At 45.9% G+C, this 142,007-nt stretch overlaps 6 protein-coding genes across 11 annotated transcripts; 2 read left to right on the top strand and 4 right to left on the bottom strand.

Annotated features, from left to right (window-relative positions):
- Positions 1–4,499: 4,499 nt before the first annotated feature.
- XKR5 (XK related 5) lies at positions 4,500–26,357 on the bottom strand. Its single transcript, XM_060136567.1, has 7 exons — positions 26,295–26,357; positions 24,243–24,426; positions 17,035–17,219; positions 16,044–16,253; positions 13,661–13,830; positions 9,351–9,462; positions 4,500–5,801 (listed from the first exon to the last, which is right to left on the bottom strand). Exons 1-7 carry the CDS (start codon positions 26,350–26,352, stop codon positions 4,672–4,674), a joined length of 2,049 nt encoding a protein of 682 aa, XP_059992550.1. The 5' UTR covers positions 26,353–26,357; the 3' UTR covers positions 4,500–4,671.
- A 14,904-nt stretch (positions 26,358–41,261) lies between these two features.
- On the bottom strand, positions 41,262–48,498 carry LOC132512654 (putative protein FAM90A20P). The gene is made up of 6 exons (XM_060136431.1): positions 48,339–48,498; positions 47,533–47,773; positions 44,189–44,357; positions 43,561–43,760; positions 43,017–43,122; positions 41,262–42,417 (listed from the first exon to the last, which is right to left on the bottom strand). Exons 3-6 carry the CDS (start codon positions 44,306–44,308, stop codon positions 41,731–41,733), a joined length of 1,113 nt encoding a protein of 370 aa, XP_059992414.1. The 5' UTR covers positions 44,309–44,357; positions 47,533–47,773; positions 48,339–48,498; the 3' UTR covers positions 41,262–41,730.
- A 2,992-nt stretch (positions 48,499–51,490) lies between these two features.
- LOC132512753 (zinc finger protein 239-like) lies at positions 51,491–80,932 on the bottom strand. The gene is made up of 7 exons (XM_060136620.1): positions 80,724–80,932; positions 71,160–71,318; positions 57,158–57,239; positions 55,369–55,495; positions 54,555–54,650; positions 53,948–54,027; positions 51,491–53,488 (listed from the first exon to the last, which is right to left on the bottom strand). The coding sequence occupies exons 3-7, from the start codon at positions 57,167–57,169 to the stop codon at positions 52,694–52,696; spliced, it is 1,110 nt and encodes a 369-aa protein (XP_059992603.1). The 5' UTR covers positions 57,170–57,239; positions 71,160–71,318; positions 80,724–80,932; the 3' UTR covers positions 51,491–52,693.
- A 9,797-nt stretch (positions 80,933–90,729) lies between these two features.
- Positions 90,730–110,207, bottom strand: LOC132512754 (zinc finger protein 705A-like). Of its 5 annotated transcripts, XM_060136623.1 has the most exons (11): positions 109,925–110,207; positions 106,894–107,045; positions 102,928–102,998; positions 102,388–102,675; positions 102,038–102,108; positions 96,415–96,501; positions 94,482–94,608; positions 93,666–93,761; positions 93,098–93,174; positions 92,010–92,637; positions 90,730–90,908 (listed from the first exon to the last, which is right to left on the bottom strand). In XM_060136623.1, exons 6-11 carry the CDS (start codon positions 96,424–96,426, stop codon positions 90,838–90,840), a joined length of 1,011 nt encoding a protein of 336 aa, XP_059992606.1. In that variant the 5' UTR covers positions 96,427–96,501; positions 102,038–102,108; positions 102,388–102,675; positions 102,928–102,998; positions 106,894–107,045; positions 109,925–110,207; the 3' UTR covers positions 90,730–90,837. The 5 variants fall into 5 exon arrangements, 4 of the variants coding, with proteins under 4 accessions (XP_059992606.1, XP_059992607.1, XP_059992605.1 ...); XM_060136624.1 differs by lacking the exon at positions 102,928–102,998 and having other exon boundaries at positions 110,019–110,207; XM_060136622.1 differs by lacking the exon at positions 102,928–102,998.
- A 126-nt stretch (positions 110,208–110,333) lies between these two features.
- SPAG11B (sperm associated antigen 11B) lies at positions 110,334–114,099 on the top strand. Of its 2 annotated transcripts, XR_009538340.1 has the most exons (4): positions 110,334–110,440; positions 112,068–112,172; positions 112,451–112,706; positions 113,725–113,864. XR_009538340.1 is itself a non-coding variant. In XM_060136637.1 (3 exons), exons 2-3 carry the CDS (start codon positions 112,118–112,120, stop codon positions 113,919–113,921), a joined length of 252 nt encoding a protein of 83 aa, XP_059992620.1. In that variant the 5' UTR covers positions 110,334–110,440; positions 112,068–112,117; the 3' UTR covers positions 113,922–114,099. The 2 variants fall into 2 exon arrangements, 1 of the variants encoding a protein (XP_059992620.1); XM_060136637.1 differs by lacking the exon at positions 112,451–112,706 and having other exon boundaries at positions 113,725–114,099.
- Positions 114,100–131,313: 17,214 nt separating this feature from the next.
- LOC132512761 (beta-defensin 103A-like) lies at positions 131,314–132,375 on the top strand. Its single transcript, XM_060136636.1, has 2 exons — positions 131,314–131,465; positions 132,128–132,375. Exons 1-2 carry the CDS (start codon positions 131,408–131,410, stop codon positions 132,271–132,273), a joined length of 204 nt encoding a protein of 67 aa, XP_059992619.1. The 5' UTR covers positions 131,314–131,407; the 3' UTR covers positions 132,274–132,375.
- Positions 132,376–142,007: the final 9,632 nt, after the last annotated feature.

Raw genomic sequence — 142,007 nt, forward strand, 5'->3', positions numbered from 1 at the left:
ACATAAAATAGAAAAAGTGATTAGGGTGAACAGGTATCAGGACCAGCCATCCTGATCAGCCTGGGACTATCGGGTTTTAGCCCTAAAATCTCAGATCCCAGGAAACTCCCTGTCTTAGGGAAACAAGGATGGTTGGTCATCTTAAAAAGTATGGAAAATTGAATCAAACTCTGGAGGACAGAAAAGTTAACAGTCTATTTTATTTTTTAACTTTTTTATTCTTTAGCCGCGCCGTGCCGCATGTGGGACCTTCGTCCTTCAACCAAGGAACGAGCCCGCACCCCCTGCAGCGGAAGGGTGGAGTTTTAACCACTGGACAACCAGGGAAGTCCCTATAGTCTATTTTAAAGAGAACAACCAGACTGAGTTTTAAAGTAAAGTCCTTTCTTGGTGCTTAAAAGAACTTAACCACCTAGAGGGGTGGGATTGGGAGGGTGGGAGGGAGACGCAAGAGGGAGGGGATATGGGGATATATGTATACGTATAGCTGATTCACTTTGTTATACAGCAGAAACTAACACACCATTGCAAAGCAATTAGACTCCAATAAAGATGTTTTAAAAAACAAAAGTATAAACCATAAAAAAAAGAAAAAACTTCAGTGTCATCAGCCTTTAGCTTGAGAACTGATTCAGGGCAGTCTCAGAAGGAATGTAGAAATCTCACGCTTGGCGTAGCGGAATATAATATGAAAAACCAAAGACACTGCTGCTCTGCCTAGCAATTTCTTACGCTAGTCTATCCTCAGGTCTCTTGAGGCGTGAACAGAACAAGGCAGTTCCTGGTGTGCAGGCTTTCCCAGGAGCTGCGGCCGGGGCCCCTCTCCTCCAAGCCTGTCCTGCAGGCCCTCAACGGCTTGGCAAACACCCTTCTCTCTGCTGGAAGACAAAAAAGATGCAGGAGAGGAGCACAGGGGCCAAGATGTGAGCTGGGGTGACAGTGCCCTGCCCCAGAGAGTGGCTTTCTACGTCTTCTCTTTGGTCACTCTGATGGCCATCAGAGTGGAAACCTCTGACTTTTAGGAACTGGTAGGCTGACTGCGGTAGGAAGAAAGGAATGAGTATGGAATCCAAACTAAGGCAAACATGGCCAACACAAAACCCCCAAACGTTAGACACTTCTGCACAGGGGTGAGGGGAAGTGTGCGTCAAAGCACTTTTTGGACTTGTGAAAACAGATGTCTCAGGGCACGAATATTAAATCCATCTTTGGAGTTATAAATGCCGAGACTTCTATGAATAGAAGCTGTTTCTGGATTTATCATTTCAGAGTCTTTGGTAGGTGTGTGTTAACTCTTTCTGCTGTTACAGATTCTGTAGCTATGAGGTCCAGGATCGTGAGATGGAGAAACGGGACAGGAGTGTAGGGAGGATTTTGACCTACTGGGGAGATGGCTACTCAACCCTCGCCCCACAGAACTTGGGTTTGGCCATGTGGCCTGCTGAGGCCCTGCCCCTCTGGGAGTTCCTGGCTGGTGTGCCCACTGCCCCTCAACCCCAGGATGTGGAGCACACGTGACCTTGACCTGCAGCCTGAGGGGGGGACCCATAGATGACCCACAGACCTGAGTGACAGATAAGTGCTTGTTGTTTTATGCCACTGAGATGTTAGGCTGTTTGCTTTGCATCCAAAGCTGACGAATACACCTGCTTTTAAAGAAGGTGTTGCCTCATTACGTCACGTCTGATTCTCTTCCCCTCGGACCAGCCCGTGTGTGTCAGGTCTTCAAAGCTGTGTTCATTCTAGGGTCTCTTCTAATGTCAGAGGTGGCAGGAGATGTAAAGCTTCCATTCTTATTTATCTGCTTCTGGTTTTTTTATTGAGGTATAACTGACATATAACGTTATATTCGTTTCAGGTGTACAACATCGCGATTCGCTCTTTGTATATATCGCCAGCTGACCTCCACAGTGATACCCCCGTCACCACACACAGTTCCACATTTTTCTCTGGCTTTTCCTACTTATTAACAGAAGAACTTGCAATGAACTTTGTCACTGTGGCTGCAAAGGCCATAGAAAGACATGAACCAGCGATCCAGAGTCCAAGCAAACTAGACATAGAAAAATATATTGTTTTATTTCCTTTTGCGTGAGGAGTGAGGAAAACAGCGAAAAGCAGACGCACATTTAAAACGGCCACGTCACAGCTCGGGGGTGCTGGGTTTAGAGGCAGGTGCTCTACAGCTTGTGAAAGAAGCTGAGGGCATTGCTGTGGGCAACCGGGCGGTTATGGTCGGTCCCCCCCAAGGCTGGCCTCCCTCGCTGCCGGGCGAGGGGCGCCCACTTTTAGAGACTGCACGGAGAGTCCGAGTCCGCTGCCTGCCCGGTGGGGCTGGCTCTGGCAGTGCCAGTGGAGAGTGGGGACGGGGCCTTCGTCCCTTGGGCCTCCTCCTGCCCGGTCACTGCGGGCTGGCATCGGTCCTCACCCACAGCACAGCAGACCCAGGACCCCACTGCGGCTACAGGTCCCCCCTGGATCTGGTGGCAGCCCCCCTCTCTTGCCCTGAGGGGCAGCAACAGCAAGCTGGGGCGCCCTGAAGCCCCTCCTTGGTTCCTGGACCTCCACCCACAATGCTGCCAACAGTCTCCTGGTCACTGTCAATCACCCTGTGAGCGGGACACAGAGGCGCGCAGGTGCTGAGATCTCAGAGACCTCTGCTAAAAAGGCGGGCATGTGCAATTGTCTCACAAAGACCCACTCCCCAAACGGTTATTAAGATGCTCTGCTTATGAGAGGTAAAACCCCTAGTCATTCAGAAAAATCTAGAATTGCAATTCCACTTATGCGTCTTCACTGAGAGTCTGCTGTGAGCTGTCCGCCAGCCGGGCCTCGCCAGGCAAACAGCTGAAGAAAATGGGCTGCCGCAAGGGGCGAAAAATCATTATAGAAACCTTCATGGAAACCGACCCTAATGTCCTGCCGGCGCTGGCCAGCCGGCTTCCCCTCTTTTGTGTCAATGGCCTGCAGGCGATGTGCAGACAGTCTGTAGCACTGAAGGATACTAGGAGTCCTTTTGTTGCCTCCTATGTAGCTTCATGGGAGAAGAAGGGAGTGAGGTAGCCGTAAAAAAAAATTAAGAAAAGCAGGTGTGACAGCAAATATAAGATAAACGCCCTTAGAGTAAGTACCATGGGGGTAGCAGACACTTTTGAAGTTCTGGGTGAAGGCCACTTACTGAAGCAGTAACATCAATAGGATAGATCTGACATAATGACACTTAGCCTAACAGACAGCTATTCAGCTACTACTAATATCGAGGGAGAAGAGAGCAGCCCCTGACACCTGGGAACTCATCTGATGCTCCCAGCCAGGCCATGTGTTCTGTTGGACACAGAGGCTCTCGCAGAATATCCTCAGAAGAGGCCACGCGGAAATGGTGATAGAGACAAAAGCAAGGTCACCTCGCATCCCACACCCGCTTCTACCCAAAGCGGCAATGGCTGCTGTTAGCAAATAGGGCCTCCTTCTCGCTCTGGGCCGCCCTCTCTGCAGGTGAGAATGATTGTGAGGCTGAGGTCACAGAACTGCACCCAATCCAGAGCGAGCCCCCGCTGCCCGAGGTCCTCTCCAACTTCACCCCCCACTGTCCCCGTCCTCGGTCCTTCCTCACAGCCTCGTCCTGAGACGCCCCGTGGGTGCATTCTCCCTCGCTGTGATGTCATAAACCCAACTGGTTCAAGTTCAGTGGGTTCCCAGTGGTCACTGGCACTGTCATCTCCAAATGTCACCCTTGTGCTCCGAGGGTCCCGGCCATGGAGATTCAGACAAGGAGTAATGTAGATGCTTCATCCCATAACCATTTTCTCAAGGTTGCAGTGAGCATGCAGTTCCTGGTGAGCCTTTGGCGTGGAGGGGAAAGGCCAGACGTCCTGGTCAGACAAGGCTCTTCTCCTGCCCTGGTCAGAGCCACCGATGCCGTTCTCCACGTCCTCCTGACAGAGTCTCTCCTTGACCAAACCCTGCTCAGGCTCCCTTGAACTTTTCAACCAAGTCTACTTCCACGTTCCTCCCTGCATTGTCCAACTTTAGCAGGAATCCTGTTAAGTCAGTTTTAACCAGAAACCCTCACCCTCCATGTCTGATTACCTTCCCTATCTGATCAGGTTCCTCACCCCTTTCCAGCCCGCAGGTGATGTCTGACCTCCCTGGCCTGCCTTCAGAGAGAATCTGTTAGGTCAGTTTAGCCAGAATCCCCCTTTACCCCCTTTAGGTGCGCGGGCCTCTCACTGTTGTGGCCCCTCCCGCTGCAGAGCACAGGCTCCAGATGCACAGGCCCAGCGGCCACGGCTCACGGGCCCAGCCGCTCCGTGGCATGTGGGATCTTCCCGGACCGGGGCACGAACCCGTGTCCCCTGCATCGGCAGGCAGACTCTCAACCACTGCGCCACCAGGGAAGCCCAGCAGTCAATTTTGATTGGAAGCTTTATCTCTACCACCTTCTACACTGTGTTAGAGAATGACTCCTGTGTATATGTGTGGCATGTGGTGTTTGCAGGGGATCTTATCTAATCTAATCTGGTTCTCTCATTCTCTAGCTGTGTGGACAGAAGTCCAGAAGGGATGTGATGTACGCAAGGGTGTAGGTGTCAGAAGTGGGATTCCACCTATCCCGACGCCAATGACCAGCTTGATTAGCTGGTCTGTTGCTTTATCTCACAGTGACTGTGGTCAGATGAAGAAACTTGTCTCGGTCTTCAGCCCTTCCCTCCAGCTGCTGTCCCTGTGGGTGGACTCAGACTTGGGGGTGGATGTGAGGCAGGGCTCCACAGCGGGCCTTGGGCTCACCTTCGGCCATGGCATCTGTGTGCCGGCAGTGGCAGGATGGTTCTGGTCCCTCGTGGATTCCTGCTGACCCCCGTGCCCTGAGCCACCCAGGGCTCTGCCACTAGGATGGAAGCTTCTACCTGGGCCGGTGCCTAAGATCGGGCTGATGTTGGCCATGGTGGCGGGAAAGGGCTTGGTGGCCGGCAGAGGTGAGGCAGGCCGGGCAGGGCTGCCCTCCCCCAATCTCCTCCCAGAGACGGACATCGTCAGAGTTGCCCTCCCACCGTCTTGGTGTGAGGACATGGCCCCTTCAGTGGTGGCACTGAAGTAGAGTGTGGAGCTCTCCTGTCCTTCCCCTCCACCCAGCCACCCACCTGCACCCCTCCCCTGCACCCCAGAAGCAGCCCCGTCTCCTTCCTTTGGGCTGCCCTCCTGCTGCATAGCTGACGGCTTCTGGGCAGGAGTTTTGTCATGATTATCGCTGGCAAAAGAGACGTAATTTGAAGTTTCGTCAGCCTCTGCTCTGGGGACAACTCGAAGCTCAGAGCCTTCCTCTGAGGTTAGGGGTTTGTGGGGTGACAATGGGGGCTCTTTCTGGGAGGATGGGGGCTTCCTCTCCTGGTTGCAGTGTTGGCTCAACCCCCATGGAGGGGAACAAAAGAAGCCAGGATTGTCTTCTCCAAAGAGTGCGTTGATCTTTGACACATTTCCCGTTTTCAGGGCAAGTTTCACCAATAGCCAGTGGTGATGGCTGAGGAAAGAGGCCTCCCCAGCCATCTGGCTTTCCATCCCAGCCTGTGGGGGACCCCACTGTGGGCCGGGGGGCTTCCCCAGGCTTGTTAGCACATCACTTTCCTCTTGGCAGGTCCCCAGGCTCTCCGGCCCCTCCCCAGCTGGCCCCGAGGCCCGGGGAGGAGAGTCTCCCTCTGCTTTATCACCCCCTGCAACGCCACAGGACTTCCTTACAAAGCCCTGCCAGATGTCTGTGGATTTAGGATGTAGCAGGCTGTAATAAATGACCAGCGAGACGCTGCCTGAAAAAGAAGAAAAAGAGCACAAGGTTATCTTCTTTGAAGGCCTGCGTCCTCGCTGTGGTTTGTAGAATTCCAGGTTCTGCAATTTTGAGTGGAGTCATACAACTTGGGATCCAAAACAGGACTCGTTGGAGCACCAGAACTGGATATTTGGGGGGAATTTAAGTCTTCTCCAGCTCCCATAAGCTGCAACTGTGTCTACACCTGAAAATCTAAGAACGAAGTCTACGTCCTGTGGATTCTATGGCTTCGTCCTTGAGGGTTGCTCCAACCGAGTCCTCTAGACGTGTGTGTGAGAGAGAGAGACAGAGAGAGGTTTGGTAGAAATGATCATTTTACTCTCAGAAAACTGGGTCAGATACTCAGAATTCAACCATCTACTCACCGGTTGATGGATTCCAAAGCGAGGGGAGGGGGAGGTAAGGAATCATGTCAAAAACAAGACCCAAGCAGAGGTTAAACATACGCATCAAAAACCTCGTATCAAGGAATTTCCATGAACAGCAACAATACTTCCTTTGTGCATAAACATCTTAATCACATTGTTGTCAGGTTCATTTATTTTGATCAGAAGTGTTGGCTACGGCAATAATTCATTTAACAGAGCTTTCCAGTAATCCTCCCACGTTATTTCCAGCTTCCTGTTGTACTGGACCAGGCGCCTGGTTTCAGGGCGCTCGGTATAAACAGCGTGAAACCTGACATAAGCGGGGAAGGAGGGGGGAGAGCATCGGAGGGGCCAGGAAATCGCAGCAAGGATGGAGCTAGAAGAAGCCTAAGAGACGCCCCCTTGCATCCTCTCAGGGTACCTTTGGGGGAATGGAGACAGAATTCCTATGGGATGTGACCGAGTGTTGTTTCTGCAGGGGGCACGGCTCCGGCCGTTTCTATACGTTGTTCCAAGTTCTCACAGCCAGCGTGAGGGAGGTATTGTCACTCTCCTTCTACAGTGAGCCACCCGAGGCCAAGAAATGGGAGCTGACCCCCTTCCCCCCCATCCTGCAAGTCCCAGGTACATGTGTTCAGCGAAGGTAGACTCTCCCTGAGGCAGCGTGTTTCACCGGGTTCCTGGTTGCAGCCCCAGGCTGGCATGCAGTAGGTACTCAATAAATGCTTATCAAGGGAGCTCAAGATGGCAGCCAGAGTTGCTTCTTTATAGCCTGTGCTCCGCTGACTATAATTCATGCCCCATGTTCCCACTAAGGACTCCCTCCAGCACCACAGGGGAGTCAGTTCAGGCTGCCCCAGGAGCCCCACACATTTTAGGAATGGTGTCCGACATCTCTTTTCCAACTGGAGCGTGAAGCAGATTAGGCGGGGGGGACCTTTCTACGTCCGCCCCCGCTGTGCTCACAGGACTCAGTGAGAACTGGAAAATCCGAATGAGTGGTTAGGTTGCCCAGCTTCACCGTCCCTTCATCCCAAGTGTCACGGTGCCCACGCCCCCAGGAAGGATGGCTCGAGCGGTGCTGGGAGCTGCCGTGTGAGAGAGCCCGGCCGCTTCATGCCTGGGCACCCCGGGCACTTCCCTGCACCCTGGCGCCTGGCATAGATATTATTATTTTAAAAAGGACCAACCAGCTGTCCTACAATAGGCAGGTGGTTGGCACACTGAGCTTCATCCAAACCACGGACCAGTCCTCAGCAACAAAGGAAGGGATACTGACACACACGAGGGCTCAGTAGAACTGCCGGGGAATGGCGCTCCGTGAACCAAACCAATGCCCAAAGCCACACATTGTACAATTCCAGCTGCATAACATCGTTGCAGTGACCAAATCATAGAAATGGAGGACAGGTTAGCGGTCGCCGGGGGTTACAGAGGAGGTGGAGATAAGAGGAAGTGGATATGGTTTTAAAGAGTAACAGAAGGGTCCTTATGGCCACAGAAGAGTTCTCTCTGCATCTTGAATGTGTCACGTCAACATCCTGGCTCTGACGTTCTGCTTGTAGTTTTGCGGGAAGCCACCACTGGGGTATGGGGGAGGGATGCAGGGATCTCTCTGCGTTCTCTTTCCCCTCCCTCCCTCCCTCCCTCCCTGCTACCCTTCCTTTTTCCTTCTTTCCTTCCTTCCTTCTATTCTTTACTCTCTCTTTCAAACTCTCTCTTTCATGCACAATTTTGAAAATTTTCCCTGTTCCTTACCATAATACCTTCCATCCATCCTCCTAGATCCGACTCTCAAGTTATCTTCTCGGTGAATTACTTTCCTGCATCTCCAGCCACATTAGCCGTCCTTGCGTCATTTCTCACTTTACACTCTTTAAAATGTTTTTTAAAAAACAGTTACTGATGTGGAGATCTCTGTATTATTTCTGAAAACTTCAATCATCTCAAAGGTAAAAGTTTAATTTGAAAAAAGAAGGGCTGACTTGGCCACCGGCATCTCTAACGAGCCTTGGTTCCTGACAACGGAGGGGTTCGAGCTTAAAGACCACCGCTGGTTCGTGGCCCTCGAATACCTGTTTTATGGCCACGTTTATGAATCTGCTCCATCCCTGGAAGAGTCATCTTCATGTCTCCAAACGCTGGAAGCTCCGGGGCGTTTCCTCTCCCTGGTCAGTGCTACCCCGACGGGCCTGTCCAAGCCCCGGCTGCTGGCCACGTAAAAGGACCCTACTCCCCGCCACCCATCCTCCTGCGTCAGAGGTCAGGGCTGCCTGGCGGTGCCCCGACCCCCACGCGCTCCCCCCGGGACGTGGGTGGCCAGAGGCAAGGCCATGGGGCGCGTGGGAGCTCGGGCCCCGAGTTGTTGCGAACAGCAGGAGAAACCTCTGCCCTGGACCGTGTTTCAGAAGCGCAAGGACCCGCGTGGGACATTCGGGTGTTGTCCTGGAAGCTCTGGCAAAGGCTGCAGAATGAGGGCGCTGCCATTGCCGGGCCAGCGCGTGCTGGGGCAGGAGTGCGGGGAGGAGGCCGACAGCAGGGGTGCGTCTTCTGTTATTTTCCAAGTGCAGGAGAGGAGCTCACACCCGATCTGCTAAGCCGGGTTAGCGTGGTGGGCACAGCGTGGACCTTGGAGCCGTTCCCTCATCACGAGACGTAACCGATCACCTTAAACCGCCAGGCCCTATGGCTCTGCCACTCCCAGACCGCCTGACCTCGCGGCATCGCTTAACCTCGCCTTTGCCTCACCCCAGGCTGGGGGGAGCTCAGCCCCTCTCCTAGGGTTCTCGTCGAGACACCGCACGTGTGTGGAGCCAGGAAGGCCCCTGCTCTGCCCCCTGCGCACCCACTGCCTCGATGCTGGGAAAAGAGCGGGAGCTTACGTCCTTGACCCCTGCCAGCGCGCCAGAGAGGGTCCCACCCCCGAGGCAGCCCCTGCCTCACCAGCAGTTCCTCTGAGCACAGCCAAGCAAGGCAGACGGAGGCTGATCCGGTTTCTCGTGCCCCTATGGGAGCGGCCTTGCTGCCCGCAGGGCAGGGAGTTTCCCTGGTCTCCATCCAGCTGCTTCTGAGCACCGTTTCCTACCCTTGGAGGGAGCTTACTGTAAAGAAGCAAGTTGGCGTAGGGAGGGAGGGGCTAGGAAGGAGACGTGGGGTCTTACCGATCAGAAATCCAGACAAGACTCCGGCTACCGTCCACAGGCTGGTCCGCGACGCTCCCTGGAGAAAATCCGTGGCCAGCAGCACGAGGATGGTGTTCTCAAGCAGCATGACCTAGGGCACCAGAAGGAGAGTCAGCACGCTTGGTCGGTGCAGACAGCCTCGGGACGCTCCCGTCCTGCGATCCGCCGCAGCTCCCTTCAGGGTTGGGGGCTCTGTCCTCGTGCCCACGGGGCCCTCCTGGAAGCAGGGTCAGGGTCGAGTGAGCCTCCCTAGCAACGGGGTGTTCTCCCTGTTCTCAGTGCAGCTCATTAAAATGTCTGCAGAATCATAAACGCACAGGAAATGTAAGGGCACAGCTCACGAGGCTCGGGGGATTCCCTCCAGTGAGTCAGGTGGGGCTGAGAGCGACTTTTATTTCCTACTTTATATGCTCCATATTCTCATGTTACATTAACTGTATGCACCTGTTGGCTTTACCATGCAATAATTAAAAGTATCTGCAGAGCTCACAGTGACACTGAATTCCAGTAACCCATACTCAACACACTTTCGTAACAACTTCAGAATTTTGTTTTCGAATATTTACCTCTTTAAAGGTAAATCTGGCCCCTGGCCACCAGGTGGCAGCAGGGGAGGTACTCTTGCTGGCTGAACAGGGAGCCTTCCTCCCGGGCCATCTCTTACAGAAGGCTCTCCGTACCTCCCGTCCAGGCGGGCTTATTAGCTAAGGTTTCCAAAGCTAATAATTTTAAATATAAATTAATATAAAAATATTTTAATATAAAATATATCAATATAATACAAAATATATTTCTTAAAATAAGTACATAAACGGGATGTAATTCAAAGATGATGTATTTAAACACTGTGCAGGAGACATTTTTTTAAAACCCTGAATTGTCATACTATTATGCTAAAAGTCTTCCAAGGTTTGGCATAGCCATTCACTGGCATCATTTTAACTCTAGAAAGGTCAGATAAGGAGAGAATAAAAAATGATATTAGGGGCTGCTTAAAAATCCTAAGAATACCCACCTCCCCGTGCCTTAGGCTCTGGGCAGCTGTGTTTCAAGGGTCCAGCAGGTGTTATTTCAGTTCTAAACGGCACTGCCCAGCAGCCCAGCCTGCAGAACTTGGAGGTACTCTCTCTCCTCAAACCAACCACATCTCATCAGCTGTCTGGCCCTCTTAAGTTTGTATATGTCAAAACAAAACAAAAAAACTGGTGCAGACTGTGGAAAAAAAAAAAATCCATCTCCTTTTTCCCGTCCTTACTGCCATTTCACAGTTCTTAACTTGCTACTTCCTGTCAGGGTTCTACTGCAGTCTCTCTTCCCCACCATTGTCGGGGTGACCCGTTTCACCTGCACATCAGGCTTTGTCGTCCTCCCTAACACACCTGGAAACAGCCCCACCTCCACCCAGCGTCGAGTGTCCACTCCTTGACAACGCAGCCGTCCTCTCGACAGTGTGTCCCGATTCTCCGGTCCAGGGTCACCTTCCTACAGGCTGCCCCCTAAAGGACTGTGACTGTTGATGTTATGTGTCTACTTGACGGGGTCAAGGGATGCTCAGATGCTGGTAACACATTACTTCTGGGTGTGTCCGTGAGGATGGGAAGAGATTAGCATTTGAATCAGTAGTCTGAGTAAACATCACCTTCACCCATGCAGGTGGGCTCCGTCCAATCTGTTGAGGGTCCGAATAGAACAAAAGAGAGGAAGAGGGAATTCTCCTTCTCTTCTTGAGCTGAGACATCCACCTTCTCCTGTCCTTGGACACCGACCTCCTGGTTCTTGGTCTTCTGGACTTGGACTAAATTACCACGGGCTTCCCTGGTTCTCCAGCTTGTGGATGGCAGACCGTGGGACTTCTCAGCTTCCATAATTGCATAAGCGAATTCCCATGACAAATCTGCTCTTACCCATCCATACACATCCCATTGGTTCTGTTTGTCTGGAGAACGCTGACAAATGCAATGACTTTCCACTGGCAAAGACCCTCTTCTTGACCAAACGACTCAGACAGGCTCCCCTAAGCCCTCTTCTGGACGAGGCCTCAGCCTTGGCCTATAAAAACTGCAGACTCGTGGCGGAAAGGATTTTGCCCACCTCTGCACATTAAGAGACCCGAAGCAACACCACCATAGTTTCTAACAGCTCAAGGCTGCCCCCCTAGCATGATGACCCCAGCTGCAGTTAAGTCCCTGCTTAAGAAAGCTCAGGGCTGCCAGAAGAACTTACCGTTCATTCCAGCCAACATCTGGCCATAGGCAGATGGGCCGTGAACCTCCTCTTAGGGGCCGTTACCTCAGAAAGTCTGCGATTATAAATCCTTTCTCTGTCCCTTTGAAACGTACATCTTTTACCACCCAGAGCTGTCTTCTCCAGGACCTGAGGACCATCTCTCTGAAACCCACACATCCCAGGAGACGACTCTCCCAGCCTGTGAGCCCCTTGCTCTAAGGTGTGTGAACACTCTTCACGACAGAGACGGGAAGTGTGTTTCTCATCCCGAAAGTGCCAACTAACACCCCAGATGGTGAGGTCGCACTGACCACACCCCTTCACTCCCCGACTCTGCTGGAGCCCACGCTGTCCCATGCCATTCTCCCTTTAAAATATGCAGTCGCCTCTGCACAAATTGAGGTCGGGGTCAGTCCACGCTGGACCCCTTTCCTTGTTGCGACTGACTTAATAGAATCTGTTTTCATCGCCGTCAACTGGCGTCCGGGTGTGTTTAACTCAGTACCGTCCACACTGGCTTTCCTATGGCCTCCCCGCACCCCGTGGCCTTCATTTTGCTTCTGCGTCTTTGCCACTCCACACTTGAAACTTCTGTAGCGTCTAAGTTCTGTCTTTTCCTATTCAATCACTCTGAACTCAGTGGTCCGGTGACTAGGACAGCTGCAAAGAATTAAGCATGTGTTTCCCTTCCTTATGTAACAGCCCCCAGAACTCCTGGCACAAGGGTGTGAACGTGACAAAAACAAAGAAAGAAAAGCAGCAACTGTGAAACGTCTCCTTACGTAGTACTGCTTCTCAGGGCGCCCATGGGCATCGGCACGTGAACACGCTGCTCCGGTGAACGGACGATGGAAAAGTGACCCTCAGGTTTATTCACGGTGCCTGGGGGCGGGGCCCTGCCACACACTCAGCCCTCACCCCCCGCAGTGAGATGGGCCTTGTTACTCCCGGTTTCCAGATGTGGAAACTGAGGCTTGGTGGGGCTCTGTGACTCGTTCAACATCACAGGTCCTCTTCGGTCTGTGGGCCCCGTGGTCTATGGGGTCACCAAGCTCTATGGCGCTCTCCTAAAACCAGGAGGTGACCAACGCCGCCCACCTGCTGCTAGACAGGAGCTGCACCTCCAGGCTCTTCTCTTTGTTCCCCCCTCCATCCTGGAGCGCCTGCACCCCTGAAAGTCTCTTCAACTTTTTGTATTAGTAACAGCCACTATTTGCTGGTTATTTCAGCCCAAGTTGTTTATTATTTAATCTTCCCAGGGACCCTGAAAAGCAGGTAGGTCTTACATCACTGTCACAGGGACACCGAGAGGTGGGTGGCTATGTCCTGATGTGCTGATGAAAAAATAGGTCCAGAGAGTTTAAATTCTTGGCCACGTCATTTGGTGACAATTAATGGTACAGCCAGGGTCCCATGTAAGCCCGTCTGATTCCAGAGCCTGTGCTCCGAAGCCCTGGCTGGTCCTCTCTCCTTTGCCGTTTGCAATGCAGTTCAACATCCCCCTTCTCATCAAAAGTGTCCCCAGTCATCCCAGTGGGAAGTGACACTCCTGTGGAATTCAGACGCTGCTTTCTCTGCCAGCATTTGTCCACATTCTGCCTCTTTTTAAAACTTGTTTGGGTAGAAGCTTATCTCCTCCATGGGACCAGAAGCGGCCTGCAGACAGGCATTACGTCATCTTTGTGCTTTTCACACTATCTAGGACCACAGCTGTAACTCAGTGATTGAGCTGATTAACAAGGGCATCGCGTATATGACACAGAATAGAACTGTGATTGTATTCATCAGATGGGCTGACGTAGAGAGCGGCTGAAAAACATCGCCAAAGGCGCCACAATCCTTGCCGCAGTAACTACGTGGAAACGACTGGACGTCAGGTTGCTATTTTCAGAGCCCATCATCTCTGTTCAAGACTACAATTCCCTTTAGATTTTTTCCTAAAATTAAGCTATTCCTTCGTAATAGATACGTGTGCTCAAGCGCACACACACACACGCATGCACGCACACGTTCCACGTATACAGTAAACGCTGGGATTAAACAAAACCGTCATCACCACTTGCCGTGTAGAACGTGGCCATCCGGCTTCGGGAAGGGCTGTCCCAGAAGTTGAGGTAGCAGAGGATGTACACGGCACCCGTGAGCAGGTTGAACAGCCTCCAGCGGCAGGTGCTGTCCACGATGTCACTCTGCTGAGCCACGAGCCAGAACGTCATCACCAGCCAGTGGGCACCTGCAGAGAGCGGCCTCGGAAGTCAGGGTCCTCGGGGTGGGGGTGGGGCTGAGGGAGGAGACGGGGTGGGGGTAGGGCAGGAACTCGGAAACCAGGGCCTGTAGCCCTCCTCTCTGTTCTGACTGCATCTGACTCGGCACCCAAGAAAACAAATGAAAACCCAGAAGAGATTCAAGGGCCACAGAAAACCCACACTTTTTATTTTGATCCTCATAAAGGGTAGCTGACCTAATTTGGGGATGAGCAAACAAAAACTAGCTTCAGTAGCACTCACTAAATATTGCGTACTTAGGCCTTTTTAGTTCCAGAAAGTGTTTAAAGAGGCAGTGACAAAACTGATTGCTCACTGTTTTTTAATCCCTGCTCGAAGGGCTAAAACCCTCCACATCCAAAGGAAAGATCTCTGTGCAGTCCAGCTGTGATATTTGTTCCTATAGTTTAGGAGGAATAATGTCATACTGGAGTTTGAACTGAACTTTTTTTAAAAAACGAATTAAAAAAAGCTAATGTCTCTTTAGGAACACAATTTCTTTCATAGATTTCTGCTTTCTGCCAATAAATGTATCCGTGCTTGTTCTAGGCTCAAGTCTAAATATCTCTCAGTGCTTCTTGTTCCTGCTTGTAGAGGGTGTTCCCTGATGACCGGAAGAGATTCCTCTCTGGGCAGGGACACACAGGCCCCCTGCAGGCATCCTGCATCATCAGGCAGACTCCCTGTCATCACTGATCAAACCAGGTGCGGCTAGACTGAGGGCTGAGGGGGGCTTTGGATTCAGTGGAAATGTCCTGTTTGAAACAGAGAAGACGGCTAAAACTCAGCATTTGAATAACATGGAGGGCTTTGGGAGGCTATGAGTAACAGCACAGTATGTACTGCACGTTTCTGTATTGCATCAGGGCACGTGGGACCCTGTGCCTCCCTCCTGTTTAAGTGTCAGTTTTACTAAGGATTTTCAGCCCATGATACAGAATGTGGAGCCCTCACAGCAGCTAAGGCTGCGCTCTGGGGCTGGCTGGTCCTGTGAGCGCTGGGCTCTCTGAGCTGCGGGCGCGTTTCTCCAAAGAGACCCTGCATGCATTCCTCCTCTCCCTGGTCACTCGTGGGCTGAATCTATTCCTCCACATTCTTGAACTTGGGCTGGCCGAGACCGCTTTGCCAGGCAGAATACAGCAGAAGCCATGCTGATCCAGTTCTGGGCCATTCCACCCCCTTTCTCTTGGAATGCTCAGCTGACATGTCCGAATCCAGATGACTTTGCCGAAGAGAAAGGGTGGAGGAGCCCTGGGTGCCAGACGTCTGTACAGCCAGCCCAGTGGCCCCGGGCAAGAACCCCCGGCGGAGCCCAGTCAGCCCTCAGAACCGGGGCTGTTGATCATGAATGGTTCTTTTTTTTTTTGCGGTACGCGGGCCTCTCACTGTTGTGGCCTCTTCCATTGCGGAGCACAGGCTCCGGACACGCAGGCTCAGCGGCCATGGCTCACGGGCCCAGCCGCTCCGCGGCATGTGGGATCTTCCCGGACTGGGGCACGAACCCGTGTCCCCTGCATCGGCAGGCGGCTCTCAACCACTGCGCCACCAGGGAAGCCCTATTGATTTGTTTTTATAGACACATGCAAAGTACGATTAAGTAAAAGGTTGAATAAGAAAGTCAAGTCTACTTTGGTTTTAGGTGAAAACTACATGGTGGTCTGCTACATTATCATCTGTAATTTTAGCAAATATTTTATAATTTAAAAACATTTAATAATTATAATAAATGAGTTATATTGTGCTCAATATAAGCGCTCAATAAATACAAGGAACTATCACATTCTTATGTTAGAAAACCCATCTTTAGACTGGTAACAAAAAATGCACAACAATTTCTAAAACAAACGTGATGGTTATATATATATATATATATGTGTGTGTGTGTGTTTTGGGTTTTTTTTGTTTTTTTGCGGTACACGGGCCTCTCACTGTTGTGGCCTCTCCCGTTGCGGAGCACAGGCTCCAGACGCGCAGGCTCAGCGGCCATGGCTCACGGGCCCAGCTGCTCCGCGGCATGTGGGATCTTCCCGGACCGGGGCACAAACCCGCGTCCCCTGCATCGGCAGGCAGACTCCCAACCACTGCGCCACCAGGGAAGCCCCATGAATGGTTCTTGTAAGGCATTAAGTTAGGGGTGGTTTTTCAGGCCCCAATAGATAGTCGGAACGTACGCTCAGCTCACCTGCAACAACCAGAACCCAGACGCGGTAAACTTGGAAGAACAGAACCAGACTCAGAACGCGGGCTCCCACCATGCCCATCCTCCAGAGCAGCTGGCAGCCGAGGGCCGTCCACGGCATGGAGAGGTGACCCGGCTTCATGGCGCCCATGGCACGAGCATAGCACACCAGGGCCCAGGACAGCACAGACCAGGAGCACAGCGCACTCATCCCTGGAAGCGAAGTGCACAGGACAGCCTAGTATTTACAGGACGTTAACCCTTAACAAAATCTGACTTCTCAGAGGGCATCGTCCCCTCCGTGCAAACACGCACGTCTTTCTCTGCTCTGAAGAAATGAGGGCGTGCAGGAGAGCTTTCCTCTGCTTAACACATGGGCGCTTGTCCCCTCAGGTGGGCTGGGCTCTCCGTGTTCACCCTTTAAGAAAAGCATCCCAGTCACTGCTCCTCAAGCACCTCTGGTTTATGACGAAGCAGATCCTAACGGCTCTGAACGTGCTATTTCATCCCAAACGCACGTTGCCATTCAATCCATATAAAGGAGGTTTAATCAGAGAAATGAGACCAGGATATCCAATGGTTCCAGCCCACAGGAGAGAGCCTGCACCCTGGAGTGAGAGCCAGCAGAGGATGCACGTTTGCTGGGGCCCGAGTTGCTCTGTTTTCATGGCTCTCGAGGTGTGAGGCTCAGACTGCAGAGTTAGTCCCGGGGGAAACAGACACCCTGATTTCGCAAGAGGCAGCACGCGGCACCTTCCCAAGGTGCTTTCAGGGTCATCTGACTATTTCTGTCCCATGGACTGAGCCCCATGAAGGAAGCCGACCCCCGGGAACTCATCACCGCAAACAAAAGCCAGTATTAACCATTCCCTTGGGCTGCCCTAATTCTCCCAAACAGGAAATCTTAGGTTGCCAGGTTTTGCTAAATAAGGGGTTTCCTTCTGTCCGCCTTGAGAAGTCGGACAGTCTGAGGTCAGTGGTAGGAGACACTCACCCGGCACGATACCAGTGAAGTCCGAGGCGAGAAAGATGTATGTTTGAAGCAGCAGGTGGGGCCCGACCTGCAGCAGGGCTTCCAGGAGGCGCAGGGCCGACAGGTCGGCCTCCTGCATCCGCAGCTGGCCCCAGGCGGGGGCCTCCCCTTCCTTCCGGAGAACAGGGGCCACGGCGTCCCAGTGCCTGAGGAAGAGGAGAACCCAGGACTCAGAACCACACCGTGATAGCTTAAACAGGAACCCCCTTCTCTGGTTTATTGCGTAGAGACCGAAAGCTTTCCAGGGGTTAACTGATCACATCTACACCCCAAGTCCCTGAGCTCTGACTCCAGAGTGAAGGTAGCACGTCTGACCCAAGTGCTGCAGCAGGTGACCTTGCCCAGCAAGGCCCGGCCAGCGGAACACACTCTGGCCACACGTGGAAGGGGTGCTAGGCCGGGAGCCTGGACCACACAGGTTTGCTGCGGGCTCTCTCTTAGCCCTGCAAAGTTTAGCGCTAACCCTGAACTACCTCCCCGGCCCCAGGGCCTCTCGGGATGGGAATTAATCCACTCCCGCTGGACAGCGGGAAGGGCAGGGCACCATCGTGGGGTGTGCAAGGACGGGCTGCCCTGGCTGCAGGGACACACGTCCAGGAAAGGGAGTCAGTGCAAGAGAAGAAAAAGGAGGAAGTGCGCCTGTTTCATTCTACTTCCCCCAAAACCCACCCTAGAAACCTTTCTGATGCTTCCACCTTACAAAAGCCGTCTGGAGGTACCGTGGGTCGCTGTCCCGCGCCCCCAGGAGGGTCGTGCACGTATAAAAACGACACCGTTCCCCAGGCACGTGTGGGCTCTGGGGACTTCGGGTTTTCACAGCAGTTTCCCACTCACGTGCCCAGAAGCAGGAACACGGTGATCCCTACACCTGCCTGCAGCAGGGGCTGGAGTGCCTGCCAAGTCCATGTGCAATTGCGAACTTCTGTCCTGTCCAAGTTCAGAAAAACTGGGAATCGTTTTAATTTACCGACTCCTGAAAGAGAGCTGAGTGCGCCTTTCAAGTTACCCCGAACGCCCCCACCTCTGATCTCCGGCCAACATTTCTACGGCCAGAGCAGAAGGGGGTCCTCTTTGAAATGGCTTTGTTCAGGGTACACAGGGCCCAGGAAAGACACTTAAGAAAGACAGCTTTCCTCTTTCATGATTTGGATCCTGGAGTGAACTGATTTCTTACTGAGTCTTTGAAGCCGTGATCTCTGACCCAGATATAATGTTAAGAAAAAGCATATGGGGCTTCCCTGGTGGCGCAGTGGTCAAGAATCCGCCTGCCAAGGCAGGGGACACGGGTTCGAGCCCTGGTCCCAGAGGATCCCATATGCCACGGAGCAGCTAAGCCCGTGCGTCACAACTACTGAGCCTGAGCTCTAGAGCCCGCGAGTCACAACTACTGAGCCCGCGAGCCACAACTACTGAAGCCCGTGTGCCTAGAGCCCGTGCTCTGCAACAAGAGAAGCCGCCGCAGTGAGAAGCCCGTGCACCGCAACAAAGAGCAGCCCCCGCTCGCCGCAACTAGAGAAAGCCTGCGCGCAGCAACGAAGACCCAACGCAACCAAAAATAAATAAATTTATTTTTTTTAAAAAAAAGCATATGAAGCTGAATACGGGAGCTTCCCTTTCAGTCCTGAATCCTCCATTCTGGGGACGTGCCAATCTCCCTTCCTACCCTCCCAGCCGCCTCCATTCATTCCATGTTCATCCTTATTGGGCTGCTCCCACCTGCTGGAGACTGCAGGGGGTGCAAACGAAATTGAAGACCTTCTCCGGAAGCCCACGATTCAGTTGTGGAAAGCAAGCCATACACACGCGAGAAGTTTTAAGCAGGAAGAAAGACGTGTGAAAACGAGAGGGGCGGAAGGGGTCCCGGGGAGAGAGGAAAACATATTCAGGGAAAGGAGGGACGGGCATACTCAGGACAGGGACAAAGCCTGAGGGAGCACGGTGGCGCCGGGGGGGCAGGAGAAGGGCCACTGAAACGGCGGTCCATCCTGGGGCAGCAGAGGCCTCTTCTGGCCCAGCTGAGGAGTTGGGTGTCCCTCCTGGACCAGTGGGAAATGGAGAACCAGTGGGAATGTGATTCACCTGGTTTTTGGAATCGCGTTTCTGGAACCTGCTGTAGGCGGAGGGACTCAGGCTGAGATCACTGGTTAGGGGGCTTCGGGGGGCCCAGGTGAAAGCGGAGGTACGGGGCGGTGAGTGGGAGGAGGAGGGCGGAGGTGGGAATGGATGCCCTCCTTCCAGGTACTCACCAGCTCCTGCCCGGATTTCTGGCCGCCTGCCTGGCCCTTGGACTCTCCCTTCTCAGTTCCTTTCCTGTGCCGTCTCTAAGGGCCTTATCTGACCAGGTTACTCCTTTACTTAAACCTTTCCAGTGGCTCTCAAACCCCTTACCTGGTGGACAAGCTCCTTCATGGTCCAGCCCAGTCTGTCTCCGTCCACATTGCTCTCGTCCAGAAAATCCTTACCCCGCACTCACAGCACAACAGACTTCTAGTTTTCCAAAACCACCACTTCCAGCACTTCCTTCTGCAGCAGCTTTGCTGTTGCCTGGGTCCGAAGTGCCTCCCCTTCCCACGTGCTTCCAAGTCCACCTCATTCTTCAGCCCTCCCACGACGGCTCCTGTGTCCGGATGGCGGTTCCAGACGTGAGCACCATCAGAGTCACCAGGTGGGCTGTTGAAAGACAGGTTGCCCGGCCCCAGGCCTAGAACTTCTGATTAAACAGACGCGTTTGGAGAATTATGAGGAGTTTGCCGTGATGCCATGTGGGTCCCGGTGAAGCTCGAGAATTTGCGTTTTTAACGAGTTTCGGGTGATGAAGACGTCGCTGGTCCAGAGATGCACCATGGCAAACCCTGGGGCTCCCAGCATCCTGTGAACATCTCTCTCTTCTTCTAATTCACTGTTCCAGCTTTGTTCACAATTTGGCCTCGGACTGTGCCTTAATCACGAGTCTCCAGTCCCTTTGGTCACACAAGGTTAGTAAACATGAACGAATAAATACCGAGCATATTGAGCTGTGTTGATGATGGTCTAAGATTTCTTGTTGCACTAAGGACAACATGCACTAAAAACTGACGTTTGTTAACACGTTTAATTAAACTAACTTGGTCTTTGGAATGATGTCTCTCAGCATGCTCCACTGAACAGCTTAAATAAAAAACCAAACGTATCCGCTTCCCCCGGAATAGTCTATCGTAGCCCCACAAGGTGAAGAATTAGTGATGCTCCTCTCCATCTTAACACTTTATGGTGACGTGAAAGCTGAGGCAGTGAACGGTGGAGGTTTCCGCTAGGACTGTACATTTTTTTTCGACTTTTTAAAATTGCGGTAAAATGCACATAACATAAAACATACCATCTTTACCGTTTTATGAGTACAGTTCAGTGACGTTAATAATTTAAATTTCATAATTGAATAGATTATTGACAATTTGCAATAATTCATAACGGTGTGCCACCATCACCACCATCGTCCTCTGTAACTCTTTTCATCTTGTAAAACTGAAACTCTGTCCCCATTAAACAATAAGTCCCCGTTCCCTCCTCCCCCGGCCCCTGGCACCCCCCATCCTACTTTCTGTTTCTATGAACCTGACTACTCTAGGTGCCACATGTAAGTGGAATTATGTATTTGTCTTTTGCGTGGCTTACTGCATCATGTCCTCCAGAGTCATCCACGTTGTAGCATATTACAGAATTTCATTCCTTTTTTCCATTGTATGTACAGACCACATTTTGCTTATCCATCATCTGTTAATAGACATGTGGTTTGTTTCATGTTTTGGCTACTGGGAATAATGCTGCCAGGAACATGGGTGTACAAAGATCTCTTCCAGACCCTGCTTTCAACTTGTTTGGATATATACCCAGAAGTGGAATCGCTGGATTATCTGGTACTTCTATGTTTAATTTTGTGAGGAACTACCATTCTGTTTTCCACAGTGGCTGCACCATTTTACACTTCCACCGTCAGTGTGCAGGGGCTCCAATTTCTCCACATCGTTGCCAACACTTGTTTCCTGGGGTTTTTTTTAAACAGATTGATGTTGAATAGAACTTTTTTTTGTTTGTTATCTGGAACTTAGATTATGCAATCATTCCAGTACCTATTTAATTAATTAATTTATTTTTGCTGTGTTGGGTCTTCGTTTCTGCGTGAGGTCTTTCTTCAGTTGTGGCAAGCGGGGGGGCCACTCCTAATCGCGGTGCGCGGGCCTCTCACGATCGCAGCCTCTCCCGTTGCGGAGCACAGGCTCCAGACGCACAGGCTCAGCAGTTGTGGCTCACGGGCCTAGTTGCTCCGCAGCACGTGGGATCCTCCCAGACCAGGGCTCGAACCCGTGTCCCCTGCATTAGCAGGCAGATTCTCAACCACTGCGCCACCAGGGAAGCCCTGTGTTTTTCTGTTTTTTTTGTTTTTAAATTTATTTATTTCTGGCTGTGTTGGGTCTTCGTTGCTGCCCAGGGGCTTTCTCTAGTTGCTGCGAGCGGGGGCTGCTCTTCCTTGCGGTGCACGGGCTTCTCATTGCAGTGGCTTCTCTTGTTGCGGAGCACAGGCTCTAGGCGTGTGGGCTCAGTAGTCGTGGCTCGTGGGCTCTAGAGCGCAGGCTCAGTAGTCGTGGCTCGTGGGCTCAGTAGTTGTGGCTCGCGGGCTCGAGAGTGCAGGCTCAGTAGTTGTGGCGCACGGGCTTAGTTGCACCACAGCATGTGGGATATTCCCGGACCAGGGCTCAAACCCCTGTCCCCTGCATTGGCAGGCGGATTCTCAACCACTGCGCCACCAGGGAAGCCCTACGTTTATGTTTTAAGTCCTTGCCTTTTTTACAAGCCACTTCATGAGGTTTGCGTTTAATTGGTTTTTTGTTGTCAGTAGATTCTTCTGCATTGCGTTACGACCCCTTTCTAAATGCTGTTTGTATAGGGCTGTGCAAACAGAACTGTTTTGGCTCCTCCTACAGGTGCTTTCGCTGAACTGCAGTTTTCTGAGCGGCTTCTTTGCTGGCCCTGACTGGGAATCGGTCTTGCGAAGTTCCGTGTGGATGTGCTGAAAGACACTCCATTACCCAGTGTCTTCTTTGCGAAAGCCCAATACGCTGGTTGCAGGATAGGGAATAGATTTCTTGTTTTCTACTTTAACTTTCAAAGTTTTCTTCTAAGGAAGTAGATTTCCATTTGTTTGGTTTATTTTCTATCGCAGAAGCATTGCGAAACCATGTAGCTTCTTACGCTTGTTACAAAACTGAGAGACAAATCTGCGGTTCACCGTGAGCAAGGGTAATTGTGCACATTCTGGCGTTACCTTCTTTTCCAACATCCCCTTCCGTTTCCTGACTCTTCTCACTTCTTTTCTTTTTTCATGCCTTTTTTTTTTTGTCCTTTTAAATTATACATATATATTTTTAGTCACCTTAACTTTTTTTTTTTTTTTTTTTTTTTTTTTTTTTGGCCGCACAGAGCAGCATACGGAATCTTAGTTCCCTGACCAGGGATCGAACCTGTGTCCCCTGCAGTGGGAGCGCAGTCTTAAACACTTGACTGCCAGGGAAGTCCCACTAACTTCTTTTTTTAAATAAGAAGAGATATAGATGACTAGTTGTTTTTACCCATTTTAGTTTTTTTTTAAAAAATATATTTAGTATTCATGGCATCATCTGAGAAACTTGGGGAAGATGAGCGGGGGTCAGTATTGGACACCAGCATGGAAGTGGATACATGTGAGCCTGACGCTGCCCCATCTCTGAACAAGGCACTGGATCAAATGGGACCAAGGGTCCCCCTGGAGCCCCAGAAGACAGATCTATCTGACAGTTATTCAGGAGGCTTCTCTCAAGTGACTGGCCCTGACTTCAGTCTTCTTTTGAGCTATGACATGTTTGCTTAGGGGAGAGTTGATTCATTTTTTTTCAATAGGTGCTCTGTCCTTGAGGTCGCAAACTTGATGACTATAACGTACCACGTGGTCCCTGGAAGGACCGGAGCCCTTAATGGTTTTCATACCAAGTTGGGCAGACAGAAGGGTCAGCACATGTGGGTAGCGCCCAGTACAGGCTCCGATCCTCCCTGAGTCCAACAGGAAAGCCAGCTCTGCTCTCTTCCCACTGGTCAGAGTCCTATCGTTTCAGAGGAACCACATGGCTTGAACACAAAGGCTCAGCTTTAGGCAAAACTGCTGTAGCTGAGAATGCTTCTGCTGCCTTTAGAGATGTAGGGTTCCAGCTCCGAGGGCCCCAGAGAAATTCGGGTGGTTGGGTGATGTCTTTATCAGAAGTACCCTCTGCCTCCAAGCTGAGATTCATTCCCTCCTCAGACGCAGCTGGGAAATCAGAAAACTCACTTCAGCGCCTCCAAAGAAAGCCTTGGGCATGGCTTGAAGGCATAAACCACCCAGGACAGCCAGCAGCGCAGCCCGAGATCTGAGACTTGGCCGTGACTCCTGATAGCCTTTCTATCCTCAGCGTCTACAAGTTCATGTGCTCTTGAGCCGGAGGCCGTCACCGATCTGATCTCCCAATTTTCTCCCTTTTAAAATTCCTGGCAACTCTATGGGATTACGAGGCTGCTGAGAGCTGAAATTTGCCCCAGTGTAAGCTCACTGCTGCATCTCCCCTGACCCTCCAGGAATCCAGGTATCCCAGGGAAAATAACACCTTACCTGCTGCACTCGTGGGCCAAAGCCGGGCCTGCTGAGCGCTAGGCCTGCCCAGGATGCCTTTTTATGGAAAAATGTGGCCCTGGCACCCAAATGGCTTCTTCTCGCAATAAAAGCTTAATGCAAATGTTACCGGGCCGACCCCACTGCTGAGTCTGCTTAAATCTGTGTCACCCTCCTGGAATGAGGGAGTAGGTGTTTACATGGACCGGCCCTAACTGAGTCACTTTCCATGGCTCTAAAGGCGAGACCAACTGAATTAAACACGAGCACATAGGATTTGGCCCAAGTCAAGAAAAAGCTTTTGAAGGCTCCTTCTGGTAGGAGCCCCTTGAGGATGCGCAAGGAAGTTCAGGCTCGGTGAGGGGACCAATATCAGAGCAAATGTTCAAAGAGGCGGCTTCCAACGTTCTCCCAAGCCTGCACTTTTGTGACCCTAAGGATGGAACACGTATGCGCAGAAGAACCCTCCTATCGCACGTGTGAAATCACGCTTCAGGGTTGAAAGGGGCTGCCTTACCGCTTCCACACGCCAAGCTGGAGGAGGTGTAGCACCACCAACGAGCAGCGACTTTGATGTCCATCTTCTCGGAACCAAAGGTAGCTCAGGCCCTGGACCAAGAAGCCAGGTAGTAGCACAGAGAGGGTCAGCCACCCCCAGAGGAGCCGGCCTGTGGTGAAGTAGTAAACCACGGTGCAGAGGCCTGGGGACCAGAGGAAGGACCAGAGGGTTAGTGGAAGGCAGGAGGGAGGGACCAGCAAACGCTGTGTCCCTACAGCCAGCAGTGCTGCCTGCTACACCTAGCCTGGAGTGGGCAGAGCCCGCGGGCAGTCTAGACCGGAATGAGGTCGAATGAAAGCGCCAGAGCTTCCCAGAGGATCCCAAAGGCCAGACACCATAGCTGTACAAAGGGACTGTTGGATCGCACAGGACAGCGTGCAAAAAAAAAACCCCACAAACACCTGGTACTTAGTAAGGGCTCAAAAATGTAAAACGTCCTCTCTGGGGGCGGCTTCATTTATTTTATTTTCGAGGGTTGTAGGATAGGGTCAGGGAATGGAAAGAGCTTGATAAATCTAGGTTAGGATCCGCCCTCCCTGACGAATGACAATAGACGCGGGTGCTTACCTCTGTCCAGTACTAGCAGGTGCTCGGGACTCACAGTTACTGTTTTACAGGACTATTGCTTGGGTTCCCCAGTGTTAGAGTTTAACATGGATTTATGGGCACGTAAAGCTGTGAACTGCAGCGGTAAGAGAGCGCTGCCCCAGGTACAGACGGGAACCCTGCAGGTTCCCCGAGAAGCCATTCCTTGGTGCCCAGGCTCTGTCTCTTGCGCTAACCACCCGCCACACAAGGCAAACCAGGAGCCCCAGGCACCAGAAGCCTCTGGGGGAGTCACCGCCCTGCCCAGTCTGAGGAACGCTGAGGCCCAGGCGTTCCTAGCTGGGAGGGAAGGAGGACCCCACGCCCGCGGGGCCACCTGGGGTGGGTGCTGAGACCCGGGGTCCTGTCTCATCTTAGCCCTGCTCAGTGGCGGCGCTGGACCCCGGAGCTCTGGAGCCGATCTCAACGTGGGACCTCCTCTGGGCGCCTCTGAAACCTCATGGCGGGGACGGCCCCGGGGGCCCTTCGTGGACCGCGGTTCAAACAAGGGACCCGCCGACGCGGCGCGGGGGCAACTCCCTCCCAGGAAAAAGTGCAGAGCCAGAGCCTGCCGGGGTCCCCAAGTGCCTGCGAGCTGGGGAGTGGCGAGGAACGCTGGGGGGTCTGGATGCTGAAGCCCCGTTAATTCCACTCCCCCCACCCCTCCCCCCATCTGCGGGGGCCCCGCGAGGAAGAAGCGGCTGCAGGGAGCCGGGCGGCAGCGGGCGGAGGCCTCCGCTCCGGCACCGAAGGAGTTACAAGTTCAAACTGGAAAGGCGCTGAACCGCCCCGCCCTCCGTCCCCGCCTCGCCCGGCGGACCGCGCTCCCGACGCGACCGCCGCGTCCCGCGCCCGCCGCCTCCGGTCCAGCTGTAGACGGTCCTCCCTCCAGAGCTCCGCGGAAGCCGAGCCCAGTCCCACCACAACCTGGCCCCAAGCGGCTTCCCCCGCCGTCCAGACCCCCAGGCCGGCCGGATAGTGGGGAGAGCAGGGCGCCCCCAGGCCCGCGTGCAGCGCCTCGGGCACCTGCGGCACTTTGCCGAGTCCTGGAGGCCTTTCTGGAGGGAAGGGGGGGCCACGTGTGCCACGACTCCTGCAGAGGATCATGCACCCACTGGAGGGGGAGGGGGGAGGATCGTGCACCCGCCGCGGAGGGGCCCCCAGATACACGGGGACCACGCATGCAAGGGGGAGGGGGCGGAGGGGGTGCGGCATTCATCCTCGGGGGCAATCACGCATCCCCGGGAGGGTCGTGCATTCGCGGGGATCTACCAGGGACTGGGCGGGTGGGGTGCCACCGTGCGTGCACTGGCGCGCAGTGCTGGGCGCAGGCGGGGAGAGGCCGCCGCCGTGGCCGGGGTGGCGTGTGGGTCCCCGGGCGTCAGGATGGGTCGGAGGGGTGAGCGTGGCTTGCCCGGCACTCACGCGCGCTCTGCTCGGCCGCCAGCAGCAGGGCGGAGAGGCCCAGGACCCCCGCGTGCATCCTCTGCGCCCGCCGCGCCGCTGGCCTGCCTCCCGGGCCCCCGCCCCTTCCCCTCCGGCCGCCCCGAGACGGGGAGGGTTCCGGCCGGAGACCCGACTGCAGGATGCATTTCGGCTGAGCCTTTAGGCGCAGAGTGTCTCGTCCTGGGTTTTCCCGAGTAGCTAGACGGGTCGGAGGGAGGCAGGGAGGGGGGCAGAGTTGTCTGCTTCCTAAGCAGGGAAAGTACCGATTACACCCGGCCTCTAGATGTGCGCAAAAGCAGTTCCTCTGCCGTCCCCCAACCTTATAACGGGCCCTGGAAAAGTACTACGTGAACCTTAGGACCGCAGGTCGGTGGTCAGCAGGAAGTTAAATTGGCCACCGCCTCCGGAGCCGCTGAAAGGCAGTCTGGTCAACCACTAGGCAGAGAGCACATGTAGGTCTATGGAAGGAGTTGAGTTAGAACCGTTCATTAGTCTTTTCAAAATCTTAGAGAGCATGTAAACTGATATCTTCTGTATCTCACTCTCAACTCCATCCCAATCTCTGTCCTCACAAAAGGTTTTTTTTCCACCTGGGCTTCAGGGTTAATCAAGATTCCCATGCACAAGGAGTAAACCTGCCCACTGGAAAACCTTCTTCCAGAACATACATCTATCTATCTATCTATCTATCCATCCATCCATCTATCTAACTGTGGTGTAAAGGAGAAGTGGTATTTAGTCATGGTGATGCTGAGATGAAGTTGGGATCTTTAACTTTTAAAGCAGACAGTTATCCAAACTATTCCTCCTTTTGATTTGGGGGGAGTTTTCCACCTCCATCAAGGATTTGCCACGTCCAAACCATCTTGCTGCGCTGATCCCACTAGTTTAATGAGATGGAGTACCCCCTCCTTCCCTACAAAAGCCCTGCAGGAGAAAGAGCCACAGTTGAAGAACTTACATCTTGAAGGAAAATATATAGAGTTGGGTGACCCTATAAATCAAGTGAAGCTACAAAACTCATGATTATTTTCCATTTACCAAAGTAAAACCTCAAAGTCAGACGTCTTTGGCTCTTCCCTGCATTTTCGATGTGATTCTTACAAAATGCTTTATTTCATTGAAGGTAATGTTGATTTATCCTAAGAGGCTTCCTTCCCTCCCTTCCCCACGACCAATTTTCCACTCACTTTTCAACGCATTTCTGGTTTTCTAGTCAGAACTTTGAATTCTGATCTTCCACGTCTCTCCCCATTTCAGAGTCTCAGTTCTGTGATACAGATGATCAAACCCCCTGTAAACCTTTTGAGTCTCTTCCCTCTACATCAATACAAGGGAGCAGGTTTAAGGTCTGGGTTTCCATACCTTCAGGTTCATACCTCATTGTTAAGAGGCCCACTCCCTCGGGTGTACTACAGCCTCCATTTTTACTGACTTCCAGTCCCCAGACCCTCTTCTCCTGGTTGTCCTGCAAAGGGAGTACGTCACAATGTGGACCCACTGGGAGAAGGACCCTCCTCCACTAGTAAAGGAATAGAAAATTGAAGTCACGTACAGAAATTGCGATTGAGAGTAAAGGGGGAATCGTTGTGGTATTCCATACTTTGCTCAAAGTTTCAAGTTTTAGAAAAAAATGTTTCCTGAATTCCTAGGTTTTTGGGGTTTTTTTTTTTTTTTTTTTGGTACGCAGGCCTCTCACTGTTGTGGCCTCTCTCGTTGCGGAGCACAGGCTCCAGACGCGCAGGCTCAGCGGCCACGGCTCACGGGCCCAGTCGCTCCGCGGCATGTGGGATCTTCTCGGACCGGGGCACGAACCCGTGTCCCCTGCATTGGCAGGCGGACTCTCAACCACTGCGCCACCAGGGAAGCCCACTAGGTATCTTTGAAGAATAAACATGTATCCCATTTTCATATGTTAAAAAAGAACCCCGTGATTTAAAGGTTAGGAGGAGGGTCTTTCTCCTGGGACAGCAGCAGTTTGAATAGGAGCTACAGTCGATGTCTTCTGCCTCGAACCTATGGGAGGGTTTTTGGAAGGAAAGGTAGAAAATAGAAAACTTCATGGAGAAAGGGGTTTATACTGTCCCAGGAGAATAGCCTCAGCTCAGAAAATAGTGGTTCCCACTCTGCATCAGAGCCATGGGATGAAAGAGATCGTGATGTGGTGTGAGGGGGAGGAATCTGCAGAAATCTTGGAAACTAGAGAATCATATATCACTAAAGTGTAAACATCTGACCCCATATCTAAGCCTTTTGAGTTCGATTGAAACAAATCCCCACAGATTCCTTCCACCCTCTCGGGCCCACGGGTCTGCCGTGTGACTTTGCCACTTCTCTCATTAAGGGCTGGACCTTTCTCTTCACCCCCAGAATTTGGCCAGCCTGCCATTTGCTCTGAGCAACAGAATGTGGGAGAACTTATGTGGTAGGAGTTCTAAGCCGAGCCCACTGGACCTGCAGCTGCTTCTGTCTCTGTCTCTGTCTCTCTCTCTGGGAGTTTCTCTGCCTCTGCCTCTCACTTTGTCTCTGTGGGCCTGTCACTCTCAGCACCCGAACCTGTGAAGAAGCCTGGGTCAGCCCAACCAAGAGAGCCCTGAGTTCCCCCCAGTGACTAAGCTTTAGAGAGGTTTCTTCCCGACTCCAGGCCCCTCTGCCACTCAGACAAGCTGCAAAGGTGCCCCCAAACACACCTTGTGAGATGCTGCCCCCCTGTGGTCACCATTGTAGGGGAACAGCTCTGAAATCCCTTGTCCAGCTAGGAATGCCGAGCACAGGCACATGTATAGGTCAGCGTAGATAAATCCCAGTGGGACGTGCACGCCTCTGGGAAGGGAGTGTGCACATCACCCTTCCTGGGCGTCCCAGCACCTGCACAGGCCTCACCCCTTAACATCCTCACCCTCAGGCCTGTGGTTTGGGAATTGTGCTACTTTGTGCTACGAGAACACAAGTCATCCCAGTGGATATCCTGGTAGAATTTCCCTCGAGATTTAGGTTCGATATTGATGTGTGTCAAAGGATAACACTCCAAGTCCTGCAGACAAAGTAGGGAGATCCGCCTTGTAAGAACATTCATTTTTTTCTTAGCGAAAAGTATATTGCACTAATTATTTTAAAAACTGGAATGTGTTGTCGCTGATAGTTTCATTCCTGGAGATTTATTCCATGAGCTTATGCAGGGGTATGTGTTCCTCTTCAGTGAGACTGCTGAGTGCATAATTCAGGAATCAGCTGAAAAAGATAGTATGATTATGGAAAGAACTCTTCATCCACTTAGCTCAATTCAGAGGTTTTGGGACAAAATAACAAGAGATTTCTGAGGTCTGGGAGGGCAGAGTTGCCTGTCTCTTTAGCCCCCGGTGGTTTCCATCTGCAGAAATATGTTGAGGGAACTCAAAAAGTGTAGGACTAGGTGTCTTTGAGACTTTCCCATAACCTTGCCTGACCAGGGTCATGACATTCTGGGAAACATGACCAGTGGGGCTGATGATCAGAGCTGTGTCACCACCAGGGCCTGAAAGGGTAGATGGGGTTAGGGGGACGTTGGAATGAGTGGAGCTGAGTTGTGTGGAAAGAGCTATGGAGAAAGGGGACACTCAGAGAGTGGGGCTGAGTCTCCGCCCACTTTCCGAGGGTGCAGACCTGAATCCCTGTGCTTACAGGGGTACAAAGAAAACCAGACACCAATACTTAGCTCCTTTAGCCACAGACTTTATTGTTTGAATATTTGCAACTATTATTCTATACACAAATTTTAATTTCTTCCAAACTCTACATCCTATATTGCTAGATCACTTCACTCTCCATTTTATGCCACATTTTCATGAAGAGGTATTTCTGCAAATCACAGTTTGCCTGAATGTGTGTTAAAGGATTCTTTAAGAGGCTCCCCCTCCCACTCAGAGGGTCAGTTTTTTCTGATACGAAATCTAGCTGTAGCTCCACTTTGATTTTTAGGATTGCTACATCCTCAGTGAGAGAATTTAATGTTGACTAAGAATTAAGTGATCACTGAAGACTTCCCTTCCTTCACGACACTGAGGGTGTGTTGTACAGTCTGAGCACACGTGGTCCAGAGAGGTTGCTCTATGAAGAATTTCTCATGACTTTACATTGATTCACTTCTCCAGGATGAATTATTTATAAGTATGCTTTGTTGTTGCTCAACATAATTGGGTATTTCTCAAGAGTTCACATCTTTGTTCTTGTTTTAGTGTTTATTTTTTTCGCCAAGTTTCTCGTGCACATCAAGCCTGGTGATCAGCTGAATGTTTGTTAACAGTCATTACAGTCTTAGTGGTTCTCTACCTGAAGATGGCTCGTGTTGAACAATAATTATCAAAGAAGAACTAGGGGTTGGTTATCCCCTGCTCAAGTCCTCTAGGGTCTTTAGAGTTGGGAGCTGTTGCTAAAAATACCCATATTGTATTTACAGAGTGAGTTCTGCTAAGTTACCTGAGGTCAGGCCAATGACTAAAGGCTTTGCCACAGTGACAGGGCACATATGGATCCACATCCACAGGTGATGCCTTTCTGGACTGAGGAGTGTGATGCCTGAACAAGTGTCCATATTGATTACAGACAGAGTTTCTTTAGTGGGTGTGAACCTTGGTGTGGTTAAATGCTAAAGCTATGCTGGTGTTCCATCCACATTCCTCACATGTATGACGCCATGTCATCTCAGGTCAGGACATATACTGAGGGCCCTCTTGACTTTCTCTCCAGTGCTGAGTTCCCTCATGTCGTCTCAGGGAAGAGCCTCGACTGAAGCATTTCCCACACCACTGACATTCATAGGGCCTCTCTCCAGTGTGGGTTCTCTCATGTTCTCTCAGTTTAGCATGTTCACTGAAGGCCTTCCCACACAGAAGGCATACATGTGGTTTCTCTCCAGTGTGGATTCTCTTGTGCGAACTAAGCCCTGAACTGTGACTGAAGGCCTTCCCACACTCAAGACATACGTGTGGTTTCTCTCCAGTGTGGATTTTCTTGTGCGAACTAAGGCCAGAGCTTTGAAGAAAGGCTTTACCACACTGATGACATTCATAGCACTTCTCTCCTGTGTGAGTTTTCTCATGTTGTTTCAAGGAGGAACTTTGATTGAAGACTTTCCCACACAGATTGCATTTGAATGGTTTCTCTCCAGTGTGAATCATCTTGTGTCTTATGAGTGTAGAGCATCTACTAAAGACTTTCCCACATAGAGGACATTCATACGATTTAGCTCTAGTGTGAATGTGGTCCTGTTTGTCAAGGAATGACCCTTGACTAAGTGATTTTCCATGCTGTTTGCTGACATTACTTTTCCTTCCTAAAGGAATTGGTGAAAGTTGAGGTGAAGATCTAGGAGTAAATTCATCACTCAAATCAGTCCATCCAAGAGGATCCCCTTGTGTGTGAGAAACCTGCTTTGGGAAAAAGATAGGAGGCTGTTTCTGGTTGCCCACGTCTACGCAGACACTCATTCCTCTACATTTACACCCTATAGGATCAGTCAGTTATAGTCTCTTGTTAAAATGTTTCCTGTGTCAGTTGCATACACATGTTGTGTTACTCCTCTACAAGCACAAACATTCTCTTTTACAGTTTCCCAACCCAGATATCAGATTAATTTTGAAGGCTTCAGTTTGTTCTAAAGACTAGGAGATGAGCAATATTTGTGCAACTGACTTTTTCTTAGGTCTCATGTTGTGGTTTTGTGCTCATATTAATTTTTCAACTGACTTCAGCCTATCCAAAAATATTCCCAGAAAGAGCTCAATCTCCACTTAATTACATACAGGAAATTTTGCTCAATTACCAACTTATCTCACTGCCAGGTCTTTCATTTGGATGACTGGTGTTCCACCCATGAAACTTACCATTGACATGGTGTGAGATATGTGCTTCCTGTACACTTGTTGCATGAATATCATTTCTTGTTGTATAAGCGGACTTTCACTGCCTGAAGAAATGGAAAAAATATAAATTTTAAAATGAAATTAGGGAAATAAAAATGTAAACAAACACCAAGGTCCATGTGAGTATCTTTCAAAAATTGGCACTCTGATGGAGAGAGCGTGTATAATAAAGAAATACTCAAGGTAGTAGAAATACTTTAAAAGTCATTGTCTATTAGAGAAAAACAGGATTAAAATATAAAAATGTAATGTGGTGGAGAGACATTGGGTCAGCAAATGATGGAAAACACATTAAATGGGGCGATCAGGACAAGAATCACTATGTGAAAGTTTAACTGCAGTGAGTCCACAAGCACCCTTTTCCTTAAAGAATAGAAATGGCAGGAAGTAATATGAATTTTCATTGCTAGATGCAAAGAGTGATAACAACATGAAGAATTTCAGCCCAGTTCCTCACTTCCAGTTTAGAACATATCACTCACATCATAAAACTTTCATTTGGTGTTTCCAAGGACTTAACACACTGACTGAAACTTTCTTGCAGTGAAGCACAGGCCCCTGATTCTTACCTGGACTCTGGCCTTGGAAGCATCCTGTTGCTTCACTCCACAGCTCTTTTCCTTGTTCGAGCTGGGAAATCACATCTGATTTGCTGATCTGATACCCTGTTTGATATGAAAAAGAAAAAAAAGTGTTGGATTTTGAGTCTGGGATAATTACCCTTTGCTGTGCTCAAGTCCAGGGTAAGGGAAAGAGGGAAATACAGAGATAATTGAAGGTCAGTGCAGGCAACAACATCTTCAACAGACAGAACAGTGAAGGTCCTTCAGCAGACCAGGAGGAAATCCAGAGCAGCAGCAAACACGGTGAGGCCCTCTAGTGGCTGATGCCTGTGCACAAGTTCAAAGAGAGATTACAGAATCCTCAGTGTTTTCCAAATGGGAAAGATTGAAAGACTCTACAGTGGGCTGAATATTACTTTCAAACAGGAGCCAGTAAGGATACGCCTTACAGGAATCATCAAAATTATGTCATATACACGACTCTGGTCTCAAGCCTTCATGGAGTGACTAGAACAAAAGAATCATTTTAAAAATATTTGATCCATTTACTTATACATTAAAATATCCATTGAATCCCCAGTTCTGTTCTGAGTGTAAACACTGAGTAGCCACAGAGGTATGAAATGTGGCCAAGATTACTTTCCAGTGTAGCAATGAAAAGTGCCGTGAAAAGATACGTCTTCGTTTTAAGTAGTTATGAGGACTATCAAAGAAGCAGGAAGGACTTGGAGTGGGACACGGGGAAGCTGATCTAAATGCTTGTTCGGTGAGTGAATGAATGCAGTGAACACACATGCACGTACATCCGTGTTGACAGACTCACCTACGGAGACCAGGTGGGTGATATTATCCAGCATCACGTTTCTGAACAGGGTTTTCTGGGATGTGTCCAGCAGGGCCCACTCTTCCTGGGTGAAGTTGATCGCTACATCTTCAAACGTCACTGATTCCTAAAACATCGGGGATGTTCTGGTTAGACAGAGCAGTCCCTACCACTGTCCAGGGTGGGAGGGTTGAGATGAGGAGGTGATGGGGTCTGGGTGGATAAAGGATCACGCTCTGTGTGGGGTTCCCCTCGGTTCTCTGCCAGCGCTGAGCTGGTGTCTGCCTTTCAGGTATATTCACGGACACCTACACACTCTGACGTCATGAAGCTTTATTTTACAGAAATATCACTTGAAGTGTGTTATAATACATTGTAGAAGTTTTTCAATAACCTGGAAATTAGGACTTCCAGACAGTTGATAATAAAAGATTCACTTGCATATTCGTAACTCAATCTCTCTTCCTTATTAATTTCAAGGAATTCTACAGATTCATGACAAGACAAACAATAACCATGATGGGCTACTTTGAAAACATGACTATTGGTTTAAATTATGTTCCTAGAGGAATCTTTGATTCTCCAAAAAGAAACTGCTTTCATTACTTGTTATGAGTGTTGAAATCATCAAGTATATAATTGTATGAAGTGTTTCTGTTCTAGCAAACCTATGCTAAATACAAAACGCTATTCCACTAATCATGCAATTGTCAGAGGATCATGAAGAAATGCCTAACATTCCTCAGAACTGAGCAAGGTTCATACAGAACTTGGTACCAGGAGGTGTTCTCTCTCTTAACACTACAGGACTCAGGTGTTCATAACAAACTTTGAGGTCAAATGGTTCAGCAGAATAAGCCGGGGACTCGGGTGGCTGGAGTGAAGGACAGACCTAGCCTGACCATCGCTGTGGCGTGAGGACTCCCACTCAAGATTTTCAGGGACCTTGACCTTAGTTATCACTGTTTCTCTTGTAATCTAATCTCATCTCCATGCTGAGGGATGAAAGAAGCCTAGTGATTGGTTTTGTTTTCTCCAATTTTTCAAAAATCTATGAGAGAACCTAATTTTATTCTACCTACTGTACTGTTTCTCCTTTCTGTGCAGCACAGTTAAGAAAATACTCCTCCCTACACATTCCTCCCAGTTATCAAATATGAATAAAAGTTGAATTACTAAGAGGTGGAAGGTGTGAATGAGGGAACGATTGCTAATGGCACTCGGGGTGTAGCTTCAAGAGAAGGCGTCGCTACTCACCAGAGGCTCCATTGTCAACAACTCAGTCGCCAGGAGTCTTTCTCAGGATTTCACTCACAGCCAATCCAAGCACTGAACACGCAAATCTGAGGATGGAGAAGAAGCCATGAGACTCCAGTCCTGTGCACAACTTCCAGACCCACCTGAAATGGAGCCCCGCACCTCCACCTGGCTGTGACCCCAGCCCAGCAAACGGAAACCAGTGGTGCATCCTAAGAACACGGTGCAGTCTCTTCTCTCCCAGATCCCATGTAAGAAGCTAGAGCAGTGGTTGCTAAGACAGAAAGTCGAAGTTCAGAGAGTTTGCAAATAAGAATGTGCTAAGCATTGACTTTGTGTGTTCAGCAGCCTAGGGCATCCAGAAGCATTCAGTGTCCTCCTTGATTCAAACCCTCGGGAACCCTGACTCATGCCGGAGTAGAGTTTGGTTTCCTCCTGTAGGAAACACTGGAAATGCGCAGATCCTTCTCTTCCCTTATGCACCCACAGTGGTCCTCCAACACCCCTGGCAGCCCGCTGGAACCTCACTGCCTTCCAGCTCTCCCTCAACCCTGACTTTTAGTTCTGTCCCCCATCTACGTGGATATTAATCAGCCGAGGACCTATTTCAGGATGCAGTTAAACCAAGGGCTTATTCCACTTGGAGGAACCGTGGCACCCACCCTTCCGGTCTCGTCCTTAACATCCGCTGCTCCAGAAGGAAGCAGGGGTACACGAGTCATAGTGTTCTGGTCGTGGACTCTCTCAACCCTCTGTGTCAAGGATGCTCAGAAATATGGAATGGCTAAGGTTTAGCAGAAAATTGGTTTATTTACCAATGACATGCAGAGGTTCCAAAAACTTTAATATATGACAGAGTTACACATCTAGAAGAAGGATCAGCTGTCATTTAATTTTGTTCAGTCTGTGTCCTGTGTTCAAATTCCTTTAGGGTAACAGAGATCACCTAGGTTTTACCTGTAATATGACCGCTAACATTAACCATCAGAAGAAGCTCCCTGTTATTTATGTCTTCATTTTTATCGCCCAGTTTTGGGGGAAACCTCCCTGTATGATGCACAATCAATCCCCTCATCACATCCTGTCTATTTTGAAACAGAAATATCTTCTAAAGGTATTTGCTCTCAAGTTCCTTCTCTCCTGAACTCCCGCCACAATCAAAGTGAAAGCGCAGTGATCATTTTCTATCAGAAATAAAGAGAAGCCTTGGGTTAATGCCGGCATCTGTTTATTGTGGATTGGAATCAAGTGTCCAGGACAATTCTCAATGCCCAAAACACACTCAAGAAAAAGTTTAGTGTTTGGATTTTCCAGAGCACCTGGGAAATCCAAGGTGGGAGGGGCTTCCTAGGAAAACCAATCAAGAGTTGGCCACGGATTACCTTTGGTTCTGCCTTCAAGGCAAATTTGAAGGTGAAACGAAATGTCTTTTTTTACAGTTAGAATTTTTCTTCTCTTAATAGGAATATGTAAATCCCTATATCCAGGGAAACCCCAGGCATATGCAAGAGAGCCGCCTTACAAGTAGAAAGAAGACGGAACCTAGGCAACCCTGGCTACATCCAGATTACAAGTCAGAGGAATCAAAGTGGGTTAATATGTATTAATTTGGGGGAAGAATTAAAATAAATATCTCAAGAGATTTATTTTACCTTGAGATAATTATTTCAACATAAAAATCTATCTCAAGACACGTAAGAAATGAAGAAAATCACTTGATGAAACCCATAAAAGAAATATAATTCACAGAGGCAGAAAATGAAGTATTTAGAAACAAATTAATAAAAACAGCAGATGTGGAGCTTCCCTGGTGGCGCAGTGGTTGAGAGTCCGCCTGCCAATGCAGGGGACACGGGTTCGTGCCCCGGTCCGGGAAGATCCCACATGCCACGGAGCGGCTGGGCCCGTGAGCCATGGCCGCTGAGCCTGCGCGTCCGGAGCCTGTGCTCCGCAACGGGAGAGGCCACAGCAGTGAGAGGCCCGCGTACCGCAAAAAAAAAAAAAAAAAAAAAAAAAACAACCATCAAATGTAGATCAACAGTCAATAGAACTTTCCAAGACGAAGTACATGCTCTACATATGCAATGTATGATACAGAAACTACCACACACACGTGGTAACAGAACACTTGAAATCTGACTGGCGTTACCAAGGATGTGAAGTTTAGTTATTTAATTTCATTAATTTGAATGTTCTAGCCACATGCAGCTGGTCGTCACTGTATTGGGAGAGCACAAGGCTACAATCTTAGGTTAGGCAGATAAAATAACTAAATAGATTCAAGACAACAGTGTTAGAGTTGAAAAAAGGGACATGTACAGTCAAGAGTAGGAAATGATGGTGGCAAAATACATGTTGACACAATATGATTCAGAGACCATAAGAGGCTGCTTTGATAGGGCACAAGTGTAAAGACAGATAGGACTTACAACATTTTCATGGAGTGAAGCCAAGGCACATCTCACGGTCTGGAGGACTCACCAAAACCCCAAACTGGAGGAGCTGGTGAAGCCAAATGGGTTCTGAGGCAAGTACCAGAGCAAGCAGCCAATTTCTCTTCCTCCAAAGCCCCAAACTGTCCAGCTTTTTCTTCTCTGGACAAATGCATCCCTTTGCCTGTCTGACTTTCCTTTAAACCTGGATAACAGTTTATAACCCAAACTGGGCTACATTCCAGGATCCACCCTCTCAGAAGGTTACCGACCCTAATAGGTTTCAGTCTGTGAGCCACACCCTGTTCAATTTGATTGGATTTTCCAGACTAATCGGAAATTGTAATCCTCACACAGTGTTGGAGAGCAAAGATGTAAGGTCATGTCCAGGGATAGTGAGAAGATCCATTCATTCCCTTCTTCAACCGTAAACACTGTCGAGTGCATTCTCTATACTGGGAACCATTATGTATCTTCAGAATAACAGGATATCAGACACATGGGGATTCTGTGGAAATGAAGCTGGGATTCCCTGGGAGAAATCTGGAATTAAAAGTAAAATGCAAGATGAGGAACTATGAAAATGTGAAATATAAATAATGAGGTGACAAAAGAAGATATATTGCTGGGATGCAGAACATGACTCTTAAAGCACTGGCCACGTAGTATTTTCAAGAACATGTTAAGAATCTATTAACTATGCAAAGAAAATGGGAAGACAATTTTATACTTTAGTTCTTGGTTAGTGGGGAAATCCATACAAAAGTTCCTACATAGTAAACTATTGTAGAAAATTTTTCTTCCATGTCATTCACAATTGATTTATACATTTGAGTGGCAATCTTACGGGTGTGGAGATGGCTGTTTAAGTTTAAAATTCCTGGTTCCCAAATGGAAAAAATTAAACCAGGGGACGTGGTGAGTATTTCATTGTATCTGAGGACATTTTGCTTGTATCTCATACAAAGCCTGGCAATCCTATTATCTCGTGCATTTCAATTCCGTCTCCCGTACACATTAAAGAATATTTCACCTGAAGCTAGTATATTAAGGTAAATCAACTATACTTCAATTTTTTTTTTTTTTAAAAAGAATATTTCAGGGCTTCCCTGGTGGTGCGGTGGTTGAGAGTCCGCCTTCCGATGCAGGGGACACGGGTTCGTGCCCCGGTCCGGGAGGATCCCACGTGCCGCGGAGCGGCTGGGCCCATGAGCCTGCGCGTCCGGAGCCTGTGCTCCGCAACGGGCGAGGCCACAGCAGTGAGAGGCCCGCATACCGCAAAAAAAAAAAAAAGAGTATTTCAAACCTTCTCCATTACCCCTCAATCTCCAAGCACTCATCCTTTTCTCCTACATTCCTCAGATTATATATAACCTATTTCCTAAATGAAATAGATATTTTTGGATGTAGGTACTTTCCACCATAAGATTTAAAGAACTCTCTACTGTCATTCATTACTCATGCCATCTCCTGTATAAAAGGAAAGAAATAAAGATGTTAAAAGATAAAATAAAATAATAGTAAATACATTAAAAAAAAAAAAAAGGAAAGGAATTGCCTTTCCTCTCAGCTCAGGAATTTATTTCTAGATTTGTGCTCTTTCCTATTCTTTCCTGCCATGTCAGAATGTATGTTATAATTTAAATCAAATACACTTTATTTTATTTTCATTTAACTTTTAAAGTATAGTTAATGTACAATATTATATTCGTTTCAGATATACAACATAGTGATACAGTATTTTTTATAGATTATACTCCACTTAAAGTTATTATAAAATATAATTTGGATTCCCTGTGTTGTACCATATATCCTTGTAGCTTACTTACTTATTTTATACATGGCAGTTTGTATCAATACCTCTTTTCTTTTAAATTTATTTATTTTTGGCTGCATTGGGTCTTTGTTGCTGTGTGCGGGCTTCCTCTAGTTCTGGTGAGCGGGGGCTACTCTTCGTTGCAGTGCGTGGACTTCTTAGAAATAGGCGAAGAGACCAGGGGTCTGAGCAAGAGGAAAGGCCATGTGAGGACAGCAAGTCAGCTCCCCTCGGCTCGACATGGACGGAGGCCTTGGGGAGAAACAAACCCATCTATACCTGGATCGGGGAAATTCTGGCTCCAGGACTGTGCTGCTTCCAGCAATTAGAGACCTTTGTTTAGATGGAAACTAATGGGAAACTCCTTCTCGGCCTGGAAGGAATGCACTGTTTCACACTAAAGACTTCAGAACGTATTTTCCATGTCTTTTGTCCATTCCCTCAGGAGGCAGAGACTCCACACAGGGCTCAGCTCCGGGGACCTCACGGGGCCAGGACATGGTCAGTGAGACTGGAGGGCTTAGGAATTCCTTGAAAAGAACACGTGCTACTGTGCATATCTAATATCTATACAATATCACCTGTATACATTCTTTATCATTCTTTGTCACGTGTTCTATTTCACAGATCTTGAGATAAGTTATAAATTCAAATACCTTTTTAAAAATCTGGATGTATCTCATACTTTTTCACTTTTTCTAAATATATTGTCATTTCACATTTTTCATTATCTTTCTTCCCTGGACTATTTGAAAGATTATTTTTATTTTGAAAGTAGGAGACTATTGAACCTCTTTTTGCTTACTCTGTCTGAATATTTGGAGTCGAGTATGGTTAATGAGCTGTGTGGCATCACCTGGGGAGATGGAAGGTACGTCACCACCTCAAAAGTGACATCACGTGTTTCTATTGAGCCCCAGATCAATGCTGTCTCACTAAACCCATCCTGTGTCCTGAAACCCTGTCCCCTGTATTTGCAGGTCCAAGAAAACCGAGCCCATCCCTAACAATTCCAATCCCAGATGGCTACGATGACAGACTCCTCTTCTTTAATCCTGTGATGTTCAGAGGATTCCATAAAATAGAACATGTGTCAGGGCCTATTCAGACCCTTTGAAATGACAGAAGTAAGGATCAGTGGTGTTTTGTTTTGTGAGAATCTGTAAGGAAGTGCTGGGACAGGACTGAGGTCATGAGATAAGGGAATATAAGGAATAAGGTCAGACCCGGGTCACAAAGAGAAAGGTCATTCCAGAAGTTCCCGTAGGTGTGGGCACGGCCCCGAGTGTGCTGGCTCTGCTTTCCCGATATTTTAACAACCTTGTGCCTTCAACCAGCAGCTGCCCTTGACGTACAGGCTTCTGCGGAGTGAAGATGCTCTCCCCAAACAGTTGTTCTGTGTGGAACATGGTTTGCTCTTCCCGGGAAGCCCTCTCTACACAGCTCGGTGAATTTTCTTGGACCTGCTCAGGTCTCTTCCTGTTAGAGAACAGAGGCAGCATGTGACATAGGTGATATCACTGCCACCACCTCCAGTGGTTCTCAAACCAGATGATATAATCACCTCCAGAGCAGCTGTAATCCCAATGCCCGGACCTCAAAACAGACAACATGAACTCGTACCTTTTGAAGTAGGATTCAGGCTTATGCACCTATTAAGATTCACCAACTGAGTCCAGTGTGGCCCAGTGTGAGAATAAGGCAGCCTACACGTTATCACATCGTCCACGCAGGGGATTGACACGGTGCATTGTTAATGTGCATATGTAGACCCGTGGATCTGGGAGGGCCGGAGATCCTGTATTTTTAAGCCTTAGGTCCTCCCAAGCTCCCCTTTTCCCTCAGTTACAAAATCCATTTTACTTTTTCTTTTTTGTTGTTGTTTTTCGGCCACATGGCATGTGGGATCTTACTTCCCTGACCAGGGCTCGAACCCGTGCCCTGTGCATTGGAAGCAGGGAGTCTTAACCACTGGCTTACCAGGGAAGTCTCCACAAAATCTATCTTGAGTAAAAACAGACGTTAAGATGATCTTCAAGGCTTAGAGATAAAAACCACGTACAGCATGTCTTATACGGTAGAACTTTATTAAAATTGAAAGAAAATTTGAAAACAAAGCTTTATACTAACGTTTAATGAAACATAAGAAGCAGAGCCGGGGGAGTGTCCCCACCGTGATTTACAGTGAACGACTCCACAGAGTCCACGAGTCTCATCTCAGGACAGGGCACTGCTGACCTTCTGCAAAGCACAGCGTTGGGCCCTTTAGCCAGGTTCCAAAAGTTCAGACATTTGCACCAAATGTAGATTACTACCACAGCTTCCTATTTACACAATAGTTAAAAGTTACTCCTGGAATTTGCCTCAGGTACTTAAAATAGACTCAGACTGACAAACAACTTGCCATTCCAGCGTGATAAGCACCGTTTGACAGACGGCTCTAGTTCCATCAGGAGAAGGTGCAGTGCGTGCACGTGTGTGTCGTTGGGGCTCGTCTGGGTTTCCAGCACCGTTCGCCCAGCAGGGGTGCGGAATCGCTGCTTCTCCAGGAGCTGCTGCTCTTCGTGACTCCCCCTCGTCAGGTGCACAGTCACCTCCAGGGCACCTGGGGCTGGGGGACAAGCCTAGCTGCCATTGGCGTGTCCCTCCCAGTCGCTGTCTTCAGAGGAAGAAGACACCTGAAGGTCATCGTAGAGGACACTCCGGGGGCCAGGGGCCCAGTGTCGCTCAGGCTTCCTGCCAGCGGGAGGAGGGGCTGACTGCTCAGGACGAGGCAAGGGGGGAGGCGTCACGTACCTGCAGCGCCACCGGCCTTCGTCTACTCTCACGAAGAGCATCCTGAGAGGCTGGCCTGGAACATGGCTGATGGGTGGATGGTGTCTGGTGCAGGCTTGGACACTATTGGGGCAAGATCTGTCCAGTGGAGGTTTGAGGGCAAGGCTTTGCCCCTGGGCAGGTGTCTTCCTGCTGACTTGGGGGGTCCCTGTGGGTCCGGTTGTACTGGGTGGAGGAGGGAGATTCTGGGAAGCCCCCAGGTCTGCTGTCAGAGTGCTCTTCTGGGGAGGCTGGATGGGGCTGAGTCTAGGTTTCTTTGGGGGGTTCAGACATGTCTGGATGGGGATCTGGGCAGACCTCTTGCCTGGGGCCTTGGTGCTGCTTTTGGAGTCCTGGACCAAACTTCTGCTGATGAGGGACACTGCAGGGTGGGTGCATTTCCTGTCATCTCTCCTGACAGGGGACCTACTGGGGAGATCTGGATCCCGGAGGGGTTTCCTCTTCGATGCCTGGGTGAGTGTGGGCATGTTTGGATGCTGTAGGAGTAGACCAAACAGAAAGGCCAGACATGAGCATCTTCTCTCCATCCAGGAAAAATGAAAATTAACCAAAAACCATCTCATAGGAATTAATTGTATGTGATGAGATACTCAACCTCAGTGGTGCTCATGAAAAGGAAAGTTACAATATCACCTTGAGACATTTATACAACAGATAGGCAAATAGAAAGAGTTTAACAATGTCTCTTGTTAAGTAAGTGGGAACAAGCTTTTTGTGTACCCCCTTCCGAGGGCTGCGCACAGCTTGGTGTTTTGCAGACACTTTGATGGCATAATAAGTTTTGATGGCCAGTTTTGGAGGATGAATCACAATTTACAGATTCGTGTTCTAACTTAAAGGATTCTGCTTACGGAATGCTGCTGATAAAATCACTTCCATTTACCAAACAGCATATTCTTGCCAGCCACGCAAGTAAGGATGCAAAATCAAAGAAACCGAGGAAAATGGCATCTGAAAAGTACTCTGAGTGATCACGTTGGTTGGAAAAGAATGGGACCCGCTCCCTCCCACAGAAGGGGGTTGAGGCCAATTGTGTTACCCCAGAAGAAGAAAGAGCGCGAACCAGGAGACTGACCCTCAGGTAGTGGCAGGATTCTGTCCCCTCCTTCCAGCACTGCTGCCGCCACCCTTGGGGTTTCCTGGGAAATCTCTGGAGTAGCTTCCTCTGCTGCTCTTCTTTCCTGCAAAACAAACCACGTTAAGGGGCAGAAACCCAATTTCCTTGTCACAATTGGGACCAACGGTGCTGTGGCCCAGCCCCTTTCCGAGTCTGGGGGGGACACCGGACCTGAATCCCTGTGCTCTGTGAAGACTCCTCCCCCGCTCATATCCTTCCCCCGACTCCAGGGTTCCCTCCTGGATTTCCCAGGAAGTCCTGTCTATTTGTCCCTATGGCCTTGGGGCCTGTCAGGTGCAAAATTGCGTGTGTTCTCCGCACCCCTCAGTGACTGCAAGGCATATTCTGAGCTCCTGAGTGTGGCCCCCTCGGGACATGGCCCCTGTTCCCCCATTTTCCTTGTCATTTCTAGAGATGGCTCGGCACCCAGGGTAGAGAAGGAGACGAACCGTCTCCAGCGATTTCAGCCCGAAGCTCGGGTACCACCCACCCCACTGCTCACCTTTGCCTGTCACCCTTCTCTCTCTCAGCCGTGTTAGGGGTCCCGGGGGTCTGCAGGTCCTGCAGCTTCTGTGGTTCCAGGTTCTCCTTGCCGAGTTTGGAGCCCAAGGGCTGGGGGGCCAGGGCCCCATGCCAGCGCTTCATGGGGCACCTGAGGCTCCTCGCTTTGTGCCCAAAGGCTCCGCAGTCCCTACACTTCACCTGTGGGTGGAGGGGAACAAGGTCAGTGAGTCAGCGGAACCCACAGGTGCATATGTGCAAAGCGAACACAAGGACAGATGGAGAGGGATGAACACTGGTTCTGGAGAAAGGACAGAAGCACGCAGCCCCTTAGCTGCCAGGATATTTATGATACTGTGCTGCTTCCCAAAGCCTTCGCCAGGGAGCATCAGAGGAGGAAGGGCTGGTGCTCTAAGTGTGCACAGCAAGACCCCGATTGAAGGACTTGGATAAAAGCAGGCCAGACATCACACTAAGGAGGGGTCAGGTGGCCCCCGTCTCTGAACGGCCCGGTCTCCCTGGGGATGAGGTCCCAAGGCAGCTGTCTTTGGTTGGGGCTGGGCAAGGGAGTTATGCATCCAGGTATTCCAGGCCCAAACCCTGTTTCCGGAATCCATGCCTCCACTTACCCTGGGGTCTTCGTCCCTTGGCAGGGGAGCCACCTGCCTCCCTGCACCCGGGTTTTGCTTCCTCACTTGCTGGGCTTGAGAGAGTTTGCAGGGACCCAGCTGTCTGCAGCGACCGGCCATGTTCCCCGCTCCTCGGGGCTTCTCGCCAATCTTACTTTCTGGATTTCCTCTGTATAAAGAAAGAGAAAACTGTCATTTCCTAGAAGTCACCCCTGCCCCCTCCACACAAATGGGGTCATGAAAGCTCACGACCACTAAGGAAATCCAGGTTCCTGATATTTTGACTTCCCTGCCCAGACATTTCTCCATTCTCTCCAGATACCTACCCACAGATGAGGACCCTGACTTGGTTAGAAGTTTTAGGCAGAACTGTGAATTTGGATTTGCATCCTTGAAAGACTAAAGTTAGAGACTTTGGTTACATGTATCACAGTCTAATAGATAAGAGTGAGAAAAGATTTCCCCACACGTACAGAAATACTTATGCTATGGAAAGGCCACATTTAATATTGACGCCCAGGCATTTGAAAACCAAACATAAGTTTGATAACTCCTTGAGAATTGGGTTCTCCCATCTGACATCAGAGAAGGCAACTCTCAAATACAAATTCACGTAACACAATTATTTTCTCTGCTAGCTTAGACGGGGCACAACGCAGGGTCTGAACTGTTTTCTGAATTCCTCACCTTCAGTGTCTCACTTTTACCTAGTTAATAAAATGTGAAATACATGTTTCAACTGAGGATGAATGAATAACTTTTTAGGCTTTCAATGCCTACAGACAATCCCACCAAGTTTTCATAACTGCTCATCCAGTGCCCCACATCAATCAGAATGCTAGGATGCTAAATTCCTTAGAATTGGAATCTTCACGTAATAAGAGCATTCAGAAGGATATATTTTTTCAGCCTCTGTTCTCAAAACTGCTACTGATGTTAAATGATCTAGATCATTATGTGACACCATACTTAAAACTCAACTCAAAATCGATGAAAGATTTGAAGATAAGACCTGAAATTGTAAAACTCCTAGAAGAAAACAAAAGATATATGCTCCTTGACATAGTTCCCAATCAACTGAAAAAGGGATAAGGAAACAATAATATGTATATTCTGTGGAAATCTATTCAGCCATAAAAAATGTTGAAATCTTGTTATTTTCCAGAACATGGATAGAACTTATTGTTATGATGCTAAAGAAGAAAGTCAGAGGCTGAAGGTGAATACCAAAGGACTTCACTCATGCGTAGGATAGTAAGAACAAACAAAAAGGAAATAAGCCAACAAATTGGTGAACAAACCAAATGACAAAAACAAACATATAGATTCACAGAACAGAGCAGTGGATACCAGGGAGGAAACGTCAGGGGCCAAGGCACAATGGTAAAGGCGGTCAAATGTGTAGGGACAGTGGGAGAGGAAAATTTTGGTGGTGAGCCTGTGTTAAGGTTTACAAAATTTGAAATGTAATGCTGTACAAATGAAACATCTAATATTAACACCCACTGTTAATGCAATTTAAAAAATAAAATTATGAAAATAAAGACACTTTGGGACTTCCCTGGTGGCGTAGTGGTTAAGAATCCACCTGCCAGTGCAGGGGACATGGGTTTGAGCCCTGGCCTGGGAAGATCCCACATGCTGCAGAGCAAGTAAGCCTGTGAGCCACAACTACTGAGCCTGCGCTCTAGAGCCCACGAGCCACAACTACTGAAGCCCATGTGCCACAACTACTGAAACCCGCATGCCTAGAGCCGGTGTTCCGCAACAAGAGAAGCCACTGCAATGAGAAGCCCTCGCACCGCAATGAAGAGTAGCCCCCGCTCGCCGCAGCTAGAGAAAAGCCCACGTGCAGCAACGAAGATCCAACACAACCAAAAGTAAATAAATAAATTAAAAAAAAAAAAAAGACACCTTACCCTATTGCCAGGCCAAATCACTACATATCTTCACTATGGACTTCTTGTTCTGAGGGATTTGCCGAACACAAATTTAAAGCAAACTATCCTAAAGTCCAGCTGTGCTCCTCCTCTCTGTCAGGAGAGTATCAGGGAGGTGGGTGGAGGAATGCAGCTTTGAAGTGGGCTGAGGACCGTCAATTTCCTCTCCTAGCTGACCTGATACTGCTCCAAGGTCGCATGACCTTGTTAAGGGTTGCTTAACCAATCAACATCATCAGTCACCTTTGGTCTGACCACGTCTGAAGACATGTTAAGAGAAAGAATTCGTGATTTCACTCATGTGTGGAACACAAAAAACTAACAAACACAAAGAAAATAAGTAAAAACAACTTTAAGGAAGAAAACAATTGACACGATAACAAATACAAAGATACACAGACCCGAGTAGTGGAAATCAGAGGAGAAGCCACGGGCAGAGGCAAAATGGACAAAATGGGGCAGCTAGATGCTGACAGAGGAGAACTGCATTTTTGGTGCTGAGAAGGTGTATGGTACACAGAAACTGAAATGTATTGCTGTGCACATAAAACTTACTAATATTATAATGGAATGATACCTAAGTTAAAAAAAAAGTTTAATTAAATTAAAAAGAAATTAAAGAATCGATACTCAACTGCCTAAAGCCACATCACTACGTAATTTTATTCTTGTCCTGTTTCCTTGAGGGACTAACTGAACACCAAATTTAAATCACACAACATGAACCTCAGCTGGATACCTCTTCTCTCAGTAGATGCTCAGAATGGTGGGTGCTGGACACTCTCCACCTGAGGAGATGCAGCTTCGTGGGTGGCTGAGGAAGGAATTTCCCTTTCATGCTGACTTTATACTACTCTAAGGTCACAAGACCTTGATGAGGTTTTTTTTTAACCAATCAACATTATGTATCACCTTGTATTTATCAATGTCTTGAAGACACATTTAGAAAAGAGAAATATCTTATGAATTCACTTATATGTGGAACACTAAACACAAATCCAAAAAGCAAATAAGTAAAAAATGATTAAAGAGGAAAACAAATGACACAAAAACAAACACATATATTCACAGAACAGAGCAGTGGATATCAGAGGGTAGGATCAGGGGGGTGGCCAATGAGTAACATGGGTCCACAGGATGGCAACAAAAAAACTCAAGTTTTTGGTGCTAAGCAATTTAATGGTATACTGGGGTTGAAATATATTTCTGTGCACATAAAACTTATCTAACATTTTGACCGAATGATACCCTACAAAAATAATTAAATTAAAAGATTAAAGCGCCTGCGCCCCGTTGCTTAAACCACATCAGTACATATTTTGTCTGCTGTCGGATTTCTCTGACAGAGAAGCTGAGCGCCACATTTAAATCAAACAACCTGAATCTTAGCTGTGTACTTCTTACCTGTCAGTAGATGCTCAGAATGGTGGGTGCTGGATACTCTGTGCACCTTTGAAGGGGGCTGAGGACAGGTCAGTGGGGGAATTTCACTTTCACAATGCCTTTGATTCTGCTCCCAGGTCACATGACCTTGATGAGGTTTTTCTTAACCAATCAAGGTTACGTATCACCTTCACTCTAATAATGTCTTGAAGACACATTTAGAAAAGACAAATACCTTACGACTTCACTCATATGTGGAACACTGTATACAAAGAAAAAGCAAATAAGTAAAAAAATTTAAAGAAGAAAGCAAATGACACAAAAATAAACACATATATTCATACAACAGAGTAGAGGATATCAGAGGGTAGCAGCAGGGGGATGGCCAATGAGTAAGATGGGTCTACAGGCAAAAGAAAAAAACTAAGTTTTTGGTGCTGATCAGTTTTATGGCATACTGGAGTTGAAATATATTTTTATACATATAAAACATGTAATATCATAACCCAATGATACCATATAAAAATAAAAAATTACATTAAAAATTAAATTATCCATGACTCATTGCATAAAGCCACATCTATACATATTTTGTCTACAGTCCTGTTTCTCTAGGGGATACACTGAATACCAAATAAAATCAAACAAGCTGAAATCCAGCTGGTACAGGAGTTGAAATATATTTTCATACACAAAAAACTTATCTAATATTATAACCAAAAAATACCTCATTAAAAAAGTCTACTGCACAATAAATTGAAAAGAAATTAAAGAATCCGTATCCTTTGCCCATAGCCACATCATTATTTTTACCACTGCCCTGTTACCTGAGGAACAAGATGAACACCAAATATACAGCAAATCAACCTGAAATCCAGCTGGGTACTTGCTGTTGGTAGATCATCAGAAATATGTGTGCTGGACAAACCTCACTGGACACAGTGTGGGTTCCAAGGTGCCTGAGGAAGGGTCCATGGGAGAAGGGTCCTTTTCTTGCTTACTGTTATACTACTCCAGGTCACGTGACCCTGTTAAGACATTTGTAGCCAAGGGAAGATATCTATCCCTTTTTTTCTTACCTTGTCTCTAAGGAAGGTTTATACATTGTGATTTATTGTTATCATGCATTTTAAAACTAGAGGGATGCCTGTACAAACTTCTAAGAATAATCATGATCTGAAAGAAAATTAAACATTTTTGCATATGCTTATTTTTTCTGAGAATCACAATTTTTCCTGTGGTAAAACATGCATGGCACAAAATTTACTGTTTAATCACAGTGAGGTGTCAAGTCCTACAGCATCAAGTGTGCTCATGTTATCCTGCAGCCACCAGCACCATCCATGTCCTGATAAAAAATAGACGGAAAAAGAAAGACAGCCTTTCCCCACATGGAACAAATAATCATGCGATGAGAAAGCTGCATTTAATATTGTGGTACATGCAACTGAAAATCAAAGGAAACGATGCTTACTTCTTGAAAATTCGACTTTCCCATCGGACATCAGAGCAGGCCATTATCAAGTACAAATTCACTCAGGAAAAACATTTCCTCCTCTATTAAACTAGAAGCTTCACAGCTGAGCTTTAAATCTTTTCTCTTCAGTGTTTCTTTCTTTTTTTTTTTTTTTGCGGTACGTGGGCCTCTCACTGTTGTGGCCTCTCCCGTTGCGGAGCACAGGCTCCGGACGCGCAGGCTCAGCAGCCATGGCTCACGGGCCCAGCCGCTCCGCGGCATGTGGGATCTTCCCGGACCGGGGCACGAACCCGTGTCCCCAGCATCGGCAGGTGGACTCTCAACCACTGCGCCACCAGGGGAGCCCTCAGTGTTTCTTTTTTATCTAGTTTCTGTTAATGGAAGACAAAGAGGTTTCAGCTAAGAATGAACAAATCCATTATTTAGGCTTTCAATGCCTATAGAAAATCCCACCTTGTTTTGATAACTGCTGTTTCAGTTCCCCACATAAACCAGAATGCTGATTTACATGCCCTCTGAATTTTCATCTTCTTGTAATAAATAGTGTGAAGAGCGATGTATTGTATCAGTTTCTGTTTTCAGAATTACCCTTAAAAATAAAGAACCAAGGTCACGAACTCACACCATACACAAACCTGATCTCAAAACACATGAAATACTTGCATATAAGACCTGAAACTGTAAAAATGCTAGAAGAAAACAGCGACAGTACACTCCTTGAGATAGGTGGTCATCAATGGAAAAACAGATAAAGAAGAGGTAGTAGGTATTTAATGGAACACTATTCAGTCATAAAACACTTGACATTTGCCATTTTCCACAACATGGTGGGACCTGGAGGATATCATGCTAACAACATAAGACAGGCAGAAAAAACAAACACCTTATGACTTTACCCATACGTGGAATATAAAAAAATTACAAGAAAAAAATAAAGAAAAAATTAATGATGAAACCAAAGGGCACCAAAACAAACACATAGATGCACAAGACAGAATACTGGAAACCAGAAGGGAAGTGGCAGGTGGAAGGCCCAATTTGTAAAATGCCACAAGATGGTAAAAGACAGAAACTAAGTTTTTTGTCCTGAGCAGGTGCATGGTATACGGGAGTTGAAATATATTGTTGTAAATATAAAACTTATCTAATATTATAACTGAATGGTACCTCAGTAAAAAAAAAAAAACAATAGAAATGTAAATTTAAAAAAATTAAAGAATCTTTACCCCATTGCCTAAAGCCATATCACTACATATGTTGACCACTGTCCTATTTCTCTGGGCGATTAACTGAACACCAAATTTACTTCAAACCAACCTGAAATCCAGCCATGCTCCTCCTATCTGTCAGTAGAATCTCAGAAAAGTGGGTGCTGGACAAACCCCACTGGTCGAGATGCAGTTTCCAAGGTGGCTGAGGAAGGGTCCATGGGGCAAGTTTTCTTTCCGAGCTGACTTTTATGCTGCTCCAAGCTCACAGGACCTTGTGAAGCCTTTCGTACCCAGGGAAGGAAATCTGTCACAATTGATAAGACAATAGAATTGGTTGCTCATCCTCCTCACACAAGACTGTTTTTCACCCTGACTGTTCCCCAGAATCCCTTGTGGAGATTTGAAAAGTAATGATGGGTCAGTATCATCCTTGTATGTGTTCCTGTAAAGGGACTCAGGCCTGTGGTTTGGGAATTGTGCTACTTTGTGCTACACGAACACAAGTCATCCCAGTAGATATCCTGGAATAATTTCCCTTGAGATTTATGTTCAATATTGGTTTGTGTTGAAGGATAAATTCCAAGTCCTGCAGACAAAGTGGGGAGATCTGCTTTGTGAGAACATTCATTTTTTTCTTGGGGAAAAGTACATTGCACTAATTATTTTAAAAACTAGCTTACATGATGGCTGATAGTTTTAGGCATTTTATATTCCTCGAGGCTTATTCCATGAGCTTATGTGTGGGTAACGAGGCTGGGTTCCTCTTTAGTGAGACTGCTGGGTGCATAATTCAGGAATCAGCTGAATAAGATAGAGAGTACGATCCTGGAAGGAACTCTTCATCCACTTAGCTCAATTCAGAGGTTTTGGGAGAAAATAACAAAAGAGATTTCTGAGGTCTGGGAGGGCAGAGATGCCTGTCTCTTTAGCCCCCGGTGGTTTTCCATCTGCAGAAATATGTTGAGGGGCCTCAAAAAGTGTAGGACTAGATAGATGTCTTTGAGACTTCCTCATGACCTTGCCTGACCTGGTTGATGACATTCTGGGAAACCTGGCCAGTGGAGCTGAAGATCAGAGCTGTGTCACCACCAGGGCCTGAAAGGGTAGATGGGGTTGAGGGATGTTGAAATGAGTGGAGCTGAGTTGTGTGGAAAGAGCTGTGGAGAAAGGGGACACTCAGAGAGTGGGGCTGAGTCTCTGCCCACTTTCCAGGAGTGCAGATCTGAATCCCTGTGTTTACAGGGGCACAAAGAAAACCAGACACCAACACTTGGCTCCTTTAGCCACAGACTTTATTGTTTGAATATTTGCAACTATTATTCTATATACAAATTTTAATTTCTTCCAAACTCTACATTCTATATTGCTAGATCACTTCACTCTCCATTTTATGCCACATTTTCATGAAGAGGTATTTCCGCAAATCACAATTTGCCTGAACGTGTGTTAAAGGATTAAGAGGCTCCCCTCCCACTCAGAGGGTCAGTTTTTTCTGATACAAAATCTAGCTGTAGCTCCACTTTGATTTTTAGGATTGCTACATCCTCAGTGTGAGAATTTAATGTTGACTAAGAATTAAGTGATCACTGAAGACTTCCCTTCCTTCACGACACTGAGGGTGTGTTGTACAGTCTGAGCACACGTGTTCCAGAGAGGTTGCTCTATGAAGAAGGAATTTCTCATGACTTTACATTGATTCACTTCTTCAGGATAAATTATTTATAAGTATGCTTTGGTGTTGCTCAACATACTTGGGTATTTCTCAAGAGTTTACATCTTCGTTCTTGTTTTAGTGTTTATTTCTTGGAGGAGTTTCTTGTGCACATCAAGCCTGGTGATCAGCTGAATGTTTGTTAACAGTCATTACAGTCTTAGTGGTTCTCCACCTGGAGTTGGCTCGTGTTGAAGAATAATTACCAAAAAAGAACTAGGGGTTGGTTATCCTCTGCTCAAGTCTCTAGGGCAGGGGTCCCCAACACCTGGTCCACAGCCTGTCAGGTACGCGGCCGCACAGCAGGAGGTAGCACGAGAGAGAGCCAAGCTTCATCTGCTGCTCCACATCACTTGCATTACCGCCTGGACCATTCCCCATGCCACCCCACACACCCCCGGACCGTGGAAAAATTGTCTTCTACAAAACCAGTCCCTGGTGCCAAAAATGTTGGGGACCACTGCTCTAGGGTCTTTAGAGTGGGGAGCTGTTGCTGAAAACACCTATATTGTATTTATAGAGTGAGTTCTACTAAGTTACCTAAAATTAGGCCAATGATTAAAGGCTTTGCCACAGAGAGAGGGCACGCACGTATGGATTCACATCCACAGGTGATGCCTGTCTGGACTAAGGAGTGTGGTGCCTGAACGAGTGTCCATATTGATTACAGACAGAGTTTCTTTACTGGGTGTGAACCTTGGTATGGTTAAATGCTAAAGCTATGCTGGTGTTCCATCCACATTCCTCACATGTATGACGCCATGTCATCTCAGGTCAGGACGTCTACTGAGGGCCCTCCTGACTTTCTCTCCAGTGCTGGGTTCCCTCATGTCGTCTCAGGGAAGAGCCACGACTGAAGCATTTCCCACACCACTGACATTCATAGGGCCTCTCTCCAGTGTGGGTTCTCTCATGTCTTCTCAGGTTTGCATGCTGACTGAAGGCATTCCCACACCGCTGACATTCATAGGGTTTCTCTCCTGTGTGGGTCCTTATGTGCCGAGTCAGTTCAGAAGTTTGAGTGAAGGCCTTCCCACACAGAAGACATACATGTGGTTTCTCTCCAGTGTGGATTTTGTTGTGTGTGCGAAGTCCAGAACGTTGATTAAAGGTTTTCCCACACAGATGACATTCATAGGGCTTCTCTCTGGGATGGATTTTCTCATGTTTTCTAAGGTAAGAGATTTGACTGAAAGTTTTCTTACATAGACAGCATTCATATGGCTTCTCTCCTGTGTGAGTTTTCTCATGTCGTTTCACGAGGGAACTTTGATTGAAGACTTTCCCACACACATGACATTTATATGGTTTCTCTTCAGTGTGAATCATCTTGTGTTGCCTGAGCCTAAAGCCAGTACTAAAGGCTTTCCCACATAGAGGACATTCAAACGATTTAGCTCTAGTGTGAATGTGATCCTGTCCATCAAGGAATGACCCTTGACTAAGTGAATTTCCATGCTGTTTGCTGACATTACTTTTCCTTCTTAAGGGAATTGGTGAATGTTGAGGTGAAGATCTAGGAGTAAATTCATCACTCAAATCAGTCCATCCAACAGGATCCCCTTGTGTGTGAGAAACCTGCTTTGGGAAAGAGATATGAGGCTGTTACTGGTTTGCCCACATCTATGCAGACATTCCTCTACATTTACACCCTATAGCATCAGTCAGTTGTTAATAGTCTCCTGTTAAAATGTTTCCAGTGTCAGTTGCATACACATGTTGTGTTACTCCCTTACAGGCACAAACGTTCTCTTTTATAGTTTCCCAACCCAGATATCAGATTAATTTTGAAGACTTCAGTCTGTTGTAAAGACTATGAGATGAGCAACGTTTGTGCAACTGCCTTTTTTTCTTAGGTCTCATGTTGTCGTTTTGAACTCATATTAATTTCTTAACTGATTTCAGCCTATCCAAAACTATTCCCAGAAAGAGCTCAATCTCCACTTAATTACATACCAGCAATTGTGCTCAATTGCCAACTTATCTCACTGCCAGGTCCTTCATTTAGATGACTGTTGTTCTACCCATGAAACTCACCATTGGCATGGTGGCAAATATGTGCTTCCTGTAGACACTTTGCGTGAATATCATTTCTCGTCTAAGCGGACTTTCACCATCTAAAGAAATGGAAAAAATATAGATTTTAGAATGGAATTAGGGAAACAGAAATGTAAACAAACACCAATGTCCATGTGAGTATCTTTCAAAAGTTGGCACTTAGTTGGAGAAACAATGTATAATAAAGAAATACTCAAGGTAGTAGAAATACTTTAAAAGTCATTGTCTATTAGAGAAAAACAGGATTAAAATATAAAAATGTAATGTGGTGGAGAGACATTGGGTCAGCAAATGATGGAAAACACATTAAATGGGGCGATCAGGACAAGAATCACTATGTGAAAGTTTAACTGCAGTGAGTCCACAAGCAACCTTTTCCCTAAAGAATAGAAAATGGCAAGAAGTAATACGAATTTTCATTGCTAGATGCAAAGAGTGATAACAACATGAAGAATTTCAGCCCAGTGTCCTCACTTCCAGTTTAGAACATATCGCTCACATCATAAAACTTTCATTTGGTGTTTCCAAGGACTTAACACACTGACTGAAACTTTCTTGCAGTGAAGCACAGGCCCCTGATTCTTACCTGGACTCTGGCTTTGGAGGCATCCTGTTGCTTCACTCCACAGCTCTTTTCCTTGTTCGAGCTGGGAAATCACATCTGATTTGCTGATCTGATACCCTGTTTGATGTGAAAAAGAAAAAAAAGTGTTGGATTTTGAGTCTGGGCTAATTACCCTTTGCTGTGCTCCAGTCCAGGGTAAGGGAACGAGGAAAATAAAGAGATAATTGAAGGTCAGTGCAGGCAACATCTTCAACAGACAGAACAGTGAAGGTCCTTCAGCAGACCAGGAGGAAATCCAGAGCAGCAGCAAACACGGTGAGGCCCTCTAGTGGCTGATGCCTGTGCACAAGTTCAAAGAGAGATTACAGAATCCTCAGTGTTTTCCAAATGGGAAAGATTGAAAGACTCTACAGTGGGCTGAATATTACTTTCAAACAGGAGCCAGTAAGGATACGCCTTACAGGAATCATCAAAATTATGTCATATACACGACTCTGGTCTCAAGCCTTCATGGAGTGACTAGAACAGAAGAATCATTTTAAAAATATTTGATCCATTTACTTATACATTAAAATATCCATTGAATCCCCAGTTCTGTTCTGAGTGTAAACACTGAGTAGCCACAGAGGTATGAAATGTGGCCAAGATTACTTTCCAGTGTAGTAATGAAAAGTGCCGTGAAAAGATACGTCTTCGTTTTAAGTAGTTATGAGGACTATCAAAGAAGCAGGAAGGACTTGGAGTGGGACACGGGGAAGCTGATCTAAATGCTTGTTCGGTGAGTGAATGAATGCAGTGAACACACATGCACGTACATCCGTGTTGACAGACTCACCTACGGAGACCAGGTGGGTGATATTTTCCAGCATCACGTTTCTGAACAGGGTTTTCTGGGATGTGTCCAGCAGGGCCCACTCTTCCTGGGTGAAGTTGATCGCTACATCTTCAAACGTCACTGATTCCTAAAACATCAGGATATTCTGGTTTAGACAGAGCGGTCCCTACCACTGTCCATGGTGGGAGGTTTGAGATGAGGAGGTGATGGGGTCTGGGTGGATAAAGGATCACGCTCTGTGTGGGGTTCCCCTCGGTTCTCTGCCAGCGCTGAGCTGGTGTCTGCCTTTCAGGTACATTCACAGAAACCTACACACTCTGACGTCAAGAAGCTTTATTTCACAGAAATATCACTTGAAGTGTGTTATAATACGACACAGACTTTTTTTTAATAACCTGGGAATTAGGACTTCCAGACAGTTGATAAGAATATATTCACTTGCAAATTCATAACTCAATTTCTGTTCCCTAATAATTTCAAGGAACTCTACAGACTCATGACAAGACAAACAATAACCATGATGGGCTACTTTGAAAACATGACTTTTGTCTTAAGTTATTTCCCTAGGGGAACCTTTCATTCCCCAAATATGAACTGCTTTGATAACTTGTTATGAGCTTTAAAACATCCAAAGTATTTTTCTATTAAGTGGTTCCTGTCTAGCAAACCTACAAGAAATACATTATTCTATCAATCAAGACCTACCTACGAAGGAATGCCTAGCATTCCTCAGAAGTGAACAAGATTCATACAGAACTAGGTACAAGGAGGTGTTTCCTCTTAACGCTACAGGACACAGGTGTTCATAACAAACTCTGAGGTCAGATGGTTCAGAAGCATAAGCCGGGGACTCAGGTAGCTGGAGTGAAGGACAGACCTAGCCTGACCATCGCTGTGACGGGAGGACTCCCACTCTCTACATTCTCAGGGACTTAGACCTTAGTTATTACGGTTTCTCTTGTAATCTAATCTTGTCTCCATGTTGAAGGATGAAAGAAGCCTAGTTATTGGTTTTGTTTTCTCCAGTTTTAAAAAATCTATAAAAGAATATAATTTTATTCTACCTACTCTAGTCTTTCTCCTTTCTTTTTAGAACAATTAAGAAAACACTCCTCCCTACATATTCCTTCCAGTTACCAAATATGAATAAACGGTTAATTACTAACAGGTATATAAAATGTGTGATTTGAGGGAAGAATGCTAATGATAGTTTGGTGACTTTTTCAGAAATCTTCAGTAGTGCATATATACTGAATAATTGTGAAAGGTTTCAAATGGAGAAAAAGTAAAATGATTCCCCTTTAGTTCTAAACCTGTGTTCTGCTCTTGTCAACACTGAACAGCCTCACACCACGTGGTGTAACACTGGATTCGTTACATCACAGGCTGTAACCTCTGACTCTCCAGGGACTGGAAGTTCTGCTCCTTCCTCAGCTCTGCTACCTGCCGTCACCAACTCCTAAGCCTAGCACATCCAAAAACGGTCAACAAGTTAATATTTGTTTGCCAATCAGGACAAGGGTTGAACAAGTTAAAAGAAGTTTTCTTATCTCTTCTGTAAATACATATGATTAGTGCCGGCTCTCAAAAGTTTAATTAAAGAACGAGATTAGTTTCTGATTGGTCCTGACCCATGATAACTATCCCAGAGTCCTAGAGCAAAGTAATTTGAGCTCAGATGACTGAACACTGCCTGACTACACTTAGAACATACAAGCCAGTTTGAAAAACTCATCCATCTAATGGCACTCGGGGTGTAGCTTCAGGAGAAGGAGGCGTCGCTACTCACCAGAGGCTCCATTGTCAACAACTCAGTCGCCAGGAGTCTTGGGATTTCACTCACAGCCAATCCAAGCACTGAGCACGCAAATCTGAGGATGGAGAAGAAGCCATGAGACTCCAGTCCTGTGCACAACTTCCAGACCCACCTGAAATGGAGCCCCAAACTGTCACCTGGGCGTGACCCCCAGCCCCTCAAACCAAAATAATTGATGCACTCTAAGAATCTTCGATGCAGGGTAACATGGTAGAAGGCTACAGACGTGGATGCTAATAAAGAAGGTCAAACTACAGACCTCTTACAAAGAAGCCATGATAAGCCTTGAGTTTTGTGTGTTCAGCAGCCTAGGGCAACCAGAATGATTCAATGTCCACCTTAATTTAAACTCTCGGGAATCGTGACTCATGCCACATGTAGACTGTGGTTTCCTCCTGTAGGGAAACACTCTGCAACTCCTCAGGTCATTCTCTTGCCTCATGCACCCACAGATAAACTACATATTATGACCAAGTAACTCATTTACCCAGGACAATTCACTATGCCTTAGGGACCCCCAGGAAATACTGTGTAGGATTTGGATTAGCCAGAGAACATGGGAGTGTTCAAGGAGGGAAGGAAGATCTAGGAAAACGAATTCAGACGTGGCCGTGGATTATGTTTGGTTTTGACATCAAGGCAAATTCAGAGTGAAGTGGACTGTTATTTTTTACTCTCAGGTTATTTACTCTATAGATAGATAGGAATATGTAAGTCCCTATCTGTTATGCAAGAAATCCCCAGGCATGTGCAACAGGGCATCCCTCTAAGCAGAACCAATATACCTAGGAAATCCCTGTGCAACTCCAGCTCTCAAGTAATAAGAATCAAAGGTTAATATTTATGAATTTTTTTAATAATTAAAATAAATACCTCAAGAGACTTATTTTATCTTGAGATACTTATTTTAAAATATCTATCTCAAGACATGTAATAAATAAATGAAGAAAATCGCTTGACGAAACCCATAAAAGGAAATTAATCCAGAAAGGCAGGAAATGAAGTATTTACAACAACAAAAAATAACACACAAGATACAGATCAACGTGCCAATAGAACTTTGCAAGGTGAAGGAAGTGCTCTGTATCTGCATTGTACAATACAGTCACTGCCACACACGTGTGGTTATGGAATACTTGAAATTTAAGTAACACTACAGAGGTAGTGAAATGTAGCTATTAAATTTTATTAATTTAAATTTTATAGCCACATGTGGCTGGTAGTGACTGTATTGTTGGGACCAAAAAACAACAAAAAAAGACACAAATAGTCAAATCTAGAATTATGAGAGTGATAAAATAAATCTTGGCACAATAAAATTTAAAGACCACAAGAAGCTGCTTTGTAGGACAAAAGTCTAAAGACAGATATGACTTAGACAATTTTAAAGGGAATGAAGCCACCTCACAACTCACTGTCTGGAGAATTTACCAGAACCCAAAATCAGAGGAGCTAGTGAAGCTAAAATAGATTCAGAGGCAAGTTCCACTACAAGCAGCCAATTCTTCTTCCTCCACCATCCCAAACTGCTCCTGTTCTGTTTCTTTTTCTGGGGACAAATGTCTCCTCTGTTTGACTTTCCTTTTACTGGAATCCTAATCTGGCTACATTCCAGGGACACACCCTAACTAGACTCTACTAGGGCTTCAGTCTGTGAGCCACACACCCTGTTCAATTGGATTGGATTTTCCAGACTGATATAAAATTATAACCCTCACACACAGTTGGAGAACAAAGATGAAAGGACATTGTAAAAGGATATTAGGAAAATCCATTTATCCTTTTTCATCCATAAATACTTTTGAGTGCATTCTATGTATGGGGAAACATTCTGTGTCTTGGAAGTAAAGCAGGACATCAGACATAACGGAATTCTATGTACATGAAGCTGGAGTTCCCTGGAGGAAACATGTACTTACAAATAAAATGAAAGATGAGAAAATATGAAAAGCTGAAATGTAAATAATGAGGTGACAATATAAGTTATGTTACTGGGATGGAGAACTTGACTCTTAAAGCACTGGCTACGTAGAACTTTCAAGAACATGTTAATAATTTATTAATTGTCCAAAGAAAATGGGAAGATAATTTTATACTTTATTTCTTGGTTAATGGAGAAATCAATAAAAAATGTCCCTACATAGTAAAATATAGTAAATAATTTTACTTCCAGGCCATTCACAGTTGATTTATACATGTTGTAATAGGGAAGAACAAACTCTGACTCCATGTTGGATCTGTTTCTTTCACTTTAACCTTTGCTTTCTATTGCTTTTGTTACTATCTGTCTGTAGCTACAAGCATACATAATAGCCTGCCTCTGGGAACCCTGTCCCTCTGCCTGAATGATAAACTAAAGTGCCTTTGTTCAGCACACAGGGAGAAATTCTGACTCTGTCCACCTGTGAATGGCTGCAAGAAAAGAAGAAATTAACACACCCCCTCCCCAGGCTGGCCAAACCAGGTGTTTTGCAAGACTTATGGCCCTTCTTACTTTACCTTCTCACCTTCTCCCCCTCTGTGTTCTATAAAAGAAACTAGCATCCAGACCCTGATAAGATGGTACTCTAGGACCCTGGTCTGCTATCTTCTTGGATGCCGGCTAAAGTCACTATTCTTTTCCTCAACACCTCATCTCCAATTTATTGGCCTGTCAGGTGGCAAGCAGAGTGAGCTTGGACTCGGTAACAAATTTGGCTCAGCCAGCCAAGAGCCTTGCTGATCATGGCTAGCCGGCCCCGGTCAGCAATTTTGAGACAAGGCCCCAGCAGCTTCTGGGGCTATTTCTCCTGAGGATCTTCCCTTCAAAATTCCCTGAAGTGGCACCGGCTACCCCAGCACTTGGCAATTGGAGCAAGGAATCAACAAACTTCTGCGAGACTCGCTCTTTGCAGGGTATGTAGCTCTGGTACTACTGTGAACAAATTCCCCCCTCAACTTGTTTTGCATTTGGTTGGGCTGCCCTGTTGGACAGGCAATTGTTCTTGGACTCTACCCGATTTGGGAACCTGTTCATTTGCTTGCATCGATGTTGGAATTTGTTTGTGTCTTTTGTGTTTTGGTGTTATCAAACTTATTAAAAAATGGGAAATATTCCATCTATCCCAAAGGAGAGCCCTTTGGGGCGTATATTAGATAAACGGGCAAAACATAGCCATGAGCCTATGACTAAGAAAGAGGTGATATACTATTGTAATGGGGTGTGGACCCAATATATGTTAGGATCAGAGGAGCGATGGCTCCTGAATGGCCCACTCAATTACTGTACGATCTCGCAATTAGAAGTGTTTTGCAAGAGACCAGGGGAAAGAGATGAGATTCCATATGTAGAAGCATTTATGCTATTGCATCAGGAGGAAAGGAGTCAGAGGGCTGCACCCTTATAGTGCAGCGGTCGAAAGGAAACCCAAGGGCAGACCTAGACAAAAGAGCTTTAACAAAATTCAGGAGATAAAACAAAAACCAAATAAGGATCCATCAGAGTTTCTAGAAAAGATTTATCAAGGTTATAGGCACTACACAGATACAGACCCTGAGGACGTAAGGGGCCTTCATTGGACAAAGCGCCCCATATATAAGAAAATTACAGAAGTTAGATGGTGTATGTGGAATGAACCCTTCTCAATGAGTAGATGTTGCTTTTAAAGTATTCAACAACAGGGAATGACGACAGAAGCAAGAAGATGCAAACTGAAAGGCAGCTTTTCTGGCAGCAGCATTGAATTCCTGGAAGGCGAGTAACCTAAAGGACGGTAAGCAACCATTGGGGAAGGAAAAATGTGCTTACTTCAAGGAGGAAGGGCATTGGAGAAAAGATTGCCCGAGACTAAAGAATAAGAAGGAGAATAATAAAAAGGAGACAGGAGGGGCTTCCCTGGTGCCGCAATGGTTGAGAATCTGCCTGCTAATGCAGGGGACATGGGTTCGAGCCCTGGTCTGGGAGGATCCCACATGCCGCGGAGCGGCTGGGCCCGTGAGCCACAACTGCTGAGCCTGCGCGTCTGGAGCCTGTGCTCCTCAACAAGAGAGGCCGCGATAGTGAGAGGCCCGCGCACCGCGATGAAGAGTGGCCCCCGCTTGCCACAACTAGAGAAAGCCCTCGTACAGAAACGAAGTCCCAGCACAGCCAAAATAGATTAAAAAAAAAAAAAAAGGAGACAGGAGCCTCTCATATGGTGGAAAGAGAGGAACACTCTGACAATGAATGAAGAGGCCGGGGGACTCCCTTGGACTTGAGGCATCCGATTCTAATTTCCCCACTGGAGGCCCGGGTAACTTTGACAAGTGGGGAACAAGTTGATTGACTTTCTAGTAGATACGGGTGCCACATACTCTGTGGTAAATACTAAGGTGGCACAGAAAACATCTCAGTCTGTCGTGGTCATGGGAGTTGTTTGTTCTTACAACCTCTGGAATGCCAACTAGGGGACCTCACATTGAAACATAGCTTCTTATATATGCCAGAGTGGCCAATCCCCCTTTGGGGATGAGATCTCCTTTGCAAAGTGGATGCTGGGACACCTAATCTAAACTAATATACTGAGACAAGAAGCCCAAAAGGGAATTTAGCCAATTCTGGAAAAGTTTTCGAAAGCAGGACTGATTAAACCTGGCAGGTCCCCATATAACATCCCTATCCTCCCAGTCAAAAGGCCAAACTCTGGCTTCCCTGGTGATGCAGTGGTTGAGAGTCCGCCTGCCGATGCAGGGGACACGGGTTCGTGCCCCGGTCCGGGAGGATCCCATATGCCGCGGAGTGGCTGGGCCCGTGAGCCATGGTCGCTGAGCCTGCACGTCCGGAGCCTGTTGCACGTCCGGAGCCTGTGCTCCACAACGGGAGAGGCCACAACATCGAGAGGCCCGCGTACCACAAAAAAAAAAAAAAAAAAAGGCCAAACTCAGCAGAGTATTGCTTTGTCCAAGATTTGAGGGCTATTAATGAAATAGTCCAAGACACACCCTGTGTACCTAGTCCATACACTCTGCTCACAACTATTCCGGGAGAATATGGCTGGTTCTCAGTCCCAGACTTAAGAGATGCTTTTTTCTGCATTCTTATTGCGGAAGAATCACAGCAGCTAAAAGTAAAACATTCCAACATAGGTAAATGGGTACGTCAGCCCTTCCACATCGTTGAGGTAGCCACCCAATTCTTTGAAAAAAAGAAAAAAAACTGTCCATGTTTTACAAATCTAGTCTTTACAGGACCAGAGGTGTGGCTCCAAAAATAATCCAAAACCCACCAATCCTTTAACCACTCCCCAAACCTTCCTTACTTATCTTAGAAGGTCATCCTAGGAGAAACTTGCCTGTATCTTTGAGATGCAAATGTCCTATCTGGTCCTGTCAGGAACCCTTATCTCTGCCATCCTTTTAAAAGAGGGCAAGGCGTAAATAGAAATCCTAAGTGTCTTTTCTGTAAACATTAGTAAAAAGATTTAGCCGTCTAGACAAGCGAGCTTGATTTGTTCCATCTGCCAGAAACCCAATTTTAATCCAATCTCTTTTGTAAACTGATGGGTTTTACGTTGCTGTACCTGACTCAGGGCTGAAATTTTGAAATGAGAGCTATGAGGTCTGTTTGTGTGTTTGTATGTGTCTATGTGTGTTGTAGATGTATGGTATCACCAAAATTAATTCGTAGAAGAACTCTACTTAATTGACTAAAAAAGAAAAACAAAACTAAGTACTTATATACTCAGGAATACAAAACTGGCCAGGATGAATTTTGGGCTCATGTAACCTAGAAAATATTCAGCATCAAACTGATATCTGGTATTGAAGGTGGCTTAAGCTTGTTGATCTAATTAATATAGACCTGTCTTTAGAGTCATCATTATTGAGTATAATACTTTCACTGCACCTAGTGTTCCTGGTGAATTTCAGGTTCTTTCTTTGTCATGAAAGAATTTGGAGATGAAGTGATAGGTAAGAATCAGATTTATTTAGAGAGAAACACGCTCCACAGAGTGTGGGCCACCAAAGGCAAGAGACTTCGAAATAGGGCATGGTTAGTTCTTTTGTTGTTGGGGTTTTTTTTTGTTTTGTTTTGCTTATTTTATTTTTGGCTGCATTGGGATTCTCCCGGACCAGGGCTCGAACCCATGTTCCCTGCAATGGCAGGCGGATTCTTAACCACAGCACCACCAGGGAAGCCCCACAATAAAAGATTTTAAAGGCAAATACATAACAGATCACTTAAAAGGTAAGGAACTTAAAACCTGTTACCAAAGGCAGTTTAACATTTTAAGAAAACTTGTCCTTTTAACAGAAAGAAAGGCCAAATTCAGGTTTTGCACCAGCTTACATTTAAAATTCATTTACTCAATTAAATTTATTCTAAACCTAGTCAATCCTGACCATGCACAAAACTCTTTTCTCAGGGTTCACTTTCCACAAAACTTCCATCACTTTCTGTATCCACCCCTTTATTTTTTCCTTCCAAAACCATCCAGACTTACTTTCTTTTCCCTTCATAAAATGCAATTCCATTCCTCATACCTTCTTTACTAAAAACACACACCTTACTTTCCTTAAAAGTTTTTTTTCACATCGAGTTACTTTCCTCGTTGACAAATTTTAACAGATAGAATGAGGTCTTATTTCACCTCTAGTAAACCTAGGTACAACAGAAATATTATACTTAACATTGATGACTCGAAAGACATGTCTATATTAATTACACCAACAAGCTTACGCCATCTTCAATGCCAGATATTAATTTAGTATTGAATATTTTCCAGATGACATAAACCTGAAATTCATTCTGGCCAGATCATATTTCTGAGTATTTATATAAGCTATAAGCACTTAATTTCCTTTAAGCCAATTAAATAGAGCTCTTTTATGAATTAATTTTGGCAGTACCATGCACCTACAACACACATAGATGCATACGAACACACAGACAGAGACTTCATAGGTCCCATTTCAAAATTTCAGCTCTGTCAGGTACAACGTAAAACCCATCAGTGACAAGGGGTTGGATTCAAACTGGACTTCTGGCAGATGGAACAAATCAACGTCACTTGTCTAGATGGCTAAACCCTTCTTACTAATGTTTACAGAAGACACTTAGGATTTCTAAGTGTCCTTTATCCTTCACAAGTCAAGTTCTAAATTGCTTTACTCTCTTTGAAATTTGCATTTTATTTTATTTTATTTAAAAAAATTTTTTGTCTGCGTTGGGTCTTTGTTGCTGTTCGAGGGCTTTCTCTAGTTACGGCGAGCGGGGGCTACTCTTCGTTGCGGTGCGTGAGCTTCTCATTGCGGTGGCTTCTCTTGTTGCGGAGCACGGGCTCTAGGCACGTGGGCTTCAGTAGTTGCAGGCTCAGTAGTTGTGGTGCATGGGCTTAGTGGCTCCGCGGCATGTGGGATCTTCCCGGAACAGGGATCGAACCCGTGTCCCCTGCATTGGCAGGCAGATTCTTAACCATTGTGCTACCAGGAAAGTCTGAAATTGCATTTTAAAAGGATGATGGAGATAAGGGTTCCTGGAGAAGACCAGGTAGGGCTGGAGTATTAAAGGGAGATTGGCATGGTACCAAAAGCCTGTATTTAATGAATTTTGAGATTAGGGGTTGGAGGCCTTGTTGAGCCTCTGGTTTTATAGGGTACTGGCACCTGGAAGGGAAGTTACTAGTTTCCTTTAAGGTGATTTTTATAGGAGTGACAAACTTTGCCTTCTCTGGGATTCCCTGATCCCAGACCTGCGGAGCTATACGTTTTTTAATTTGGGGGGGAATATTTGGGGTTGGGCTGTCCATGTCTTCTGTAATACGTAGTCCAGCCAAAAACATTCCTTGGCTTTGGTTTTCAGAGACTAAGTGTTGACCACAGGCTGACAGAAAATCCCTTCCCAATAATGAGCTGGGGCATTCAGGCATGACAAGAAACTTGGGAGTTACAAGAATTTTTCCCCAGGTGCAAGTTAGAGGGGTTTTAGTTTTGGCTTTCCTTCGACCCCAACAATAGAGCAGATTACAGGGGCAAGGGGCCCAGCGTGAGAAGTCAGGACAGAGTAAGTAGCTCCTGTGTCCACTAGAAATTGGACAAGCTTACCTGCCATGTCAACGGTCACCCGCGTTTCCTCCCGTGTGATGACGACGGTAAGGCCAACTGGCCCGAGGCAGGGGAACACAATCAGACCGAAACTTTCCGGACCACCCAGTTCCAGGAACTGACCTGGGGACTTTCCACCCAGCCCAGCCTGCCCGCCTTTCGAGGGGCGGGACTAACGGTCCCAAGACTGATGCAACCGTCACCGGATATTGCCAGGATACCCGAAGAGACCACCAAATAAGGAATACCCCGCGCCCTCCCAGATTCACCACACCCCTTTCCCGTCTTCCCCTATAAAATCTTGCCCAACCCTCGCCCGGGTGCGACTTCTCTGGCCCCTTTCTCTCGGACCGCGCCCGGGAGCAGCTCCCTAATAAAGCTTACTTGAAGCTTTCCTTTGTTTCTCGCGGTGCCGTTTGTTAAGATCCGACCTTACAATGACTGTGTTCTTGGGGGCCTTGGGGGGGGTCCCAGGTCCTGTCAGTCAGCCACTGCCGTGACTGACATGGAGGAATTTCCTTACTCCCTTCGGAGCTGGGGGCAGTCCCTCTTCCAGTGGCCCATCTTCTTGCAGAGTGGGCATGGCATTTGGGGTTTAGGCTGGGGCCTGTTTCCTGAGCATTCCTTGTTCCAGTGTTTGGGACTCCCACAGCTGAACAGGCTCCCTTCCCTGGCGGAGGTCTTCTGGGAGTACTTTTGGGGTGACCAGGAGGTGGGTTAGGTCTTGTCAACACAGCTGCCCAAAGCCTGGCTTGCCGTCGTTCCTTCCTTAAGTCACACTGTTCCTTCTTTCCCTCCTCAGCCTGGTCTCTGTTGTTAAAGACACTGAAAGCTTGTCAATAAGGTTAAGAGGGGTTTGGGGGTCCATGGTAAGCTTCAGAAGATTCCGACGGATGTCGGGGGCTGATTGGCTGATGAAGTGGGTTGCACATACAATGTGTCCCTAGAAAGTATTTGGGTCTTCTGTCTGGGGCTCCTTTTCTTCCAGGGGTGCCACTAGAGAGGGCTTTTGTGTAGCTCGAATGGGTCCCAACTGGCAAGGTTCCCTAACCTAGGACTTGCATAGCTCTGGGTTTTCTCTTAGGGCCATAAAAGCCTGTACATAAGGAATTCTGTCCATTTCCCCTGTCTTTTGCAAAAGACGTCTAACTGTAGGATGGCATTATAGTTGAGGCTTCCGTTTTCTGGCCAGGTCTCATCGTCCTTAAGTTTATACATTACCAAAGAAAATGAGCTTTTTTTTTTTTTAAGGAATTTTGCCTTTTTTCTTCAAATTTTATTTATTTATTTATTTGTTTATTTATTTATTTATGGCTGTGTTGGCTCTTCGTTTCTGTGCGAGGGCTTTCTCTAGTTGTGGCAAGCGGGGGCCACTCTTCAACGCAGTGCGCGGGCCTCTCACTATCGCGGCCTCTCTTGTTGCGGAGCGCACGCTCCAGACGCGCAGGCTCAGTAATTGTGGCTCACGGGGCTAGTTGCTCCGCGGCATGTGGGAACTTCCCAGACCAGGACTCGAACCCGTGTCCCCTGCATCGGCAGGCAGATTCTCAACCACTGCGCCACCAGGGAAGCCCGAGCTTTTTCATTTTAAAGAATCTAGAGAAAACTTGTCCCAGTGACTCCAACTGCACCCGAGGGGTGAGTCCTCGGGGATGGTGGAGGTGTTCCCCGTCGTTCCCTCGGGGAGAGAATGCTCCTGTACCAGAGAGGAGCGCTAGCGCTAGGAGGTCCCATGGGGGCTCTCTAGTCCTAATGACTTTATCCCCAGTGGGGGCCAGCTACTCCCGCAAGTGGCAGTCCTGTTGGCCGCAGCGTCCTGGGGCCCGTGTCCTATCCTGGCATCCGCAGTACCCAGGATGAGTGCCCTTCCCGAGGTTTCTCTATAGAGTCTATAGATTAATCCCTGTGTTCTGGGATATGTTCCCCCGGACATCCTCGTGGTTCTAAGACCTATTTAATCAAGACCCAGGCTTTTTCTCTAAAAAGGTGGTAAGTTTCAGAGAGCAGGCACTGGCCAGTAAGGGGGATGGTTTCTGAAAAAGGATAAAACCCTGTCTTTTCCCTTCCCTTTCGTGGGCGGCACCCCTGGGGCCTCGGTGTCACGCTTCCCCCGCCTTCGCACACGTGCTCTGGCCAGCGGGCAGTGGGGCTGGGCGCAGGGGCGGATCTGCAGCAGAGGCGGAGGCCTCGTGGCTGTCGTTGGGGGGACGGAGGCCCCGCGACCCTGAAAAGACACTCCCAATCACTCGACCCGGGGAGGCAAGCACGGTAAAGGCGGGTCAGGGCCCGGGCACGTATCCCCGGGGCGGGGCCGGGTGCAAGGCCCACCCAGCTTGAGCCGCCTGCCCCGCCCTAACAGGGCGGGGTGACGTCAGGGTGGACCCTGGAGGGGGCGGGCCAAACACCAGGAGGCTGGCGGAGAAGGGACGGACCCACTGCTCTAAGTCCCAACAAGGCGGCGAGGGACCCTCCCCCTCCTGAAACCCCGGGAACCGCCCACCGTGGAGGGAGCACCCCAAAGGGATCGCATCTGCAGTAACCAGGGGCACGAACTCTAAGTAAGGCTGTAGTCCATCTTTTTGCACAACTGGACCTGTTACTAGTGAATTAAATGGTGCATAAGGCCAACCCAGAGGGCAAACATCCTATGGTTAGGGTCCTTAGCTGTCTGCGAGGATAGCTGGAAGCCTTCCCCGGCATGCCCTGCGCACATGTAACAGCGGCAAGGTTCGACAATGCCTGGCAGATTTTTCCCCCCGTTTCCGGCAAAGTCACGAGATAAGAGTGGCAAGTAAGAGCGAGGTAGGGATGCAGAGTTGAGACAAGGATAGTTAGGCATAGGTGGACCAATAAGCCTATGAGGGTAGCCTCGGGGAGGGGGCGATGTTATGCTTGTACCGAGCCCACATTTCTGCTGCAATAGCTCTGAAAATGAGACAGACTGTAAGAAAGAGAGGGAGGGAGAGATGGAGATGGCCGCAAGTAAGGCCGCGCTTCTCAGGCCCAAGAGAGGCCAGAGGCTACGTCCAAAAAGGCAACAGAGAGTAAGAAAGCAAAAGAGAGAGAGTGGGAGAGTAATGGTGAGTAGCGCCTCTCAAGCGCAAGAGAGGCGAGAGGCCGAGGCTCATCGTATTCGTCTGACTGGCTTCGCCGATAGCTCAAGGTGAAGGTAAGGTTCTCTCTTCGCCGCGGAAGAATTCGGAGACGAAATGATAGGTAAGAATCAGATTTATTTAGAGAGAAACACATTCCACATCCAGACAGATTGTAGGCCATCTCGGAAGGCAAGAGATTTCGAAACATCGTGCGGTTAGTTTTAATGGGCTGGTCATTTCATAGGCTAATGAGCGGGAGGATTATTCCAACTATTTTGGGGGAGGGGCGGGGATTCCCAGGAATTGGGCCACCGCCCACTTTTTTTTTTTTTTTTTTTTTTTGCGCGGTACGCGGGCCTATCACTGCTGTGGCCTCTCCCTTTGCGGAGCACAGGCTCCGGACGCGCAGGCTCAGTGGCCATGGCTCACGGGCCCAGTCGCTCCGTGGCATGTGGGATCTTCCCGGACCGGGGCACGAACCCGTGTCCCCTGCATCGGCAGGCGGACTCTCAACCACTGCGCCACCAGGGAAGCCCTATCCTGTCTATTTTTATAAAATTGTCTCTTACAGTACCCAGTGTGTAACCAGGCCTCCAACAAAATTGATGATGGCTAAACATCTTGAGGAAATAGATCACATTTATGACTCTCATAGAATAATTGTAATAGTGTGATTCTAGGTATGGGAAGAAGCAATAGGGAAAACATTTCCTGGTTCATAACAGGCTAGTGAGACAGAGAATCCAGAAAATCTTTAATTATCAACAGGGCCTAATCGGGAAATTAGCACCTGGAGTGGCATATCAACAAGAATTTTCGCCTGATCTGGGATGAGCCTCCCAGCTCTGTGGGACAATATCTGGTCATGAAATGTCTCCCAAATATTGGTCTAATTCTGGACCAAGGGGAGGATCTGAGAAATGGAATATTTCCTGCCGTATCAGTGAAGAAAGGATGTCACAAGCAGCAACTGCAGCCCTCCAACCTGAGCTGGGAAGCCCCGAGGGAACCCTGGAAGGAAACAGAATACCTGCCATCTGGCCACCATCAGACAGCAGCCACTGCCCTATGGCGAGCCTTGAGGAAACTCAGGATGTGAAAATATAGAATACTGGCCCCAGATAGCTGAGATGCATATCAAAGGAATGATTTCAGCGAGCCCAGACTCTTGCATCTTCCCATACATAGAAAAGCCCTAAATTCCTTAACTTGGGATGGCGATTTCCTTACAGCTGGAGAAGGGTGGGTCAATCTACATCTTTCTATAGCTATAAGCATACATATTGACCTGCACCGGGGAAACCTGCCCCTCTGCCTGAATATTAAACTAAACTGCCTTTGTTCAACTCACACATTCTGACCCTGCCCACCTGTGAACGGCTGCAAGAAAGGAAATTAACACACCCCCTCCCCGAGGCTGGCCAAACCAGATGTTTTGCAAGACTTACGGCCTTTTCTTACTTTACTTCCTCACCTCCTCCCCTTCCAGACCCCGATAAGATGGTACTCTAGGACACTAGTCCGGCATCTTCCCAGATGCCTGGCTTTCCTGATAAAGTTGCTATTCTTTGCCTCAGCACGTCGTCTCCGATTTATTGGCCTGTCATGCGGCAAGCAGAGCGAGCTTGGACTCGGTAACTATCTGAGTGGAAACCTTATGGTTGTGCAGATGGCTCCTTAAGCTTAAAATTCCTGGTTCCCAAGAGGAAGTAATTAAACTGGGGGGCACAATAAGTATTTCATTGTATCTGAGGACATTTCAGTGATGTCTCAGAAAAATGCCTGGCAATCCTATGATTGAATTGCTTGTCAATTCTGTCTCCCATTCACATTAAAGAGTATTTCAAACCTTCCCCATTGCTATTCATTCTCCATGGACTCGCATTTTCCCCCCACATTTATCAGGTTGTATATAAACTCTTTCACAAAGGAAATAGATATTTTTGTATTAATTTCTCAATATAAAAGTAATTTATTCGTAGTAGAAATCTGTAGAAACCTATAAAGAATGAAATTTTATATTTAAAAATCACCCAAAATCCTACTACCCATCAATGATAACTGTTACCATTTTAGTCTAGGGAAATAGATAATTTTGGATGTATACACATTCTACCACTAGATTTAGAGTATTCCTGTACTGTCATTCATTATTTATGCCATCTCCCTCATAACAGGAAAGGAATTGCCTTTAATCTCAACTTGGTAATTTATTTCTACATTTGTATTCAGTTCCTATTATCTCCTGCCACATCATGAATTTTATGTCATCCTTTTTTTTTTTTTTTTCTCGGTACGCGGGCCTCTCACCGCTGTGGCCTCTCCCGTTGCGGAGCACAGGCTCCGGACGCGCAGGCTCAGTGGCCATGGCTCACGGGCCCAGCCGCTCCGCGGCATGTGAGATCTTCCCGGACCGGGGCACGAACCCGTGTCCCCTGCATCGGCAGGCGGACTCTCAACCACTGCGCCACCAGGGAAGCCCCAGGGAAGCCCCTTGGCCTTGTGTTTCTGATCCCTCTTGCTGCTAGGCCTTGCTTCCAGGGAACACTTTTTCATTGCGTAACCAGCACTCTGACTCAGACTGCCTCCGCGAAGTCCAGGATCTGTATCTGTCGTTCACTTGAGGGAATCTGTACTCTTATCTACCCTCTTTGTAGGTTGAGTACTATTTTCAGTATTATAATTGTTAGTATCACTAGGATGATAATGATCTTTGTTACTGGTGACATTCATGATTATTTTTATTCATATATCTGTTGCCCTTATGTATTGTGTTTTGGTTGTATTTATACAACAATGAATAGAGTCTCTCTACTCACCAAGGGTGTTTGATTTTCTGAAGATGCCTGTGAGGGGTCCCCAACACAAATACTCATATACTGCAGCTCCCAGCTCGTGATATTCCCGACTGAACCTTCGGCTTGAAGATGCTCCTGAGATACTCCTCGTTCCCCTTCTGAGGCAGGGGCTCTCCCAGGCTGGAATGTGAGAACCAAGGATGATGTACTGGGCCCTCCTGAGACTCTGCAAAAAGTCACAAGTCCCTGCAAAGCCCAGCAATTGTTTGTAGCCAGCTGGAATCGCCACCCGAGGGCATCTTTGGACATATTGAGAAACCACTGAATTTTCTCCTTCAACTCAGGGACCCAGAAACAGCTCTTAATGACACAGAAGGCCAGCGAGTGAACGGGGGGCATGAGACTCCTGCTGTTTCTCTCAGATGCCCCCAAGGACACAAGAACCAGTCCGGAAAGGCTGCAGGGAGAACACTTCTCCCTCTTCAGAAACTTACTTAAGCTCGAAAGCCAAGAGACCACCATGGGTCAAAATGGCTGCTCAGTCAGCTACCTTGTTCCCCTTGAGCTGATGAAAACATTCCGGGTCGCTTCTGGGGGCCAGGAAATGTTGATACTGACCTGGAAGCCGTAGAGGAAGTGACCGGCTCACTCAAGCAACCACGGAACTTTCTAAGTACTCCGGGGAACCTTGGAATTTTATGGAATTTACTCCAATTGGGATATAGCTGATGATTTTTCTTATAATTAGTTTGGCTTATGTGTTTCTTTATTTGTTGAATTTTTATTTTGTTCATTTGTTTTTTGAGAAAGATGACAGAGGTAAACTACCATTCTCATCATTTCATTTCAAGGCTACAGGTATGAAATGATTTATCACTAGGATGTTAATGTTGTCTGTCCAGCTATTTACCAGGTTTCTCCAGTGTAAAGTTATGCTTTCATCATGTCAAAAAATGCATTGTTTTGGAAGGATTTCACTATGTGCAGCCCTTAAGGAGTGGAGAGTTCTACTCTACCTCCTGGATTGCTGATATCCACCTGAATTATCAGGAATTCCTCTCCATGGGAGATTTGTACCCTCTCCCAATTTATTTATATAGTCTTTTATTTAAATCAGTATGAACTCTTGGATATTTACTTTGTACCCTGGGTTATAGAGAATACTACTTAATTATTTTGTTGCTCAGAATCTTCCAGTTTTGGCCCTTGGGAATTCTTTTAGTTGATTTCTGTTTTCCTTTGACATAATCCCATCTGTGCCTGTGTGTGTATGTGTGCGTTTATTGTTTTGTTGAATTAACACTTCCTCACTGTCTGGAACTACAAGAGTCTCCAGGTTCATCTTGTACATTTCCTGCTCCAGACCTAGAATGACCTATTTCTCCAAGGAACGTGGTTTCTTTTCATTGGCAAATATGTTCAAAAACAACAACAACAACGTAGATCTGAATGCGTCCATTGCTACAGGGGAGTGCTTGTTTCTTGGCTTCTCAGCTGACAGTGTGAGGAAGTTTTTGTATGTTCTGACCTATGTATGTCCACCTAAGTTGCATCTACCGATCCATTGATCCATATATACATATAGACATAGATGCATGCCTATAAGGAATAATCGTTTATATTAACATAGTAATATAAATATTAATATTTATAATATTAAGCTATCAACATAGCTTAATACGTTAAGCTCCGTCATCCATTAGCACATGGGCTGTTATAGCCGTCTCCCCTCACGTGTCTGTTACCCCCAGGCTAACTGCGCAAGAGCCTGCGTAGGGCTCACTTCCCCAGCGAACGGCGAGCTCTCAGCATCCTGTACCGCGTCCGGCCGCCGGCAGAAGGCGCAGGAGCGCCACGTGGCGTGACGCACATAGGGCGCATGCGCTTTCTGCCCGCGGACCTCGAGGACGCCGCCTGCCCCCGAGAGCAAGCGGTTTGTTTCCTCAGGACAGACCCGACCTGAAGGTACGTATTTTTCTCAAAGAGCGGCAAAGTGCTTTCCGTTTTGTGGACTTTTCCAAGTGTTTTATTCTTCACTTTCTCGTGCACTGATTTAGCAAGACTTCTTTTACAGAAGTATGCGTTCAGTGAGGGGTTTGGGGTGAAAATCACAGGAGGCTGTCATATTTTTTACGGGCTCAAGATAATTTCTGAGGGGAAATCCCGCTACAGATTCGGAGGAAGGGACCTGTGTGGACGCTGGTGGAAGCACCACGACGAGCCGGGGTGTTTGGTCGAGTGACTTGGGGACACGGGAAGGGCCTGGTCAACACACACCCGGTTCCCAGGTGAAAGGGAAGTAGTGTTTGCAGCGCTACACGTGTTTATTACTTTCTAGAGGGTAGTTTTTCTATAAAGTGAAAGTAGTTGAAAAAACATTGAAAAATAGAAGAGTAGGTGTATTAAAACTCCCAACCATGTTTAAATGTTGATATTTTATTCACATCCAAATTAGAATTTATTATGATTTCACTTTGCAGGCTTTAAAGGAAGTTGCCTTCTCTCTCATATATTTAAAATAATGCTTCTCAGTGTATCTCGTTTTCAAGTTGAATTATTACCATGATTAACTTTTTTTGTGTGACCCAATGACAGCCCTAGATACTTTTGAATTTCATCTTATGACAGGTCTTCTGCAGGACCTCAGTGTGACAGGAATTGTTGAAATAAACCGAGGACACTCCCAAATTTATAAAATTGTCATAAAAAGACATGGAGGGAAAATATTGATTTTGAAACAAAAGCTTATACTCAAAATGACAGTAGATTGTTTTTAAACGGTTTTTCAGAATCTTGTATTCTTCTTTCTTGCGCCAGTAGTCTGAGACATCTCAATTCTAAGTTTTATTTATTTATAAATTTTATTTTACTTATTTATTGTTTCTGCCTGCATTGGGTCTTCGTTGCTGCGCGCGGGCTTTTCTCTAGTTGTGGCGAGTGGGGGCTACTCTTCATTACTGTGCACGGTCTTCTCATCACGCTGGCTTCTCTTGTTCCGGAGCACGGGCTCTAGGCACGTGGGCTCAGTAGTTGTGACTCTCGGGCTCTAGAGCTTAGGCTCAGTAGTTGTGGCACACAAGCCTAGTCTCTCCACGGCATGTGGGATCTTCCCAGACCAGGGCTCGAACCCGTGTCCCCTGCATTGGCAGGTGGGTTCTTAACCACTGCGCTACCAGGGAAGCCCTAGAATATTTTAAAGACAGGAATTTGAGCTGTCAGATAATCCTAGGAGAGAGAAATTTCCCAAAAGGAGATCATGCTTTGGTTCCAAGTAAAAGGTTGAGATACACTCATTGCATTTAATTATGGGGGAATAACTGTGATCTTATCAAAATTTATTAACGAGATCATTAGTGATTTTTACAAGTGAGGGAGTGTGACCAAGTATGTACTGTCACCATACTGTGACCAAGTATGTACTGTTTTTCAGTTTTATTTTGAAGGGGAAAGGTCACGTGGCAGGGATGAGATGTAAACTGGCTTAGAGCTGGTTTTCATTTCAAGAGTGTAGAGACTAAATGAGTTTAAGGAGATGGATGGGGAAGTGATGAAGAGGTTGCTGGTACAATAAATTCAGTTTCTAATCTATAATATGAAATATTTGAGGGAGTAGGTGAAAAGGGGGTACAACTGGAGAAGTTGGATTTAGTTAGGAATAGAGATGACTTTTCAGTTTTTACATGAGAAGACACACTGATGAGTTGGAGTCCAGGAATAAGTACAGATTTCACGCCAGTGAGCAGAACTGTTTCTTCACATTATCTAATTCATCTCTGCAGTAGGAAGTGAAGCCATTTTTGAAAAGAGGAAAAGAGAATTTGTGAGATTTGAAAGGTACAGAGAATATTGACATATTAATGAAGCATGGCAGAGTGATTAGTAAGCCATAGTAAGATGCCAGATATTCAGACAAAGCCTTTGGGAGATATATGACACTGTAATTAGACCAGATCAATACCTAAACCTGAACTGTGACAGATGGAGCCATGGGAAGAGGAGATATTTGGGGTCATCTGGGACTGGCGTCTCAGCAGATATGGGGAAGGACTAAGGGGCATTAGAATTGTTGGTCTTGGTGTGTATATGCTGAAATGAGTAATTGTGTGTTACACTGACCCGTAAAAATGAGGAGAGGTGAGGGCTGATTTTGGAAATTGAGGTCAGTGAACTGGAGGTTCCCATGTAGTAGGAGAACCTGGGCACGGGCAGTATTTGTAGGGACAGGCTGAAAGGAGGAGGTTTGTGAGGGAGAGGTCTCTGGTCATGGATCTGACTGGTGACATATACAGGTAAAACCTGGTTTTGGTGTCTACCCACAAGATTAGAATATTTAGTTATTTGATATTCAGAGATGGGCAGAGCTCATTTTAAATTCTTATTCTGTCGATTTCTAGCCGCACAATTTTGTCATATAAATAAAGCTTCCTGAACCTAGCACACATCAGTTGTTAAATGTGTGACTAGGGCTTCCCTGGTGGCGCAGTGGTTAAGAATCCGCCTGCCAACGCCGGGGACATGGGTTCGAGCCCTGGTCCGGGAAGATCCCACATGCCGCGGAGCAAGGAAGCGTAGCCCCTGCTCGCCGCAACTAGAGAAAGGCCGTGCACAGCAACAAAGACCCAACTCAGACAAAAATAAATAAATCAATTTATTTAAAAAAAGAAAAATGTGTGATAATCCATAAAGGCAGGGTTGTTGTGAGTATTAAATGCAACAACGTATGTATGTAAGCAAATACATGTGAATTCCACTCAGGGTCTCACTTAACACTAGCAGATTTTTTTTTTTCTGTTTCCAGGTCCTTAGCATCAAAGGGTTTTAATCATACTCTGTTGACACAGTGTCAGTATTTGGTGATGTAATATATTTAATTGTAAACTTTGTTTTAGGTAGTACTTGAGAGTTGACAGATTCTTTCATATCCTTAAATTATAAAATGAAGGGATAATCTTGTTCATAAAAATAGCTAGAATTCCAGACACCATTTCACTGAGATATCCCGGTCCATAAATTTCCTCCAGAATGAAAGCCCTTCACTATATTTTATCAGCCTGTTTGCCTTATGGGGATTGTGCAGCATAACTGTAGCATTATGACATCTGTACTCCTGCTTGTTTCTGTGCAAGGGGTTGTATATGCTAGACTCGCATGATGAGAATCATTGAGCACTTGAGCAAGGGATGGGTCTCTGAATTGTTTCCGCTCAGCATGAAAGAGATTCCAGAGTTGCTGGGTCACGTATCCAAGGCCCTGAAGTAGACAGCTAGGGTTGAGACACTGACATTGCCTGAATTCCACATGTGGAGGAGCCAGATGACTAAAGGCAAGTTATCTTGAGCGCAAGTACGGGACACTGCTGAGCTGAGACGGGTGTTGCAAAACAATGCTAGGGGACCTCACCAAGATGTATAGAATCAGCGACTCCAGAATGGGGTCCTGGGTTATGGACACGAGACTCTCCATATGGCAGGAGTCAGGTTCTCTTAGGATTTGGTGCCAGTGATGGAGTTAAATAATACATCGGAACGCCGCGTCTCATTAAACTGTAAAGCCCCATACTTGTGTTTTGTTGTCTATGTAGTGAGGATGTTAATATCTGCATTATGAGCGTCACAGACTTACAGTCGACCCTTGGAGAGGAGAGCCCTCTCCCCATTTGTCCTTGCCGCCGCTGCAGACACGTGTGGGTTGAGGAGTCACTACCATGTGAAGGTTTGCAGATTCAGGATGGTGGGCATGTCTGGGAATGTTAGAAAAGACTGGAGTCTCTTGTCTTCTTTCTCTTTCCTCAGCTTTGCTTAGCTTTTGAACTGTCCTTTGGTGAGAATACGGAAGACAGGGCGACTGAGTTCCAGACAATGCAACCCCAGGTGAGTAGGACTTGCTCTTCCTTGTGAATTGATACCTGTTTTTCCAGGGGAGGAGTGTGTTTCCCGTCTTGGCCTGGATCTCCTGTGTGCCCCCGTGAAGTTAAATTACTGCCTGTCATATTTCCTCAGGACTCTGGGAGGCTTATGGCAGGTCGGGGATTGATCAAGAAATAATCCCCTACCCAATATTTACACTACTTTATTCCATTCCCCACCCCCTTCATCATGTCCTTGAAGAAAAGGTGAAAAGTTGTTTCTTCTAATGTATCCCATGTTAGTGTCCGCTTTGGGCTTAGGCATGTGGTGGACACAGGTGATGGAAATGAGTAAGAGCAAACGTTTGTAGTCCTACAGGGAGGCGGATGTTTCTTCAGGTGAGTTCAGTCCATCCAGTGATTCAGATGCTGCAGAGGAGGGCTGTGCAGCATTGAGATTGGGGTAGCGGGGAGGAGAGCAATGAGGAATAATTTATTTATTTTTCCCAGTTTTAAATTTATTCAAGTGTTTATAGAACACACTTGAACATTTAAATAACTTGAAAAAAGAAAACAATTCTCCTTACCCCTCTTGCTCCCAAAACCGCAGTTTCCTTCTTTGTAATTAAACTGTGTTCAAATTTGAAAACAGAAAGAAATGTCTGGGGCTTCCCTGGTGGCGCAGTGGTTGAGAGTCCGCCTGCCGATGCAGGGGACACGGGTTCGTGCCCCGGTCCGGGAAGATCCCACATGCCGCGGAGCGGCTGGGCCCGTGAGCCATGGACGCTGAGCCTGCGCGTCCGGAGCCTGTGCTCCGCAACGGGAGAAGCCGCAACAGTGAGAGGCCCGCGTACCGCAAAAAAAAGAAGAAAAAGAAAGAAATGTCTGGAATCGTTTTCTTAATTCGGGCTGTGCATTGCGGAAAAAGGATTGTAACGGAGTAAACCTAGGTTCTTGTAGCAATTTTTGAAGGACTGGAAAGATCAGGTTCAACTGAGGGGCCTCTATTTCCCGTTAGCATATAGACAGGGTTGTGATAACGGGAAGAATAATGATAACCCATGCTTGAAGGTCCCAGAGAAAATGGAAACGCAGAGCCTCACCACAGGAGGGTCAGGCCAGGACACTCCTTCTGCACAGCAGTCTCAAGCCCCTTGGGGTTTGCTTCTGAACTGTACGACTTATTCTCTGTCGCGAACATGTGAGTTGTGTAGAGATGAGAGAGGCCACCCCTGATTATCCACATTCTCTTGGAGGATGTTCAGTCCTACAGAATTTGTCCATCATCTGTGCCCACGTTATTTCCACCACAGTTATCTCACTCATGTTCATAATGATGTTTTGTTTTCAAAGTGGGTGGATATTTCTGTCTGCGTGAAAGACACACAACATGTCACCATAAACATTTGACTGGAACCCCAAACAGGGTTGAGCTTTCTCTTATACAGCAACCCAACCGCAGCACTGCCGTGTCCAGTATCTTCCCGTGGCCCTTTGTAGGGAAGGCCCTGGCTTCACAAAATGTCCATGATGTTTTAGGAATTAGTGACCTTCAAGGATATAGCTGTAGACTTCACCCAGGAAGAGTGGGCCCTGCTGGACACATCCCAGAGAAAGCTGTACAGAGATGTGATGCTGGAGAGCATCATTCATCTGGTGTCTGTGGGTGAGTCTGTCAGCACTGATATATGTTTAACAAGTATCCAGAACAGCTTCCACGTATCCCCCTCCCTTCTCAACCCTCATTCACATTCTTTCATGGTTCTTAAAACTACTTGAAGTTAATTCATTTGTTTATTTATTTACTTACACCTGTTTTGTCAGCCCAAAAGAATATAGTTTTCCTGACCACTCTTCCCTTTCTCTCTTCTTTATCTTTAACAATCAGGAATTCAATGAATATTTTTAAATGAATAAAAGTAATAAATATTTACTAAATAACTGTCCTGCTCTGTATACTCACCTGATGGTTAAAAATTCATTCTTGAAAATGATACGAGTGATCTATTTCCAAAGAGAAAATTAGATTGTTCTGGTGGAGCTTCTGTGTTTCGGATTCTTTTTTAAAATGTAAAGTTCATCCTACTGTGGGAACATTTAATTTCTCCGTTGAAAACGCTGAGGATTCTTCACTCTGGCTTTGACCTTGGGCCTGCACACCAGCAACAGGAAGAGCTCCCTGTGTTGTCACAGTGACAGTGTTTCAGCGTTGGGGGTGCTCTTCCCTGGGCTGTCCTCCAGTGTTCACCTTGTCTCTCCTTGGTGTCCTGCCCTCAGATTAAAGGACATGCATGGTTCTCAGCAGAAAATGCAAAACCAATGTATCTTTTTCCCCCCCCACAAACAGGGTATCAACTCCGCAAATCATATGTGACTTCCCAGTTGGAGCAGCGAGTGGAGCTGCGGAGGGAAGGAAAAGGAGTTCACCAGTGCCTGAGTCCAGGTGAGCTCCAAGCTTACGTGTGCTCAGCACGAGGAAGATCCTGATATTGGGAGAGCAGAAGCTGGGAAATGGCCACTGCAGATTTTGTTTCTTTTTTTAATATTTATTTATTTATTCATTCATTCATTTTTTTGGCTGCGTTGTGTCTTCATTGCTGCACGTGGGCTTTCTCTAGTTGAGGCGAGCGGGGGCTACTCTTCGTTGCGGTGCACGGGCTTCTCATTGCGGTGGCTTCTCTTGTTGCGGAGCATGGGGCTCTAGGCGCACAGGCTTCAGTAGTTGTGCCACATGGGCTCAGTAGTTGTGGCTCACGGGCTCTAGAGCACAGGCTCAGTAGTTGTGGTGCACGGGCTTCATTGCTCCATGGCATGTGGGATCTTCCCAGACCAGGGCTCAAACCCATGTCTCCTGCATTGGCAGGTGGATTCTTAACCACTGCACCACCAGGGAAGTCCTCACTGCAGATTTTCTTGAGTGAGTTATGTTTTTAGGAAAGCAGTAGAGGCCACTGGGGCCTATACCCTCTTTTGCACTTTCTTTTGGCCTCAGAAAGGGACTGTTCATGTCCTTTTAGAGTTAAAGTTTCACATAGTGTCCTTTGTCCTGTTCCCTTCCCTTTGACAATTTTCCTCCTCTTTACCAATCTTGATTTTATTTTTTCTCTTATTTCAATCCTGAAAATACTTCCTAATTTTCAGTTTTCTGAAATGTGTTTCAACTCACTTTACTTCCTTTTCACATTCCTGCTCTGTGTCAGGGTCAGTATTTGAAACATACTCACACAGGCCTTGCATGCTTTCAGCAGGTTTCTTTCTGCAATGCCACACTAGCATTTTTTAACAGTACTTTAGACAGGAAAAGTGGCCTTATGGGAGAAGAAATAATATTCGTACAAGATATCTGCAGAAAGGACCCATCTAATTGCATGTCAGTGGTGAGTTTCAAGAGGGTAAACCCTTTCCTCCATATTAAAGACATGGGGACTGAAAGGCTTTAGAATGCAGGACACGATGGTTATTTGAGTTGGATGTAAATGCTGCCCCAGCAGAAGGTTGTGGGTCGTTTCAATTTAGGGAAAAATTAATGGGTGCTCAAAACCGCAACCTGAGTTCTTATAAAAGAACAATTGCCTAAACATGGCTCATACTTGAAGTCTTTGAAACTAGTGAAATCTTTAACAAGTTTGATAGCCCAGCAGTTGAAATGTTACGAAACAGGAAATCTCTTTGTGTTGTGGAAGATAACACGCAACGCATATGTAAACAACATGGGGAAGATTTCAGCAGGAGACACTCACATCATGGTCAAAGTAGAAGTCACGCGGCTTCCCTGGTGGCGCAGTGGTTGAGAGTCCGCCTGCCGATGCAGGGGACGCGGGTTCGTGCCCCGGTCCGGGAGGATCCCACATGCCGCGGAGCAGCTGGGCCCGTGAGCCATGGCCGCTGAGCCTGCGCGTCCGGAGCCTGTGCTCTGCAGCGGGAGGGGCCGCAACAGTGAGAGGCCCGCGTACTGCAAAAAAAAAAAAAAAATCTGTTATGTTGCTCAGTTTATATTTTTATGCAGCTTTCAACATAATTACAGAGACTTGGTTCAGTCATAATCTAAACTGAAAAATATAATACAAAATAATGTAATCTGTCATATCAGTGTTTAAAAATGTATATGGTAAAAGTTAATACAAACATGGAAGAATAAACATATAGTTTGTGACTAAAGCTTGATGTTAAAGTAATACTTCTCTTTTGGAAATGTCAAACCTTTTTGCATTTTCCTACCTGTCCTGCCACAATCATTCCTATCTTGAACAGGTCAGAGGAGAAGAGAGAGGGGATGGGAGACCAGGGCCAAGGTGGGGTAGGAGAAAAACAAAAGTGATCAGGAGAAAGCACAGGTGGGTGAGGGGGCAGCGGTTCCTAAGGTGCGCGGCTGGCATCTGAGGCACAAGGCGTCACTGGAGCAGGGATAGAGTGAAGGGAGCGTTCAGTGAACTTAGGGGCTGGCAGAAGCAGAAAGCAGTGTGTGATCCAGGACTGGATCCTGGAGAGTGGAAAATTAACAAATAGCATTTACATTAGCACCAAAAGTAATAAAATACTTAAGAATATATTTATCATAATAGATTTGTACACTGAAAACCACAGAATGTTTTGAAAGAAATTAAAGATATACGAAAAAAGGAAATACCTAAATGCCCTAAATGAAAGTGATTATGGATTGGGTGACTATATATTAGATGACAATACTCCCAAACTGATCTACAGATGAAATGTAATCTTTATCAAAATCCCCAGTTGGCATTTTTGAGATCAGCAAGCTGACCATAAAATTCACATGGAAATTCAAGGACACAGAATGGACAAAACAACCTTGAAAGGAAAAATAAGTTGAGTCCTCATACTTCTCCGTTTCAGATCTTACCACGGCGGTACATTAATTAAGACTCTGTGATATTGGCAAAAGAACAGATTCATAGATCGATGGAATAGAATTGAGAGTTCAGAAATAAATCCTCACACTTATGGTCAATTTTTTTTTGACAAGGGTACCAAGAACGTTCAGTGCGAGATGTGAGTCTTTTTTATGTGGGCATCTACATGCAAAGGAAGAAATTGTACCCATATCTAACATATTTTTAAAAACCTAAAATGGATAAAATGCCTAAATATAAGAGCTAATATCACAAAACTCTCAGGAGAAAACAAAGACGCAAATATTTGTGCCCTTGGATTAGGCAATGATTTCTTAGATAATGATGTCAAAAGCACATGCAACCCAGCTCATGCAGCTCAATATCAAAAAAAACAAACAACCCAATCCAAAAATGGGCAGAAGACCTAAATAGACATTTCTCCAAAGAAGATATACAGAGTGCCAACAAACACATGAAAGAATGCTCAACATCACTAATCATGAGAGAAATGCAAATCAAAACTACAATGAGATATCATCTCACACCAGTCAGAATGGCCATCATCAAAAAATCTAGAAACAATAAATGCTGGAGAGGGTGTGGAGAAAAGGGAACCCTCTTACACTGTTGGTGGGAATGTAAATTGATACAGCCACTGTGGAGAACAGTATGGAGGTTCCTTAAAAAGCTACAAATAGAACTACCATATGACCCAGCAATCCCACTACTGGGCATATACCCTGAGAAAACCATAATTCAAAAAGAGTCATGTACCAAAATGTTCATTGCAGCTCTATTTACAATAGCCCGGAGATGGAAACAACCTAAGTGTCCATCATCGGATGAATGGATAAAGAAGATGTGGCACATATATACAATGGAATATTACTCAGCCATAAAAAGAGACGAAATTGAGCTATTTGTAATGAGGTGGATAGACCTAGAGTCTGTCATACAGAGTGAAGTAAGTCAGAAAGAAAGAGACAAATACCGTATGCTAACACATATATATGGAATTTAAGAAAAAAAAATGTCATGAAAAACCTAGGGGTGAAACAGGAATAAAGACACAGACTTACTAGAGAATGGACTTGAGGTTATGGGGAGGGGGAAGGGTAAACGGTGACAAAGCGATAAAGAGGCATGGACATATATACACTACCAAACGTAAGGTAAATAGCTAGTGGGAAGCAGCCGCATAGCACAGGGAGATCAGCTCGGTGCTTTGTGACCGCCTGGAGGGGTGGGATAGGGAGGGTGGGAGGGAGACGCAAGCGGGAAGAAAAAAAAAAAAAAAAAAAAAGCACATGCAACCAAAGAAAAATTGATAAATTGGACTTCATCAAAATGAAAATAAAAGTTGAAAGACAGCCCACATGAGGGGTAATTCTATGACTGATGTCTTATGAAATCTCTCTGTGGAGGTCTGAAGAAAGCAACACTACAGCTATAATTTGTAAAGAAGCAGCAGTCACTTGTATATGCTGAGACGGGGATGGTGGTTGTTTTTTGGCTTGGACGACGTCCATATTTTGTCTGTGTCCAGGGTGGAATTGTTTTCGTCTTGATTCATCATTGCCGTATAATGGCCTTGAGTGACGCTGATGTTCTGTGGAATTGTTATGTTCACCGGACAACCGTGACCCAGCTGAGGGTAGCAGACCAGCTTGCGGCTGACAAGGTCTGCTTTCCTCTCGTACAATTCAAAGATGAGGGCAGAAGGGGAGCTGGAGCATTCAGGGCATCTGCTCTGGACTCTAGGCCCAGGAAAGAACAGAAGTGGAGTAAAAACCTGATGGAAAATATTGGAGCCACAGTGAGCCTGACTGGAGGAGGAAGGGAACTGGGCTGGTGGTGAGAACGACCCTCAGCAAAGGGGTGAGGCAGGGTCCAGGCAGCCAGTGAACCCTGGCTCATTCCCCTTAGGGCCGGTGCCTCCCCAGTCTCTCCGGATGTTGGTCCCCCGCCTTCCCTTGCATCGGGAACAGATGTCGGTTTTCTCCCTACCCATGCCCCCAGCTCTGCTCCACCCACTCCCATACCCATTGCACTCAGCTCAGTCCTGGAAGCTGCTTCAATGCCAGCCCCATAGGATCCGGGGCTGAGCCTCTCTCACTCCAGATGCCAGCTCGGAGCGGAGAGATGTACAAAGGCTGATCAGTGACCTAATTCACGTGCCACAGTGGCTTCCCTATGCCTCATTTGAGAACATTCCAAATAGTAGGTGAACTGATACAAGATAGAAATGTCTACCACAAGAATCATTTCGTATGGAGCATTCATGACAGTGAAAAGCTAGTTGAACTAAAAGAAAACAAACAGAAAAACCCTTTGGCTTTTACCCCGAAAATTAATGTGTAAACTGTATGTGATGTAACAGTGAAATGACACTGCACATTGGATCCAACAGGAGTGCACCAGTGGGCATGTTCATGCCACACGCTCTAGGCGCTGTGTCACTGTCACCTGGGCCCAGTGGGCTGAGTCTCCTAGAGGAAAATGGCCTCAAGCGTTTACAGTTTATCTCAGGAACTACTTTTACTCCTGCTCTTGGGGGACCAATGGTCATTTTCTCCTCCAGGAAGGCGAACTTTCTATTGCCCAAACTTCTCTAGCGTTTTAATTTGATTAAGGAGAAGAATAACAAGGAACCATATGAGTAATTACTAAGTGCTTCTGAATGATCCCTCTAACATAGTACAGGAATTTGGTGCTGTTTTATTATTGTCACTATTAAATCTGGATTATCATATTTAGAATATATATTAAAAGTTAATTGATTTATTTATTTTCTCCATGCTGCGTGGCTTGCGGGACCTTAGTTCCCCGACCAGGGATTGAACCCCGGCCAAGGCAGTGAAAGCCACTGGACCACCAGGGAATACCCAGAAGTTGATTTTAGAAATCTACCACAGCTTGTTTTTTAGAGAATCCGCAGAGTGGAAAAATTAAAGTGCCTTTTTAGTTATGTATGATGTACATTGCTGATTCATGTGATAATATGTTCCAGGCATATAAAGACTAAAATAATGTCTATTTTACATTCTATCTTAGGGTCTGTCATCTAGCAACATTTCATGCTAGGCTCATTCACACACTACAGCACTGTCGATGTACGGAAGAAGCTCTTCCAAAATAACTGAAATTTAAAAATTATGAAAAATGTACATTGAAATATAACCGTTATGTAATTTAAAATCAATAGTATTAACAAATATTTTTTATAGCACATGTCAAATATTGTAGATTAAGGTAGTCTAGTTAATAGTAATGTGAACGTTCAAATAAAGTGCTCTTTACCAGGAAATGATATATTTAAAGTATGCCAGAGTGTGAATCACTTAACATTTCAGATGAGAACATTAACCAATACTGGGAATCCTTCATAAATATAAGGGGGTAATAATAATTTCATTATGTGGAAAATTAAAAGACATTAAAGTATAATTTCAGATAACCCATTCTTTTGCAAATATACACTTTTTAAAAAGTTAATCAGCACAGAGGATTTTTAGGGCAGTGAAAATACTCTGTATGACATTATAATGATGATAAATGTCATTATACATTTGTCCAAACCCACAGAATGTACAACGCCCAGAGTGAACTGTGAACTATGCACAGTGGGTGATTATGATGCATCAGTGTAGGTTCATCCTTAGTGAAAAATGTACCATCTGGTGGTAGTGTCGATAATGCAGGAGGCCATGCGTGGGTGGGGACAGAGGGAAATGGGAGATCTCTGTACCTTCTCAATTTTGTTGTAAACCTAAAACTCCTCTAAAAAACTGTCTTGAAAAATTTTATTAACATCACATATCTTTCAAATTCTAACATAATATTAGTAACGTAAACTAGAATATATTAACAGTATTCATAATTTGATATTAAATTATCATTACTTTTAATTACTGCATAATTCAGTATTAATAGATAAGCACAGGTTATATAAATAATGTTAATGAAATTGAAATTTATATGTTTACCATTAAAATATTCCGCTATGACTGAATATTTTCCCTAATTACTGTATCATCAATACTGCAATGATTATTATTTTAATTCACCCTTCTACTCAAAATCTCATTGGTTTTTCTTTGGAATTCCAGGTGTGACTGCAGTCCACCTATCATAGAATCCTGCTATTCTAAATAGAGGGCTATTCTAAATCCTGCTATTCTAAATAGAGGGCTATTCTAAATCCTGCTATTCTAAATAGAGGGCTATTCTAAATCCTGCTATTCTAAATAGAGGGCTATTCTAAATCCTGCTATTCTAAATAGAGGGCTATTCTAAATCCTGCTATTCTAAATAGAGGGCTATTCTAAATCCTGCTATTCTAAATAGAGGGCTATTCTAAATCCTGCTATTCTAAATAGAGGGCTATTCTAAATCCTACTATTCTAAATAGAGGGCTATTCTAAATCCTGCTATTCTAAATAGAGGGCTATTCTAAATCCTGCTATTCTAAATAGAGGGCTATTCTAAATCCTGCTATTCTAAATAGAGGGCTATTCTAAATCCTGCTATTCTAAATAGAGGGCTATTCTAAATCCTGCTATTCTAAATAGAGGGCTCTCACTGCCTGGGCGCTGCAGGAAGAAATGTAACTTTGTTTTCACCTCAGTCATATTTGATTTCTAACATTTTAATTAAAACTTTTAAAATGTGAAAACCCCTAAGAATAGTCTCTTTATTAAATGCAGTGGAACTTGAATTTAGCTATAGCTCTTCTCATTCAATTCAAAGATGCTTTTCAGAACGCTTCCACATGCATGTGATCGTGAATCACCGTTTGGATAACCTTTCTCGGGGCTAGTTTTCCCCAAAGGGCAGCTGTATAGTTTGTCTTCAGGAACTAATAAACTGAGTGAGGGATACCTTTGAATATTAAATGTAGTGGGGATATTAATCTTCTAAATACAGCGCGGTTATCACCCAGAGGTTGCCTTCCCATATGGAGAAGACTAGAAACCAGCTGATTGTTCTCCTTGCTGCAGTTACGGCTGATTTACTCAGAGGACCGTGGCTGGGCTCTGGGCACTGTGGAGAGGAGGGTCACAGAGCAGTGTACGCGAATGATTTGGCAACACTAGAACCAGCTGTAGAGATAGTTCTGCATGTCATTCAATATCTTATGTATTTAAACTTAGTAATCTCCAGGTCTTAATGCATGTCTTATGGAGGAAATTCTCAAAGGATTTGAGGACCTGCTTTCTTATCTGGGAGGTATTGTCCGTGTATAACTGTAGTGTGAGGTGATGGGGTAGAAAAACCTGGTTCCCATGCACCATCTGAGGACACAGAGGTAGGTGACAGAGAGAGTGGTTTTCATGTCCTGTATGGAAAACAGCAGTGAGAGCCCTCCCCAATAACATGAACCGAAACCTAGAAATAAGATGCATACAAGTTCATCGTGATAGACATTTGTTTTACTGCTGTTACATGAACTACTGCCTCTCAAAAATGTTTTAAGACGATGATACAGGCTTGCCTTGGAGACACTGTGCGATCAGCTCCAGACAAGAGCAAAAAGTGAACATTGCAATAAAGCAAGTCACATGAAAGTTTTGGTTTCCCAGTGCATACAAAAGTGACGTTTACACTATGCTGCAGCCTCTTAAGTGTGCAATAGCATTATGTCCGTCTAAAAAGTGTACAGACCTTAGTTAAAAATGCTTTACTGCTAAAGAATGCCAAACATCATCTGAGACTTCAGTGAGTCCTGCAGTAACATCAAGGTCACTGATCACAGAGCACCACACCAATATAATAATAATGAAAAAGTTTGAAACATTGCAAGAATTGCCAAAATGTGACCCAGAGACATTAAGTGAGAAGACGCTTGAAAAAATGGCGCCAATAGACTTGATCAATGCACAGCGTTGCCACAAACCTTCAATTTGTGACAAACTCAGCATCTGTGAAGCGCATAAAGTGCAGTCCAGTAAATCGAGCAGGCCTGTGTTTCAAACATTTTCATGTCAGATCAGCCTGGCTGGTTCTTCTGAAGACTGTCAAAAGTCATCACAAATAAAAAAGTCTGAGCAAACGTCACAGCCGAGAGAAGCTTAAGGAACCATTCTGAATAAACGTGATGTGGTGTGTGTACTGGATGGGGTTCTGAAACAGTAAGGGTGAACCTAGGGGAATCTGAATAACGTGGGCGTTAGTTAATAACGTATCAGTGCTCACAAGTCGCGTCAAATATGGCAGTGGTGCACGATGGTAAGAGAGTAAGTGGCGCAAGCAGCTTACTGAAGGGTGAGACAGCTGTAAAGTGCCTTGCGAAGCTTTCAGAAAAGCACCAACACAGAGAAGGTTTGCTAAGACTGGCAGAGTATTCCGTGTGTGTGGGTTTTTTATGTTTCGTTTTGGTTTTGGTTTTTCTGGCTCCAGTGTTTAAGGAGATACCTCTCAAATCACAAGGTGACCATTAAGCTAATAGAACAGAGACCTCAGTGGCATTCATGACAAAACCTTTTACAGGAAGAGTTCAGAAAATCAGTAAATAAACAACTAAGCCCAGACCACATAAAGTGTCAACAAATCCCAGGAAGGCAGGAGAATCTGATTTCTAGGTACATTATAATGTTCAAAATATCTAGTATTCGACAAAAATTGTCATGCAAAGAAACAAGAAAGTACAACCCATCCTCAGGGAGAAGAAAAATTAACAGATACTGTACCTGAGGGAGTACAGACATTGGACTTGACGAGAGACGAGACAAAGGCTTTACACAACTGTCTCAATGATGCTCAAAGAACGAAAGGAAAGCAGGCAAATGACGCTTCACCGAATCAAGAGTTTCGGTAAAGAGACAGAAATTATAAAATGGAGTCAACTAGGAATTCTGGAGTGGAGAATTGCTATGGGTTTTTACCTCTATGTTTTATATTATATAAAATACTAATAGAGGGCTGCAACATCAGACTTGAGCAGGCAGAATAAATAACCAGTGAATATGAAGAAAAAAATATGCTGAGATTATCAAGTAGTGTTTTATAAATGAGTCAAAGGTGGTCCTTGTATATTGGGCCTCTTGTTTACGTCTTCACAAGAGACTAGGCCCATTAGCTCAAAAGCCCATCAGTGCCAAATTTAAATTTTTATATACTGAATTGTCTTAAACATAACATAGCTCAAATGAGATTTTTAACCATTTAGAGCCTGCCTGCTGTGCATACCCTGTGAAAATGCACCCAACATTTGACCAGCTGACCATAGATAAGCTAAACTATGGGTATACAAGCCTCTAAGCTGCTGCTGGCCTTTTATAGTCCTCTGACCAAGAGACTCCCCATCTTTGGGCTGAGAGACTTCAACTGGACAATGAAACCACCACCCCTTTCCAAACACCTTCTCCCCCAGGTGTTCCCTTGTTATCTTCCTCTTCCTGGTGGTGGTCCCGCACTCTATCCGCTGGAAGGAGTTATCCTTGATAGGGAAGGTGCACTTTTGTGCCACCCAATACATCTCATTCTGTGATGCCACCCCTCTGTGGTCATGACTTTATGTGATCAGTCCTGAAATCCCTTGATCTCACTGAAAATGCCCAGCACACTCACATGCATAGGTCAGTGTAGACTCCAGTGTGACATGAGCTCCTCTGAGAAGGGAGTGTGCACATCATTCCTGGGGGTCCCAGCACCTACACAGGCCCTGCCCCAGCAGCACCAGGCCCTTCCCTCCTGGAGACACAGGCAGAGGAGGTGATTTCTGACTAAGCCACCAGATAAGTCTCAAATTCAGCTGTGGCCCAGGATCACAGCTGAAGTCAACTATAGCTTTAGGGTAAATTATGTGTGTCCTAAGCAGATTAAATGTAATAGTAATACAAATCTATTATATTTTTAAGTGATGTGAAATATTTCAATATAAAAATGAGGTAAGGAAGAGTGGTGTTTCCAGATCTCAATTTATAAAAAATATTCTCTATTTGCAAACACAAAGTGCCTACTACCTGCAGTAACAACTTGGTGTATACAGTATCAACTCAGCAGTACTCACTACAACTCTAAGAGAGAGGCACGAAGCTTACTTCTACCTTAGAATGGAGGAAACGGAACCACAGAAAGGTTCAGTAACAAGGTCTCATGGGCTGTGACAGTGGAAATAATCCATGGGGGGGGGGGTCCTGTCTTCCAGATCTGAACTTCTGACTAGTTTGTTCCACTTGACCCTTGTTCACACTTCCATGTGTCCCTGCCTGCTCACAGCCAATACCCCTCCAGCCACAGCACCAAGATGTTCAATTTTGGTTGGTCATCATCCTCGCACACGACTGTTTCCACCCTAGCTGAACAGTAGAATCACTTTTTTTTTTTTTTAATGATGATGTATTGGTTTCACCCTGAGATGTGCTTATTTAATCAGCCTGTCAAGCTATGATTTGGGGATTGTGCTAGTTTGGAAAGAGCACAAATCAGCTGAGTTATCTCTTGAGAACACTTCCCTTGAGGTTTAGGTTCAGTATGGAAGTCTGTTGAAGGGCAACACATTTCCAAGCCCTAGGCGCAAAGCAGGAGAGACCTGCTTTGAGAGAACTTTCATTTTGCTTGGGGAAAAGAGCATTAATAAGACAGGCTTGTGTGGTGTCTGATAGGTTAGGGAATATTATATTGCTGGGGTCTTCTTTTCAGGGCTGCTGTGTGTGTGTGTGTTGGTGGGGAGGGCACAATAATGGCTCCGTTTGGGAAGCAGGTAGGTGCGTAACTCAGGACTCACCTCAATAAGATGTGGGATGGCGTCATACGATGAGCTCCTGCCCCCAGCTAGCTCAACTCAGGGGCTTCACGGAAAAATCCAAGGAGTGTTCTTGGCCTGGAACAGCAGAGCTGCCCGTCTCTCTGGCCCCGCGGAGCTGCCCAGGGGCAGAGACAGGCTGGGGACTACCCCGTGGTTTACACTAGACGTCCATGATACTGTCCACCTGGTAGGCCAGGGTCATGGCACATTGAGAAACCAGCCAGTGGGGTGAAGGCCTCTGTTGTGTCACCATCAGTGCATAGATGAGACAGCTGATGTTGGTGGGAAGCTGGAATGAGTGGAGGTGAGCTGTGTGGAAGGGGCTGTGGAGAAAGGGAAGACAGAGAATCGGGCCGAGTCTCCCCGACACGCCATGGAGTGCAGACCCAGATCTGTGTGCTGCATGGAGAAAACTACAACTTCACCAACAGACTAGACTTTTCAGCAACCAACTTTATTGTTTAAATATTTACAAATAATCTGTTGGAAAAATTTGAATTTCTTACAAAATTCTGCATTCAGTATTCCCAGATCACCTGTTTGCATTTATATGTCAGGTTTTTCCCCATAAATAGTTCTCTCAAAGTTCTGAATTATTTGCTGAATTGTATGTTAAAGGCTCTTTTAAAGGGTTTTTCACCCGCTCAACTTAGCTTTTCTGAATGTGAAGTCTAGATGAAGTTTTCGCCACACTGATTTTAGGACTGCTGTCTCCTCAGTGTGAGAACCTTAACGTTGATTATGAAATGAGAGATCACTGAAGTGTCATCCTTATTTCATGACACTGAGCGTGTTTTGTACAGTCTGAATCCGCACAGGTACCACAAGTGTGGCTCTATGAATAAAGGATTTCTCATGATTTTACACTGAATCACTTCTCCTGGATGAATGCCTTGGTATTCCTTAAGAGCCTTCATCCTCTTACTTCCTGTTGTAGTGGTTATTCATTCCTTCACTGAGTTTTCTCGTGCACATCAAGACTGTGCTTGGCTGAATGTTTGTTCACAGTGATTAGACCTAGGGGCTCTCCCAAATGGAGTTTTCCCATGTTGTTTAACCATGAACTATAAATGAAAGCATTTGCACATTGATGGCAGACCTGGATCCTCCCTGATGCAAGTCCCCTAGTGTGTTTAAAGTTTAGAGCTGTTGTTATTATTGACAGTATGAGTTCTCTCATGTCATCTATGGTCAGACCACTGACTGAAGGTTTTGCCACATAAATATCACACATATGGACTCTCTTCCATATAAATTTGCATATGTCAAGTTGAATAAGGATAACCGAAGGATCTTCCCCATTGATTACAGCGTTTTCTTCGATGTGAGTCCTCTGGTGTGTTTAAATGTTAAAGCTACAGTTGAAGTCTTGTCCACGTTTGTTACATTTATAATACCATGTCATCTGAGGTCAGAATACTTACTGAAGGCATTCATAATTTTCTCTCCATTGTGGGTTCCCTCATGTCGTCTAAGGGCAGAACACTGGCTGAAGGATTTGCCACAAAGATGACACTCATACGGTTTCTCTCCAGTGTGAGTTCTCTCGTGTCGTCTAAGAGCAGAACATTTACTGAACGCTTTCCCACAGAGTTGACATTCATACGGCTGCTCTCCAGTGTGTGTTCTCTCATGCTGTCTGAGGTTAGAGGACTGACTAAAGGCTTTCCCACAGAGATGACATTCATATGGTTTCTCTCCGGTGTGAGTTAGATTGTGTTTTCTAAGGTCAGAGCTTTGAATAAAGGCATTCCCACAGATATGGCATTCATACGGTTTCTCTCCAGTGTGAGTCATCTCGTGTCTTCTAAGGCTAGAGCAATTACTGAAGGCTTTCCCGCACAGATGGCACTCACACGATTTACCTCTAGTGTGGATCTGCTTATGTTGATTAAGGTATGATTGGTCACTAAGGGATTTTTTACACTGTTTGTTGATACAGGGTGTCTTTTCCGTGTGAGTTAACAAATGTTGACTCAGTGTGGAGCTATGAGTGAAATCTTCTCCCAAATCATTACATTCGAAGGGATCCTCTGGAGTGTGAGATACTTGCTTTTGGGAAGGAGATAAAAGGCTATTAACGGTTTGTCCACATACATACAGTCTTTTCTCTACACGTGAATCTAAAACAAAGCATTCAGTGAGAGTCTCCATTTAAAATCCTTCTGATATGACCTGCATACGCCTGATGTGTTACTCCCTGCAGACACAAAGGCTTTCTCTTTATAGCCTCCCAGCTGCAGAGGTTATAGGCTAATTTTGAAGACTGCAATATGTTTCAAAGACTAGGCATATGAGCAATGTTTATACAGTTGCCCCTTTTTTTTAAGATCTGAGGTTATGGTTTTGAGCTCAGGTTAATCTCTGCACTAAATTCAAACCACCCATAACTTTTTGCTCAGAAATAGCTTAATCCCAACTTAATGTAAATCAGGCTATTGTGCTCAATTACTAACATTCCATTGCCAGGTCTTTAATTTGGATGACCAGGGTTAACACTCAGGAAACTTACCAGTGGGATGATTGTAGATGTGTCTTTCCTGCTGATATGCTGTGTGGCTAACATTTCTTTAAGGGCACTTTCCCTGCCTAAAATAATTGAAAAAAAAAAAATTAGAATGCCATTAGGGGAATGAAAATGTTGAAAAGCTCCAAGACCTTTATGAGTATGTTTCAAAAATTGGTACTTCAATAGGGAATACTCTAGGAAACAGATACACATTATAGGGCATTGACAATTAGTAAAGATTTTCAGGACTGAAATATGAAAATATTAAAATGGAGATGAGATGTTGGGTAGAGAGAGGGAAAACCTTCAAAGGGGAGGATGAGAACAAGAGTTATTATGTGAAAGTTTAACTTTCCCTAAAGCCCAAAAAAGATAATGGCAGGAGTACACATGAATGTGACTGAAATACGTAAGGAATAATAACATCTAAAGAATTTTGCCCCAATGTCGTTCACCTACGTTTTAGAAAACCTCACTCACTTAACAAAATCTTCAGTTGATGTTTCTAAGTACATACTCACTCACTGACTAGGCACCTCCTCATACTGAAGCACAGGCTGCTGCTGTATACCTGGACTGTGGCTTTGGAAAAATCCTCTTCCTTCAATCCACAGCTCTTCACCTTGGTCCAGCTGGAAAATCACATCTGATTTGCAATGCTGATACCCTGTTCATGGAAAAAAGATGGATTTTGAGTTCTGTGCTAATAAAAGGGCATTATCATCAAGTTCAGGACACACTACTGAGGAAGAACAAGGAGACCACTGAAGTTCAGCCCAGGCAACAACACCATGAGCAGAGGAAACACTAAAGTACAGATCATGTGACCAAAATAGTGAAGACCTCTGGATGCTGATGTCCATGGCCAAGTTCGAAGACAGAACACAGAATCCTCAGTCTTTTAAAAAATGGAGAAATTAAATGTCTCCACAGTCGGTTGAATATTATCTTCAAACAGACGCCAGTAAACATAAGTCCCACAAGAATAATCAAGGTTTTGCTATTTTCTCTAGTCTGCTGTCAAGCCTCAGCATAGTGACTAGAGCAGAATATTTAGAAAATATTTACTCAATTTATTTATGCATTCAAAAACATTCATTGAGTTCCTGGGTCTGTTCTGAGCGTTAGAGATTGAGTAGCAAGAAAGACATTAAATTGTGGTCAAGACTACATTTTAGTGGGGTGACAAACTAGATGTAAGTAATATATTAAACAACTTTCTCTCATGTAGTTATAAGGTCTATGAAAGAATCAGGACAGGGAGTGGAGTGAGTATGCAGAAGCTGTTCTAGATACTTATCGACTGAATCAATGAATACCTACCTACCTACCTACCAACCTATTTACCTACCTACCTGCATACATACATAAATGTTGACAGACTCACCCACGGAGACCAGATGACTGATGTTCTCCAGCATCACATCTCTGAACAGCTTTCTCTGGGATGTGTCCAGCAGGGCCCACTCTTCCTGGGTGAAGCTGATTGCTACATCTTCAAATGTCACTGATTCCTAAACATGGATATTGTGGTTCAGACAGAGCAGCCCCTACTAATGTCCAGAGCAGGAGGGTTGATGTGGCAGCACTGAGGAAAGGGGCGGAGAAGCTGGGTGTACAGAAAGATCAAACGGAGTTTGGGGTTCCCATCAGTTCCTTCTCAGTGCTGAGCTGGCAACTGCTTTTCAATATATCACACAGATATGCACAGTCTGAATTAATAAAACTTTATTATAAAGGAATATCACATGAAGTGTGGTGTAATTAAAAAAAACCCTGGAAATCTGCCCAAAAAACTGGTAATTGTGAGTTCAGACATGTGATTAAAAGCTGCATTTGAAAATTCATAAAACTCTTCCTGATTAATTTCCAATAACTTATTGACACATCCAAGGCAAACGATAACTATGATTTGCCACCTTTTTTTTTTTTTTTTTTTTTTGCGGTACGCGGGCCTCTCACTGCTGTGGCACAGGCTCTGTATGCGCAGGCCCAGCGGCCATGGCCCGTGGCACGTACCCTCCCGGACCGGGGCACGAACCCGCGTCCCCCGCATTGGCAGGCGGACTCTCAACAACTGCGCCACCAGGGAAGCCCTGATTTGCCACTTTTAAACCATAACTGTAGTTGTATCATTCCCCTAAATGAACTTCAGACTCATCTATTAAATGGTTTAATAACCTGTTATGAGTATTGAAAGATCCAATGAAGTAATGAAGTTCTCCCTACCTAAGTAAACATGTATTAAATACAAGCCTTAGTCTATTACTTATTAAAATGTCCGAGAACCTTGAAACCGTCTCCAGCATTATTCAGAAATGAACAAGTTTCATACAGGACTTGGTATCAACAGGCGTGGTCTCACTGAACTCTACAGAACTTGGGCGTTCATAAGAAGGTATGAGGTCAGATGGTCCAGCAGCACAAGCCGGGGGGGCTCTGGGGTGGCTGTGCTGAAGGACAGACCCAGCCTGACCCGTCCCTCTGGTGGGAGGACCCCCACTCTCAATGTTTTCTGGGACCTCAAACACCAGTCCTTACTGTCACCTTTCTTTAGCTTGTCTCTCTGCGGAAGGATAACAGAAGTCTCTTGACTGGTTTTGATCTATCTAGTTCTTTAAAACTTTCCACAGGGTCTTAAATTTTACTCTATTCCTCCTCAATATGGAGCCACAATTAAGGAAATAATACTCCCTATACATTAATTCCAGTTACCAAAAATGAAAAAAAGCGTTAATTTTCTTTTTAAGAAGTTCGTAAAAGAGCATATATATTCTATCAAAACTTTAAAATTAGAAAAAAATAAATGAATGATCCCTCATGCCTCCTTTGGCCTCAGCTTCTCTCGTGCTCCCTTCACAGCTCACAGCCCGCACCCAGGACCTGTGAAGACAGGACTGACTGAACCCACCTGATGAGACCTTGGCCTGCCCATTGGACTGTAATGTTCTCCTCCTCCCTCCTCTCTATTCACCACAACCTTAGACCACGATAGCCACTAATGTGATTAACGACTGAATTATTCCCCAATGAGACCATGGACAGATGAGAGAAAGAAAACTTCTCTCACCTCTTCTGTAAATACACAAGCTTAGCAGAGGCTGGAATAAAAGAGTGTGATGTTAGGAAGGATACTAGTTATTAAGGAGTTCTTGACCCATGACAACCATCCCAGAGTCCTGGGGAAATTTCACTGGAGCTCAGATCCCTGAATGTTTCTTGACTGCACTTAGAACATCCATGCAAGTAAGAGAAACCTGCCCATCTGCTGTCAGCAGCAGTGTGTGCAATTCCAGCAGAAAGAGTCACGGCTTACTCACCAATGGCTGCATTGTCAGTAACTCAGCTGCGAGCAGTCTTTCTCTGGGTTTTCACTCACAGACAGTCCAAGCACTAAGCCGGCAGAGCTGCGGATGGAGAAGAAGCCGTGAGACTCCAGTCCTGTGCACACCTTCATGAAGCCCCAAACCTTCACCTGGATGTGACGCCCAGTCTAACCGACAAACATGCAGTGCACACCCTACTGGAAACACACAGAGGCCTCTACTCCTCTCCCAGGGTCAAAAGTAAGAAGACTTTAACTGTGGTTGTTGATTTAAAAAGTAGAAATACAAATAACTTACAGACAAGAACATGGAAAGTATTGAGCTTCATATGTTAATTAGCCTGTGGTACCCAGAGTTATTCAGTTCTCTCCCTGACTCCAAACCAGTGACCCCTGACCCACGCTGCACATAGATTTTGGTTCCCACCAGCAGGTAAACACTGGGAATTCTCAGATTTCATTATTCTGACTTACACACTGGCAGGGGTTCCCCAGCATTCATGGCAGTGCTCCCTTAACTCTGCTGGATCTGACCCCCACGGACGTGGAAGTCAATCAACTAAAAGTCTGTTTTATGAGGGAGTTAACTTAAGGACTTATTCCACTTGGAGGAACCATGGCACCCACCCTTCCGGTCTCGTCCTTAGCATCCGCTGCTCCAGAAAGAAGCAGGGGTACACGAGCCACAGTGTTCCGCTCGTGGACTGTCTCGAGCCCTCTGTGTCAAGGATGGCTGGGCTAACTCCAGCTGATCATCTTAGTAAAGGGGTAGCTGAAATCCTTGAGGTCATGTTCTGCATTAATCTTCATTAGCTGCAATATCCCTGCATTTCATTGTACACAAACACACGTATGTGTACATGCATATATATATATATGTGCACACAAATGTGTGCAAGAGACACACAGAGAAAGCATTTATAAAGTGTAAATTCTCCCCTGAAATAGCAATAACTAAATATACTTCATGGGAAAATGATGATAATGCATCATAAACAAAAGCAGGATTAACTCACCCATTTGTACCTGAGGTCCAGAAAAAGAAAAAAAAAAGTTTGTATCAAACATGACTTAGTGCTTGGATATTTACGTATATTCACTCATTTAGGCCTTAAAATAAACCTGGCGATTTTAGTTTGTTTACCAATATAACAAATGACATACACAGAAGAGGTCCAAAAAATTAATCGTATAACAAAGTCACAGCTAGAAATGACGCGTCTATAATTTAAATTTTGTTCTGCCTGTCTCCCATGCTCATATTCCTTATGCAGTACACATCATATCCAGGTTTTACCTGGAATACTTCCTCTAACATTAATCAGGAGCCCCAACCTGTAACTACAACCCCTCTGCCTTCTGATACCCCAAACTCAGGTCCTCTGCCTCACGGGGACCCCCAATGTACTTGTTTCACTTCTCAAACATCAAGCTACATCTCTCTACATTTTTCCTGCTCAGTTTAATCCACACTTACTCATTTCAACAGGCACTTACCAAGACCAGAACATTTTCTATGTCCCTTGGACTATTAACTCGATTTCCCCATCAAAATCCCAATAGCAGGTGACTCCTCGTACCTGCCTTTTCCATGACTGCATCCGACACACACTACTACTAAGTGGACCCCTGTCTAAACACAGAATCACCTACTCCTAGTTGTTTTCAAGTATATCTGGCAACTCTACTATGTCTGGCAAAGTAAAACAGAAATATTTCAAATATTTGCTCCATAAATATTTCAAATTGTCACCATGCCTTTTGAATCTGCACTCTTCACGTTTCAAAAGATGAGGTTATTTCCTACTACACATAGTGTATTAGTTTGCTAAGGCTGCTGGAACAAAGTATCACAGACTGGGTGGCTTAAGCAAATTTATTTTCTCACAATTCTGGAGGCTCTAAGTCCGAAATCAAAGTGAAGCCAGGGTTGGTCTCTTGCGAGGCCGCCCTTCGTAGCTTCCGGATGGCTGTCTTCTCCCTGTGTCTTCCCACTGGACATGTCTGTGCCATAGTCTCCTCTTCTTGCAAAGACACCAGCCGAATTGGATTAGGGCCCATCCTAAGAAGCTCATTTTAATTTAAGCACCGCTTTTAAGGCCTCATCTCCAAATACCAGCACACTCTGAGGTCGGAGGACGGCTTCAACATTTGACTTTTGGGGGCACACAATTCAGTTCCCAACACAGACGGATTACATGACGTGACAAAGTGACTCGGTTCACCATCATGATAGCTACAGATATTCCTACACTCCTAGCCCTGGGCCACTCCTTTTCTCCCTTCAAATTGACGGGTCATGCTGCCTCTAGTCTAGCGTCTCCAGCTGAACTCCTTTCTCTCCTGTTTTCTTGTTCTCCTTTACCGGACACCTGTCCATCAGTCCCCTCATCAGTTAAGCTCATTATGTCTCTTTTTACTTGAAGCAAAAATCTCCTCTGAACCTATTTTTTCTCAAGTCCCTGCCCATCTATCCTCCCTTCACCATCAAGCTGGAAGTACAGCCGTCAGCCCCTCATGTCCTCCTCTCCCTTGACTTGCAAAGACCCTCAATGTTTATCTCACGCATACATATTGTTAATATCACCAAGTATCTCCCCACAGATAGAGTCTTCCTTGAAAACAAAAGTTGAAACTTGACCTCCTTTCCGGAACATTTTCCTAGCCTAAACTGAAACCTCATTCTCCTGTCTTCGATCTACTCTGTCATCAGTCCTCTGCAAAGAATTCCTCGGTCCTACTGGAGTGTCTCAAGACTTAATGGGAGCTCCTGTTCTCCTCTCACACATTTATTCAATTGCTCTCATTTCTTCTACTGCTATCTCTGTTGAAAATGACCAGCTTCTTGTCTGGATTCCATTTCTGTGCTATCATCTCTCCTTGCAAACTTACATACACCTAAAACGAAATATTTCTCAGGACAACACCTCTGCCCCTCCAAATACAAAAATCACTCCTCCTCTAGTCTTCAGTCTTAGTTAACGGCTCCACCAGACATCCTGGCATTGATGTGTGCATGACCTGGCTGAGCCCACACACATACTGCTGTTATCTCTACACTGGGGGACTGGTATCAACCTTCATTTCCACCCAATCCACACACACAACCTTCCCACCCATACACAATTTATGTCAGCATCAGTTTAAATCTCAACTAGCAGGAGACTTTCACTAAACTCCAACCAAGTTAAACCTTTCCCTTCCCCTCTGCCCTAACTTACACAGAACTCTACCACTCCTTGAGGCCATTCACCTAATTAGTCATTAGATATTTATATATGCTCTGCCCTCCCAGTGGTCTAAATCTACCTATACATGGTAAGATTAGGCAAGTTCACCTCTGACCATTACATATGAATTATAAATACAGAGAAACTCTATGTCCACAGTAAGGAAACTTGCCCCAAGTGGCTGCACTCATGTGATCCATCATTTCCTGATTATAAACTCTTCTGAAATAACGGAGTCTGTCTGTCCTGACAAAAATTCTACTACTTACCCAAACCCATGGAAAAGCCAAAGAAGCCAACTCTTTATTGAGGATGCAGTCACCACCCAAACGAACTCAGAGTTTCTTTCTCTCTCTAGATAAACCAGCTTTTCATGGCAAGCCCTCTTTGTAAGCAGCTGATAATCTCATCAATCATGTAAATCGAAAGACACACCCTGATTAATTTGCATGCCAAGTCAATGTAGATCTAATCAAGGCATGCCTTTTTTTTTTTTTTTTTTTGCCAGCGGGCCCCTCACCGCTGTGGCCTCTCCCGTTGCGGAACACAGGCTCCGGACACGCAGGCTCAGCGGCCACGGCTCACGGGCCCAGCCGCTCCGTGGCATGTGGGATCTTCCCGGACCGGGGCACGAACCAGTGTCCCCTGCATCGGCAGGCGGACTCTCAACCACTGCGTCACCAGGGAAGCCCAAGGCATGCCTTTTTTAATCAAATATTTTCTCACTAATTAGGTAAATCACATAAATGGAATTAAGGAAAACAGATGATATCCTTTCATTCTTTTTCTAAAAATGCTTTATTTTTTTAGAGTTGTTTTAGGTTCCAAGCAAACTGAGCAGAAAGTACAGACAACAAAGTCTATGGATAACTCTTATGGAAGATCTAAGAAGCCCTTTACCCAAACATGTCATCAATATTGATCACATATTAGGTAACAGGAGTATTCTTATAATCTTGCCATTTATTCATTTGCCATTATTATTATTATTTTTTCTTTTCTTCTGGCCATGGCACGTGCGGCTTGTGGGATCTCAGTTCCCCGACCAGGGACCGAACTTGGACCCTTGGCAGTGAGAGTGCAGAGTCCTAACCACTGGACCGCCAGGGAATTCCCTCATTTGCCATTATTATTGTCACTTTTCCTTTCATGAAACCGACCTGGAAAGGATTCATGTGACTTAACAAAAACTACACAGCATATAATTGGTTGAACTACGTTTCACGCTTACGTGTATCTGGCTCAAAAGTCTGTTCCCTGACCACAGTTTCATGTGAGTTATGTCCTCTCATGGTTCGGTGTGCAGGTGAGGGCGGTGAGGATAGGCCTGAGTTACACGGGGGCGTCGCTTCCACCACCTGGCAGGCGAGTGTGGCCTGGAATTGAAAGTGACCGCACAGCGTAGCAGCGCCTCCTGCAGAAGAGCCCCGGCATCCTCCCTCCCCTGGCCTGAGGTGTGGACTTCCAGGAGCTGCAGGACTTGGAATCTGGCATTCTGAGGCCAACAGAGAGGATGTTAGAAGCAGAGAGGAAGTCTTCAGTGCTGGGAGGAATATTTTAGTTCCAGTTATAGCAGGGAATCCATCCTTTCTAGTTGAGACAATACTTTGGTGGTTGAGCCCACTCTCATACTGAGCTTCTGAAGATGCTGGGCTACTGCCTGCAGGAATCCACCTGACGAGAAGGAGTTCACCAGTTTTAGGCTGTGGAGTCAATCAACTTCAGAGAGAGCCATCATGAGCCCCTAGTCAGGCACGAGGGGAATGTCCACCAACTCCAGGAAACACAGAGCCTGCAGCCTGGGCAAGTTCATCATCTGCCTGCCTTGGAAGGTAAGAAGAGGGTCCAGGACAAGGTTGTGTTAGAAAAGCAGTGGAGAGAAGTCACTTTCCTTGAAGATCCGTGACTCTGAAATTTCACAGTTGTACAGTTCCACACTTGTGAGGACTGGGCAAGTTTGGTGATCGGGAATTTCCTCAAGTATAGAACATGCGACTAGAGTTCAGTTTGGTGAGGGTACCTCTTCCCAGCTTCCTTAATTAAAGCTGGAATGATTTCAGAAGGCTTTATGCTTCAGATCATGTAGAGCCCCACACTCAGTGACTGGAACCCTGCTCTCACGTGTCTCTGGAAGAGATGCCTGACAACTGGGGCCTCTCCCTGCAACACCCAAGCATTCCAATGATCAAAGGACAAAAATCAACTGCGTTCAACCTGAATCAGGGAGTGGAATGACAGATATTCAGGGCCCCTGGACAATATCAAAGCTCACTGAGCCGTCATATATACCTGCTCCAAGGAGCCCAGCATGGGTTTTGTGTAAGAACTGCCATGCCCGGTTTACAGCAGAGACCCTCAAGCATTTTTCCAAATAGAGGCCATACGTACCTTGTAAGGTGTCAGGTACACATCTCCATAGTGCAGAATGTTCAACTAGCATCTTCCAAAGCTTACAAACTCTGCAGAGAGAGAAAACTGACATTGATCTCGGAAACTGACGCGAGCCCATGGTTTCCCCTCCGAGGCCCCTGCTGTCCTCCTCCGTGACCACAAGGCCAGAGTGGTTGGCAGCCCTGCTCCAGTTGTGCCCCAAGCTCTTATCCCAGTGTTTCCGTTTTAGTGCACTTGGACTGGGTCCTACGTTCCACACCCCTCAAACACCTGCCTCTACCCCAAGCTCTGAGGTACCTGATCTTCAGAATAGTGAGGACGCCCCTCCCCCAGACATGGGTCCATACCTGGAAATGTGAATCTTCTCTGTAACACACAGGAAGGAGAATGTCTTCAGCATCACAGAGGCAAGTAGTGCCAGGGTGGTTCTCGAGCTTTGCTCTCTGCCCGTTGTATGCATGCACTCTGATGAGGAACTGGAACCTTCTAGGGTGAGTTGAGGGGACTGAGGATCCAGAGGGTTATTTAAATGTCTGTGGGTGGGTGGGTGGCGTGATAGCTGGATTCTGGGCACTGTTTCTTCTTATTTTCCTCTGTGAGTCACCCAGCAGGGAGGAGAGTACTTTCAATCAGATCTGAAAGGAAAACCCCAGATTAATGCAAGGATCTGATAACTGGGGAAAGGTAGTCAATATCTAGGACAGTTCACAATCTCCAGAAGATACTCCATAAATACGGTTTACCTACTGAGTTATCGAGAGCATATGGGAGAATCCAAGGACAAGGAAGGAAAATCTAGGAAGACTAATAAGGCACTGTCCATGGGATTATGTTAGGTTTTGACTTCAGGGCAGATTTAAATTGAAACATAAAATATTTTTTTTTACCTTGAGGATTTTTCTTCTAAGGACATCCAGGGACATCCAGGGAACCATGATGCACATGAAACAGAACAGCCCTGTGAGTGGGAAGGAATGTACCTAGGTATCACTGTGCTTTGCCCACACTTCCAAATAGAAGGCATCAAAGAAGGTCATGAGTGGATGAGAACTGTAAATAAAAGCAGCCCCTCACTATAAAAAAATAAATACCAGGTCCCACAAACTTTCCAAATGTCCTGTGTTAAAGTCATTTCTTTGAGCCAGGAGGAGTTCCTGCTATTCTCTCCAAACTATTACCATGAACTGATGTGGCTTAAGGAGAACTCAACTCAATGAAAATAACTTGGAAAAAATAACCAAAGTAGTAACTATTAAAAGACTAAAGCATAAGAGAGGTTGGGGTAAAAAAAAATTGAATATTAATATTCAAGGAACCCTATGCGTTGGAGCAAAACATTATTTAAAAATTATCCAGGGGCTTCCCTGGTGGTGCAGTGGTTAAGAATCCACCTGCCAGGGCTTCCCTGGTGGCGCAGTGGTTGGGAGTCCACCTGCCGATGCAGGGGACATGGGTTCGTGCCCCGGTCCGGGAAGATCCCACATGCCGCGGAGCGGCTGGGCCCGTGAGCCATGGCTGCTGAGCCTGCACGTCTGGAGCCTGTGCTCCGTAACGGGAGAGGCCACAACAGTGAGAGGCCCACGTAATGCAAAAAAAAAAAAAGAGAGAGAGAAAGAATCCACCTGCCAATGCAGGGGACACGGGTTCGAGCCCTGGTCGGGGAAGATCCCACATGCCGCGGGGCAACTAAGCCCGTGCACCACAATTACTGAGCCTGTGCTCTAGAGCCCACAAACCACAACTACTGAGCCCACGAGCCACAAATGCTGAAGCCCACACGCCTAGAGCCCGTGTCTGCAACAAGAGAAGCCACTGCGATGAGAAGCCCGCGCACCACAACTACTGAGCCTGTGCTCTAGAGCCCACAAGCCACAACTACTGAGCCCACGAGCCACAACTACTGAAGCCTGCACGCCTAGAGCCCGTGCTCCACAACAAGAGAAGCCACTGCAATGAGAAGCCGGCGCACCGCATCCAAGAGCAGCCCCTGCTTGCCGCAACTAGAGAAAGCCTGCACACAGCAACGAAGGCCCAATGCAGCCAAAAATAAATAAATAAATAAATTTAAAAAAAACTATCTAATAAGTTTAGAAATGGACTACAAACTATTAAAAACCTTAACAGAACTTCAAAGCGTAATTACAAAAATGAAAGAGATTATAAGACAACAGAAGAAAGAAAAATGACTTGACAGAGCTCCAAAACTTCCAAAGTAAAATAAATTAAGATTTATTAATAATTTAAGAGAAAAGACCACAGTGGGAGATAAGAGAAAGGAAAATGACAATGCTAAAAAGTCATTAATTTACATGGATGACAGGCTTTAAAATCAGCAAAAGAAAAAAGAATTAAGTAAGTAAGGATTAAGTAAAAACTACTGAAAGGCTTAGAGAGAAACTGAAAGATGTGAAAGACATGTCAACCTATAAAATCCATGTTAATGGTAAAGATAACGAAGGAAATGATATGACAAAATAATGTTATGATTTAATTCAATAAAGAAGTATTAAAACATAGAAAAAAGGAATACATAGAACAATACAGTATAACAGAGACAGAATGCAGAATGATGGTTCACAGGAGACGGGGAAGGAGGGAACAGGAAGCTATTTATTGTTTAATGGATTTAGTTTCAGTTTTGCAAAATGAAAAGAGTTCTAGATATGGATGGTGGTGATAGTTTGGACAACAGCATGAATAAACGTAATACCACCTAACACCACTGAACTGTACACGTAAAATGGTTAAGATGGTAAATGCTATGTGTATTTTATCATAATTAAAAAAAACTGAAAAAAAATTAGGCTGGAATGCTGAGTGTTCTGCCAGAGACAGAATTTATTCCTTAAATTTCTCTATTGTTCCAATACAGGAATGAACCTCAAATTAATCAACCATTTGCTCACTGCTTGATTTTAAGTTGGCTTCTCCTGCCTCTTAGTGATGTCAACATGAATGAATACTTGGCATTCTTAATTAATAATGAGTTTATTACTTTGAGGGAGACTGGCAGAAGATGCATTCTAGTTGTGGGCTCATGTGTATTTTAAAAGTGAACAGATATTGCCTGGTTGCTAACCCCCAAATGTAGCACACTTTTGTTCTATCTGCAACGTATGAGAATCCGGTTTTCTTTCATCATATGAAGTAGGATTTTTCACTTTGTTCATGTTACCAGTCAGAGAAGATTAAGCAAGGCATGTTTACATAATTGTATAATTGTTTCAATACTTTGCCCTCCCACTGTCAGATAGACAGCTATTCCCCTGTGTCCATATCTATATGTCTGTTCACCTTCGTATGTTTACAGAGGTACATCCATTTCTTTGAGCACTTCTGGGCAATGAGTGTTCATATGCTATGCCTGTTTTGGAGGAGTTTTTACAGCAAGTTAATATGAATTTCCTGCTTTCTGTAGTTACACCAAATTTCATGGCATTTTTAAGAAGAGTCTCTGGCTCAACTTTATCTTCTTGTCCACAGAGTGCCACATGTTACTGCATCTTCCCTTAAACCATCCTTCTACCATGGAGGATCTCACGGAGTTCTTCATAAAGTCTATTCCAGGTAGAACGGGATCTAGCTCTGGCTCTGAATGGATTTTTTTGAGTGTCTATAGTTTATAAGTACTCATATGATTAAAAATCTTTCCCATCCTCTGGTTTGTTCATAGTTATTGCCCCCTTTTTCATCTGGTGTTTTATTCCCATGCTTCCTGCCAGCCAGAGGAAGGGAGATGACACCTTCCAGCAGCCCCAGGCAGAGATACTGGAACAGAGGTGCACAGATACTGAAGGACCCAGGAAGAATAGATGGCAGACAGACAGCCAGAACTCAGGGCTGAGAGTGCTGCGGCTTAACATTCCTCGTAGGGGAGCAGGGATCCCTGCCTTCCAGGGAGACCCCCACTCCTGCCAGATGTCCAGGGGATGGGATGGGGCAGCAGGGAGGCCCTGGACCTGGGCTCCTCTCTTCCTGGAAAGTCTCACCTGCAGATGATCTCCTAGGAGCCCTTGCTTTCACCTATGCCCCACTTCCAGTGTTTCTTTTTCTCTTTTGCTGCTTGTCCTTCACCTTCAGAGAACACGTTTCAAGGAGCAGACCTAGGACTCTGATTCGAACCACCCCAAGTCCTACTGGGTATCTGATCACTCATTCACTGAGGTCTGTAGTCTATTCTCCCATCTCCTTCAGTTTCTTCTTATTATTGCTCTTGTCATAAGGACCATTTTCATTATTGATGTTAATCACCGTGATTGTACTTATTACAACAATTATGATTTATCACTCTTGTTAAAAAACACTGAATCAGCTTTCTCTATCCACGCAGGGTATCGAGTTTACTGAAGCGGACTACAGAAGGTTCCACAAAATACAAACACACAGATGCTTTCAAGTCATTCCCAGTGCCCTTTCCAGAAACGAGTGTCCACAAATTTCCCAAGTTTGTCTCAGGAGGCCTGGAGTGGCCATTTTGACAGGAGAGACTAGATGAGGACATTCTGGCCTGCCTGAGCCTCTAGAAAACATTCTAAGTCATCTTGGGGACCAGCAACCATTTGAGCCTGCCTGCAAGGCCTGGGGAGGGAGTCCATGGCTGGCCAGGCTCAATGAACAACTTCCTAAGACCCCTCGGAGGCCCTGGAACAGGTACAAGAGAACACGCGTGGAAAGCTAAAGAGGAGGTCCTTGCTGCCTGGAGGCTGTGCGGTATTTTCTGAGTGTGCCCAGAACCAGGCAACTGCTCACACCCCGCTACAGTCCTGCAAGCACAGGAGGGCAGGGAGGGACCATCCAGTTGCCCACCAACTGTCCCAGGCTCAGAGGCAAGATCCCAAAGTAATGATACATACCTCTAGGCTGTAGGGTGGGGCAGTGGCAGAAAGCGCAGCGCAGGGCTGAGAAAGTGCTCTAGTCTTACTGTTCAGAGCAGGTGGAGCTTTGCAGGGCTAGTGGGCAGGGCATGGTCCCTGAGTCTGGCCTTCTTCCCAGGAGGCCAGATTCCCTGGAAGACACATACACACATACTTTAATGAACGTGTGTGTATATGCGTGTACATCCAAAACGTAGAGACTTTTTATCCCCACTTATTCCAACGTAGAGACTTCAGTACATCCAGTGCACGCATCAAATTTGACTTTGTAATTAGCCACAGAGAAAATTTTAGCTAAATGCAAAAGAGAATATATCAAATAGGCCACATATGCTTACCACAGTAAAATGAAAATGAAAATAAATAATCAGGTGGTACAAACAAAACTAACAATCTGAAAGACAATGACAGTTTAAACAACAGGGTTACAATACAATCGAATGACCATTGCCAATTCGAGTCATCATCACCATGAAGAATGAACATATCAACTCCATAGAATAGGGCCACAGTTGTTACCTGGAAAAAGTGTTTAACTTTAAATACACTTAATAGACGCAGAGAGGGCTTGTTCAACTTTATAAACCAAGAGAAAGTAAAAGGAAACAAGAGTGAGTTGACATTTCAAATTGTTACAAATTAAGAAGATAAAGTTAAAAGAAACAAAAGCTTAAATAAAAGATTAAAGACGAAAACGGAGAAACAGATTATTTGACAGAAATCAATGAAAGTTTTGACAGTCAAATCAAGGAATTAATAAAGACACGTGGAAAGCTTCTTTCCCAGCCAAAATCAGCCTTGAGATCCGCCCTCGGTGTGGAGGGTGTGCCTCTCACACCAGCTCCCTACGCCTCAGCCACACACAGGAAGGGACTCACTAAGTGGCAAAGACCTTCCCCTGCGGCCAGTGAAACCACAGGGACTCAGAAGTGTTAAACAGGAGACGGGCAGATGGGTTTTTCCATTTCCTCAGAACGCCCTCCCATCCTACGGAAGCCCACATACTCCGTGGCAGCAGCGAGTGTGAGCGCCCCCACGGTCTCCTCCGTACCTGCTGAGCACAGGGTCACCTCGGGTGAGGACGGGAAGACGTTTCCCTTCCTCTTGTTCCCGAGCTTCTCAGTCTCCCTCCCATCCCCGGCTCCTTGGCCCTCGACAGCATTCTTGCTCTTTCTTCCGGCTCCCTTCAGAATCAAGTGCCCTCTTCTCCCGCCTCACTGAAGAGAGACTTTTGATCTTCGCTTAGTTTGTGAAGTCCAGGCCCTCCCTTGTCGAGTGGCCTCGTGACCCCCTGCTGGGTTGGAGCAGGCAAGGGGGTCAGCAGGAAAGGCCCGCGGAGAGGAACCAGGTCTGTCCTCACAGGAATGACATGGCCTGGATGAGACAGTGCAGGGTTTGCCCTTCTCACCCCTGCCTGCCCCTAAAAATCACATTTCCTATTCCTGAGCAAGAGCCACTTCCTTTCACGATTTTAATCACAATAATCTCAAGTATTTGACTCCTCTTTTCCAGAAGAACATCACATTAAAACCATCAAAAAATGACACGGGGCTTCCCTGGTGGCGCAGCGGTTGAGAATCTGCCTGCCAATGCAGGGGACACGGGTTCAAGCCCTGGTCCGGGAAGATCCCACATGCCACGGAGCAACTAAGCCCGTGAGCCACAGCTACTGAGCCTGCGCTCTAGAGCCCACGAGCCACAACTACTGAAGCCCGCACACTCTAGGGCCCATGTGCCACAACTACTGAGCCCGTGTGCCACAACTACTGAAGCCCGTGTGCCTAGAGCCCATGCTCTGCAACGAGAAACCACCGCGATGAGAAGCCTGCGCATGGCAATGAAGAGCAGCCCCCGCTCGCCGCAACTAGAGAAACCCCACGTGCAGCACTGAAGACCCAACGCAGCCAAAAATAAAATATAAAAAGAAATTTATGATCTTAAGAAGACCTAATTGGTAGCACTGGAAAACACGAAAGGAGGTCAGCAATGGAAACAGCTCAGCGATTATTCACCAGGAACAGAAGGGCTCTCTTCCAACTACTTCTGAGGACAATCCAGCTCACACTTGATCACTTTCAGAGACACGACAAAGGGAATATATACTTGGCTGGAAACTTCAGTTCACAGCCCACTACGTTAAAAGCTCATAAAAGGGGATAAAGATGTTGAATATCAGACTAAGTGGTTAATCTAGGTTTTGACTGTTGACATAGAAAATTACCGATATCCTTAGTAAGAACACACTGAAATAGTGTAAAATTACTTGCTAAGCACTGAAGAATATTTTCAACATGTGATGAAGACTGGAAAACCACTGAGACCTCATCATCGGAATCTGACACAATACCTGTAAACGGGACTGTAAGCTGGAAATTTAAAAACACAACTAATGAATCCGGGATCTACCTTTCTCTTGCCCCCGCCGCTACTGGTGCTCGTAACTCCCTCCCCGTCTCTGCCCTCTTCCATCTCTGCTGATCCTCTTTTGGTCTATTTTCATTTATCCCCCTGCTGCCCAGGTCATTCTCCTTCACTCTTAGCGGGTCTTTTCGAGCCCATGGGACCCACTCCCCCAACCTCAATTCACCCCTGCTTTTACTATCTCACTCTGTCTCCCTGGTTCTCCCTTGATCTCGCTCCTTTCTCGTCATCCCCCTGCCGCACCTCTGCAGTCGCAGGAATTGAATGCAGCAGCCGCTGCACAGCAAGAGCACGCTTTCCAGGGCGGCCCCGGGAATGTAAACACACCCTGCAGGCACGGCCGGGTGGGATGGGATTCGAGACCGCGGGGTGTCACGGGGCGGGACGGGTGAACGCCCCCAGCGCTGGGCTCAGGGGCCTCTCTGAAGAGGTGACTGTGACGGGAACGCCTGGAGAGCGGCAGGGCTGGGCCCCTGAATGGAGCCAGGATGGGGACGCAGATTCAGGAGAGGACAGGGGGCTGCAGGACGCAGGGTCGGGAGGAGGCGGGACGGCCCGACGCCGCCCTCCAAGGCCGGAGAATACACACCGAGAGGGACCTGACAAGGCGCGGGGTGGGGAGCGAAGACGGTGAGAACCGGGGCAGAAAGGTCGGGCGAGGACCAGCCGCGCAGCGATTTTACCGGAACAGATTCAGGTCCGGCCCCGGCAGCAGAGCTCCCCCCGACTAGGCGGGGCTCCCCGCGGGCGGGGACGGTAGCGGTCGAGGGGCCCGGGACTCCGGGTGTGGAGGACGCGGCGCTGAGGGCATCCACGAGAGAGTTTGAACGAGAAATACTGAAACACACGCCAGGTAACGGTCCTTCGAGCCTGAAGAGTTGCTTCCGGCTCGGCCGGAAATTGCGAGGTCGGGGGGCGGGGCCAGGGAGGAGGGGCTTGCGTGGGGCCGTGACCTGCGCCCTCCGCCCCGCCCCAGGGAGTTTCCGGTCAGTGGGTACAGCTGCGCACGGAAGCTGACTCTCCGCGTGGGCGGGAGGGCGTCCCGCGTCTGGCGAGGGGCGGTGCGCACACCTTCCTTCAAGTTAGATGTTGACGGTGCTTCAAGGTAAAAGCTTAGAGTTGGGAGGCCACTTGTGCTGAATGCGGAGACCTTTCCTTCTCAAAAAATAGAAAATGATTTAAGTCAAAAATCCCTTTTGGGAGCGTGTCCTGTGAGTCCTGTGATACCTTTGAGACGTGAATGACATCCTACACATTGCTTAAGTCGTTATTGTCTTAATATATTGTAATTCCAGAGTTTTCTCTATTACCGCAGTTACCTGAAAGTATTTTTTATTTATTGTTTTGAAAGTATTTTTAATTTGAAAAATGAGATATTTTGTTTTAAATATTTATTTATTGTTATTTTTGGCTGCGTTGGGTCTTAGTTGCAGCGTGCGGGACCATTCATTGCGGCGTGGGCTCTCTAGTTGAGGCACGTGAGCTCAGTAGTTGTGGCATACCCTGCATTGGAAGACAGAGTCTTTACCACTGGACCACCAGGGAAGCCCTAAAATGAGATCTTTTAATCTATGTTTTCGTTTTCTATTTCCTTTTTTTAAATTTTTGGCTGCACTGGGTCTTCGTTGCTGTGCATGGGCTTTCTCTAGCTGCGGCGAGCGGCGGCTACTCTTCATTGCACTGTGCGTGCTTCTCATTGCGGTGGCTTCTCTTGTTGCGGAGCACGGGCTCTAGGCGGGCGGGCTTCGGTAGTTGTGGCACCAAGGTTTCAGGAGTTGTGGCTCATGGGCTCTAGAGTGCAGGCTCAGTAGTTGTGGCGCCCGGGCTTAGTTGCTCCGCAGCATGTGGGATTTTCCCGGACCAGGGCTCGAACCCACCGCATTGGCAGGCGAATTCTTAACCACTGTGCCACCAGGGAAGTCCCCTCATTTTCTATTTCTGAATGCTTTGTGTCAAGTATGGATAATGAGACTTGTAAAAAGTGTGCTTTTTAGGAGATATGTGGATTTTGCTTTTAACTAGTGAAAAAATTAGTTTTTATTACTCCCAGATACCTTTGACTGGAATATCTGTTCTCTCACGTGAACATCAGAAAGCATAGTAAAACTGTATTTTCAAATTTCAGTTGCCTCATTTATACCCTTAATATTTTTAATGTGAAATATGTGAGTTAAAATCTGTTCTATTTTCTTTGAAAATTCTGAAGTTCACGCTGGAGGGAATTTGGCAAGACTGAATTCCAGCTATTCATGCTGCAGCAATTTCTCAAAAGATTATTTCCATAGAAAAACCCATCTGGTTCTCCTGTGACTAATACAAGTTTCTTCAACTTTTAAGTTTGTTTGTTTTTAATATTAGATATATGGACTCAAGTGGATCTAACTTCTAGAAGCTAACATTCTCTTAGGCAGGGGAACAGTGAACACCTTGGGGCTCATATGGGGGGAAGAGGTGGGAAGCCCCGCCCATTGGTCCCCCAGCTCTCCAGGGCTGCAATCACGTAACCTGAGCTCAGCTCACTCCTGTCAGATCTGTGGGAACTGGACACAGATTAAGGAGCCAGGACTGTATAGGATTTGGGGTCAAGGAATCCAGGTATCTGAGTAACTTCTGCCCACGGCCTTAGTCAGTAGACCAGATAAATGTGCTCATTCCTGAGTAGTGTTCCCAAAAACCTATAAATGTCCTATTTTTGTCCCTCTCCTCTCCACTCCACTTGGCTCTCTCATCAGATTTGCTTTTCTGCACAGGAGGGCGGGGAGACCTGAGGGAACCTTAAAACATGAAGGTCCTCTTTCTGTTCGCTGTTCTCTTCTGTTTGGTCCAAATGAACGCAGGTAAATATCTCCTGGTTAAGGTAGGAAGCTGCTCCCAGCCAGGAGGGATGAGCTGGGAGAGCCTAGGGAAGGCAGTACAGGAATTTCATTGATTTGTGTGTCCGTGGAGGGGGGATTGGGTGTGTATCTGTGTGTTGTTGGTGGGTGCAGGTGGACCCCTTTGGGGCTCAGCTCTGGACCATTTTGATCTTCCCTATAAAGAGGTTTTTAAAAGCTAAGTATGAGTTTTCAGGGTCATAACCCAAGTCAAAGGGTCAACTTTGTTCCGATACAAATAGAAAGCATTCATCACAGTCTGAGAAAAGTTTGCGGAAAGAAATGACAGTCATACAGATGTCAGAGCTGGAAGGGAATGAATGCTCTTCTATGGAAACCCCATACTTTACAGAGACAGGAAACCACGCTCCCGAGAAACGCCACTGTCCTGCGGTGCAATTGACAATCACAGTCATAGCAGTTATTCATCCTGACACTGGCATTCCTCCAGCTTTCACAGAGAGCCGATTTTACAGAGGAAAACTGAGCCATAGCCAGGTAAATGAGTTGTCCAAGGAGAAATCATTAGTTACCGGAAGAAGGAAGGCCAGTCCAGGTCTCCAGATCCCTAGTCTGTGCTTCTTTGATCTTCATTAGATGTGCAGCCCACCTCTTCACTCGGCTGTCCTCCCCAAAAAGCCATGACAGAGCTGAGATGACATGGCATCAGAGAGTACACCCCATTTGGAGCTGAGATATTGCGCAAGGTTGTTTTTTAAATCATGTAAGACCAACACGGTGGGTGTTTTGGTTTTCTGAGTCATGATAGATTGGCATTTGCAGACCTGACATAAGACCTTTCTTTCAACCATCTCATTCCCAAATAGAAAATGCTTTCTTTTTTAAAATTGAGATATAATCAACATATAATATTACATTAGTTTCAGGTGTACAACGTAATGATTCAATATTTGTAGATATTGCAAAATAATTACCATAAGAAGTCTAGCCAACAGCCATCACCACATGTAGTTCCATTTTTTTTTTTCTTGTGACAAATAGAAAATGCTTTCCTTATGGGAACGTTGGGTAGCTGTGCTTGACCTACAAGTCCACAAGTTATGGTGAGGAGAGCTCGGTTGTCTTTTCTTTTTTTTCACTGTAGGCTGTAAAGCTGAAAATTAGGCCACAAGCTGAGAATCAGAACGATTTCCTATTTTCCTAGAGACCAAGACCCACCCATCCAATCATTCGACTCTGTTCTCCAAAACTCTCTCTGCTTCTCCCTGTTGCATTAGCTCACATCCATCACCAGGAAGCTTGAGAAGCCTGATACAGTACAATAACATATAAAAATATATGTATTATATATATCTTCCTGACAAAATTTTGAGATATGGATTCTTGTCCCTGTTTTAAAGCTAAGAAACTGAAGCCCAGTTAAACTGGAACCTGTCCAGACACTTCATTTTTTTAAGCATATAATAACCGTGTGGAGTTGGCCTGTGGGCTGGGGTCATGCTTTATTCTTTTGCTATATGAACTAAATATCAGCTCTAATTTATTGCATCAATAGGGGACATTCCACCTGCAATTAGAAATGTTATCTGTCTTATGCAACATGGAACCTGCAGACTTTTTTTCTGCTATTCTGGTGAGAAAAAAGCTGAAATCTGCTCCGATCCCTGGAATAGGTGCTGTATAGCACATACAGAGGAAGAAAAAATAAATAAATACAATAAACCAGAGATGGATGGTGGATCTAGCACCTAAAATGTAAGCTTCCAGAAGGCAGATGGGATCTTGAGGTATCCTAAGGGCTTAGAAGAATGTGTGGCTTGTAGTAGGTGCTCAATAAATATTTGTTGAATGACTCCAGCACCAGTGGTGAAGGTCTTATAAAAGATTTTTCCTAAAAGCTTACCTGCTTTGTCTTTTCCTGTTTTTTTTTTTTAAAGAGTCTCAGAGGGGCTTCCCTGGTGGTGCAGTGGTTGAGAGTCCGCCTGCCGATGTAGGGGACACGGGTTCGTGCCCCGGTCTGGGAGGATCCCACATGCTGCGGAGCGGCTGGGCCCGTGAGCCATGGCCGCTGAGCCTGCAGGTCCAGAGCCTGTGCTCTGCAACAGGAGGGGCCACAGTGGTGAGAGGCCCACGTACCGCATTAAAAAAAAAAAAAAAAAAGAGTCTCAGAATTTTATAATATCCACCTCCTTTCCCTGGTCCAGGGACTGTCTCTTACCTACCCACAAATAGGGTAGACCAGAAACCAAGCTGATCTCATCTTCAGAGAGACAGAAATGCAGCCAATCTACTGGTCTCTTTTCCACCAAATGACATCTTTCCTCTCATCAAACCCAATCCCAGCTTCATCCTACTTATTCCCAGACTATAATGTGCCTTGTGCCCTTTCCATAGACTCCTCAAGAAATAATAACAATAAGTCACATGTAAATAGGATTTTTTAAAATTTTCAAACATTTAGTCTTAGGTTATCTCAGCTGATTAACACACAATCTAATGGAGAATATAGTCAGGTTGAGGCAGTTCCATTTTAGGGATGGAAAGGAAATGAAAATCAGAGGCTAAGTGAACTTCCCCAGGTGAGCGGTTCGTGAGTGGATTCCTGAAAATCAGAGGCTACGTGAACTTCCCCAGGTGAGCGGTTCCTAAGTGGATTCCTGAAAATCAGAGGCTAAGTGAACTTCCCCAGGTGAGCGGTTCCTAAGTGGATTCCTGAAAATCAGAGGCTAAGTGAACTTCCCCAGGTGAGTGGTTCCTAAGTGGATTCCTGAAAATCAGAGGCTAAGTGAACTTCCCCAGGTGAGCAGTTCGTAAGTGGATTCCTGAAAATCCGAAGGCTAAGTGAACTTCCCCAGGTGAGTGGTTCCTAAGTGGATTCCTGAAAATCAGAGGCTAAGTGAACTTCCCCAGGTGAGCGGTTCGTAAGTGGATTCCTGGCATATCTGACCAATCAAGTGCCCATTGTTCTATGTTACCTCTGAAGAACATATATCTGAGTAAACAAAGCAAGGCAGGGCTCTTGTTCGTGAAGATTCCTTGCCGCTTCAGCCCGTGGTCCTTTGCGTTTCTCCAAATCCTGCTGGAAGTTGTCACTCATACCATATCGTTGAACCAGTCATGCAAAGAGCAATGAACATTCATTACAAGTAGGAAATGTAAAAGAATAATAAAAGCAAATGTCCTGATGTTGGAGACCAGGAGCCAAGCTCTTTCTAGGCTAATTACAGAGCGTGGTAGGATACCTTCTTTCCGTATTTCTGTTCACTGCCCGAGTCCAGTTTGCTCACAGATAAGCTGAACTTACTTTAAGAGTCACCAAGAAAATCTCCTTCTGGTTCCTGTCTTGATTCCCAGCTCAAGTTTCAATGAACATTTGGTATAATGCCTCGGCCTCTCCCCAGGCTCTCCTAAACTTACTCGTGGCTGTTTTCTAAATGGAATCAGACAGACGCGTGGGGCTGCATGGAGTGGAGTCTCTTAATCACAGGCATCTCTGTGGAGCCCTTTGTCGTCCCTTCAAAGGATGGAGCAGTGCCGGCCTTGGAGGGAATGCCTGCCTGGGAAGGGATTTGAAACAGGCTTAGCTTTTGCTCCCAGGTGAAACACGACAGGTCTTCGTGCTTCAGGACAGGCAGACACATACACAGCCAAGAGTCCTGTCATTCCATGGGCATCTCTCTGTCCACTAACAACTAAAAACACACACACACACAAAGGAATGGGCCAGGGCCCAGAATGCTGGGGAACCTGTGTCTGGTTCTGCCTCTAGTCCCTTCACTTGACCTTAGTTTCCTCAAAAATAAAATGAGGTAGCTGGTCTAGACCTCTGAGAGCCATGACAGCTTAGCATGTTGGTGTAGAATCAGTGCCTCATCGGTGATCAGGGATAGCTGGGGCCGGGGCAGGGGGGCAGGGGCATGCCTGGGATTCTGGGTGGAAGTGGAGCTGGGAGCCGGGACCCTCTACTGGCCCCAGGAGGGCCTGGACTGTTCCTGGTGGCGAGATCCTGGGCCCCAGGCAGCCGGTGAGAGACAGAGGGGCCCAACTGGGTCCCACAGGGGTCCAGTGTTCATACTGGAAAGTCTTTATACATCCCCCACGGCTCCCTTTTCTGAGCTAAGTATAATTATGTCCCACTGTGCCTCTCAAAGACTCAGCTTCCTCTTCTGAGATGGCCAGCAGCAGCTAGGGAGGACAGGGCAGTCCCTCCCTCCACTCCAGCGGGCTCCAGTGTCCCTCCACTCAGGACCCTCCCGGCTCCCCCCCGCACACTGCACAGCGGAATCTGTCGCTGGAGCTCTGTGCCCCACAGGCTCGTCGGTGCCCCCCATGTTAGGATCTGTCACTGTGCTGCTGTTACTTATTTACATGGCTACTTCCTCGCTGGCCTGTGAAAGCCTCAGGACAGGTCTGGGTCCTACTCCTCTATGGAACTTTAGTGACCAGCCAATAACAGTCAGTGTGAAAGAGGTGAAGAAATGAATAAATTAATCCAAGCCTCAAACACCAATCTTCCATCTACCACTGCTGTCCTTTCTGCCCCAAGGACAGGACGTGGGAGCCACCAGGGGACTGGGGACACCACACTGTGACGATTGCCGCATCCCTGTCACAGCCTAAAGCCTGCATCCCCCCTTTTCTCTCACAACTGGTCAGAGAGTGGCACAAAGACCTTACTAGCTCTGCCCTATTACATAGCCTCACAGCTGAGCACGTGACCCATTCATTTTCGGGGGCTCCCTGCTCCCCCACCGTAGGCAGCAGAACTAGAGAAACAAGGCTGGGAGAAGCCCTGAAGAGCCCTCCTGGACCCTGAGTCTCCACGACAAGTATTCGCCTGCCTGGCCCTGCCCCTCAGACACAGAATCGTAGACGGAAAAGGGGCCCAAGAGGTCATTTAACAAAACCATCTCCCAATAAGGAGCACAGTGTCATGGAAAGACTCTTGACTGAGGAGTCAAAACCCCAAACTCCAGTCCTGCAACCGTCATGCCTGTCAGGCTCCTCATTTGAAATGTGGGCATATATTTGTATCCACTGAGTTCAAATTCCTTGTGAATGATAGAGCATTGGGCCTCTACGGGTGATTAATTTTTTTAGTTAATGGTGGAAACTTCTCGATTCAAGTAAGACATAGAATGATTTGAGATTGCTTTTCAACGTGGAAATAGTACACATCACATTTGAATACCAGTGGGTGGAGTAATTTAGTGATCAGAATACAGACATGCATACACACGGACCCATTTACACAAGGTCTTTCCCTGTACAATTATAGCCTGAGTGGATTTTTAAACCCCTCAAGGGTGAAACAGTCCCTCAGCCGAGTTCAATGTCGATAATCTTTGTCAGGTTCATCTGGACTCTTCAGACGAACATGTTTGCCCTCCCCATGTCTTGGGGTCTTTGAACACAGGTAAACTGCAGAGAGGTGACAAGCTTGCTCCCTCACCTGCCTCTGAAGGAGATTGTCGCCACCAGGTCCTACCCTGCGACAACCGCGTGCTGTGGAGGTGACTGTGCTAATACCATGGACCATCTCTCGGGCCAAGCCCCGCCTGCTCACACTTCCAGAGCAATCCTCTGCCTTCTGAAACCCACGCCGGCCTTGGAGGCGATGCAGCAGGAAAAGGCTGCGATGGAATTTTAACAAAACAACACGAAAACTCTCCAAAGTGGGCCACGGGCCGTACACGTTGACGATCGTGTTGCACTAGCGCAGCCTGGCAACTTCCTCTTCTGGGACAGAACCCGCCTCCACGAAACGCAAATGATGCCATCTCCTCCGGAAGAACCTAGTAGAGCCCGATCACGTACGGAGGAGTCAGGGAAACCAGAAATCCACCCATGGTCCCGGGCTACATCCCTCTCCTGGGGGTGAAATAAGGATCCTCCAAACTCGGGAGTCTGCAGCCAGACCAGACCTTCCGAGGCCCCGACCCTCACTTCTGCCCCAAAGTCTCCAAGGGCTATTGCCTGTCCTCACGTGGGGCCCTGAGCCGCTCCAACACGGACTACGAGACCCCTCACACCAAAACCCGGGTGACCCCCGCTCCAGCTGTCCCCTTGCTGAGCTCCAACCCGCCCAGGCGGCCTGAAGCTCTGGGACTTCCTTTGATCTTCTACCTCCTGGATTTTGTACATTCTGCTTCCGAGGCCCTGGCGATGCTCACCCACGTCCAGTCTTTGCCCTTCAGGCCTTGGCTGACACGGCACCTGCTGGGACACGGCACAGTGCCCCCAAGTGACCTGGGGCCCCTGCTGCACTGCTGAGGACACCTGGGGCGAACACCATCCCCCGCCGGCAGCCACGCTCCTCTGCTTGCCCGATGCGCCCTTGGAAGCCCAGGGCCTGAGGCCTGTCCACCATTTGTCTCGAGCTTGTAGCTCAAGTCCAGTACATTTCAGAGGCAGAAGAAGGAGAAAAGACAAAAAGAAAGACAGGAAGTTAAGAGAAAGCTCTTAACTTTAAGACAAGTTAAGACAAGCCACCAGGCCTTGTCTGCAAAGAGAGCTGCTGACCTCTCTGAGGTCAAAGCCCAGGATCCCACGTTTCTCCTCAGGTAATGCTCTCTCTGTCTGAAACGGGGTGTCTCCCACCTGGCGTCTCTCCTCGTACAGCACTATCTTTCTGGGTACAAACGCGGGCCCCCGAGTGAGGTTTGCCCTCTAGAATACGCCTCCCTCTCTGATGTGAAGTGCATCATATGACATGTCTCCTCTGAGAGCGCTGTCCCTGTCTCTGAGGAGGAAGGCTAGCCTTCCCTCTCATAGATCGTTAGCGGGTCTGTGGATCGTGTGAAATGACCAGCGTCCACTGCAGCTCCTCTCTGTCTGCCACTCCTTCGGAGCCTTACTTAGTGGGGGGATGTGGTGATGGCCAGAGTCATGTTACTGCAGGGAAAAGATAGTGAAGCTGCTGGAGAGGCTGTAAGGGAACCACGATTCTCTACCTGAGGCCATGGTTCTCAGCTCTGGATGCACAGTAGTTTCACTCAGGTCCCTTTACAGAATTAGCTAAGGACCCACACTGCTCAATCAGTCATCCCTACAGGTGGTGCCTTGGGCGCCATATGTAATTCTTAAATGCTGCCAAGATGGTACTGAGAACCACAGGGCTAAAGGAGACGGTTTCTGAAGGGTGAAGACACTCATCTGGCTTTGAGACACAAACTTGGGCTGGTAGCTGCCCCATCTCTGCCCCCCCCAGCTTCCTCCCTGGAACAACACAGTGACAACAGTAAAGTGAAATGTGCAGCTTTTCCAGTTTTTCATGGTGCTCGCCTGGAACTGCACCACACCTAGCGTCAAGCATCACACCTGAACATCCTGTTCCATGAGTCACCACGGCTCCGCCATCAGCTGGTCGGGCAGAGGTGAAGCCAGGGAGCCCCAGGCTGGCTCACTGTGAGACTTCACACCCCTGGTGCCTGGCTCGCCCTTCCCCTTTGCTCCCTGTCATTCTGGCATCCGCTCATGTGGAGGGAAGACACCATGAGTCTTGGGAAAGGAATTTGCTGGAGAGACAGCTCTTCATGGAAAGAAGGATGAAGAAGCACCATGATGACAGAAAGCTTTGTTCCAGGATCTTCCACTCCAGCAATTTTCCTCTCCAGGTGCCAGCGCCCACGCTGACCACGCCATGGAGGGTAAGGGTCTCGTGGGTACGTGGCCCCACCTTCCCTTTGCTGCCCGCTTCCTGGTGGCATAGTGATGCATGCCTCCACAGGCCCCCACCCCCTGCTCTGGGAGCAGCTCTTCAGTGCTCTGTCCAAACAACTACCGAAGCACCATTTGAGAAAAGGGTATAAGCTCTGAGTTTTTTTTGGTTTTTTGCGGTACACGGGCCTCTCACTGTTGTGGCCCCTCCCGTTGCGGAGCACAGGCTCCGGACGCGCAGGCTCAGCGGCCATGGCTCACGGGCCCAGCCGCTCCGCGGCATGTGGGATCTTCCCGGACCAGGGCACGAACCTGCGTCCCCTGCATCGGCAGGCGGACTCTCAACCACTGCGCCACCAGGGAAGCCCATGCCCATGCTTTGAATCATTACAACGTACACATCATGACCTTACAATTTTATTTGTCGATTATAACTCAAATTTAAAAATCAGAAAGTCAAAAATAAAATAAAAAGGACATGGTGTAATTAATTTAAAAGAGAAAGAAAACAGGAAGGGAAGAAAGGAAGAAAGAGGGAAGGGAGGTTTCTGAGAACCAGGAATCCAGACACGAACAATGAGACAAGTTTTAGGGAAGCATCGTTTGGCTCAATAAGGAGAAAAGTAAAATGATAGGCATAGCAGCTGAAAGTAAAGTGGGATCCTTTTGGGAACACTGAGTTCCCCAACGTTAGAAGTGTTGCAGAAGAGGCAGGAGTCAACCGTCACGTGAGGCATTTTGTTACATGACCTTGCAGATCCCTTTAACTCTTGAGATCTTGTTGCTGATGATAAAGCAAGAAAACAGTCACTTTTAAACAGTGGATAAACTCCCCTAGAAGCATGGGCTTGACCATTTCAGCTCGGTTCTGTTTCCTCCTATGGAGGGAAGGCGCACTCACCGCCCTATGCCTACCTCATGGGGATTTGAGAAAGGTTAGTCCTCGATAAGATTTGAAGCCCTGCCCCCTTGAGCTCTTCTCCCCACAGAAAATGCGGGTTGATTCTTATCTCTGTTAGCTCATTCCGCATGAACCTTCAAAGGACGAGTCATTCCCGGGCTTGGCGGCAAGGTTTATTAATAGAAACAGGGGGGCTTCCCTGGTGGCACAGTGGTTGAGAGTCCGCCTGCCAATGCAGGGGACGCAGCTTCGCGCTCCGGTCCGGATACATCCCACATGCCGCGGAGCGGCTGGGCCCGTGAGCCATGGCCGCTGAGCCTGCGCGTCCGGAGCCTGTGCTCCGCAACGGGAGCGGCCACAGCAGTGAGAGGCCCATGTACCACCAAAAAAAAAAAAAAAAGCTTTATAGCACCAGTTACAGTGCTAGGTACATAACAGTTCAGGAGATGCCAGTCATTATGTGTAAAGCATTTGATGGTTTCCCATTACTTATTTCAGCAACAGCCAATAGGTTCATTTCAAGTATCAGTTCTGATTATATAACAGTGCCGGAAGTCCTACATTTTCAAAAATTTTCCCTGGGGTCCTCTTGCCTTTGGATACATTTCTTCCTCCACCCCAGCCCCTGGCCCATTGACGAGTTTACTACATAGCTGTTTTCTAAGAGCCACCTATGCTCTAAAATTCCTGCTCAGAGAAGCAGCCAGCAGACCGTGTAGGCTAGCACCAAGAGCTGCTGTCTGGTGAGCTTTCACTGGGGTTGAGCGTGAAATGCAGTCAAAGAATCTGATTAAAGTGTAGAAGTATAAGCAGAAAGTAAAGCGCCATGCACACTTCATTCTTCTTGGGATGAAAACATTGCTGTCAGATAGGTAGGAGGTCTTTAGGGTGACCTTATATGAATTTTTGATGTAATAGCCTTGATTTTTGCCCTCAGGAGTGAAGAGATCAGCCCCACCTTGTTGGGTGTGATTTTAGACTCTGGGAAAATGCACACAGCATCACATTACCGCTAAGCCTTCAAATTCCTCAAATAGCTTGAGCTTGTTAGAAGGTGTCACGTCTTCAGCCTGGCTCTCTCTCTCCAGAGCATGTCTCCCTTCATGCCTGCCGGGGGTCACCACCTTGATTGTCTCTCCCTATTGATGATACCACCATCTACCTGTCCCCTGAACAGAACACTGGCGGTCTTCCTAGCCTGCTTCCTCTCACTCTTAATTCCTTCTCTCACGCTCAATCGTACCAACTTTGGATTCTACCTTCTGGCTGGTTCTCGCTCTCAAGTCTGTCTCTTTATCCCATTGTTTTTGGGAACTAAAGAGCCCTCAGTTCAGCTCTTGATCTCCTGACCTTTAGCCTCATGATCCTCTAACCCAACCTCCATATTATATTTGCTGTCAATTTTTTGCTAAAATATAAATTCATTCAGATTGTTGTCCTTTGTAAGTCCTTTGTTGACTTTGCATTGCCTGCTGAGGTTCTCTACTTCCTAACTCTTCTGGTATTATTTCTCCTTTATGATATATATTTTTCTAAGTTTCCTAGTTTGAAAATACCTCCGATTATTCAAAGGATGAAAGCAATGTAGGTCATGAATATCTACTTTCTCATTAACACAAGGACGCAAGTGAAAAGACACCATCTATTAAAGGTGATAAGAAATGTTCACAAATAGTGATAGTATATGACATTTACTAAGGAGTTTGGCAATAGCTCCAAGTGTAGTACAAAATATGCCCGGCATAAATGCAGAGTAGAGAGCAATCACTTTCAGCCGGGGTGGTCAGCATCGTGAGGAACTGGTATGTGAGCAGGGCTCTGTAGATTGTGCAAACAGCTGTGTGGAATGAATTGACTGGACACCCTGATTGAATTTGAGTAATTAGGAAAAGAGAAGAATCAGAAAGAATTAAATATATAAAGATGATGGGATACCTTATCTAGCTTCTCTAAGTCTTGGCTTCCTCAACTGTGAAATGCAGATAATTATATTAACCTTATTGAATTATTGCACAATTCAAATAAAATAAATGCATATAGATTGCTCGGCATGGTGTCTGCATGTAGTCTGTGCTCAATAAATGTCAATTATCATGATAATGACGATCATTATTATCATTGCTGTGATAATATTAAATTCTTGAAGATGTTCGCTTTTATGGCCTTGGAGAACAGAAAGAGGAAAAATTCCATAATAAACCAAAGATAGCAATCAAATGATAGGAGGAAATTGGAAAGTGTATGTCTTTTATATTATGTGTTACCATGTCAAATGCCTGTGTCTTTCCACCATTAGTGAAGGGCACAGAGCCCAGAGACTAAATATTGTTTATCGATGTATCTGTCAAGGCACCAGGTCCCAAGGTCCTAATATAGAGTCACTATCCACAAAGTTTTTTGGATGTTGAGTTGAAGTAGAGGGACAGGTTTCAAGATTGAAAGTAGCCCCACAAGTCACATGTTGCAAAGAGATCAAATGATTACTGGCAAAGAAGCCATTGGATTGGAGATGCCAAAGTCATTGTTGAACTTGGAGAGAGTGCTTCTGATGTATTTCTTGAGACAGATGCCGGGAAGCAATAAATTGGGACCAGTTGGTTGAGGCAATATATACTGGTATAGACCACTCTTGAGAAATTTGATAATAAATGAGCAAAGACAGTGAAGTAATGGTTTGAGGGGAAAAAAGGGTCAAGGAGAGATTATTTTTAAGTAGAGAATTAAGTGCGATTATGGGCCATAACAACGGAGCTGGTAGAGAAAGAGAGGGTAAGAAAGTGGCTTGAGAGAGAAAGAGGATAAATAATGGTATATGGTTAAAAGAGGTGGATTCTAAAGGTATAGAAAGAAGAGCCTCGGAAAAGAGAAATACTCCCTCTAAAACAGAAAGAAAGAAGCGAGAACAGTAAAAATATACAAATTTGAGGGAGAACCTGGAACATGGAGATTCACTGAGGAGAGTTGGCTCCTGTACCCTCCATTCCCATAAGTTAAAAATACTTGGTGAGAGAAAGAATTAATTTTTAGAGCCCTGCGTATGTCTTTTACATCTTTGCTTAATTTGTGTACTCTAAACCATCAGGGTATCTTCTTCCACAAAAAAACGATATCATCAGGTGTCTAAGCTACAAAGAGAAATATAGGGAATAGCCCAAAATTTTTTTAAGCTGTATTAATTCAGGAGACATTTCTCCCCCTGGCAGGAGTCAACCTGGGTGTGTCCAGAAATGAAGAGTCTACCCTTTAAGCTCCAGCCTGAGTATAATATGAACGTTCATACAGTGAACCCAAGGTCTCTTCTGCAGTGAACTCTTCCCTTCCAGCAGACACAAAGTAGGCACTGCCCAAGCGTTCACCACTGAAGACAACACAAGCTCCTTCCTCTTCCCTCCTGAGAGGTTCTGTTCCCCATGCAGTGGCTCTCATTTTTTTTCCTGTTCTTGTAATATTCTTAGGCAACATCAAGTGTGGTCCTCACTTGAAGCAAAGTCAGGGAGGGTAATTTGAGAGGATTTGGACCTGTGACCCAAGTCGCACCTGAGAGGAGTGCTCTATGCAGAGGTGGTGCAGAATATGGACGCAGAATCACTTTGCCCGTTTACTCGCCCTTTCCCAAAGCTAAGAAGTCTCTCCGTGTCTGCTGGACCCATGAGTAAAATCCTGAGCGATAGTCTGTCATCAGGCAATGGTGAGGCATCAATGGCTCTGGCTGGCTTAGAGTGGTCCACGTTCAGAGGAGTGGGAAATGGCTGTATGAAGGTAAGACGTGGTGGGTGCAGAGAACCTTGAAAAGAAGCCTTAGTGATGTAGCCAAAGAGGATCTTAAGCATCACCTCTTCAAATTAATTTATTTTTCATATAAAGAAATGAGGACTAGAAATGGCAATGTACGGTGATTTTAGTATTTGGACAATACAGAGTCTTAGTGACTCTCAGTGAGAGACCACTGAGAAGATATGCCCACGGCCTTCCTCAACAGTCTTTGAACCTTAATTCAAAGCTCCTGGGTGGGGCTTCCCTGGTGGCGCAGTGGTTGAGAGTCCGCCTGCCGATGCAGGGGACATGGGTTCGTGCCCCGGTCCGGGAGGATCCCACATGCCGCGGAGCGGCTGGGCCCGCGAGCCATGGCCGCTGAGCCTGCGCGTCCGGAGCCTGTGCTCAGCAACAGGAAAGGCCATAACAGTGAGAGGCCCGCGTACCGCAAAAAAAAAAAAAAGCTCCTGGGAGGAGAAAACAGGCACACTGCCTCTACTGAGAGCTCTTCCCTCTGGTCTATGTCTAGCTGTGCTGAGAACCACCTTGCTGCTGAGGTGTGGAGGAATAGGACAGAGTGGCCGAGATCCAGCAAAGGTCCCTGGCATCAGTGGCCTGTCTCACAATGGCCACACTCCCAGAGCCATTGATAGACACCACTTGGAGGTAGATTATGTAAATGGTCTTTAACACACAAAGATTTTTGGAAGAGTTACCACCAGGCCCATTGGCCTAATTGTAAGCACGGCTTTCTCAGCCCTTCTCCTCGGTCTTTATTGGAGATGTTGGAGAGGTCAGCATTTTATTTATTTATTTATTTTTATTTTTAACATTTATTTATTTATTTATTGCTGGCTGCATTGGGTCTTTGTTGCTGCAAGCGGGCTTTCTCTAGTTGCGGTGAGTGGGGGCTACTCTTCCTTGCGGAGCACGGGCTCTAGGTGCGTGGGCTTCAGTAGTTGTGGCATGTGGGCTTCAGTAGTTGTGGCACATGGGCTTTAGTAGCTGTGGCACGTGGGCTTTAGTAGTTGTGGCTCACGGGCTCTAGAGCACAGGCTCAGTAGTTGTGGCACACGGGATTTGTTGCTCCGCGGAATGTGGGATCTTCCCAGACCAGGGCTCAAACCCGTGTCCCCTGCATTGGCAGGCGGATTCTTAACCACTGCGCCACCAAGGAAATCCAAGTTCAGCATTTTAGATCATTTAAATCTTAGATCTACAGCTCGGTACTTTGTGACCACCTAGAAGTGTGGGATAGGGAGACGCAAGAGGGAGGGGATATGGGGACATATGTATATGTATAGCTGATTCACTTTGTTATACAGCAGAAACTAACACACCATTGTAAAGCAATTATACTCCAATAAAGATGTTAAAAAAAAACCTTAGATCTAATTTTTCTTGAATTCTTCTCATCACCCCCACTACCAAATCAATGCAAACTTGTCCCCACGCTTGTCCACTTGGCTAGACTAGACGGTTCACTGTTCCCTAACTTGCCCCATCTCCCCACCATGAGCTCTGGCTCCTGGGGTGAACAGTTGTGTCTCTGACTCTGCTCCACCTGGTCAAGCAGATAGGAGTCCATGACTCATGGTGAGCCAGATATCCCTCACGCCCACACTTGTCTGTTCTTTGCACTTCCTCCCTTCACCTTTCTATTGATATCTCCTCTTTTTTTTTGTACAGTGGATGGAGCAAAATGTCAAATAAAATGTTCACAATTCAAGAGTATTTTCAGGAAGCTAAAGGGTCAACCATGTTTGCTCATGCCTGGGAGATGCCAAAATGCCAAGAATACTTGCTGCCTGAAGATGACGTAAAGTATTAGTCCACACCCGGGGGTTTGGTGGAGACAGCTCAGTCACCTAGTGTGAAATACAGCCTTTGCCTTCCTGGTCCATGTCCCCATGTTGAAATGTAGCTTTTTCTGACTCGGGTTTGAAGGGAAGACCGTATCTTTTAAAGCAGGAGTAACGGCTCAGATGCCTATAGGAAATATGCAAATATATTAATGTATGAAGCATGGGAATAAGAGTAAGTGGTAAGCTAATTTCTAAACCTCCACGGAGACAAAACAAAATACCTCCATAGATGGCCCCAAACTAAAAGCCTACAGTTTGCCACCCTTCCAGAAGAAAAGGCAGTCTGTGGTTACATAGTTAAGGCAAGGTTTTGTCGCTCCTGTTTTCTTTCTTTTTTTTTTTTTTTTGCGGTACGCGGGCCTCTCACTGTTGTGGCCTCTCCCGTTGCGGAGCACAGGCTCTGGACGTGCAGGCTCAGCGGCCATGGCTCACGGGCCCCCACGGCATGTGGGATCTTCCCAGACCGGGGCACGAACCCATGTCCCCTGCATCGGCAGGCGGACTCTCAACCACTGCGCCACCAGGGAAGCCCTCTCCTGTTTTCTTGCTTACATTCTTCTGGAGAAAAATAATTAAGCTAAGATAACAGTGATATCTTGGAATTCTAGAAGCTGCCTCACCTACAATGGGAAGCACACAACTGTGAGAATGTATAAACAAAGGGCCACAATTAGTTGGTAGCAACCAGCAACTCTATACCATCATCTCAAAGCTCCCATTTTATGCTAAATCTTAAGACGTTGATAAAGTAGACAGGAGGGCAGTGTGTAGCAAAGTATTCTAGCTGGTGACAACGTAGTATTGGCACCAGAAGGGGAAGAATGAACAGAACTTTCATAGTGTTATGATTTACAGCATGGACTTGGAAGACGGTCAAAATACAACAAGGGAAATTGAGGTAAATATAAGAATCTCAAATGGGAGGAGTTTAATATGGACAACTGGTTATAGAGGTGATAGGCTGAGAAATCAAGCCTATGGTGAGTCACTTCAGCATTTGCAACAGCAGAAAGGCACTACTATCCCTGGGGCTAGAGGGACAAAGACAGGAAGGAGGTAACCTTCCCAAAGCCTGGGATATGGACTGCGCAGCAGAAGCTGGGGTCGTGGTGGACCTGACTGTGGAAGCCAGGCCCACAGGTGAAGTAGCTTTCTGGCCAAAATTGAAAGCACAGAGGAGATGCCTTCTGAAGTTCAGGAAGATAAATATCCCGGCTTCTCACCAAGTCCTGCCTTCTCATCTTCTACCAGTGCATCCCTTTGGCAAATCTACATGGTACCAGGAGGTCAGGAGTGGCTGGGAAATGTACACAGTTCCCTACAGCTCAGGGCACTGCCATTTACTAGCTGGCTGGCCTAAGGAAAGTCACTCAACCTCTCTGAGCCTCAGTTTCCTCATCTGTAAAATGGGATAATGCGTATACTTGCCCATATAACTTAAATAACAGTGGTCATGACAAGATTAAAATGGCTGCAAAGGGGAGCGGCTGAGTCACACTTAGACTCTGTGAAGATAAAGAAGAGTGGAAATCCTGCAAGGGAACCCATGCCACAACCTTTGCCCTACCTTGTTATTGGTAACCAGACCTCATTGGTTATTCTTCCCCAGACCACATGGGTGATCCTGAGTAATTTGCAGTTTACAAGTCAATTTTATATCATTAACTCATAGGGCTTTTACTGTGGACTAAACAGGACATTGATGACTCTCTGTGCTTTACTGCTGAGGTACAGATGCTCAAAGAGCTTAAGGAATTTATTCAGGTAAACCCAAATAATAAATGATAGAGCTGAGAGGTAAATGGGAACGTCTCACTCCAACCTGGACCTCTGCACTCCACATAGTACTGCCCCTGGACCAAAAACTTTGATCTACCAAATCTCTGCTCCATATTTTAAAACCAGAGTTTAAAAAATAAATAAAGGATTAGAGGAGATGAGAGGAAAGTCTGACATGAGCGAAAATAGTTGAATTACTCAAGTCTCTCCTCTCTCCACCTAATCAACATAGAAAAATGCTGACTCATAGCAGGGAGAAAACCCAGCACATCCAGTCAGCAGGGTCTGCATCTCCAAGCCCTGTGAGGCTAGGCCCTCTCGGCTTGGGGAGTCGCTGCTGTTCTTGTCAATGTCAGACTCACAGGCATGTGTGAATTACGTGTAACTGCTATTGCTTGAGAGGCCAAAAGTATTGGTGACATAAAAAAAGCTATAATAAGTCAAAAAGAAGGCAAATCAGAGTTACCAGTGTCTCCCCAAGGCAGAGAAGTGAACAGTCTCACTCTCCTATTGTTTGAATTTTTACCACAAATAAGAGTAACTTTTATAAACATCTTAAAATACAGAAATGTTCCTCAAACTTCATTTTGCGAGTGGGGTGAGTACCACTGCCATGGCCTGCTCCGCAGTCCCCAGTTTCCAAGTCAGCTGACAAGATAAAGTGGCTTTCTCTCCCAAAGCACCTCTTAGGAAATAGTGGTGTTGCTTTGGAGAGCCCTCCCTGCTTTGAAGGGACAGGTTAGACCCTGGGCTCACCGTGGAGGTCTGCTCTCCAAGTGGGAAAGTAAGTCCTCACCGGTAACCAGAGCTCTGAGGACTCCAGCCCCGCGCCTGGGCGGAGAGCTGGTCCTAATTCTCTGTGACACCCTTGCAGCTATCTCTTTTACCCCCTGTGAGGCCGAGTGAGACTCTTTACCCAGTCAGCACCTGCCCACCCGGAATTAACCTCCTTCCCCGGTTAAACATGTCTGCATTGGGGAATCAAATTAGCGCAGCCTCTGTGGAAAACGGAATGGAGCTTTCTCAGAAAAACTAAAAACAGAACTACCATATGACCCAGCAATTTTATTCCTGGGTGTATATTCAAAAAAAAGCTAAACCCACTAATTAGAGAAGATACATACACCCCAGTGTTCATAGCAGCAGTATTTACAATTGCCAAGACATGGAAGCAAACTAAGTGTCCATCAACAGGTGAACAGACAAGGAAGATGTGGTATATGTATATAATGGAATACTACTCAGCCATAAAAGGAACAAAATAATGCCATTTGCAGCAACATGGATGGACTTGGAGGATATCATGCTAAGTGAAGTAAGTCAGACAGAGAAAGACAAATACTGTACAATATATTGCTTATTTGTGGAATCTAAAAAATGCAACAAACTAGTAAACATCACAAAAAAGCAGACTCACAGATATAAAGAACAAACTAGCAGTTACCAGTGGGGGGAAGGGAGGGGGGAGGGGCAGATAGGGAGAGGGGAGTAAGAGGTACAAACTATTACGTATAAAATAAGCTACAAGGATATATTGTACAATATGGGGAATAGAGCCAATATTTTATATTAACAACATTATAATACAGGGAATATAGCCAGTATTTTATATTTTTAAAAGTGTGACTAATAACTGATTCATTTTGTTGTGAAGCTGAAACTAACGTACCATTGTAAAGCAATTATACTCCAATAAAGATGTTAAAATGAAAAAAAAATAAAAAAAATAAAAGTGTGACTCACTATATTGTATACCTGTAACATATAATATTGTACATCAACTATATTTCAACTAATTAACTAATTAAAATAAAAATGTCTACTTTGTCTCAAATCCTGAACTGATGAGGGAAGTTAGAATTTAAAAGTATGAAGTGTCTACAACTCGAAATTCTTCTTAAATCTGCTCTCCAAACTTGCCTTTCAGCATGAATTACCTTTCTTCTACATTTCTACAGCCTTGTGCTTGAACCCTTATTATGGCCCTTATTAAAGTCCATTCTCTATGGTTTATTCGATTCTATGCCCGTCTACATGGGAGTTCCCTGAGAGAAAGCACCGGAACTGGCCCCTCTGTATTTTATCCCTTCTATCCCCTCACCCACCCCAAGCACATGGTACTTTATCTATAGCAGGAGTTCAGAATTTGCTTACAGAATCCGATAGGTACAAGAGGATCCTGAACCCACAGTCCTAGATCTAAGACACCCCAGAACCCTGGTGGGCCCATTACAATTGCTTTCACACAAAGCAACAGCCAGCCAACACCATGATGATTTCAGCTGCCAAGGAAATAATCTATCGAGTATAACCCACTGATTGGATTTCTTAACAGTTAAGCCTGATAATTTTTTTAAAAAGCAGTTGGCCCCCTAAATATTGAATCTATATCCAGTGGAAATCACCTGACCCCTTGAATGCTCATGACACAGGAGTAACCAGAGGTTGTAAGTGTATCTTCCGAAGCTCCTCATTTGTATAGGGAGTGTCGCCAATGAGGAGGAGATGTCAGTCCATCAAATGTATCACCCCAACATCAGCTTCCTCTGATAAAGGAAAATGAGGCGCCTTCTTGACTCATGACTTGGTGGTTTTCAGACAACAATGAAGTACATAAGCTGTGCTTCACCCAAGGGGCAACACCCCGTCACAGGCCAAGGGGCATAAGGGCAGGGTCTCTGGAATGTAGCCCACTTTTCCTCCCTTCCCACACTGCTTAGAAGCTGATCCTGTTTTCAGAGCAATTTCAGGCGTATCCGTGCAGGCTCAGGGTGTGGCCTAGCCCCAGTTTACGCCTAGATTCCGAATATACCAGTCTTGGACTGTACCGATGTGGTTCCCAGTGGCCCTCGGGCTCTCGCAGGACTTTAGGAAGAGGCAAACACTTAGAAGGACCACAGTGGAGACAGGTGAGCTCCCAGCTGCACGTCCTAGGACTCCATACGCAGGAGCAGGCAGGTCTTTCCCACCTGTGCTGGCAGCCAGACCTGAGCCAGACGTACACGAGCACCCAGAGCGCAGAGGCGTCAGGACAGCCCTGCGCTCGCATCAAGCTCTGTGTCCCCCTTAGGTCTGTAATTAACTCCTGGGAGGAATGGGCGTGGTCTGCTTTGTAAGATACGTTGGCATGAAGCATCAGGAAATACATCGTATTATCATAGCTGTAATATTACAGGAATTGCAGCTTTTGAATGCTTCTCCCTGTGGCTGTGGACCTGGAGCCTTTATAAGGTGAGCCAGTGCACCCTCCTGTCCAGTCGCAGCTGCGAAGCCGGCCAGCCATGAGGGTCTACTACCTTCTCTTTGTGTTGTTCTTCTTGTTCTTGCTGCCTGTTCCAGGTAAGAGGGGCTGGGAAATGAGAGGGCTGAAAGGATTGAGAATATATAAGTCAGAGTCAGCCCTCTCCATTCTTCTGGGAATTTTAGACCAAACAGATTTATTGTCTGGGAACTAGACATAACCAATTTTTTTCTTTCTGACAAAGACCATTAAGAACCTTAAAGTAAGGGTCTCGATCTCTTCTGATTCACTCTTAAGAGAAAAACCAGATCACAAAAGCCACCCCTTCCCGGGAAGGCCGTTATACCTGTTAATGAGACAGGAGGAAAGTGATGTAAAACTTTAATACCAAGAGGAAAAATTGACAGTCGAGAACAGAAGCACAGACTTCCCTTTTATTAGCTTCGTGGTTGGTGGTAGAGTCTTTTGGCCTCTAGAGAGTCCCGGGGGACCACCATGGCCCCGGCCTCCCAGGTGTCAGTTCACGAGGGGGGCTGCCCGTGGTCATGCCACTTTCTCAGCACTCCGGCGGTTTATGACTGAGCTGAACCCATGGACACGTTGTTCGTTGCTTAGTCCCACCTTCTACTTTACTCCTGATGGTATAGAAAAAGGAAAAAGAAATAAAAGAAAGGCCACAGATCAGTTACGTGAGGAATTCCAAAAGCCTAGGTCTTGCACTTCCTAAAACCTTCCCGTGCTTTCCGTTTCTTCATTGCAGGCAGTGGAAGAATCATAAATATATTACAAAAGTATTATTGCAGAATGAGAGGCGGCCGGTGTGCTCTGTTTGGCTGTCTTCCGAGGGAGATACCCTTAGGCCTTTGTTCCCACAGTGGTCGAAAATGCTGCCGAAGGGAGAGATGAAAAATCCAGAAGCGCGATAAGAACGTTGCCAGGTGTGAAAATGCTCCCGCGGGGTCTATAGAAGCCAAATCAAATTAAAGATTTTTCACAAAAAAATTAGAAGGTGGATTATTTTTTTTTCTTTTAATTCTGGTTGTTGTGCTAGTTGTTACCAAACAGGCAACTTAGGAAGTGCTGGTGACTCACCTTTAATTCAAATAAAGTATTATCTCTAGAGCAAGAGGATCTGAACTGATGTTCCCAGGGTTATCAGACTTTATTCCTCTTTTGCAAATCTTGCACCCCAGTGACACAGGACTCCTCGTTCTTCCTGAAATATTTTCTTCACTTACTTGTCACCCATTTTGAGTTTCCAGTTCATCTATAAGCCATAGCCTCTCCCCATCAAATCTATGTCTCATTTTTTGATGATGGCCATTCTGACTGGTGTGAGGTGATATCTCATTGTGCTTTTGATTTGCATTTCTCTAATGATTAGTGATGTTGAGCATCCTTTCATGTGTTTGTTGGCAATCTGTATATCTTCTCTGGAGAAATGTCTATTTAGGTCTTCTGCCCATTTTTGGATTGGGTTGTTTTTTTGTTATTGAGCTGCATGAGCTGCTTGTATATTTTGGAGATTAATCCTTTGTCAGTTGCTTCATTTGCAAATAGTTTCTCCCATTCTGAGGGTTGTCTTTTCATCTTGCTTATGGTTTCCTTTGCTGTGCAAAAGTTTTTAAGTTTCATTAAGTCCCATTTGTTTATTTTTCTTTTTATTTCCATTTCTCTAGGAGGTGGGTCAAAAAGGATCTTGCTGTGATTTATGTCATAGAGTGTTCTGCCTATGTTTTCCTCTAAGGGTTTTATAGTATCTGGCCTTACATTTAGGTCTTTAATCCATGTTGAGTTTATTTTTGTGGGTGGTGTTAGGGAGTGTTCTAATTTCATTCTTTTACATGTAGCTGTCCAGTTTTCCCAGCACCACTTATTGAAGAGGCTGTATTTTCTCCATTACATATTCTTGTCTCCTTTATCAAAGATAAGAGAGTGTGGAGAAAAAGGAACCCTCTTGCACTGCTGGTGGGAATGTAAATTGACACAGCCACTATGGAGAACAGTATGGAGGTTCTTTAAAAAACTAAAAATAGAACTACCATACGACCCAGCAATCCCACTACTGGGCATATACCCTGAGAAAACCATAATTCAAAAAGAGACAGGTACCACAATGTTCATTGCAGCTCTATTTACAATAGCCAGGACATGGAAGTAACCTAGGTGTCCACTGACAGATGAATGGATAAAGAAGATGTGGCACATATATACAGTGGAGTATTACTCAGCCATAAAAAGGAACAAAATTATTTGTAGTGAGGTGGATGGACCTAGAGTCTGTCATACAGAGTGAAGTAAGTCAGAAAGAGAAAAACAAATACCATATGCTAACACATATATATGGAATCTAAAAAAAAATGGTTCTGACGAACCTAGGGGCAGGACAGGAATAATGACGCAGATGTAGAGAATGGACTTGAGGACATGGGGAAGGGGAAGGGGAAGCTGGGATGAAGTGAGAGAATGGCATGGACATATATACACTACCAAACATGAAATAGATAGCTAGTGGGAAGCAGCCGCATAGCATAGGGAGATCAGCTCGGTGCTTTGTGACCACCTAGAGGGGTGGGATAGGGTGGGAGGCAGACGCAAGAGGGGAGAGATATGGGAACATATGTATACGTATAGCTGATTCACTTTGTTATACAGCACAAACTAACACAACATTGTAAAGCAATTATACGCCAATAAAGATGTAAAAAAAAAAATCTACCTCTGAAACTTCAGTGCATCCCTCAGGGTTTTTCCCAGGTCCCTCTGAACACTTTACACCTCAGAGAAGTGGGAAGCCTGACTCTTCCTCAACCATTCCACTGGTTTTCCTCTCATCCTTGCCTCTGTTCTGGCTGACCTCATGTCTGGCATATAATGTCTCCCCTAGCTTTGTCTCCAAACTTTAAGCCACCTCTCAGGGGCCATCTCAAATTCTACCTCCTTCTGGAAAACACAGCTGATTTCCCAAACAAATACAACCTTTCCCCTGACTCACCACAGGGCTCTGACTTAAGTACTCCAGCTGAGTCTTGCTTCATTTTTGCATCGTACACATTTGCATATTTCCAATCTCCATATTTGGTCGAAGGATTTTGAAGGGCAAGGACCTTGTCTTAATCACTTCTGGCCTAAGTGTCTTGACACAAAAGCTGCTCAACAAGTGTTTAGTGAGTTGAAGTACATTCCAAGGCGTTGGAGCCATTGCTCCAACTAAGTATTTAGTGGTCTCTCGAGGCTGATACGGAATGATTCCAGCCAATGGAGTGGGAGGCTCATTGCCTCCGATTCTAGCCCCCAGTCAAGGCACTGGGCTCGTAGGAAGAGGGGCGGACACTCAAGGACAAGAGCTTGGACCCCACGATTCATCATAAAAAAAAAAAAAAAAAAACTGCTGCAGGAACTGCCCTCTTACAGTATACAGCTAAGGAACCAGACAAAATGTGTCAAACCACTGTTTCAGACACTGGACACAAGCAGTGCAGGACGATGATTGAGGAGAGATGAAAACAAGTGAGGTGAAACTTAGGAAGTCTCCAGCCTCTACAGGAGACAGATTTCCAGGCTAAAGCATAGAGAGAAAGAACCCAAACAGACCAGCAATTCTTCTGAGTCGAAGAGACTGGGATCAAAGTTCAAACAGCACAGGACATCCTCATTTCCAGGACAGAAGACCAGCAAGGGGCATCAGGATGGGGGTGAGGCTCCTGAGGGTATATGGGAAATCTCTGTACCTTTCCTTCAGTTCTAAAACTGCTCTCAAAAATGAAGTCTATTATTTTCAAATAAGGTAAAAACTTTAAACATAATAACAACAACAAAATGCTAAGAAAATTCCTGAGCAGCAAACTTGTTCTATATTAAAAAAAAATTATTCAGGCAGAAGGAAAATGATACCAGACGGAAATCTGGCTCTACATGATGGAATAAAGTGTGATGCTAAGACTCTAGACACTGTCTTCAGGAGAGAGATGGTCATTTTGTTAGGGGAACCACTGACTGAAACTGCCCGCCTTGACCAGGTAGGATAGTAACCACTTGCATGAGTTATCTTACAACAGGAGGTCCTGATAAGGAACACGGAACTAACAAGCTACCACCAACAGGAAGAATTCGGGAAAGGTCAAAAGGAGAGAGGAGACACCAGTCCATATGTCCTGCCAACCTCCCAGAGTCCTTTGCACTGGAATCCATCTTGGCTGAGTGATGCGTGCACCACGAGGAAGGACCCTGAGTCAGAGTGATGGGCCAGAGACAACCTGGAAACAAACCTCATTACATAAAACCCGAGACTGCGAGCCCTGTGGTACAGCATTCTCCTGGGTTCCATGACCCTGCTGCTCTCCACCCGGGCGCCCCTTCCCAATAAAATCTCCTGCTTTGTCAGCAAGTGTGTCTCCTCGGACAATGCACTTCTGAGTGTTAGACAAGAGCCCACTCTCGGGTCCTGGAAGGGGTCCCCCGATCCTATGTGACTGAGTGTTCTAAACCTTTTTGATATTTTTTTGACAAAACTTCCCAAATCAAATTGTAATGAAGTTTCTTTGACCTCTAGCTAACTTTGGGATGCTTCAAAGGGCCCCTGAAACATCCCAAAGAGAGATCTTAAACTAATTAGGTTCATTTGGTATGTTAAATTAGATAGGAGGTGTTGTCAAATGAGTAATACATCTTTTTAGGTTGTATTGTATGCTAAATGTTACTAATATAGATATTCTAGAAATTATATGTGATTCCTAAAAATGTGATATGTCCTGATAAAATGTTATCAGTCATAATTCTAGTTATTATCTTAAAGTGTTATATGTCACGACAGTAATCAAGTTTCTTTGTCAATTGCATTGTAATCAGATTTTAAACGTACCTTCTTGTAACTCTTTTGTCATTGTCTTTAGTTATGGTTTTATTCTGATGCCTTTGCAAAAATGCTTCCTCTTCAAGAGGATTTATAGAAAGGGCTTTGGGATAAATATAAGTTTCTGACTTTCAGACCAGAAAGCTGAACTGGGTAAGAAATTGAAAAATTCTAATGGGAAACCTGATGACTTCATAAATCTGTTAACAAAAAGGATTAGTTACATAGGACTGAGTGAACTGGTGAATATGGTTATAAATTTTATGGTTTCTATCTGAAAAATTACTGGTTTAAATCTGTGTTTTCTAGGTGGAAGGAAAACCTTCCCCTCAAACTAATTATGACTTACAGTAATTTGGTAAATTATACATTTGTAAGCAGAACTGAAACATGTATCTTTTCTCTCTATCTGCTTCCTCCAGACATTGGAAACTCTTAGGTTCCCATCAGCTTTATCAGATAAATTAGGAAGGCCACTCACTAACAGGTACAGAAATCTCAAGGTATTTTGGTGACCTTGAAAAGGGATGAATTCACCTACATCTGTTAAGCAAAATCTGTGATAAGCCCTTGGCTTGACTTTCCTAGCCTGGAGAGGTCTTTTAAAAGTTCAGCCTGAGACTTCTTATAAAAGATTCAGCAAAAAAAAAAAAAAAAGAGTCTGTATGATCAATTACAGTTATATAAATCATCAGGCCAAGTTTATTGAGATCAGACCTATTCTGCAAACAAACTAGTCTTAATTTCTTTATATTTGGTAAAAAATGAGGGTAATTTTAGAGAGAAAAAGATTATGTTTCAGTGAATATTAAATTCCAGTTTTGTTAATGGAGGTCTGAATTTACAAAGACTCACCTCTCACGTAGTTCCTTGCTGTTATGTTATATTAGTGTAAAGTCTAATTGAATTATTAAAAGGACCCTCTAAGTCTGTTGCTGAAGCTTATCTCAGTAATCCGTCTTTGGATGAAGATCAGATGCCCCACGACCTGCAACCAGGGAATTATGCATACTGGAAAAGACATAATTTAAAGAACTATCTCCAACCTAGATGGAAGGACCCTTATCAGGTACTCTTACATAGCCCCTGCACAGTGAAACTGAAGGGAATTGACTCTTGGATTAATTTCCACTCACAAAGGGCCCCTGCACTGGACAGGCCTACAAAGGGGATAGCTGACCTCAAAATCACCTTAAAACCATGCTCAAACCGAGGCGAAACTTCACTGACAACAGGATGAGAAGAAGACGACATCAGAAGTAGACAGCTTGCACAGGACCCTGGACCTGACTCGTATGATCATTTATAATGTTTTCTCGACTTCTTGGATGCCTGCATATGAATCAATCAAATGTTTTTCTGTCATAGGCATGATCCTATGCTAGTTTTAAAAATCATTCCAATTGTTGGTTTTGTGGCCAATCGCCTGTGTCTAGTACTTCTGGGTTACCTTGGTGGATTTCTTCATTCCAAGGCTGTCATTGGTTAGCCCTTAGGAAATTTATTTTAAAGAAAAAATTATAGTCCTGTTCAAGCCACTGTTGATATTACTAGGTGGGATCCCCTCACGTAGCCAATTAATAATACCTGCTCTGACCCTGGCCATAAATATAAATTTTTCTCTATTACTCCAGCTCCATCAGAGCAACAAGCAAAATCTCATATCAGTGATTGTGATAGTGTAACTCTAGATATGGGAAGAAGCAGCAAGAGGGAATACTTTCCTGGACCAAAATAGACTACTAAGACAGGTGGTCCAAAGACTTTTGTCTACTAGTAAGGCCTAGTCCAGTAACAGCACACTGAGTAGCCTATCAGCAAAATCTACCCCAGACCTGGGAATGAGCATTCCTAGCACCGTGGGATGAAATGCCTCCCAAAGCACGGTCAAAGTTATGACCGTGAGGATGTCCTGTCACCTACAAATTGGCACTTGCCATCTACCTCTACAAGGATTAAACCATGACCTGCTGCAACTGCTGACCTTCAACAGCTCCTGAAAGGAGTTCAGGGAGATCAGAAATGAGGCTCTCTGTGCTCTGGAAAAACTAGTAGAACAGGCCTTCAGATAGTTAGATACTCAGGCCTTCAGATAGTTAGATACTGTCAGAAGATTTTTATGAGCCCAAATTCTTGCATCTTCTCATATCTAGAAAAGCACTCAAATGATTAACGTTGACATCCACTTTGGCCATTAAGGAGAGAAATGCAACTGAAAGTCAAAATGGAGTAGCTGTGGTTCAGACATCCAATGCGGTTCAGGCATTATGGACGTGATTTCAGACAAGTTCTTGCTAAGAGCTAAGAAGAATCCTTAGCAAATACTGCTAAGAACGTGAGTTATCTGAGCTGTGTCAGACTTGGGATGCCACCAGCCATTCTCAAAACAATGCCCGCTGGCAGCTGGTAGTTGCAGCCTATGGTCTCAAGGTATCCTCTTGTAACTATTCAATTTTTAGACAATGAAATTGTTTTAGATCAGATATTAATAAAAAAATAAATAAAAGAAGATGTTTGGTGGCCAATAGCTCCTGTTCTGTATAAGTTAACACCACATCAGAAGTTCAAACCTACTTAGATAAAAGTAAACAACTGGCTACCTGGCTACAAGTCTCCCCAAGGTGCAAGGTACAGACTGGGTTTCAGGCTTATTCTTCTGATTTCCTCAGGGAATAAGATTTATTTTGTCTATTAAAATTCCGGGGCTTCCCTGGTGGCGCAGTGGTTGAGAGTCCGCCTGCCGATGCAGGGGACACGGGATCGTGCCCGGGTCTGGGAAGATCCCACATGCCGCGGAGCGGCTGGGCCCGTGAGCCATGGCCGCTGAGCCTGCGCGTCCGGAGCCTGTGCTCCACAACGGGAGGGGCCACAGCAGTGAGAGGCCCGCGTACCGCAAAAAAAAAAAAAAAAAAAAAAAAAAAAAAAATTCCGGTTGTCACTCCTCCAACTACTTCTAATTGGGTCTGTTACACCAAAATGGCAGACCAAGGGATTGAGATTTTAATCATACAAGACTCACATCCTGGTGAGCCTTGTAGGGCATGGTCCTGGTTCCCTTTCAAGGAGTATACATAACAACATTTTTGAGTTCTTCTGCAGAAAAGGGACCCCGCCCAGGTGGAGGATGGTAACTTCAGGCTGAGCCCAACATTCCTGGAGCACCACCCTGTTACCTCGTCACCAACTATCAGAAGACAGTCACACCCTGCAGCCCTCACCCCAAATTTTGCCTTTCTTTTCTGGGCCTGACGATGACCACCCTGTTAGGCTTCCTGTTTGGCCCCTGTCTGTTTCAACTGTTTACCAGGTTGATCTCTAACGGAGTCCAACAGTTTAAGGCTAAATTGTTGCTACTACAAGGGTAAATGCCAGTTTGGGGCACAGAATATGTCGATTAAGATCAGGTGGAGAGAGACTTCAACTCTACTAGGCAGGACTACACTCACTCTCAGAAGGAAATAGTTACAGAAGAAAGACCTCTGCCTCAATTTCCAAGAAGTATCTTGAGTAGGAAGTCTCTCAGGGGGAAACTGTTAGGGGAACCACATGCCTCGGGGCCAAGAAACCAAAACATAAAACAGAAGCAATATTGTAACAAATTCAATAAAGACTTTAAAAATGGTCCACATCAAAAAAATCTTAAAAAAAAGAACACATATTAATACTGAATCAGAATGTACCTAGCAACAGAATTTTAAAGTTCTTAAAGAAAACCTTATAGAAATAAGAGGAGAAACAGACAAATTAACAATTACAATTGGGTATTTCGGCACTTTTCTGCTTGTCATGAAAAGAAAAAGCAGACAAAGTATCAGATATAGAAGAGTTGAACAACAGTAGAAAAAGTTTTTTTAAAAGCTGATACTTTGAGAGGATCAACACAATTGTTAGAGCTCTCACTAGGTTCATTAAGGGGGGAAAAAGGGAATTACAAGATGCCTCAGGTGTATGCCCACCCTCCAGGCAAGTAGGAAAATGAGAACAGTTCTGCATCTCAGCATTATGTAAACAAGGAGTTGCCACAGGTGGCAGTGATCTACACCCACATTCATTACCTCCTACAAGGTAAAGCTCTTATTATTATTTTTTAATTTAAGGTGTACTACCAAAAGCAACTACAGATACAATGCAATCTCTATCCAAATTCCAATTCCATTTGTAGGTCTTTTTTAGAAAAATGTCTATTCATTTCCTTTGCCCATTTTTTAATCAGGTTGTTGTTTTGTTATTGAGTTGTATGAGTTTCTTATACATTTTGTATATTAACACCTTGTTAGACATATGATTTGCAAGTATTTTCTCCCATTCTGTAGGTTGCCTTTTCATTTTGTTAATTGTTTCATTTTGTCGATTGTTTCTTTTGCTGCTCATAGCCAACAGGTTTAGAAAAAGATGCTCAATGTCACTAATCATCAGGGAAATGCAAGTCAAAACCACAATATCACCTCACATCTGTAAGGTTGGCTACTAGCAAAAAAAAAAAAGATGAAAGATATTGGCAAGAATGTGGAGAAAAGGGAACCCTTGTATACTTTTGATAGGAATGTAAATTGATCCAGCCATTATGGAAAACAGTATGGAGGTTTCCTAAAAAAACTAAAAATTGAGCTACCATATGATCCAGCAAAATCCCACTTCTGAGTATATACCCAAAGGAAATAAAATCAGAATCTCAAAGAGATATCTGTACCCTCATCTTCATTGCAGCATTATTCACAATAGCCAAGATATGGAAACAACCTAAATGCCCATTAATAGATGAATGGATAAGGAAAATGTGAATACATATATTGGAGGTAATAATAATATATAATATATTCCAATAAATGTGGAATATATTATATTCTAATATAATATATTCCAATAAATGTGGAGTATATTATATTCTAATATAATATAATGGAATATTATTCAGCCATAAAAAGAAGAAAATCCTGCCATTTGTGACAACACAGACGAACCTGGAGGACATTATGCTAAGCGAAATAAATCAAACACAAAAAGAAACAAAAAACATGTTTACTAGGTGAGAAGAAGATGTATTAATTGTAGCTTAACTGCTCCGTGGCACGTGGGATCTTCCCGGACCGGGGCACAAACCTGCGTCCCCTGCATCGGCAGGTGGACTCCCAACCACTGTGCCACCAGGGAAGCCCGGGACACCCCTTCTTGCTTGGAGAACTGAGCCACTTTGCCAGAGAGACACTGCATCAATTTCCTAGTCACAGGTGAAAAGGGGTGAGGACATAGCCCTTATCTTCCCTTTAAAGAATGGGACCATGAGTTACCTTTCAGCCCAGGCATGATGGTAACCATTTTCCACACAGCCTTGTTTTGCTTTGAGCCTGTGAAAACTAACAATTCATTTAGATTTTACCTAAAATCAACCCTTCCCCCAATCCTATAACTACAGCTCTGGTTTCTGGTGAGACACTGCATATTTTCACTAGTGTGTGACCTCCTTGCTGAAGCAACAGGATCCTGCCTCGATGGACAAAAATGCCCCTTGGCTTTATCTCCAGGATAAACATAGCTGCAAAGGAGTCATCCTTAGACCTTGCCAAGGAAAAGAAGCAGCTGCAGTCATCAAAATTCCTTACAAGGGCCGTGTCCCTGTGTCCCAATAGTGACTACACCAGAAGCTTGGAGGGGAACTCCTCTGAAACTCCCTACGGCACCCTGTCCAGCCGTCTTTTTCACTCCCCTTCAGAGACTTCCTGCTGTGGAAAGCCATGCCCGGTTTTGCACATAAGACAACATCATCAGCTTCCTTTAAAAAAAAAAAATC

The sequence above is a fragment of the Lagenorhynchus albirostris genome, chromosome 21 (genome assembly GCF_949774975.1).
Source record: "Lagenorhynchus albirostris chromosome 21, mLagAlb1.1, whole genome shotgun sequence".
Classification (NCBI taxonomy): domain Eukaryota; kingdom Metazoa; phylum Chordata; class Mammalia; order Artiodactyla; family Delphinidae; genus Lagenorhynchus; species Lagenorhynchus albirostris.

What these genes read in the sequence shown, in the direction of transcription:
- XKR5 (XM_060136567.1), bottom strand. Translation starts at nt 26,352, where the DNA reads ATGCACGCGGGGGTCCTGGGCCTCTCCGCCCTGCTGCTGGCGGCCGAG. An exon ending in CTTCACTGGTATCGTGCCGG is followed by an intron (nt 16,254 to 17,034) that starts GTGAGTGTCTCC and finishes CTTCGCTTCCAG; the next exon opens with GGATGAGTGCGCTGTGCTCC. An exon ending in CTTGTCTGGATTTCTGATCG is followed by an intron (nt 5,802 to 9,350) that starts GTAAGACCCCAC and finishes CTTCTTTTTCAG; the next exon opens with GCAGCGTCTCGCTGGTCATT.
- LOC132512654 (XM_060136431.1), bottom strand. Translation starts at nt 44,308, where the DNA reads ATGGCCGGTCGCTGCAGACAGCTGGGTCCCTGCAAACTCTCTCAAGCC. An exon ending in GAGAAGGGTGACAGGCAAAG is followed by an intron (nt 43,123 to 43,560) that starts GTGAGCAGTGGG and finishes TTTGTTTTGCAG; the next exon opens with GAAAGAAGAGCAGCAGAGGA. An exon ending in AATCCTGCCACTACCTGAGG is followed by an intron (nt 42,418 to 43,016) that starts GTCAGTCTCCTG and finishes CTACTCCTACAG; the next exon opens with CATCCAAACATGCCCACACT.
- LOC132512753 (XM_060136620.1), bottom strand. An exon ending in CCTCCAAAGCCAGAGTCCAG is followed by an intron (nt 54,028 to 54,554) that starts GTAAGAATCAGG and finishes CCATTTCTTTAG; the next exon opens with ATGGTGAAAGTCCGCTTAGA. An exon ending in TATTTGCCACCATGCCAATG is followed by an intron (nt 53,489 to 53,947) that starts GTGAGTTTCATG and finishes TTCCCAAAGCAG; the next exon opens with GTTTCTCACACACAAGGGGA.
- LOC132512754 (XM_060136625.1), bottom strand. An exon ending in CAGTCATCTGGTCTCCGTGG is followed by an intron (nt 93,762 to 94,481) that starts GTGAGTCTGTCA and finishes TTCCATGAACAG; the next exon opens with GGTATCAGCATTGCAAATCA. An exon ending in CATCTACAATCATCCCACTG is followed by an intron (nt 92,638 to 93,097) that starts GTAAGTTTCCTG and finishes CCTTCCCAAAAG; the next exon opens with CAAGTATCTCACACTCCAGA.
- SPAG11B (XM_060136637.1), top strand. Translation starts at nt 112,118, where the DNA reads ATGAAGGTCCTCTTTCTGTTCGCTGTTCTCTTCTGTTTGGTCCAAATG. An exon ending in TTTGGTCCAAATGAACGCAG is followed by an intron (nt 112,173 to 113,724) that starts GTAAATATCTCC and finishes TTGCATCAATAG; the next exon opens with GGGACATTCCACCTGCAATT.
- LOC132512761 (XM_060136636.1), top strand. Translation starts at nt 131,408, where the DNA reads ATGAGGGTCTACTACCTTCTCTTTGTGTTGTTCTTCTTGTTCTTGCTG. An exon ending in GTTCTTGCTGCCTGTTCCAG is followed by an intron (nt 131,466 to 132,127) that starts GTAAGAGGGGCT and finishes TCTTCATTGCAG; the next exon opens with GCAGTGGAAGAATCATAAAT.